A 144,179-nucleotide genomic window follows, 5' to 3' on the forward strand; every position below is an offset into this window, starting at 1 on the left:
CTGCGTTCTTATGTGGGGAGTGGGACCAGAGATCCCGCCTGCGCTACAGAGCCGGTAATGTGTTTTGTTTTGTTTTTCCCCAGAATAGCTAGAGTAACTGGGATTTAAAAAAAAAAATACATTTTTTTAAAAGCAGTTTTAGGTTCACAGCAAAATTAAATGCAAGATATAGATATTTCCCATATACCCGTTGCCCCATGAATGCAGTCTCCCCTACTACCAAAATTCCATACCAGAGTGGTACATTTGTACAATCACTGAACCTCTACTGATACATTATGACCCCTCAAAGTCCCCAGGTAAATGAGATTTTTGATGTGGGTTTGAGAGTTTGCTCTGTGCTGGTAATTGTGATAATGCTTTTCTACAGCTACTAGTCAACTGAGCTAAGACTTGATAACTAGAGCAGAGGGATAAGCATATGAAAAAGAGGTTTGGTCAGGAGTAACTATCTCCAAATAGCTGAAAGACTGTCCTAGGAAGGCCAGACTGTGTAGCTTTTCAGAGAAATTCTTAGACCAATGGGTGAAAAGTAGAGGAGAGAAATTTTGTCAGAATAGAGGAGTTACCCTATAGTGGTGGGGCTGAACTCGAGAGGTAGTGAGCTGTTCACCACCACAGGCAGCTGGGATGCTTGGAGGAAAGCCCTGCCTTGCGGGAGGTTGGCCCACACCTCCTGCAAAGCCTCTTGACTCTCACTTGGATAAGTTTGATTTGGTTCAACCTGTGTTGAGCATGCACTGTGTGCTCACCCTGGGCTAAATGCTGGTGATGAATAAGACACAATCCCAGTCCTCAAGGGGCTTACAGCCTAGTGTGAAAGGCAGCCAGTGTGGTTCTATTACTTGTTGACTTCTTACCCATGGAGGCTCTCTCAGAGCTGAGGCTCCTGGGAGCATTGTAAACTGGAAAGGAGTTGGCCACCAAGGGGAGTGGGTTTGAGGAACGGACCCCAGCCTGCTAGTGTCTGACCCAGTCATCCCCGAAAAGGTCTTTGCTCCCTGTCCTATTCCCTGTGGAATAGGACACTTTTCTCTAGGGGACCTTGGGCCAGTCCTTGGGTAAAGAGTAAAGAGTTTACACCTGCCATCTTTCCCTCTGCCTCTCTGAGGATCCGCCCTCATTTGCCTAACAGGGTTCTAAGGGGATGGTCACTGTCTTTCAGAAAGCACATTCACTTCTTCCAAGGTGCTAACACTGTGAAGCAAGAATCCGCATTTGTGGAGGACCTGCGGGACTGCCTGCCTAGACTTTCAACTCAGAATCCCGCTTTCCCTTCCGGCAGGTGCCAGAGACCAAGCTTCTAGGAATGTTCTAAAATCAGAAGGCCAGCTAGATTAGCATGGAAGTATGACCCCATCCTGGCTCTATACTTGCCTTCAGGTACTAGCCTCTGTTGCAGTCACAATCACCCAGAATCCCAAGTCTCAGAGGAGACCATGATGGTGATGATGAAGATGATTGATGATGACGATAATAAATAGCAGATTTGCCATCCAAGTTCTTATGCACATTACCTCACCAAATCACCCAACAGCCCACCCTTCAATCCCAGTTTCCTATCTCAGTGCCCGCCTTTTTCTCATGATTGACACCTCTGCCTCTACATCAGGGCTCTGAAGCTGGCTGCCCGTTAGAACCTCTTGTTGAAGATAATATCAGTCCGGGGCCCTAACCCCAGAGGCTCTACCCTATTGCCCTGGACATCTGATTTTTTAAATCCCCAGGTAATTCTGGTATTCTGGTATTATGGTTTAGTTCTCTGGTTTAGTGGAGCCTGTACTGTATGTTGACGATGCCCTGGGGCTGGTTCTCAAGCCAAGAAAGACTATTGCTGTGCTCTTCCTAAGGAAGAGCTCAAGAAGATCTTGAATACAATAGGGACAGCGGGACCAGTTTAGATGAGTGTGGGGACAGAGCCAGGAGTGCAGTTTCCAGGCTCTCAGCCTCACGTGGAAAGGTGCTGGCTCAGGTAGTAAATGGCCATCAACTGTGATTGAATGGCCGTCAGCTGTGGCTGGTTGGCCATCAGCTGTAACCAGTGAGCCATCGGCCACTAATATAACTGCCGTGGCTACACTAGCAGCAAATGGGGGCTAGCAAGAAGATGGTGGCTGGCAAGGGCTAAGTGTGCATTGTGGATTACAGAGAGAGAGAGGCAGAGACAAGTGGACGGTGGGTTGCAGATCGTGCGGTTCCTGCTTCCTGTGTCTCCAGCCCAGCCACTAGCGAGAATAGAGTGGTATGACTCCGTGGGTGTTCCTTTTTGGCCTCACCATGTCCTGTGTTCTTATGAGGGGAGCGGGACTAGACAGCCCGCATGACACCCTGCGTGACAAATGGTGCAGTGAGCAGGGTGTGGTGCCGGCCAAAGCTCTCCGAAGGGCGGAGGAGCAGTTTGTGCGTATGAACACTCAGGCTGAGGAAGACCAGGAGGAGCAGCTGCCTGAGAGCTGAATCCTTGGAGGGGTGGAAAGACGTGGACGGTTCCCCAACCAGCAGAGGCCGGAGAAAGCGAAGGTCATTGTGGCCCTGTGGGCTGGGAAGTGCTTGCTGAGGCCCTCACCCCCAGGTTGGGGAGGACTTGGAGCCTTCGCCCTGCCGAGAGGGTGAACGTTGTGGGTCTGTTGCATAGCCCTGGCGAATGACTGTGGACTATAGGGAATTACCTTCCATCCCTAATTTAATGGACTGCTTGACTGTTTGCTTGGGAACATACCACCATGTAGTGGGACTGGTGGATGTTTGCTTTTGTGTCTTGACCAGCCGCCATCGAGATTATGTAAGCACCTTGACTGTGAGCCGCTGTTGTTCCAGCACAGTACCCTGAGAGCCCCAGCTGTGTCCAGGAAGTCTGGCTGTGTCCAGACAGAGTGACAGTGCCCTGAGAGGTCCTGGCTGTGCCCAGGGAGACTGGTGGTAACCTAAGAAGCCCAGGAAGTCTGGCTGTGCTCAGAAGGACTGGTGGTGCCCTGAGAAACCCTGCCTGTGTCCAGAGAGCCTGGCTGTGTCCAGGATATTGCATTCACCTCCAGGATTCTTGCACAGGGCCCCTTGCGGAAGTCGCTTGTCGTGTAGATTGTGAGTCGAGACCCTGTAGGGGTGGAGTGTGGGGACAGAGCCAGGAGTGCAGTTTCCAGGCTCTCGGCCTCACATAGAAAGGTGCTGGCTCAGGTAGTGAATAGCCATCAACTGGGATTGGATGGCTATCAGCTGGGGCTAGTTGGCCATCACCTGTAACCAGTGAACCATTGGCTACTAATATAACTGCTGCGGCTACGCTGGCAGAAAATGGGAGCTAGGCAAGAAGATGGCTGAGCTAGCAAGAGCGGATTGCAGAGAGGCAGATGTCGCCAGTGAGACAATAGTGGAATGACTCCCCAATGTATGGCTCCGTGGTTGTTCCTTTTTGGCCTCAGCATGTCCTGCATTCTTATGTGGGGAGCGGGACCTGAGACCCCGCAGGCCGCCCCGCATGACAATGAGGGTCCAGGCAATGGACTGTGTATGTGTGCTGGAGAAGGAGGGGCTGGGAGAAGGGAGGGAGAGGAGAGGGCAGTACCTGCAGCTTCCCCTCTGGGAGTTCATGATGGGGATGGGGAGTGGAAACTGGCCTGGCTTGGCCATCAAGCCTGTAAACTAGGGGAGAAAATAGAGTTTGGGGACCACAGAGTTTAGTGCCAAGGTAGGTCCCAAGGATAGCTCCCCAGAAGTGTTTAGCTGTGGGGACAACTAACGGTGGTTGCAGGAGCAGGATCTCTCCTGCAGCTTTCAGAGGGCTTTCCTCCTCTTTTCCCCCTACCCACCTGCCTTCCATTCTTCAAAACCATCACAGATACCACAGGTGATATTGTGATTTACAATAGAAAGTATATATTTGGTCTTTGTCCTGGCTCAGAGCTCCTAAAACCCTGGGAATTTCTTAAGCAATATGAGTGATAAAGGTGATAGTCGTAAGAAATCTCTTTTAATCACACCTCAGTTTATGTTAATGAGGTGTGTGAGGACAGAGTCCCAGAGAGCAGTTTCCAGGCTCTCGGCCTCAGCTGTAACCAGTTAGCCATTAGCCACTGATATAAGTGCCATGGCTAAGCTAGCATGGCGGATTGCAGCTAGCAAATGAGATGGCTTGGCAGAGAAGCAGACAGGACGGCAGGTTGCGGATCTTGTGGCTCCTGCTTCCGGTGTCTCCAACCCAGCTGCCAGCCAGAATATAGTGGTATGACTCCCCTATCTATGGCTCCGTGGGTGTTCCTTTTTGGCCTTACCATGTCCTGCATTCTTATGCGGGGAGCGGGACCAGAGACCCTGCATGACAAGGTGACTTTTGAAAAGCATCTAAGGATGGGGACTGGCTGCCAGGGGAGCCAACCATATGATTAGAAGGTTGGAAATTTCAGCCCCACCTTTAACCTCCTGGGATGTGAGAACTAGAGATTGAGTTCAGTTACCAATGGCCAATTATTTACTCCATCATGCCTATGTAATTAAACCTACTACCGTGTTTCCCCGAAAATAAAACCTAGCCGGGCAATCAACTCTAATGCGTCTTTTCGAACAAAAAATAATATAAGACCCAGTCTTATTTTACTATAAAACTGGGTCTTATCTAACATAATATAAGACTGGGTCGTATATTAATTTTTTCTCCAAAAGACGCATTAGAGCTGATTGTCCAGCTAGATCGTATTTTCGGGGAAACACGGTACATAAACACCCAAAGGACGGTGTTCAGAGAACTTCTGGGTTGGGTGAACATGTGGAAGTGCTGTGAGAGTGGCATGCTCATGGAAGCTCCAAGCCCCTTTCCACATATCTTTTTTTTTTTTGCTTTTATTTTTACTTTATTTTATTTTTTTATTAGTTTCAGGTGCACAAGACAAAGTAATACTTAGACGTTTATCATTTATATCCCTCACACTGTATGGACCACCCTCCCCCCATCCACTATCCCTCTGACATCGCACAGAGCCATTACATTTCCACTGTCTCCACTCCCAATGCTGTACTGCGCCTCTTGTAAGTATATACATACATTCACACACACACACACACACACACACACATATAAAATTATAGTTGGCATTCATTAATGTTCAGCTTCAGGTGTACAGTGCAGTGATCAGGCATCTACAGTATCCCTGAGGTGGTCTCCCAAATGGGACAAAATCTTTACAACATTGATTACGTTTCCCAAATTAATTTTCAAAACCCCGTGGCCATCTTGTGGTTACCGACTGTTTTCTAATCCCCTCACCTTCCCCGCCCCTCTAGCAACACTCAGTTTTTCCTCTTTGTCTCCAAAACTGTTTCTGATCAGTTCATTCACTTATTCTCTTCTTTAGATTCCGCATGTAAGTGAGATCATATGGTACTTGTCTTTCTCTTTCTGACTTATTTCACTTAACATAATGTTCTCTAGGTCCATCCATATTGTTGCAAATGGTAAGATTTCTTTCTTCTTTATGGCTGCGTAATACTCTATTGTATAAATGTACCACAGCTTCTTAATCCAGTTATCTACCGAAGGGCATTTCGGTTGTTTCCTTGTCTTGGCTATTGTGTATAGTGCTGGAATAAACACAGGAGTGCGTAAAGATTTTTGAATTGGAGTCTTGGATTTCTCTGGATAGATACCTAGGAGTGGAATTGCTGGATTATAAGATAGTTCCATTTTCAGATTCCTGAGATACCTCCATACTGTTTTCCATAGTGGCTGCACCAATCTGCAATCCCACCAACAGTGCACATCGTTCCCTTTTCTCCACATCCGAGCCAGCACTTGTTGTTTGTTGATTTATTGATGATAGTCATTTTGACTGGAAAGAGGTGGTATCTCATTGTGGTTTTTATTTGCATTTCTCTGATGGTTAGTGAGGTTGAGCATTTCTTCATATGTCTGTTTGCCACCTGTATGTCCTTTTTAGAAAAATGTCTCTTCATGTCCTCTGCCCCTTTTTTTTTTGATCCCCCTTACCCTCATCTACCACCCCCCACCGCGCCTACCATCCGAAAACCACTAAACTATTGTCTGTGTCTATGAGTTGTTGTTTTTTTTATTAGTTTCAGGTGCACAAAACAAAGTAATACTTAGACGTTTATCATAGCCCTCACACTGAGGATCCACCTCCCCCTATCCATTGTCTCTCTGACATCGCACAGAGCCATCACATTTCCACTGTCTCCACTCCCAATGCTGTACTGCGCCTCTTGTAAGTATATACATACATATATATACACATATCTATATATATAAAATTATAGTTGGCATTCATTATTGTTCAGCTTCAGGTGTACATTGCAGTGATCAGGCATCACATCTTCCCTGAGGTGGTCTCCCAAATGGGAGACGTGTCCATCGCATACCCTACAAATCTTTACAACATTATTGATTACGTTTCCCAAATTAATTTTCAAAACCCAGTGACCATCTTGTGGTTACCGACTGTTTTCTAATCCCCTCACCTTCCCCCTTATGCCCACCCCCCTCCCATCTAGCAACCCTCAGTTTTTCCTCTTTGTCTCCAAAACTCTTTCTGATTAGTTCATTCACTTATTCTCTTCTTTAGATTCCGCATATAAGTGAGATCATATGATACTTGTCTTTCTCTGTCTGACTTATTTCACTTAACATAATGTTCTCTAGGTCCATCCATGTTGTTGCAAATGGGAAGATTTCTTTCTTCTTTATGGCTGCGTAATAGTCCATTGTATAAATGTACCACAGTTTCTTAATCCAGTCATCTACCGATGGGCATTTCGGTTGTTTCCATGCCTTGGCTATTGTGTATAGAGCTGCAATAAACATAGGAGTGCATAAAGATTTTTGAATTGGAGTTTTGGGTTTCTCCGGATAGATACCTAGGAGTGGAATTACTGGATCATAGGTAGTTCCATTTTCAGATTTTTGAGATACCTCCATACTGTTTTCCATAGTGGCTGCACCAATCTGCAATCCCACCAACAGTGCACAAGCGTTCCCTTTTCTCCACATCCACGCCAGCACTTGTTGTTTGATGATTTATTGATGATAGTCATTCTGACTGGGGTGAGGTGGTATCTCATTGTGGTTTTTATTTGCATTTCTCTGATGGTTAGTGAGGTTGAGCATTTCTTCATATGTCTTCTTGCCATCTGTATGTCCTGTTTAGAAAAATGTTTCTTCAACTCCTCTGCCCATTTTTTAAATGGGTTGTTTTTTTTTTTGTAATTGAGTTGAGTGAGTTTTTTTTACAGATTTGTGATATTAACCCCTTATCAGATATATCATTGGCAAATATCTTTTCCCATTCAGTACAATCCCTCTTTGTGTTTTATTGATGATTTCCTTTGCTGTGAAAAAACCTTTTAGTTTGATGTAATCCCACATGTTTATTTTTTCTCTTACTTCCCTTGCGTGAAGGGATAGATATATCAGTAAAAATCCTACTCTGGGTAATGTCTGTGAAGTTTCTTCCTATATTTTCTTTTAGGTATTTTACGGTTTCAGATCTTACATTTAAGTCTTTAAGCCATTTTGAATTTATTTTTTTATATGGTGTAAGGAGGTGGTCCAGCTTCATTTTCTTGCATGTGTCTGTCCAGGTTTCCCAGCAGCATTTATTGAATAGACTGTCTTTACCTCATCGTATATTCTTGCTTCCATTGTCATAGATTAAATGGCCATATAGGCATAGATTTGTTTCTGGACTCTCTATTCTGTTCCATTGATCTATGTGTCTGGTTTTATGCCAGTACCATGCTGTTTTAATTACTGTAGCCTTGTAGTATAATTTGAACTCAGGTATTGTTATACCTCCCACTTTGTTTTTATTTCTGAAGATTACTGAGCCTATCCGGGGTCGTTTATGGTCCCATATAAATTTTAGGATTATATGTTCTATTTCTGTGAAAAACGTCGTTGGTACTTTGATAGGAATTGCATTGAATATGTATATTGCCTTTGGCAGTATGGACATTTTAACTATATTAATTCTTCCTATCCATGAACATGATATGTGTTTCCATCTATTTATATCTTCTTTCATTTCTTTCTTCAGTGTCTTATAATTTTCTGAGTACAGGTCTTTTTACTTCTTTGGTTAAATTTATTCCCAGGTATTTTATAGTCTTTGGAGCAATTATAAATGGGATTGTTTTTTAAATTTCTCCTTCTGATGTTTTATCATTGGTATATACAAATGCAACTGATTTCTGAGTATTAATTTTATATCCTGCTACTTTACTAAATTCATCTATCAGCTCTAATAGTTTCTTGATGGAGTCTTTAGGGTTCTCTATATATAGTATCATATCATCTGCATATATTGATAATTTTACTTCCTCCTTACCAATTTGGATGCCTTTTATTTCTTTTTCTTGTCTGATTGCTGTGGCTAGAACTTCCATCACTATGTTGAATAGAAGTGGAGATAGTGGGCAACCTTGTCTTGTTCCTGATCTTAGGGAGAATGGTTTTAGCTTTTCCCCATTGAGCACAACGTTAGCTGTGGGTTTGTCATATATGGTCTTTATTATGTTGAGATATGATCCCTCTATTCCCACTTTCTTAAGGTTTTTTTTTAATCATAAATGGCTGCTGGATTTTGTCAAATGCTTTTTCTGCATCTATTGATATGATCATGTGATTTTTATTTTTCATTTTGTTAATGTGGTGTATCACATTAATTGATTTGCAGATGTTGAACCACCCTTGCATACCAGGGATGAATCCCACTTGATCATGGTGTATGCTCTTTTTAATGTATTGCTGAATTCTGTTCGCTAATATTTTGTTGAGGATTTTTGCATCTATGTTCATTAGAGATATCGACCTGTAGTTTTGTTTTTTTTGTGGTGTCTTTGTCTGATTTTGGGATCAGGGTGATAGTGGCTACGTAAAAAGTGTTTGGGAGTCTTCCTTCCCTCTGGATTTTTTGGAAGAGCTTGAGGAGAATAGGTGATAATTCTTTTTTGAACGTTTTGTAAAATTCACCTGTGAAGCCATCTGGTCCAGGGCTTTTGTTTGTTGGGAGATTGTTGATTACTGATTCAATTTCCCTGGTGGTAATCAGACTGTTCAGGTTTTCTGTTTCTTCTTGAGTTAGCCTTGGAAGGTTGTACTCCTCTAAAAAATTGCCCATTTCTTCCAGATTGTCAAATTTGTTGGTATATAGCTGCTCATGGTAATTTCTTAAATTTTTTTGTATTTCTGCAGTGTCTGTTGTCACTTGTCCTCTTTCATTTCTTTTTTTTTTTTTTTTTTTTCCCTTTTTTATTTTTTTATTTTTTTATTTTTTTATTTTTTTGTGTTTTAATTTTTTTTTTTTATTAATTAATTTATTTATTAGTTTCAGGTGTACAAAACAAGGTAATACTTAGACGTTCATCATTTATATCCCTCATACTGTGAACCCCCCTCCCCCCATCCACTATCCCTCCGACCTCACACTGAACCATCACATTATATATATAAAATTATAGTTGGCATTCATTAATGTTTAGCTTCTGATGTACAATGCCATGATCAGGTATCCACAGTATCCCTGAGGTGGTCTCCCAAATAGGACGCATGTCCATCGGATACCCAACAAAATCTTTACAACATTATAGAATACCTTCCCCAAATTAATTTTCAAAAGAAAAACCCTGAAGCCATCTTGTGGTTACCAGCTGCTTCCAAATCCCTTCACCTTTCCCCTTATCCCCAACCCCCTCCCACACACCCATCTAACCACTCTCGGTTTTTTCTATGCGTCCCCCAAAATTACTCTGATTAGTTCATTCACATAGTCTTTTCTTTAGATTCCATATATAAGTGACATCATATGGTACTTGTCTTTCTCTTTCTGACTTATTTCACTTAACATAATGTTCTCTAGATCCATCCATGTTGCTGCAAATGATAAGATTTCTTTCTTCTTTATGGCTGCGTAATACTCCATTGTATAAATGTACCACAGCTTCTTAATCCAGTCATCTACCGATGGGCATTTTGGTTGTTTCCATATCTTGGCTATTGTGTAAAGTGCTGCAATAAACATAGGAGTGCATACAGATTTTTGAATTGGAGTTTTGGATTTCTCCGGGTAGATGCCTAGGAGTGGAATTACTGGATCATAGGGTAGTTCCATTTTCATTTCTGATTTTATTAATTTGGGTCCTCTCTCTCTTTTTTTTAATGAGTCTGGCTAAAGGTTTGTCAATTTTGTTTATTTTCTCTAAGAACCAACTCTTGGATTCATTGATATTTTGTATTGTTTTTCTGGTTTCTATTTCATTTATTTCTGCTTTGATCTTCATTATCTCCTTCCTTGTGCTCCCTTTGTGCTTATTTTGCTGTTCTTTTTCCAGATTCCTTAAGTGTGAAGATAAACTGTTGATTAGTGATGTTTCTTGTTTCTTTAGGTAGGCCTGCAATGCTATGAATTTCCCTCTTAGGACTGCTTTCACAGCATCCCATAGATTTTGGGTTGTCGTGTTTTCATTTTCGTTTGTCTCGCGATATCTTTTGATTTCTTCCTTGATCTCTTCCTTGATCCATTCATTATTTAGTAATAAGTTATTCAGCCTCCATGAATTGGTGTGTCTTCCAGATTTTTTCCTGAAGTTCATTTGTAATTTCATAGCACTGTGGTCAGAGAAGACAATTATTATGATTTCAATTTTCTTAAATTTATCAAGAGTTGTTTTGTGGCCTAACATATGATCTATCTTGGAAAATGTTCCATGTGCGCTTGAGAAGAATGTGTATTCTGCAGCATTGGGGTGAAATGCTCTGAAAATATTGATTAAATCCAAGTGGTCCAAAGTATCATTTAAGGCTGTTGTTTCCATATTGATTTTCTGTGTGGAGGACCTGTCCTTTGTTGTCAGAGGTGTGTTGAAGTCCTCTACTATGATAGTGTTACTGTTGATCTGTGTCTTTATGTTCGTTAGTACATGTTTTATATATTTAGGCGCTCCTATGTTAGGTGCGTAGATGTTTACTAGGGTTATGTCCTTTTGTCGGATTGATCCCTTTATTATTATATAGTGCCCATCTTTGTCTTTTAATATGTTCTTCATTTTAAAGTCTATTTTGTCAGATATAAGTTTTGCAACTCCAGCTTTTTTCTTGCTTCCATTTGCAAGAAATATCTTACTCCAACCCTTCACTTTCAGCCTGTGTGTGTCTTTTGATCTGAGGTGAGTCTCTTGTATACAGCATATACAAGGGTCTTGCTTCCTTATCCACTCAGCCACCCTATGTCTCTTGATTGGAGCATTTAATCCATTTACATTTAAAGTGATTATTGATAGGTACATAGTTATTGCCATTTTTTAAATTTGTAGTTAGATTGTTTTCATCTTTCTTCTATTTATAGAAGTCCTTTTAGTATTTCTTGCAATGCTGGCTTGGTGATAATAAATTCCTTCAGTTTGTTCTTTTCTGGGAAGCTCTTTATCTCTCCATCAACTTTAAATGATAGCCTTGCTGGATAAAGCAATCTAGGTTGTAGGCCTTTGTGTTCCATCACTTTGAGTATCTCCTGCCACTCCCTCCTGGCCTTCAATGTTTCTGTAGAAAAGTCATTTGATAGTCTTATGGGAGTTCCCTTGTATGTAACCCTCTGTCTTTCTCTTGCTGCTTTTGGGATTCTCTCTTTGTCTTTAACCTTTGCCATTTTAACTATAATGTGTCTTTGTGTGGGCCTGTTTGGGTTTATCCTGGTTGGAACTCTCTGCACTTCCTGGGCTTGTATGTTGGTTTCCTTCATCAGGTTAGGGAACTTTTCGGACGTTATTACCTCAAATATGTTCTCAATCCCTTGCTTCCTCTCTTCGCCTTCTGGTATTCCTATGATGCGCATGTTGTTGCGCTTGATGTTATCCCAGAGGTCTCTTAAACCATCTTCATTGTTTTTTATTCTTTTTTCTTTCTGTTGTTCAGTTTTGGTGATCTCTGCTAACTTGTCTTCTAAGTTGGTGATTCGATCCTCTGCTTCATCTAACCTGCTGGTAATTTCTTCAAGTGAGTTCTTAATTTCGGTAATTGTGTTTTTTAGTTCTAATTGGTTGTTCGTTATGATTTCTCTATCCTTCTTTATGTCTTCTCTAAGCTCCTTAAACATTCTTATCACCAGTGTTCTGAACTCTGTCTCTGATAGATTGGTTACCTTTGTTTCATTTGGTTCCACTTCTGGAGGTTTCTTCTGCTCTTTCATTTGGGACATGTTTCTTTGTCTCCCCATTCTGAGTATCTCTCTGTGTTTGCTTTGATGTATTAGGTAGATCCCCTAGAGTTTTTAGTTCTTGCCGGGTAATCTTATATAGTATGTGTACTTTATATTTGACTTGCACTACTTCGTTCTTCTCCTCTGCGTGTGCTCCAAAGGTGACTCTTGTGTTGTGTATATTGTCCTGTTCAAGAAGAGCTTTACTTGCTTTTTGCTTGTTAGTAGGTGGATTTAACTCCTAGGCTGACTAGTTGTGAGACTTGGCTCTGCCCACTGCAGGGTGTTCTGCTGCGTGAGGATTGACCACTTAAATGTGGTTTGGCCTTTATGGGCTCTTGTGCCTGCAGAGAATTCCCTCTGGGTGTGTGACTTGTGGGTCAAACCCAGTAGTACTCTGGTTTGCTCTGGAGTTGGCCTCTGGATATGTTGAATCTTGTGCCTCTTAAGCTGGGCCCTGGTAGGGCAATTTCAGAACAAAGCAAATCACCAAGCACAACAACAATAACAACAACAACAAAGGAAAAATCAAATACATTCACATGTAAAAACAACTGACAACCCCCACTCAGCACAGGTAAAGATATCAAAGATATAAAGACAAAACAAAACAAAGCAAAACAAAAAGCAGCGCCAGTCTTGGCTTAAGCCCACTAAGTAATCTCCATGTTGTCCTCTGCTGTACCAAAGAGTCCCCTGCGTATTATGCAGGCAGAGCTGGTCACCTGGTGCCCAGAGTGACGTTGGAACTGCAGATTTAGATGCGCCTTTCCACATATCTAGCTTGCGCTATGTATCTCTTCCAATTGTGTGTTCCCGAGTGATGTCCTTTTATAATAAACGGATGATTTAGTGAGTAAACTTGTTTTTCTAAATTCTTGAGGCACTCTACCAATTTAATCAAAGCAAAGGAAGGGATTGTGGGAATTTGTGATTTACAGCCAGTCAGAAGCAAAGGTAACAATCTGGGCTTGTGGCTGGCATATGAAGTGGGTGCAGTCTTGTGGGTTTGAGCCCTTAGCCTGTGGGATTTGATGGTATCTCTAGGTAGATAGTGTCAAAATTGAGCTAAATGCTTGGTTGTGTGTGTGGGGAAAAACACATTGGAATTGGAGTAAGAATCATACCACCTTTCCTAGGAAGTCTTCCCCCACACTTCCAGCCCTGTTTGACTGATAGCTGCATTCAACACCAAATGTGGCTCCCACAAGGTCCGTTTAGCCCACGGGGTTTACACTGCTCTGTGGGTGAAGTGAAACTTGTGTCAAATCTATTATCCCCCAGGAGTTAGGCAGGTGCCACCCCCTTCCTCTGGGTTCCTCCCCCTCCTACTGTTCTTGAGCATGTTTAGAACATGCTTTCCGATGGTCTGGTTGCCAAACCTAAGTTTCTGCTCACCATGTGCTGAATAACCATGATGGACTAGGATGATCTTTTTCAGAACAACTTACATAAGATGCTAAATTCTCAACTGGGCCTGGAATGCTCTTAACACATCTCTGGTCTGGAGAACTCCTATATATCCTTCAAAGCCCAGGGGAAATGTCACCTCATCCATCAAGCCCCTCAGATCTTCCCAAACAAAAATAACCATTCATGTTCTGTGCTACTGGAACTCTTTACACACAGCTCTACTTCAGCCTGTGGCCAGCATGACACTGGATGTTTGGAATTTGAGACTCTTGGGAGGAATTCTTTGAGAGCAGGGACTCTGGGTGGTGTGGGACTAGGGTTTCCAGGCGGAAATTCCTGCCTGTTCCCGGGAATTTCTTTTGCTTTCCTATTCCTGAATCCCGAGAAAAGTTGGTCAGGAAATCGGGAAAATTGGCTCCTTGAACCCAGGTGGTTGATAGTATCGGCCGTCACTTTGTGGAAACAATTTGTTGTGGCGAACAGGAAACAGATTATATTTCGGAATTCGGGAATGGGAAAGCAAAAAAAATTCCTGAGAATGGAAGGGGATTCCTGCCTGGAAACCCTAGGTGAGACTATCTATCACAGTATCACACAATGCCTGGCTCAGGGTGACCAAATGAATGAATGCGTAAGTGAATAAATGAATCCCTCAATTCATCAAATTCCCTTAACCATCTAAAACCACAGGGAGTAAGGTAAAGAGGATGGGAGACGGGTCTTTATGATATCCAGAGAGAGGAGCTCTGGCTGCCCAGCTGTCTTAGTTGTGGGCCCACAGCCAAGATAAGACAATGGTGGGCACACCACAGGGGGACCTTAGCCACTCAGGTGGGTTCTGTCTCCAGGCCATCCAGCATTTGATCCTCTGCTCTGCTGAGGGTTGGATGGGGATCAAGGGTTGAGGTTTCGGTGGAAAGAGCCTAACTAGTTCTTTCCTAAGCCTAGCTCAACCAGAAGCTAGGTGTACCCTGGACTCCTGGTATCCTGGGGAGAGGGGCTGTATCTGGTTTCTCAAGCCCAGAGGCTTGCGTTCCTTCCACTGCTAGAGAAAGTCTTAGCTAATTTGCTGGAATGTTCTAGTTAAATGCCAATTAAGATGTTCTGTCCACTGCTCTCTTCCAATATATTAATAACGTAATTAGTATTTATTGCCTGCGCAAATTAAAAATTAACTTAAATGGACAGCCTGGAAAACTGAGGAAGTAACCGCTTAACCAAAGTGCATCAACATCTAAGCAGTCTAGGGTGCTGGGTTGGCTATCCAGTGAAGGGCCCAGCCAGCTGCCAACAGCTGCTGGCTTCTCCAAGCCTGATTCCACCTGTCCCAGGTTCTCCATTCTGCCCCATTCACAGGTGTAGAGTACATGGCCTTCCCCAGATGTGCAGTGCTTTATGGTAGGCTGCCACCTTGGCTGCCAGCATCTCTATTTCCTTTCTTCAGGGATGTATGGTATGGATTTCAATGAAAGGAGATACTACTGGGGGTGACTGGGAGGGGGCAGTCATTGAAGCCCCTGCCACTCCCACCCCAGAATGGATTTGTCCTGCATTGCAGCCCAGAAGAGAAGCAGATGGTACAGGAGTGAGAAGGAGAGCATTAAATAAGCAACTAGGAGAACTTTCCTCCAACCAGCCCCCTGGAGAGATGGGCTGTGTCTCAGAGAGAGCTTGCAGGGGATGGGGCCTGGCAGTATCCTCAAAATAGAAGATGAAAGGATAAAGCTCCAGGGATCTAACACAACAAGTATGACAGCCCTTGTGTTCTACTCCAAATAGCCACAGGAAGGGATTTGGCAGGAAGAAGGACAGCAGGGAATGGGGGAGTGAAGTAAGAAGGGAAAATTGGAGAGGGCCTGGGTGGGAGCTCTGCATGTCTGGGACAGAAGGGGCCTACACTAAGGAGATCAGAGGACTCCAGCCAGCACAGGGCCCTTCCTCTCCACTGTTAGCCTCCAACCTGAGGACACGCACCCTGAAAGGGCTCCCTGCGTGTGCCTGCGGAGGCCAAGCCCTCCCAAAGCTGCTGTCCACAGTCTTCCTGCTTGTGTGGAAACCGCGAACCGCGGGTGAGAACTCAGGCTGGACCCTCACCTTCCCCCTTGGGACTTTTGCAGGGGTCTGCGTCACTGTTTCAGAACAGTAGAATCTGTGCACAGGGGTGGAGGCTCCCTCCCCTTCACTACCGTGCTGGTCACATCTCCAGCTTTGCCCTGTCCCCAACCCCATGGCTGTGGAGAAGGAAGGGCACAGCCACTCCAGGGAGATGAGAGGAATGACACAAGGGAAGGCAACCAGCATTGTTTTAAACACTTTATTTATAAAAAAGTACATTTTTTTCTTTAGTACATATTTCAACCCATCAGTTTTTTTGTTTGTTTGTTTTTCAACACAGGTAAAAGAGGGTGACGTAAACACCCCCTGGGTCAGAACCAGGAGAATCTGCTAGGCCATCCCTGGGACCAAAGATGAAAACAGTGACAAAGAAACTGAAGCAAAGCTTGCGCATCACTCAGAGGGGAGGGGTGGCAGCTTCTCCTGGATTTTGTTTCCATTTATACAAAAAAAAAAAATCCATTTTTTTCTGGCCAAAAATACCATTTCTCACAGCAGGAGTCAGAAGAGCAGCAGCACCAGTGGGGCAAGGGCTCCTCTGGGTGGTGGCAGCAGCAGCAAGGCCCCAGAAGCCCTCACGGTCTGGGTGCTGACACAGGGTCTGCTTCCTGGGCACCCATGCCCAGAGCACGTTCCCCTGTGGGTGTGTGGAGCCTGGGAGAGACCCACCTGCTGCTCACTAGGAGAGGGTGACTAGTGACAGTCAGACTTCAGAAGACTGTCTGGCCTGGAGGAGGCCTGGGAATACCCCCCTCCTCCCAGATGAGCTGCCCACACCCCCCTAACAATCCCTGGTTCATCTGCTTGGAGAATGGCAGAAAAGTTATTGCACCAGTGACGTGGGCACCTGGGAGGGGGCTGGCGGAAGGGGCACGTGACCTGGGAACAGGACTCCTGAGTCTCCCTTACAGCCTGAGCCCTGGGAAACCGTCCTCACTCAAAGGCTTCAGGAGGGGCAGCCCAGTCCTCTGCTGTGGGCGCGTGTCTGCGAGTGTGTGCCTGTGCTTGGGTGTGTCGGAGCTGTGTGTGGCCCCCGTGTGAGTACTTGTGTGTACTGGGCCTGATGTGGCTACACTTGCATGCTGTGTTCACTGATTCTGTGCTGTTGCTTTTCAGATCTTTCCAATAAAAGGGACTCAGATGGTTGTACATATTAGAACAATATCAAAATCTTAAGGAAACAGGGGTCTAGGTGGAGTAGGGGGTGGGTAATGACAGGAAGGGAAACAAAACGCAGAATGACAATTGGGGAGTCTTGGCACAATTAATACCAAGTTTATTTCATTTCCAGCAAGGGGAGAAGCTTAGCTCAGTCTGGTGTCATGGAGAAGCAAAACATCCTCATCTCTCTGCTAGGCCAAACCTCCCCTTTGCCAGCTGGCTGTGTCTGTGGGCCAAGTACCCACATCTCCACAAACTTGGGGCACAGAAAACCACATCTCCCAGGCCCAAGTACCAATCCCTGACTCATGCCCATGCTCAACCTTGGGTAGCAGCTGACCTGCTGGGCATACTGCTGCTGGGCTCCTGGTAAGGCAGGAGCTCTCACGTGGCTCAGGCACCACAATTTGTGCTTTGCTTGGGGGGAGGGTGGTATGAGGAGGTGTCTTAAGGGGGACTCAGTGCTTTGGTTGGGCCTGGGGGCCTCCTAAGTCCATCATAGAGTGAGAAATAGGGGCTGGCAGCGCAGGGTAAGGGAGACACAGGAGGATCCCTTTCAGTCTTATGGTTTCCGGGGACGGAGAACGGCTCTGTCAGGCAGGCCTCTGGAATTTCCTCCTGCCTGGGGGCAAGAGGACCAGACAGAGGTGTCATAGTGGCATGAGGTGGAATGGGGCAGTGATGTAACATGGAAAAGGTCCTCTGCCCTGGGGGGGGACACTAATACTGCTGGGAGAAGCAGCCCAGCTCCTTCAAACCCCTCTGCCTTGTGGCTACAAAGACTCCAGAATTTTCTCCCCCAACTCCATTCCACCCAGTACCCCCCATGCCGAGCGCGCTGTCCCAGGGCTGGCATGGCTTCAGATTTCTGCTACATGGCTACTGGGTGGCATGGGCTGGGACTAGGGTAGTGTGGGCCAGGTGAGGGTGGCCCAGCTGGAGGGTTCAGGGTGGCCAGGGCAGAGAGCTGGCTGGGGGTCCAATAACAGCACCAGGGAAGGGAGGAATAGGGCAGGGGCCTGAGAGCTCCCCTGGGAAGCCTATGGCAGGGCAGGTTAGTGCCCGTGGGGCACAGAGTGGCCTGCACGACCCCCTTCCCCCTAACACTTGCCATCACATAGAGCCCTTGACACCCTGGGCTGAGTTAACTGGAATCCCAATAGGGAGACATGAACCTGCCTTTCCCATCCCAGGGTCTTTCCCATCTAGAATGCTGGCAGGGGGGTTGGGGGCAGATGGAGGAACTGAGGCACTTTGAGCTGGGGTAACTGAGAGGGCTAGGAGGGGCCTTCCTCCATTGTAGAGATGGGAAGGCCGAGTATTGGGTAACTGACAGGAACCCAGGGCCCATTCAGGGGGCATCTACAACTCAAAGGGAAAGCTTCTCCAAGGCCCCCCTCATCTAGAACAGAGACCAGGGATAGTGAAGAGCAGGAGCTTCTGACTTGGGACCCCTGGATCCCACACACCCCTTGCACTTCTGGCCTTCATGGGCGAGGTGCTGCCTGCACCATTCAGTCTGAGACTGTATTTGCCGAGATTCTACCACACGGCTTCCTTCCTCATGCCCTCCACATTGGTACTTGCTTATCTCTAACTCCTGGAGGCATGTCCCTTCTGGGATCCCAGCCCTGACTCCTGCAAAGAATCAAGAGTTGCTTGCAGTTGACAGATAAGGGAGAAATCTGAGAAACTTCCATGCTGTAAGAAGTAGTTTAAGGCCAGTCTGAGATCCTAGAGTATTGGTATCAGGGGGCCTAGTCTCAGCTGTCCGGGAAGTTTCTGAGGGCTGCCTCATCATCAGCTGGGAAGGGGGACGAAGTAGAACAGAGCGGTGCAGACCTTGGGCAGTGCCCAGCCTGGGTAAGGCCTGTGACCCCAGGGGGTACGCAGGGACAGATGGGGTGGTGTGTGTGTGCATGTCAGTACGTGTATGTGTCAGTAGAGGTATTATGTGGGAAGTGTGGGCCAGAGTCCACCTGGAGTCCCACTTTGTGGGGAGCAGAAGCATACTGGGGTAAAGAAGAGGGTCATGCCAGAGCTGGGCCAACTTTACTCTCTGTAGGCCAATGAGGGGAAAAAAATGTAAAACCAACTCACCAGAAAAACACAGTCCATGGCCCCAGGTGGGACCTCAACTTGATTCACTTAACAAATCCGACAACTCGGGGTGCTTTGGAGAAGACACAACACACCCCCTACCTCTTGGGTGCAGCTGCTATCTAGATCGGGGTCAAAACTCTCGGCTGTGTCAGCCCATGGTGAGTGGTGATGTGTTGGGTTCCCTCTTCCTGGGAAAACAGAAGCAGCATCTGGGGGTGGGGTGGGGCTTTTCCTCTTGGAGGCCCTTCATCCTCTCACCCCCAATGGAGAGAACACAAACAAATTCCAGTGTTGGGGGGGTGGGGGAGGGATGGCTCCCCAAACCCTGGAGGGATGCCCAATAAGACGCAAATAGGGCTCCCTGCAGAGAAGGCAGGAGGCTATGGTCAGGGAGGAGAGGTACAGCAACACCAAAGCCACAGTGAACACAGCACCATGGGGAGGACTAGGGACAGGGAGGGCATCGAAACAAAACTAGGATGTATCCGCCCTGGGCTTCCAGGCTCCCTGGGAGTGTGGGGCTGGCTTTGGGCAGCTGGGTGAGTCTCTGTGAGCTCCTGGAGGACTGGGTGGTAGGGGGAGGGCGGGGGGCGTGCGGGTGGGGTCTGGGGAGAAGGGGAGCAGACAGGCTCTGGAGAGGGGACTACACGTACCACTCCTTCTTGGAAATGAAAGACCCGTCGTTCTGAGAAACCATGTTCTCGGCCAAGTCCAGCTGCTCAGGGTCATACTGGTAGCCCAGAGTCCGGTCCCCATAACTGTCCTGACAGGCTTCTGCCTCATCCACCGTGAAGTAGGGCCTCTTGGTGTCCTCATCGTATTTGGGGTGTGGGCCGCCCACTTTGCGCTCGCCCCCTCCACCGCCCTCCTCCTCCTCCTCTTCCTCATAGCTGCTCCCTCCCAGTGGGCCAGCCTTCTTCTCATCATCTGAGTCATCAGGGTACTGTAGGTTCTGGGCCATGGGCGGGTGGTGCTGGGGAATGCCCGCCTTGCTGTAGCCATTGCCGTACACGTGCTTCTTGGTGCTGTAGTCGCCCTTGAAGGTGTGCCGGCGCCGGCGCAGGGCGACCACGATGCCGCCAACCACCAGCAGCAGCAGCAGGACGCTCCCTGCCGCGCCCCCGACAATGGCCGTGGGCACCGGCCCGGCTCGCCGCCCGTGTTCCGGAGGAGACGGGGTGTAGGGGAATTCTGCGTGAGGAGAGGAGATGGAGGACACAGTGTCAGCGTCCGCTCGGTGGCAGGGCAGGGAAAGCTGCGGTGCCGGGCGTCTTGGCACACCTCTGCAGAAGCCCAGCGTGCAGCAGTGCTGGCAGCCAGCGCGAGAGAAGAGAGGCGGGGGCAGTGGGGTAGCTCAGAGCTTGCACACTGACGCTTTCCTTGGACGTGCCGCCAGCCCAGCTCACCCCTAGTAGAAGGGCAGAGAGGCATGGATGCCAGCCCACCCTTGACCCCATGTCCACTAGATGCTTTCACTGTCACCATATCCTATGAAGTAGGTACACTATTAACTTCCATTTAACACCAAGGAGACTAGTCTTGCAGAGGTTAAATAACTTGCCCAAGGCCATCAGCTAATGATGGAATTTTTGTTCTGTTCCAAGTACAGCCTGCACAAACATCACCACTACCCTCTGCCAGACACCTGCTGGTCACTGGGTGCCTACCTTATTTCATCTGCTCCTAGAGTACAGGGAAGAGGATGGGTTCCCAAGTGCTGGCTCCATAGATGCCCCATGAGTGCCAGAAACCGGGGCTGTGGTTCTTGGTTGCAGTCTGGCCCTGCAGGGCAAGGTGCAGGCCAGGGGTGCTGCCAGGCTGGGCCATGAGTATGATGCTCATGAGCATGGCTGTACAGAAAGGGGCTTGAGAGCACAGGAGTATGTAGTAAAGATGACGATTATACACCGAGGACACATATATGGGCACACACCCCTTGTTGTCATGGTGAGCCCATATGCTTGTGCTGATGTGATGGGTGTGTATACAGATATGTTCACACTGAGGACAAAGTGGAAACAAGAAGGTGGGAAACAAGAGAAAGGAAGCAGGTAGGAAAGAGCGAAGGCTGGGTGAATGCCTTTCTTTGCCACTGGGGCCAGGCCAGACTGGTTCTGCTCTGGGCAATGCTGCCCATCCCCTTTCTTTACAGGGCCCTGCCAGACGCCAAGGCAGGCCAAGGAGAGGCTGAGGGACGCGGTTCCCAGCACCACCACAGGGTGGCACTGAAGACCATAGCTGGCTTTGGTCAGGAGGTGTTGGAGGGCAGGTCCAGGGCAAGCCTGGAGGCTGACCTCTCTTGTTCTCACCTCTCCTCTCTTCAGGTCAAGGTAAAGGGTTGATTTGGGCATATGCCTGGCCTCTGGGAATTGATTTCTGCCAGCTCACTCTCTGATTCAGCTTCACTCATTCCATGGGAATCCTGCTCTTCCTATGAGACATTCCCTTCTCCCAGAGCCTGAACTGCTGGAAGGGCTAATGAAAAACACTGGGGCCAAAGAAGGGGCTGCGATTTGTTCAGTGGGCTGTGCTGGGCCCACCCAGATGTTACTGGCCTCTCCACATCCGGGAGTTGGCAGAGAGAAGCTCAACCACTGAAGACTCAGCTCCTCACTTGTCCCCACTGTGTCCTCAGTGCAGGTCCTTGAGTGGCTTCCCAATAAATACATATTGAATATTTGTTCTCACTGCCTACTTCCAGAATAGTCTGGGAACCTCAAGGTTCAGATGGAACACCAGATCCCATCTGTTTACTGCCTTTAAAAGAGCTGCACACCTGCTCCGCATGAGGTGGGAGCTGCCTCCACAAGGGACCAAAGAGGCAGCTGACCTCTTCTGTACTTTTCACCCGCTTGCTGCCTTCTCAGCTCTCACCCCATACTGGAGTGCTCTCTCCTCTCTTCACCTACTGCATCCATGCATCTATCCATCTACCCACCCACCCACCCAATCAACAAACGTGGATTGAGCTTCTACTTTGCTAGTCACAAGACACAAACTCACAGCCTAGCTGAGGAACCAAATCACACTCTTAGAGACAAAGACAAAGCAGCACGCAGACATCAATGGCATTGGCAGAGAAGCGCCTCAGGAGTGCAGGGGAAAGGGAACACTGTGACCTGGAGTTAGAAAACGCTTCCCTTGCCTTCCATCACATGGGTTCCTTGATCCTTGGCTTTCCTCCCCGAGAGTTCAGTCTCTGGCTGCATTGCTGGGCTTTTTCTCTCTTCCTTGGAACTTCAGCCCTTACTCTCTGCTTTCTTTCCTAGTGACAGACCTGGTCTCAGTGTCATGAATTACCTGTATCCTGCTGGCTCTTCAAACCATGTCGGTTGTCTAGCTCTCACCAACTCTGGGACTTTATCTCCAAAGGCCTGTCAGATAATATTTCCCAAACTGTAGCTCATGGAACCTCAAGCCACTGGCTCAAAGGGTCAGCAAAAACTGGGGTTAAACACTTTGGGAAACGTCAGTTTAGGCAAAGCATCAGAGCCCTTCATCTTTTCATGCACACTGTGAACTTTAAGAGAAATAGGACACAATATTTCCCAACCTCCTGGAGCATGACCCCTACCCTTCTTGACTCAAGGGCCATTTTTAGGACTAGCATTTGGGTACATGCTTTGAAAACTCTTCCTTTAGCACATCTTCATTTGGAATTCTCTCCACCATCTCAAACCCATCTGTCCTAACCTGGTTCACCATCTTCCCTCCAAACCCTCTCCATTCAACACCACAACTCTCATTACCATTTGTCTACTCTTCCAGTTTAGAACCTCATTTATCTTTTTTTTTTTTTTTAAGATTTTTTTTATTGGGGAAGGGGAACAGGACTTTATTGGGGAACAGTGTGTACTTCCAGGACTTTTTTTTCCAAGTCAAGTTGTTGTCCTTTCAATCTTAGTTGTGGAGGGTGCTGTTCAGCTTCAAGTTGTTGTCCTTTCAGTCTTAGTTGTGGAGGGCGCAGCTCAGCTCCAGGTCCAGTTGCCCTTGCTAATTGCAGGGGGCACAGCCCACCATCCCTTGCGGGACTCGAGGAGATGAACCAGCAACCTTGTGGTTGAGAGCCCACTGGCCCATGTGGGAATCGAACCGGCAGCCTTCGGAGTTAGGAGCATGGAGCTCTAACTGCCTGAGCCACCGGGCTGGCCCCCTCATTTATCTTTGACTCTTCCTTCTTCAGCTCTTGGGTCAAAATCTATCATCAAATCTTGTTGACTCTTCCTATTCAATATCTTATCACTTTATGCCAGGTTTTACTGTTGTAGTAGATTCCTGAATCTCTCACCTTCATTTGGTCTCTGCCCTCCTTTAGCTACTCCATCCAGGTTTAATTTTCACTCCCTTTCTCAAGACTAGCTATGACTTCCACACTACCTGTTAGACATGCCAGTCTGGTCTTCAAAGCTTCCATCATGCAACTTGATCTTGGGTTTGGCTAATGCACTGTCCTTGCCGTCCAAGTTGATTCTTTATGCTAACCTTTACTCATACTGTTTGTATGATTGCCCTTCCTCATCCCCATCTGCCTATTTTAGTTCCTTAGTCCCTTCTTTGTGTAGCCTTCTCTTCTCCAGCACACACTTATCTTTCTCTTTAGAATTTTTACATACCAATGGTCTGCACCTCTCATTCTGGAATAAACAGTAGTTAATTCTATTCCATTAATCATATACTGACATATTATAGTAGAGCCTATGATAAAATACCCTGCAATACATGCAAATTAGCCATGATTGGCCCCAGTCTTACTCGCAGTGTTCAAATTGCTAAGGTTCTTCTTTTCTTTTTCTTTCTTTCTTTATTGGGTGACAATTGTTAGTAAAATCACATAGATTTCAGGTGTACAATTCCGTATGTCATCATCCCATTGTGTGTTCACCACCCAGAGTCAGTTCTCCAAGTTCTTTTCTGCAGGAACGATGAGAGGGTTTGAGGGAATAGCAGCTTCACAACAACTGGGATTGGCTCAATTTAGTGTGCTACAATTGCATACAATGTAAGTTCCAGTACATTTACTTTCATGGTTGTGGTGATGGCAGATACCCAATGAAAAATGAAGCTCTTCTACATTTTATTTGACTAGATTGAATTTCTTGGACCCCACTAATCACAGTATGGTAGAGTTTACAGTATTATGTATTTCACGAGAGTGGCTGGTACCCCAAACTAGTCTTTATACTCGAATTCAAAGTAAATCTAGAACCTGACCAGTTATCACCATCTCCATCACCACCACCCTGATCTAAGCCACCAAAATCTCTCACCTGGATTATTGCAATAGCTGCCTAACTGGCTTCCCTGATTCCACTCTTTTCCTCTATAGACTACTTTCAAGACAACAGCCACAAAGAGATCCTGTTAAATCTGGGAAGCTTAAATGCTCCATGTGATCTGTGCCTCTGCCCCCCACCTCTAACTTCATCTCTTGCTCTTCTCCACCCCAGGAATTCTCAGGGCCTTTGCAGTGGCTGCTCTGCAACCCTGGAAGGCTCTGCCCCCAGGTGTCCCATGGTTACTCCTTCACCTCCTTCAGGGCTTTGCACAAATGTCCCCTTCTCACCAAGGTCTTCTCTGATTGTCCTATTTAAAATTGCAGCTCATGAACCCCCATCCACAGAATTTGGGACCCCCTTACCCTCCTCTTCTTCTCTTTCCCATATCACCTTCAAAATGACTACACAATTTTTCAAATGTATTTTATCTACTGTTACTTGTCTGTTCCCCTTGTGCTGAAACGTAAGCTCCACAGGAACAGGGACTTTGGCTCACTGGTGTATCCCCAGGTACCTAGATTGCCTGGCACATGGCCAGAGTTCAAGAATTAGTTAAATGAATTCTATAAGGGCAAGGCTATGCCTTAGAGGTGAGCCTTGCTCTAGGCAGAGCAAATATTCAGGAGACACATAAATAAACGCATGCATTGGGGACCTCATTTCATTGGAGGGACAGGAGGAGTGGAGTGGTGGCTTGGGGACAGATGATACTGGATCTCTTTCCTTTCTAGGCCCTCCTGTTTAACTTACTGTTTTTCCTAGTCCTAGGGAGGTTTGCTCTACCCTGGGGATATTTTGGGACCAAAGGAACCCAGGTTGTTTTGGCTTCTTTAGGGTCAGGCTTGTGTAGAGGCAGAAGAATGACTAAGATGACCTTCCAGCATTGCAGACTTCAGAGTGAAGATGCCAAGTGAGGGTACAAAAGAAAGGAGCAGATACAGGGACCTGATTAATTCATAAGCAGAGGGGGCTGTTTGGGGTGGGACGCAGCACCCGCCCCCTCCACTTCTGTCCTTCCAGCTGTCACATTCAGCCATTAGCTCTTGTCTTTGTGCCCAGGAGCAGAGTCTCAAGAGCAGCAGCTGGGAGGGGAGAGAAGAGCTGAGCAGTGGAATAAGGTAGCTTGTGCTTGCTGGCAGGGGTCCAGACTGCATCCCTCATTTCCTCTGACAATGAGGGCAGCTCAGCCCTGTTCCTGAAGGATTGCAGCCTCCCCTCTGAGACAGTATGGGCTCTGCATTCCGTTGGGGCCCTGCTTTCCTGACTGAAGTAGGTGGGCTGTTGTGGGAGCTTTGGATGGATCTGAAGTAGGGTAAAGAGTTAGGGTTTATAGTCTGGATCTGGGATCTGGAGGTAGCTTGGGATTAAGAAGAATATTTGGGCTTGCTTCTAAAACCAATGGAGGCAGGCAGGAAGTGCTCCCATCAGAAGATTGGGCTAGGAAGTTGTGAGAACTACACCTCCCAGCATGCAGTGCGGTGGGCCACAGGGAGAGCGGGAAGGACTGAGGTCAAACTCTGGGAAGCCCTTCTCCTGCAGTGCATCTGGCAGACCATTGGACGGGGCCTTGTCAAGCTGTAGGAGAACCGCGTCCTCCCACGGTGTGGGTGCACCTGCCTTCTCAGACTCTTCAGGACACTATCATTTGCCGGCCTAGAGAAAGGCACATCTGCCCACAGCACAGCCATGGCCTCCCATTTGCACACTCAGCACGCAGAGACTCACTTGCCTGCCTGCTGGTGCACGTTTACATGTTCAGAGTCACACCCCCAACTCATGCTGCAGCATGCACACTCGCAGGCTCACACCCCTCCTCCCTTCTAGATGTGCCTTGAAGCCCCATCAGCCCTTGGTCTGAAGAACACCAGGCCTAATGGGCAGACCCTGTTACCTTTACCCCCAAATGACGATCCCCAGTGGATGAGCCTGGGACTTCACCAGAAATGGGAATTAGGACAGACACCTACCCCCTAGAGCCTCCCTGCCCTTCTTTGAGGGTGGCCTACACACTCTCCTCCTGACATCCCCAGTCCCAGGGATACTGCTGCCTAATTTGGCCTCTTTAGTCTTGTAAAAGCCATAGCCTGCGCACCCCTCTCACCTTCAGCATGACCCCCACAGGGAAAAGGGAGGGGAGATCACTGAAATTGCTCCTCAGTAGGAGGGCCCCAGACCCTATGAAAATTCTGGTGGATTTGTTTCCTCTACTCTCTCATCCCCATGGCCACAGCCCAGGCCTCTTGTTTCCCATGAGGGAAACCCTTACTGTACAGCCCCTAACTAGCCCCTGATGCCACACTCAAAGCTTCCCAAATGCTCAGTCTAAACCAACTTTCCTTGCTACCATGTTTCCCCGAAAATAAGACCTCTTGGACAATCAGCTCTAATGCATCCTTTGGAGCAAAAATTAATATAAGACCTGGTCTTATTTTATAATATAAGACCGGGTCTCTGATGTGATGTGAGGTGATGTATAATATGATATGATATGATATGATATGATATGATATGATATGATATGATATGATATGATATGATATGATATAATATATAATATAAGACTGAGTCTTATATTAATTTTTGCTCCAAAAGACGCATTAGAGCTGATGGTCCGGCTAGGTCTTATTTTCGGGGAAACACAGTGTCCTGCTTCTCTGCTGAGAGCCCCTCAGGGGCTCCCTGTGGCCAACAGAGAGGTCACACTCCTTCCATTTTCCTCCCACATACTTCCCCTGCCTGGGGACACCCACCCTCCATCACTGCCCACTTACTTATTCTTGTAGAAACAACTCAAATACCACCACCTCCAGGATCCGGGACCTCAAGTGTGCCAAAGTGTGTCTGTATGCACTGTGGCCTGGGACACGCGTGTCTCTGGCACCACCCTTGCTGCACACCTTCTCCTGCCCCCGCCTCAGCTGTTCTTCCTTTCCTTCTCCACATGCACCCTATTACCTGAACGGATGGCCCGAATGAAAAATTAAATTTCCACTTATCTGTCTTACTTATGTATCCCCTCCAGACCAGTGAGGCTTAGAGGTCAGGGCATGGCTGTGCCTCTCAGAGTGGGTCCCTAAAGAATGTGAGAGGCACTAGCCAATATGGGGTGAAGGCTGGTGGGGTTGACTGCTGCTTGGAAACTGCCTGTGAGCACAAGAACAAGCAGCTCTGAAAAAGCTCAGGCCACTTGGCTGAGTCCTCCTAAAGGCGCTAAGAGACCTTCCCTCGGGATGGCCAGCTAAACAGCTCCTGGGCCCGTCAACGATTCAGTGAGTATCACGCTTCCATGCCTGCTGCCTGCCAACAACAGGGCCTTGTGCAAGGCCCATGTCTGTCTTTGGTTACCATCCTTGTCCCACTCTGTACCTCCAGAAAGCATAGGAGGGCATTCTGTGTGCCTTAGGTGGCCCTGGCCTACCTGCCCACAAGGCCGACTTGGCCTGACCACCAACACCATGGAGTGGAGGGCACTACTGCAGCAATCACCCCAAAGGAGATGGCCATCTCCACAGCCAGTCTCTCCTCCTTCCTTTCCTGTCTTCTCTGTAGCCAGGGCCTGGGAAGTTCCCCCTTGCCCTCCTGCTTGCTCCTAGACCTGGCGTGACTTCCCAGTAAGCAGCCTGCACTCACAGTTGTCTCGCATCCTCCTCGGCTTTGGGAGAAGGGAGGCCCAAGCTTCCTGTCCCAGCCCTGCCTCTGAGGTAGCAGTGCTGCTTAGCCCCTTAAGCCTGCAGGGCTTTTGGCCGTTGGGGAGTAGGTCAACTGGAGGATGTTGCTTCAGGGTTTCTTGGCCTCCTCCCCTAACTTCCTAATCACTAGCTTCCCCAGAGAACCTGGGAGGTGGAGGGGGATCCAGTATGCAATGGTGGCATAGGGGGAAGGCGTCCCCATGTAGGGAGTACCCGCTGTGTGCCAGTCTGTGGAACATGGATTTGGTGATTGTAAGAAGTCTGAGATAAGTATGGTCATCTCCATGTTACACACTGGGAAGCAGAGGCTCAGAGACTTGAAGGACTTGCTCATGGCCACATAGCCAGGAAGAGCCAGTATGTGAACACACTCAAGCCAAGTTTGTACTGTCCCTCGTGTGACAGGCCTCTCTTTGGGGTGGTCATGCACTCTTATGACTACTCCTCGAACCCTCATCTGCCCCAGGGCCAGAGCTCAGGGACCTCTGAGGCTCTTACTGAGCTTTGCTCAAACTTTCTCCAGGAAGGGAGAAGCGTATGACTCTGGGGCCCTCTATTGCTTGCTTGCCAACCTTGGGGAACCTTAAACCGTCGCCTGGGGAAGGGGCTGCCTCAACTTTCTCCAGGCTCCACCTCTGACAATCCTTCTCCCTTAAGCAGTCTGAAGGCCAAAGGCAGGGAGTTGAAGAAAAGAGCAAGTAACAAGTGGCTGGACCCCACTCCGGGGGAGAGAGGCTGATAGAAATGCCCTGAAGACAGGTATACGCAGCCCCTGGACAGCTTCTTGCTGCTCTTTCTGCAGTTGTGCCTTGAATGTACCCACAAATGAGGTCTCCCACTCCTGAGACAGGCTTAGAGCCAATGAATCCTCAGTGTTTGCCCAAACCCTGCGTCTGGAGCCCAGTAACCCTTATCCAATTTCCTGTCCCTGAGTGTGGCCCAAATTCCTGAGGTTACTTCCTATGCACGACATGCACCCTCTGATGTTACTTCATGTCCATCTGAGCAGCAGAATGACACCACTTTCTGTTCTGAAAGATTCTTTCTGTCACTATCTCACCCTGAACCTAGCTTAGTACAATTTTAAAGTCACTCCCTTTTCCAGTTGTGAAGTTCTGATGGCAGTTTACTGTCTATTGATTTGTTCTGGTCTTTTCATTAATAATGATAGAGGTCAAGATAATCATAGCGCATAGGCCATTTATTGGCAGATGGGTCCATGCTAAGTACTTGGTCTACATTACGTATAATTCTGACAACAACCCTTCAAGGCATCTTGTATTAGCTCCATTTTATAGATGAGGGCTTGTCCAGAGTCCCACCCACCTGGCATTGGAGCCCATGGTCCTTTCATATACCATGTGGAGTCTCCTCCACAACATCTGAGTCCAGGTCCCCACTTTGCCCTAAAAGGTCAGGTGGCTGAACCTCCTCATCTGCACTGACAGAGAGAAAAATGCAGGGAAAACAGCAATTCAGTAGCAGGGCAGAAAAACTACCATGGTTTGGGCTATATATCCTTGCTTTCCCTCCAGTATCTCTGCTGAGGCAAGCCTTGCCCTCCAGCCCATGAGGGTTTCCTGAACTGCTGGAGCAGAGCTTGGAAGACATGAGCTCCACCTACAAACCCACCCCCACCACCAACAGCATTGTTGTAAACAACACTTACTTCCTCCCCTATTGGGGGTCACTGTGACTGTCTCACACAGAGCCTTAAACAGGAAGGAGAAAGTCAAAGCTAGACCAATGGCCAGAGCTCAAGGGAGAACAATAGAAGCAAGAAGAGGAGACTAAAGCTTCCTGCAATGAAAGAACCAAAAGGTGGGGGACATCGGCAGTGGAGCAAGCAGTGGGTGAGGAGAGGTAGGGAAGAGTGCAGCTTCCTACCTGTGATATTGACCTCCACCTGGCCTGAGCGGGTACCAATGGGGTTGGTGGCTTTGCAGATGTAGGTTCCTGCCAGGCTATAGTTGATAGGCCCCCTGAAGAAGAGGGTTCTGTTCTGGGCCTCCACGCCCTTGGGGAGAGAGCCATTCAGCCTGCAGGGATTGGGAGACATGGCAGAGAGGATTATGATTCTGCAACCCCAAGAGGCTGCCCCTATGTCACCCCTTGGCTCCAAGCCCACCAGCCCTTCTGTTGAGTTCACAGGTAGGGTCTGTCTTGGAAGGAGTGAAAATAGTACAATAATAATCTCTTGCATTTGGCAGTTTTATATTATTCAACATTTCACATTTGATCATCATAGCACCAAAATGTAGACAGGATAGGTAGATACAGGTCCCACTTAACAGATGAGGAACCTGAGGTTCAAGTCCAAGGAAACACAGCTAGTAAACGGCAGAACTGGAGCTCTAGCCAGATCTTTGGACTCCTGGCATAGTGTTCTTTCTATTAGGTTGGTGCAAATTGTGGTTTAAAAGGTTAAAAATAGTTGCAAAAACCGCAATTACTTTTGCACCAACTTAATAATACTCACGGTTCCTGATCGTTGGTCCTTGGTTTCCTGGGTAGCTGGTTAACAATACAGATGTTTGAGTTCAAACCTCAGATCTACTGAAGCTGGACCACTGGGGCCATAGTCTGGGAATCTGTATTTTAACAAGCTGCTCAGGTAATGAGATGTGACCCTATGTTTAGGAATTGTGTTCCATTTCACCATCTTATGTTCTTGTTGGGTATGTTACAGGCCTTTTATATGTTGGGAGTGTCCTGGAAGTTTCTAGACTTCCAGGATGAAGGGGACCTTTATCCTTCCTCCTGATCCCCAATGCCACAAAGCTATTATTCTGTGGGACCTAGTAGGTTCTTGGTTCAGAGCTCCAATTGGCAAGTAGGCCCTACCTAGTCACACTTTCAGAAGCATTTTTGGTTCCAGGAAGTAAAGGGTAATAGCTAGTGTATCCAGTGCTTTCCACTTCCTGGAAAAAGGAGTATAGACCCAATCTGTACAGCTGTTTTCTGGCCACCCATGTCAACCTTCTTCTTGGCTTCCCCTACACCCTTCTGTCTGCATGTTCCATCCAGTTCTTCTCTGGGAAGAACTGTGGCCCAAGCCATCAGGACCCGTCAAGGGCCTGCAGCCAAGAATGGGATGACACATGAGATGAGCATGGGCTGACTGCTGCCTCCTCCTGGGAACCTGGGGTTGCTGGAGAGAAAGAATAGGAACAAAGAAAGATTTGGAATGCTCTAGAAAACCAGCTTCCCTGGGGCCACCTTGATAAAAATAAATACTGGGGGCTAGGGTGGCAGTGACTCAGCCTGAATCACCAAAGGAAAATGACAAAATTATTAGGGAGAAGAAGGGAAGCAGATCACAAGGGAAGACCCCTCTGGCAGAATAGTTTGTCCCACCAACCCTGATGCTGTCAAATATGAGTGTGTGTATGTATGTACGTGTGTGTGTGTGTGTGTGTGTATATGTGTGTGTGGGGGGGATTGTTTTTCGTGGTCCCTCCCCTTTTCACTGAGAAACCTGAGCCTAGACCCTAATTTACTCCCTGCCTAAGCCTCCTGGAGGTAGGGTGAGTGGGCCTCCCTGTGACCAGCAAGGTACCTTGCAAGGCAACCAGTCAGCCCCACGACACTTACGTGGTCCAGTGGTACTCAGTGGCTGGGGGGTTAGCGTCAGCTTTGCATGTGAGCTTTACATCCATCCGCTGCAGGTACCAATTTCCATCAAACCCCTCGATGGTCACCTCGGGCTCGTCTGATGTTTGAAAAGGGTGAGGTCAGGAGAGCAGGACTTGGGGCAAGGGAACCTCAGGCAGTGAAGGGATGGAAAGTAGCAGTGACATGGAAACAACCAGAAGAGGGCGGAGAGAGGGAGGGTGAAGATCATGGACGCTCCATGGACATGCTCCATGGACATGGAGCATAGAAGCAGCAAGGGGAACAAGGAAGGATGAGAGAAAGGATGAGCAATGGGAGGTGAAGAGAAGAGAGGAGGGGAGGACAAAGCAACCCCAGAAAGAGAAAGGGAAAAGGAAGAAAAAGAGGGGAGGAAGAAGGATAGAGGAAAGAAAGGGAGTGGGGAGAATGACAGGAGATGGGAAGAAAAGGAGGAGGAAATACGGGCAAGGCTGGGGGCAGTGGAAAGGGACAGTGGTGCCCATCCCAGGAGGCCCACCGCCTCCCCCACTCACACTGCACACTGACGGTGATACTTTCCCGGAAGCGGTCCATATGGTAGTTGACTATGCAGGCCAGGGACTGCTGGTGGGCTTCCCGGCTGGGCACCAGGCGGTAGCGGCTGATGACAGTCACTGTGCCATTGGGGTTCCGGATCTCCTGGAATTCCGCCTCACCCTTCAGTCGTGTTTCCCAGGACACCACACTGGGTGGCTTCCCATTGGCAGAGGTGCAGGTGGCCACCAGGACCTTATCATCGTGCCCCTTCTTGGCTCGAAGCACTGCCTGGGTGCCCTCTATCCAGTTGGTGGGTTTGGCTGTGGGGAACCAGAGAGAGCCATAGGACCGTCTCTACTACCTGGTCAAAGATGCACAGGCCCAGGTCTGCACCTGCCAGGCCTTGCTTCAGGTCACTCTGCCCATCCTTGCCTCTCAGCCAAAGCGACTCCCAGCATTTCTCCCAGGGATGTCTTCATGTCTAACCTCCGCCCTTCCTGCTCTACTATTTGTCCTCCGCCCTTCCTGCTCTACTATTTGTATCCCCTTTTGTCAAGCACAGGCCTTCTTAGAGTCTTGTCATGATCAAGGCGAACAGCTCAAGCCGCCCTTTTCCTTACCATGGTGTCTGATGCTTCTGCCTGCCTCCTGGCCACCCACAAAGTGCCTCATAGTGGGGTTTCAACCTGAATACTGATCCTCAGCTCTGTCTACAGCTAAGGCCCTTCCCCCAGTCCTTAGTGAACTGTGAGACAGCCTGGCTAGAAGGGATTGGGAGTGCCATGCTTGGGACTTTGGGAGCATGCCAACCCAAGGAGAATGTCTGGGGCGATTGAGGCACCCAGCCCACAAGCCTCTAAGAAGGAAGGGACAGGTTGGGCCAGCTTACCCATCACAGTGAGATTGAGCTGGCTCTCTCGATTGCCAGCAGGGAAGGTGGCAAACTCGCAGATGTAGACACCTTCATCTTCCAGCTCCAGACGGGAGAGGCGGATGGTACCATCAGTGAAAGAGGGCCGAAGGAATTCCACGCGCTCGCGGTAGGGAGCCAGCACAGAGACACCCATGGCTGGGTTGTAGATGGCCACATTCTGCTTGGAGCCATTGGTGGCCTTCTGCCACGTGACCTGGGTGATCTTCACACCAGGCAGTGGATTCGCGAAACTGCAGTGCAGCACCACATCTGTGCCGATGAAACCATACATGGAGTCGTTCACCTGGACCACCTGTGTGTGGATACCTGGTCAAGGGAGACAGCAGGCAGGAGTCAGCGACAGACACAAACCCCCTCCTTGTGAACTGGTCAAACTCCCTGTGAACTGGTCTTGTCTTTCCTAGTAGTCATTCTTTTTATTCTGATTATAAAAAGAATAATTGCTTGTTATAAAGATACTGAGCAATACTGAACAATACTGAGGAAAAAAATGACAATTCACGATCCCACCACTCAGAAATATCACTGATAATTTTCTAGGAAATATCCTTTTACATTTTTCTCTGTGTCTACATAACCATCTATTTAATTAATTAATTTTTCTTTTACAAAATCAGAACCATACTGTACATATTGTTCCAAAAGCTGCCATTCACCTAGTGATATATGGTATTATCAAGATTGTTCCATGGCAGTATATTTACACACCCTCATTCTTTTTTTTTTTATTATTAAATTTATTGGGGTGACAATTGTTAGTAAATTTACATAGATTTCAGGGGTACAATTCTGTATTACATCATCTATAAATCCCATTGTGTGTTCACCACCCAGAGTCAGTTCTCCTTCCATCACTATATATTTGATCCCCCTTACCCTCATCTCCCTCCCCCCACCCCCTTACCCTCTGGTAACCACTAAACTATTGTCTGTGTCTATGAGTTTTTGTTTCTCATTTGTTTGTCTTGTTCTTTTGTTGTTTTTGGTTCATATACCACATAGCAGTGAAATCATAGCACACCCTCATTCTTGATGAGGACAGTTGAATGCACTGCTTTTTGAGTAGAGCCCCAGCCAAGGAGCTACCCAGCTGCTTTACCTTCCTGTGCCTCTGTTCCCTCTTCTGACAAATGGGGCAGATAATCCAGTGGTCTCTACCTAATAGGGTTGCTAGGAGAACCAAATGGTATGATGGATGTGAAAGTGTGTCAGGAGGCAGGAAGTGCTGGGGGAGCACAAGGGCCCATAGTGGCCGTCACTGTGGCCACCCCCGCTGTCTTCTCCCTCATGGCTGAGTCCCGTGCCCTGCGGTGCACTGGCTTGACCCCTCTTAGCCAGCGGGGCAGAAAGAAGTAGGCGCTACACAAAGCTCAGCCTCCTCTAGCTCCCAGTGGCCTTCATCATCAGGTCTAAATGCCTTTACTTGGCATTTGATGTCCTCAGCACGTGGGCCCTGCCTTTTTGTCTCCATCTCTCCATATACCACGCCTTCCAACCAAGTCGACTGGGCACCTCCTCAGAACATGCCATGTTTCTGTATTTCCCTCCTGCCATCCCTCCTCCCATTTATTCAACCACCATTTGCTGAGTCCTTTTATCAGCTCTTGAATTTTGTCAAGGAGTGATTCTGTCCCAGCCCCCAAGGAGCACAGAGCCTATCTATGCAACACTTTCAGACTCTTGCTCTTGCAGTTCCCTAGCAGGCCCTTCTCTTTCCCCACCTGTGGATAATCTCCTCAGGCCACCACCTGGCCTGAAAGCTCCTGGCCTGAAAGCACCACCTCCCGGAAGCTTCCCAGATCGTCCCATCTGTGTTAACCTAGCCACTTAGATTAACTCTCTTTTCTGACTTGGAATGTGGTTGCTCACATCTCTGACCCCTCCACCAGACTGAACTTGTCCAGACCAGGGTCTGGGTCTTTAACATAACTGTATCCCCCGTGCCCAGCCCAGCATCTGGCACACAATAGGTGTTTAGCAAATATTCGTTTTAAAACTATAATATTTACAAATCAAGATGGAAGCAGTGAGAGTGGAGATTTAAAAGAAGGAAGGAGTGATCGGTGAAGTTGAATGAATACATTTCCTCTAGTTTCCCTGTCAGTTGTCTTCTCCCCTCTAGAATGTGTTTTTGTTGTTTGAGATTCCTTAGCCCTGAACTTGGCTCAGCCTCCTGACTTGGGGCAGCCATCTCCTCCAGTGGTGTCTTCAGCTCTCTCTGGCCTGAGCTCGTTCCTGAGCTCGGTCACTGGCCATGCATTTATTTGTACATGTCAAGTCCTTGCCTCCTTACGTCACTCAGTCAGCTTACTGAGCGCCATCAGCAATAGCAATGCCAGGCTCTGTCCTGACCCAGAGGCAAACGGATGGCTCAAGTGGCTTCCCAAGGGAGTCTGAGATTCAAGGGTAGGAGCTGGGGGCTCACACTTGCGTCTGCGTGGTGGAGACATGGGAGCAGGTCACTCCTCTGAGAGCGCCAAAGGCCATGATCAGTGAAGCAGGCTGCCCTCCACTCTTCCCCTCAAGAGGGTGCAGGCTAGGTCTCTCTAGATCACTATGGTATCCCTTGAACTTGACACAGAGTAGGTACTCAAGAAATGCTTGCTCAATAAATATCTCTTTGGTCTCTCCAAAGCAGGCCCTTGCACGCTCTGAAAGCTTCCCTGATGCTCCCTTCTCTACGCCTACTCAGATCTACACAGTCCTTAAGACCCACCTGGGGTATGCACACACCACCCCTCCAGCAGTCCCCTTTGCTGGTCTGTGGGCTTCTGACATGTCCTTGAGTAGATGCACTGTGGGCTGGTGGAGTCTGAGGGAGGGGCACCCATCGGGAAGTGAGGAGGGCTGGGTTCTAGCCACTCTGTTGTGAGCTTGCCTGGGAACCTTAGTGAGGAACTTCCCCTTCTGAGCCCTATTTTCCTCCTCCATGAGGGGACAGGCTGGACTCCCTAATCTCAGTGGCTCTAACTGTCCGATTCTCTGAACTGGAGCCCAGCCCAGCTGTGGCCCCACCCAGGATACAGTCCTATGGTGAGGTCAGTGGGCCAGACAGCCCAGTACTCGAGCTGACTGGACAGATGACAAGCAGTTAAGCCCTAGGCTCGCCCAGCAGAATAAGTGGGTGCTCCCTGCCCTCAACCTCTACTCACCAAGCCTGCACAGCAGCTGACATCCTGTGGGTATACTTGGAGAACTTTCACTACACAAAACCAAGAACAGGAAAAGCCAGTTGGGAAGGCTTGGGGCATGGGCATGTGTTTGGAGGTGGGGGACGGTGTGGGCACTAGAAGCCATCCTGGATTGGGATTGGTGTCAAGGCATGGTGGGGGCCTGCAGTGGGACAAGGCCCTCACATCTCCTCTCATCTCCCCACAGGTACGGGGACAGGCAGGGTTCAGTGCCTGGTGCACAGACTAACATTCATTTGTGGCATCTTCAGCAGTAATCTCACCCTTCAGAGCTGTGAGAACCAGGAGAGGAGATCGCTGATAGCAGGTGTGGGGTGGGGAGGGCACTGGAAGGGGCTCAGGTACCCCAGAGATCGCTTCTTATCCATTAATGTTCACCAGGCACAGGTGGCCCTCCCCACCCCCACATCCATTTTAGGGTGAAGCTGCTCCCTTCTCTCTGCTGTGGCTCTCTCAGAAGCAACACCAAGGCATGGGTCAGTGTGGAAATTGCCTGGTGTGCCTGCTTACCACATACAAAGCGGGTTCTCCTGGCCCTTGCCCCCTTTGCTGCAGTGATGGGTGGGCAAGGTGGGGTGGGAGGACTCAAAGGAGCAGCCAAACTCATTTTGATGTTAGTGTCTGTGCACCGTCCTCTGTAGGCAGGCATGGGGAGGTGGCCCTGGGGGTAGGCATAAGGAAGCTCTTGGAGTATGGGGTTTGGCATTATAGGGCTGGGGATCCAGATTCTGGAACTGAGAGTGGCTGGGAAGATGGGTAAGGTCTGAAGACCCTCCCTTTCTTCCCCTACCCCATTCCAGGCTTAGAAACTCAGAACCCAAGCTTCTGGCTTAAGGCTGCCTGTCTTGGTCTGAGGATGCAGGGTCAGGGAGAACGTCTCAAGTTCTTTATGTTGGGCAGATTGGGAGGCTTTCAGAGAGTGGGAGCAGAACCCTGGTGACTCTGACAAGCAGGGTCAGAATGCTAGTCAATGGGGGAACAGGGCTCGCCACTGAAAAGGAAGAGAAAAGGCTGATGGGGGCAGGAACCCAGGAACAGGGCCCTCATCTGTGCAGAAAAAGGTGGGCCATCAGCCTCATCTGGAAGCCTGAGATTGAGGGAGGCCCCTTAGAGACTATACAGCTTCTCTCCACGGTCATCCAAGCCTCTCCATCAGTCACTCTGGCCCTGACAACCTGAAAACTGATGCTTTTGTCTCCCCTGCCCAAGCACCCCTACCCACTGAAGGGCTGTTCCATCACCATCCCCTTCAGGCAGTATGGTGAAGTTGTGAAGAGCCAAACAGTGTGAGTTTGCATTCTCCCTCTGCCACTTTCGAGCTGTTAAACCTTGGGCAAATGACTTAACCTCTCTGTGCCTCAGTTTGCACTAAGGTTGTCCGTCTGTAAAATGGGAATTACAATAATACATACCCCATAAAATTGTTATAAGGATTAAACGAGTGAGTACATGTGAAACTTAGAGAAGCAGCATTTAGCACAAATTATATGCTCAATAAATGTTAGTGGCTGTCATCATCATCATCATCATCATCATCATCATCATCATCATCATCTCTCATCTATGAAGCAGTGAGCTTCCCTTCCTGAAACTTCAACAAATATTTATTGAGCACCTACCTAGCACTGGGTGCTCCGAGGCTCCCTTTTCTAGGAAGCCCTTCTGACCCTCATCCCTTCCTACTTAGCTGGCATCTGTGTGTATACCCCAACCACATATAACTTGTACCCCATTAGTTTTTGTTTCCTGGCATGTGTATCTAGTGTGCTTCCTGTTATGTGCTCCCCTGTCTCCCAGCAGATCGCCAGCCCCTGTGGGAGAGGGAAGGAGCAGGCTTGGCCTTGGGTTGGGCTGATCATGTCACCCTGCCATGACACTGGCAGGGTCCAGAGATTAGAGACTGCCTCTCTTCAGTTCTTCAGGCAGTCACGGCTGGGCCACACAAGGTACTCTCTCTCCTTGCCTGCAGAAGCAATCCCAGATTTGGGAATGGGACCACGAAAATGGTAGCATGTTGGAGCTCAATGGACCATGTAATCCATCATTTTACAGAGGAGACCAGGGTCTGCATGGGTTGGGGCACTTGTTCAGGGACACAGAACAGCAGCACCCAGCCCAGTGCTCGTCCCACTCTGCCATAAAAATAGACTCCGCTTCTCAATCTAACTCCCCAGGGCCTCATTCTGGGTGGTATCCCTCCTGGAATGTAATCTCAGTGCCTCCAACACTCCTTTTGAGAAATGGCATGAATACCCTGTGGGCCAGGGATGGAACCCCAGCTGGAGCCCAGTAACTGGGTGTCAGATGGTGGGTAAGAAACAGGGACTTTTGAAAGCACATGTAGGGGGTACCCATAAGAGCCTGTTATGTACAGAGCAGGAAGGGGCCAGAGAGGTGGGGAGTGAAGGGTGGAGAGATCCGTGGGAGCCTGTGCCCTTGGCAGAGAGGTTCTTGCATCCTGGAGATATCAAAGAATGAGTCTTTTTGTCAAGCACTACCTTTATTCTCCCTGACCACTCTAGGGACTCCAGGGTCCGGGACCCAGGCCTCTGGGACTGTGTGCAGTGCCTCAGTTTCCCCTCTAGAGCTTGGGTTGGGCAGTTCAGGCTGCCTTCATGCTTTCCCAGAAGTGCTGAGCCAACAAGGCAAGCATTGGGTTGGGCCTCTCCAGACGGCACAGACCTGCAAAAGCCCAAGCTCAGCAACAAAACACAAAGGATCCTCAGTTGTGGCCGACAAACCTGCTCCCCAGGGCCCTGCCTGCCTGCCCTGCCTGCCATGGAGCTAATCTCAGCTGGGGCCACAGGGTTCCCACGCAGCGGGGTGTGGTCCAGAGTATGGAGGAGTGGCGTTCTGCTCCCAATACCCACCTTGAGCAGTTTCTCTTCCTGCCCTTTGAAACCTCAGACCCCTCTCCCTGGTCAAGCAGGCTGGAATTGTGCCTGCATCGGTGGGTGGGTGGAAGGAAGGGCCCAGGGGAGGGGAAACTTGGGGATTTCTGGCATGGACCATCTCTTTTTTTGTCCCCCACTCCTTTCCTGAGACTCTGCCTGGGTGTCCTCAGTTGGGTAGGCAGAAGTGGCAGGCCTGGCCTGGAGAAAAGTGGGATCACATTGGGAGAGGGGCACTGGGCTCCCCAACAAGGGCCTCTCTGAAACCAAAATCCTTTGGGATGCTACACACCCTCCCCCCTGGAAACTGACAGAAAAGAAGAGGACATCCGGTGAGAAACCAGTTGAGTGGCAATGACTCACCCTTTGGTGGGGGGTGGGGGTGGGGCCCTCCAGTTGAAACCCTGCTGAGTCAGCACAGTGATCTAAAGGTAATATATGGGTCCCTTCTCCCAGTGCAGCTTCTTTGAAAATGTCAACTCCCAGGGCTGGCTAGCTCCTCACTTTTGGAGGCCAAGGCTGGTCCACCTGTGGGAGATGCTGGCTAGAGAGGAAAAGGGTGAGATCAGGAGGGACTCCTGGGAAGGTTATGCCAGGCAGTGTCACCTGGACCCAACTGTTCTGCTAGCAAGAACCTACATAAGCCCTTTGACCTTGTCCTGTCTCATCTCTACACCCCAGGCACATCTCTCCATCATCTGGGAGCTCCCACAGTACCTCGGCTGCATCTCGAGCCTCCCTTCTGCACCCAGGACAAGGTCCAAGGTGACCCAGGGCAGAGGGTGCAGTGAGGAAACAGAAAGTCAGCAGCTGACCCAGTTCTTGTCCCGCACCCCCAGCCACCTCTCACTGGGGCTGAAAGGCAAGAGGGCGTGAGGGCTTAGTCTGGGCAGAATGTCCCTGCCCCGTGCCGTTGTTAGCCCAGCAGTATTGCTTCCCCTGCCTCCTAGAGGGGCCTTTGCCTGCTAGTAGTGGGGCCTGGGGAATCCTTTCTGGGCGCAGTGCCTGCTGGATGGCTCCAGGTTTCCTGGGGCCTTGAATCCCTTCCACATCCACCTTGCCAGCAGAGATGATAACATCCCGTAATCCCACAGTCAGGGGCTAATTGCTACTGTCCAAACTCAGGCGCCTCTATCCCTCACTTGGGGTCACAGAAGCTGCCAATGTTTTCCTGTGGCTGATACCCCTCCCACCCCAATCCCTACATGGAGCTAGTTAATGATGGGCTGTGGGACTGGCGCCCAGTGCCTTAGGCGGGTGAGTGCAGTGCGTGGGAGAGGAAGGGGTGCGGCAGGCTGGGAAAAGCCCCAAGAAATAGCCAGAGTGAGAGTCCAGCATCTCCAGACAGTCTGGGTCAGCCCTGCTCCCAGCAGCATGGAAGCCCGAAGGTGGTGGTGGAGGTGGGTCCCGTCTCTCTGTCTGAAACGTGGCAGAACAGGTTGGGGGACAGCGATGGATCAGGGGGCTGCATCTGCGTTCTCACTGAGGAGCAAGAGCTGGGGCACCTGGACTTCTCTCCTACAGGCCTGCTTCCTGCTGGCTACCCCACGTGCAAGGCCCAGGGCAGGGCTGGTCCTGAGCAGCCCAGCTCTAACTTTGCACCTCAGAAGAGGGAGCCTCTTAGCCCTGCCGCTTTCCATCTCTAGACTCAGGCTCTGCCTCTTAGTCCTCTCCGGGCTGCTCATCCTAAATCTGCCATCTTCCCTCTGGCCAAGTAGAGGGGAGGAAGGGTGTCTCCTGGACATTAGGAGAGGTGGGCTCTGGTCTCTGATACTCAGTCACTTTCTTCTGTATGGCCTTAAGTAGGGGAGTTTGTTTCCCCCTCCTCTCTGGCCTCAGTTTCCCTTTCTGTAAAATGAGAGTGCCGGAACCCATGATCCTGGAGGACTATACTTTGGACATCAATTGTCCAGCTCTCTCCCTGTCCCAGCTCTGCAACTTCCCTGGATCAGCCTCTGGACACTTCTCTACCAAGTGGCTGCTCTACCTCCGTACACTGCCCAGGAAGACCCCCCAGATTAAGTGGGGTGCCAAGAGAGACCAGGCCGCACATGGCTGAGCTAGGGCGCACAGGGCTCTTCCAAAGCCCACAATCGTCAAGTGCAGCTGGTGCTCGCTCCTCAATGCTTTTCAATTCCTCTTTGTTGTCCATCTCCACTGGCCCCAATCCTGACTCCTCCTAAGCCCCATCCAGCAGCTCAGCTCCCACCTACCTCCAAGCAGAGTCTTACTTCCTTATTTTCTCAACAATCCTGGGCTGGGACTCTACCCCAGTTAAGTCAATCCCAGCCCCTTTCTTTGAATCTTAGCACCCACCACCTCATCCTTCCCAGCATGTCCCCTCCTTCTCCTCACACCTTGCCTCTGGTGCAGGCCGCAATCATCTCTTACCTAGTCTACTGTAGTATAATGCCGAGTGTACATACCTGCGTCCAGGCCCCCTCCTCTAACCCATTCCCCACTCTCTAAAATAGAAATCATTCTCTATTTAAAATTCTTCCATGGCTTCCTGCAGCCCTCAGGATCAGTCCAAAGTCCTTTTGGGCTCTGGACCTCATCGGGGGTATCCCAGCCTCCAGCCACCTCCTCTCCCTGCTCTCTCTCCTGCCACATGGAATAATGCCATCAATTCCCTGCCATGCTAGTCCCTCCATTAAAAACTCACACCCTCTCCATGCAGTGGTCTCGCTAATGAGACAAGTGTCCATCAGATACCCTACAAAATCTTTACAACATGATTGATTATATTCCCCAAACTGTCTTTCATATCCCAGTGGCAATATTGTGGTTACCAATTTCTGTTTTCTAATCCCTTCACCTTCTCCCTCATCCCCACCCCCTCCCATCTAGCAACCCTCAGTTTTTTCTCTATATTTCTGAGACTGTTTCTGATTAGTTTGCTTATTTATTCTATTCTTTAGATTCCACAGATAAGTGAGATCATATGGTATTCGTCTTTCTCTGTCTGAATTATTTCACTTAGCATAATGTTCTCCAGGATGCCTGACCACTACAGTATACACCTGAAGCCGAAGCTGAATAATACTGAATGTCAACTATAATTTAATATATAGTCATAGGATGTGGAGTACAGCATAAGGAATAGAGTCAATGGTATTGTAACAGCATATACGATGTGAGACAGGTAGTAGATTGGGGGGGGTTATCACTTTGTGAGGGGTGTAAATGTCTAACTATTATTGTTTCGTATGCCTGAAACTAAAAAAAAAAAAAGAGAAAAAAAAAGAGAAAAAAAAAGAAAAGACAGAAAAAGTTCAAAAACCCCAAAGTGCATACCCTGTTACCTGCGGCAGTCCTCTTCATCGGTCTGGGATAACCTTTGCCTCCTTGACTCTTGAGTTTCTTGGAGGTGTCACCCCTTTCTCCCCATGAGTGACACCCTGAGGGTCCATATTTCTGTCACAGCATTTCCCCTACTATATGCCAGGACTGGGCAGAAGTCCTAGCTTTTCCCCTCAGTAGGGGAACAGGGGCGGGAATGTGTGACTTTAGCCTGGCATATAGTAAGCATACGGGGGCCCCCAAGTGGTTGGTGGAGAAGGCTATGAGCCAGTTTGGGGCCAGGGCCAGGGCTCGCTGTTTCTCAGGTCTGACTACAGCTTCCTGGAAATTGCACATTAGCCAAGGAGTGGGCCTATACAGGAGGACACAGCACAGTGTGGGCAGGTAGGGGAGGAGGACAGAGATAGAAGGTAAGGCCTCATCTGCATGGAAGGGAAGCAGGTCAGGGCCTGAATCTTTTCCTTCTTGACTGAAACCAGGAAGCTACACCCCAAAAGGGTTAGGTCTGCCTAACCTCTTGTCTATCCACCCAACACATATCCTTTGCTAGCTTCCCACTTGCCAATTCTTTTTTTTTTTTTAATTAATTTTATTGGGGTGACAATTGTTAGTAAATTTACATAGATTTCAGGTGTACAATTCTGTATTACATCGTCTATAAATCCCATTGTGTGTTCACCACCCAGAGTCAGTTCTCCTTCCATCACCATATATTTGATCCCCTTTACCCTCATCACCCACCCCCCACCCCCTTACCCTCTGGTAACCACTAAATTATTGTCTGTGTCTATGAGTTTTTGTTTCTCATTTGTCTTGTTCTTTTTGGTTTATATACCCACTTGCCAATTCTTGATCACTTTCCTCTCTCCTCTGTCCCAGTTCCTAATACCCACTCCTACTCCCGCCTACTTCCTAACTCCAGACCATAAGGTGAAAAATATTCTCACCCAAGCAAGCTGTAGCCCTGAGGCTCTGCTCCCGAGGTCTTAGCCCTGCAAAGCCTGCATGATCCCGAGCTCCATACCCCTCCCAACACAGCCTGGGTTTCTCCTGGCTACCCTTTTGAGGCCTCGAAGACCTGGAACAGCCTGGCTCTAAGGCCAGGATTTAGATAGGTCCCATCTCTGCAGCCAATGCCAACCTTGTCCACCCCAGTTGCGGCAAACAATTCTCTCTCTCTCTCTCTCTCTCTCTCTCTCTCTCTCTCTCTCTAACACACACACATAAACACACACACACACACAAAAGACTGGATTCCCCTCAGCAAGGGTGCATTTTTAAGGACACATTTTGGGAAGTATAGGCAGCAGCCTCTTCAGAAGGCCTGCGTTGGGGTGGGAAAGGCTGGGGGCTTCGGAGAAAGCAGAGGGAGAATTCCGTCGACCTCCCTAGAAAAACTTTTAAAAGCTAGTATTGACATATGCATTGCCTCAGCCCTGTGGGTTCTGTGCTGATATTCACCTCCTGTTTGGATGCGGAGGTCTTCCAATCTGCTTCTTACCAGGAGGGACCTATTGAACCACCTCAATGTCCAGCTCTGCCAATGCCCCATCTAGCTCCAGGCAACTGCCTGCACAATGGCCGGGGGCTGGGCCTGTGCAAGAGGGGAAGGCAGTCAGGTGGGAACATAGTACCTGCTTCAGGACAGACTCATTCTAAGAGGAAAGGGTGGGGTGGGAAACTGATAGGGAAGGGGATAAGAGGAGTGTGGTTGGGATGAATAAAGTAATTGATCCATGAGCACTGACTTTGATTAAGATGGACCTCGGCTTGTACCTGCTACTTATTCACTGGGGGACTGAGCAAGTTGTATCAACCTCTCTGTGCCTGTTTTCTCATATATAAAACAGGGACAATTGTAGTACTGTATCCTAGTATTGATATGAGGATTAAATGAGATAATTCCTATAAGCTGTTAACACGGTGCTTGGCACAGTTATGCGACACAAGTGGCTGCATTATTGCTATTTTTTATAGTCTTGGGGAAAGATGCTGCCTAGCAATCAGGTAAGCTGGTCTCCATCTCAGCTCTACTAATGATCGTGTGACCTTGAGCAAGTCCCTACTGTGTCTGTCCCAAGGCCACTCTCCCAGAGCAGAGGTCTTCAACCACGGCGCTGTTGACATCTGGGGCTGGATAATTCCTGTGGGGCTACCCTGTGCATTGTGAGATGTGTAGCTGGCTTCTGCCCACTCCCTGCCAATAGCACCCTCTCTCAGTTGTGACAATGGAAGACATCTCTAGACATTGCCAAATGTTCCCTGGGGGGGGCAAAAGTGTCTCCACTTGAGACCCCTGGCCAAAAGTAAGGGATATGAAGCTCAGGCAGGGGTGCTACATTATATGATGGAAATGCAGGGCAGACTCGAGCAAGCTGGGTGTAGGAAGGGAGTGGGGACGATGGTTGGGGGCCACAATGCAAGGGGACAGGGCGAAGAGGTAGATAAGAGCTGGGGTGCAGGCCTTCCTGTCTGGAGCACCTACTCTCGGCTCTGTAGGAGGAGGGGTGGTGAGGTACTTGTTTGGAGAAGATAGGTGGAGAGGACTGAAAACCCTGGCGAGTTTGGACCACCTGCTCTTTGTGAGGATTACACAGTGGCATTCATGTCCTCTGAGGATGAAGAGCATGGGGAAGGGAGTGCTGGGGGGAAAGACACAGATGGAGACACGCAGTAGAAATGTGGCTGGAACTCTTGGACAGGGAGGCAGGAAGCTGCGGAGACGAGGGGCTGTGTTTGTAAGAGCAGAAGGAGGTCAGCAGTGTCTTCCTTTGCCTGGTAAACTGCTATCATTTTGGAAGGATTTTCACCTCATTTGGTTCCTGCTTAAGTGAAATCCACAACATGTGTTCTCTGCATTAGTGGAGTGTTTGTGCTTAATTAGTGGCAAATTCTTTCATATTAAAGTCATTAAGTTTTGCTGTTCGCTCTTCTCACCCCAGGTCTGGCTCTCTTCTGTCTTTCCTTTTAACACAGGCGGCAGACTGCAGGTTCCAGCCACAGACACACACAGACACACACAGACACACACACAGACACACACCCCTCCTTTCCCTGTGGCATTCGAACCCTACAGCACCAGCCCTTGTGCCTGTCCCACCCTGGACTGGCATTTGTTGCTCCTAGCACCTCTGTCCACGCCCCAATCTCCTCCACCTGGGCTGGCAGCTTTGCCTTCTGTCCCAGCACCTTCTGCCTCTGGGGGCCCCTCTGAGGCAGGGCTTGTGGGCAGAATTCTTCCTGCCAGGAGGGACTCTAGGGCTGGAGTGGGAGGGGCCATGTAGGCTTCAGGGTGTGGGCTGGGGCACTGCTGCGGATCGAACCATGAAGAGAAGGAGACTACAGCCCAGGACACCATGTCCGCACCATCCAACAATGCAACAGGACTAAGCGCTCGACTTGCACTCCTAGTGTGGTATTGAGGGTCCCTGGAGGGGTACTGGGATGGGGTGGCAGAGACTGCCTTTTGACCTCATTCTTCAGGAAGGCTTTGGTTTAACCCCTCCCAGTACTGAAATACAGTGACCCCTATGCAGATGCTTTGTGGCCACAGCTCAGTGGTGGCCCTGCACTCTTAGACAAGGAGGTGGGGTCACTGATTAGGGCCAAGGCGATCTCCTCCCCTCTACCTGCTTCCGAGGCAGCTTAAGGAGGAGCAGGTGCCTACTGCAGGCACCAAGCCTACTGTTTCACTCGTGGACAGGATTCCCTGGTTTGGATTCAGTGAGCAATGCTGTACTGAAAGTGCAGCCCAGGTTGGCTTAGACACAGGGCTCCCAGGCAGGGCTGCGCGCCTCACTGCACACGTGACGCGAAAGCTGAAGCAGGCCTTGGGGATTAGCTGCTGGGACTCTTTCTGCAGATTCTGCAGGGGGCAGTGCCATGAGGTGCTCTGGGGCCAGCAGAAGGGGCGTCCTCTGGGCCTCGACTCAGAGGTGCTGGCAAGGGGGCAGTGGTGCACAGCCCCTCCTTGGTGAAGCCCCTCCTGGAATGTCTTACTTGCCACAACCTAGTCCCCGACTCCAGCACTTCCGCTTCCCTTTCCCCACCTCCCGGTCCAGGCCTGTCTCCATCCCCCAAAACCTTTCCTTGCCACCTTCCTATGAGCTCTGCTCCTGGACTTCACGTGGAAGGGTAGCAGTCTTTATGCACTCCAGGCAGCATTCAACCTCTTTAAAAGGCAGGGTCAAATGAGCACACAAGAGTTGGTGGCAGGAAATGGGGAACTGGCCAATCTCTCCAATTGGCCTTCCTCAGCTGGTATTGCCCCAGGAGCCCCCTCCAAAGGGTCTCTCCAGCAGGGGAGCGGGAGGTGGGCCAGGAGGGCAGGTCACCCAGGTTCCCGCAGATCGGGGTCTTAGGCCTGCTGGAGTGGAGGAGAGGGGGCAGACCCTTAGTCCTCATTGTCCCTTGACTGATGAGAGAACCCAAACCCCACATAGGCGTGACCTCCTGAGGCCTCTGAAAGTCAGGCTGATGTCCAGGCAGCATTTGAGTGGAGACTGGAGTAGACTGGACCACAGGACGTGACCGAGGTGAGTGGAACTCAGGGAAGGGAAAGTCCTTTAATGACCGTTCCATTACACTCAGAACCCACCTCTTTTTCATACCCCCATACTCAACCTGCTTAGGCTTGGCTACCACCCCCACCCCCAATTCTCTGTCTAGTCCAAGGCTCAAGTGAAAAATGAACATTTCTCCTCCAAATATAAGCAACAGGCGCTAGATCCCACACACTCCCCAAATTCTCTGATAATATTATACCAGCCTTACTGTGGTCTCCCCAACTCACTGCACATACCCCAGTGTTAACCCTGAACGGCACCCTCCCTAACCAGTGACGTAAACCCCAGTGCTAGCCCCAGCCCAGTCCCAAGGGCAGTGCCAACGTAGCCAACAAGACCTGGGTTAGGATCCTAACCTCTTCTGGGTTTTAACCAACAGGTTAAAGCTCCATGTGTGGCTGTCATTTCAGTCCCAACCTCAATTCACTCCAGGTCTGAACTCAGCCTCAGGTTGGTGGCACCCCAGAAGGAAGGCAGTCATGGCTCACAGTTTTCTTTCTACCTGACAGCCCTCCCCCTTGGGGTGACCAGAGAAGCTGGGGCCATCAAAGGGTCCTGACGTGATGTTGCAGGGAGAGGCTGGCTGAGCTTGAAGGCTGCCCCTGGGTATTGGGGGAGCCTGCCTGACTAGGGACTCTGTGCTTCCCATATTCTCCTGCTCATGGCAGGGCCTGATAGACACATCAATCCCTGGGAAGTCCTCTCTGGGCTGGCTCTTTCCCCAGCACCCAAGAGGCTGAAAGGGGTGGTGGGAGGACACATGTTTTAGTTTGTCCTGCTGCTAATTTCAGCTTCAGCGCTTACTAGTGGTTAAACCCACATACAAGTCCCACAACCTCCTCGAGGCTCAAACAATTCACCTGTAAAATGGGCTGAGATCAGCTACTGTATTTGCTGGGGTGAGGGCAACTGTACACAGTGACCTCCATGGTTCCAGGGGCTCTTGAGACACCTCCTGCCTGGCTTCACTGTGCTCCTAACACCGGATGCCATCTTCCCTTCCTCCACCTCCCTTCTACTCCTCCCTTTCTCAGCAGCACTGAAATCATCACCCTCTACTTGGCAAAATGCTGAGAGGAGCAAGTGCCTGCCATTGTCACAGCCTGTTTTCTTCCCGCCCTGCTGGGCAGGGGCATGTGGGTTGAGGAGACCTAAGAGGCACGAGGTGAAAACCCCAAGTCCCAGTCACTTTCCCAGCCCTACACCCTCTCTCCCAGTTTCCCCTATCACTGGCAGTGTCAGAGTTTCCAGTGTGGGGTCTTTTTCATCCTCCCCACCCGCCCTCCCCACCAACATGAATCTATCGGGAGCCTCACCCAGCCCTGCTTCCAGCTCAGACTTGTTGGGGCTTCAGGAGTCACTGGGTAGGGGCCCAGCATGCCAGGACCTGCTTCTTGTCCTGCCTTGCAGAGACAGCGAGCACGTAGGCAGCAAGGCACAGCGCCCAGCGGCAGGGAGGCAGCCCAGGCTCTGGGGCCACCATCTTCCCTCCCTTCTCTCCCCTCCGCTCCCTTTCCCTTCTCATGCCCTCCCTGCCCTGACCACTACACTGCCCGGAGTGGCCTCTGAAAGCTCAGCTGTGGTAGGTGGCAGCGATATGTGTGTGTGTGTGTGTATGTAACAGCAGACCCCCGAGTTCTGCCAAGTCTGGGAAGGGAGTGGTCTGCCTCCTTCAACCACCCCAGGACTGGGCCCATCCCCTTAGCTATAGAAACTAGGGGTCTCACATGCTCTGCTCCCTTCCTTGGAGAGAAAGTAAGAAATGATGACATTCCCTGCGGGCCCCTTCTAAGGGATGGCAAGAACAGTTAACATATGTGTATCGGTTATCTGTGCTAGGCCCAGGTCTGGATGTTTACATGTATTAATTCAGTTAATCCTCACAACTCTGGGAGCTTCATAATACTATTGTCTCCATCTCGGAGGTAAGGAAATAGATCAAGTAACCTGCCCTAGGTCACAGTCTGTGAAGCTGATTCAACATGGGATAGTCTTGCTCTGGAGGCTTTACTCTTCACTACCACGCTGGCTACCCATGGCCTCCCTTTCTCCTTCATCTGGAGACAAATGGTGGGCACACACCTACCAAGCCCCAGAATTGTGCTGAGGGTACACAGTGTGCACAGACCCTCGCTTATTGGCAACCATGCTGATGGGGCTGGGAAGGGTCCTTCGTGAGGAGGGCAGATGCCATCACCTCTCTGCCTCTCACCCTCGCTCTGGATGAGGCTGAGCCCCACACCCTACTCCTGTCCAGCTAGGCCTAGGGCAGCCCTGGCCAAGGGGATATTACTGGGAACTCCTAACACATAAAACCTTCATTCTTCCCTTGCTTCTTTTCCCTCTGGGTCCAGGAGTTAAGAAACTTGCAGTCCAAACTCTGCCAATCTGGCTGTGGATCTTCCTCTTTCTGTCTGTGGGACTCTCCACCTATGAAATGCTAGTGGTCACACCTTCCCCCATTGCCTCTGGGGCTGTGGGGCTGGAAGGACCAGATATGCCCAAGCACTTCCGGAATCTGCAAAGAGCTAATGAGGGCTACCATTGATGAAGCACCTGTGATGTGTCAGGCATTTACATATATAATCTCACTTAATCTTCACAACCATCCCATGAAGGGAGTCCTCTCAGCCTCAGGCCCAGAGAGAAGAATGACTGCAAACTCTGTCCTTTCCCAAGGCCCCAGAAATGTGAGGTTCTGTTATTATTTTCCTTCTCATTTTCCATCCTGCTCCTCCCACCTGGTATGCACGGCTCCCCTCCCCCAGCCCAGCCCCACCCACACTGGTTTATTAGATGCCCTGAAGCCCAGGAAGTGGGCAGCAGGTGCTAATGAAGAATCTGCAGACTCTTTCCCTGGCTCCCTGAGCAGGAGCTGGAGGCCTTGGGGAGACTCTTTGGGGCTGGCTCAGTCCCCAAGGTGAACAGACAGCTCCAGCAGCAGGCTTTTTGCCAGAGGTTGCTGGGATAGCATTTCAAATTAGCTTAATGAGTGAGGTCCTCGCTTTAATTGGGGCCCTGTGCTTTGCAGCACTGTCTCCTGCTCTCATTTTTAACGCTGGGAAAGGGTGAGTTTTTTTCTCTCTCGCTCCCATGCGTCTTCACCCTGGCTAACAGCTCCTCGTTCAGAAAGGCCCCTAGAACTACTAACTGGGTTTAATTAGTGGAGTAACTAATGATTCTATTGGAAAACTGAAATGTTGTAGGTGAATTCTGTGTATAAATAAATAGGAAAGTCAAAGGGACAGAGAACTCAGAGTGAGACCCAGGGAGTGCCTAGGGTGGGAAGGACAGGCTGAGAATCCCTTAGCTGGCCTAAGCTCCTGTTTACAGATGAGGAAAAGTAAGTGCGGAGAAAAGCAACTCATCCAAGGCTGCCAAGAAGTTGGTGGGAATGGGGAAGAAGGAGGTGCCAGAGCTGGGCCCCAGAAGAACAGGGGCGGGAATGTGTGACTTTAGCCTGTCGATGGCTCAGTAATGTAATAATGGACATGAGAGCATCTGAGGGAGGTTCTCAGTCAGACGACAGCCCACAGAAGCGTAATGTGCTGGTTTCTCTTGTGGGTACAAAGGCCTGGCGTCTGGGTCAGTATATAAGTAAATAGCTAATCAAGCCAGGAGGCAGATAGGTGTAGAAAGAAAGTGCAGTAGGCGGGTAGTGGAAGGCTACCCTGTTTCCCCGAAAATAAGACCTAACCGGAAAATAACTCCTAGCATGATTTCTCAGGATGATGTCCTCCGAACATAAGCCCTAATGCATCTTTTGGAGCAACAATTAATAGAAGACCCGGTGTTATTTTCGGGGAAACACGGTAGTACCTCCACATCCCTTTAACTGCAGATCCTCTCCTCTGGTCCATATGGAAAAGGCATCTCTTAAGGTATGTCCTGTATCTTTCCTCTTGGCTCACATCTACCACCCTCCTCCTGAAGTGTTGGGGAAGAGGGTGAAGGTGGATAAGACATCTACCTCTTGAATTTCCTGGTGACCTATAGGTTTGTACTTTTCTGTTGAGGGAGGAGACTCGGGGAAGAAATCTGAGATGAGAAGGGGTGAGAGAGGACTAGCTGCCTGGGGGTGGATATTTGGTCCACTGTAGGGTAGGCCCAGTGTCCCCATGGCCTCAATATCGCCTCCATGCTCAGGGCCCCAAATCCATATGTCCAGCTGCCAAACAGGCATCTTACACTGCACGTGCCCACACTGAACTCTTCTCTTTCCAGCTGCTCCGTCCCAGGGCCCATTCACATTACGTCCATTTGATTCTCCTTCCTCTGAATTTCTAGACTGCAGATCCCCTGATCTTCGGATCCTCACTGTAGCTCAACGAGGAGTTTAACCCCCCCCCCACTTCTTATGTGGAACCCTGGCACAGATAACAGTAAAAATAGCAAAGTTGTATTGAGTACTCACTATCTAAGAGGTGTTATTAGACTGGATCTCATTTCATTCCCACAAAAATACTCCAAGAGGTCCTGCAGTTAATGCGTAGAAACCGAGGCTCAGATAGGTGAAGTGGTCAGTCTGTTCAAGACACACTGCCGATAAGTGATTAGAACACAAATCAGATGTTGTCACACAAATCCCAGCTCTCCACTGCCTTGGGGTAAATCCAAGCTATTTATCAGCCTTTATAATCGGTCCCTGCCTACATTCTCAGCTTCTTCTATCCCTTCCATGTCCCCACTCTCCATACCAGCCCCTGTGGAAAAACTCCCACCTGCATTTAACATTCAAGTCCCATATTGCCAACATCTCTGTGCTCAAGTTTCCACAGCACCAGCTTTCCCCACGTGCATAGTCGTGGGCTCTGCCAGGAGACACATTGCCTCTGAAGCCCCAGTACCCAGCACATGGTAGGACTTCAATTCATGTTTGCTCAATGGATTGGGAGCCAGGCTAGAGAGTGAATAGACTCAGGGACATGGGAGTCTGTTGACTTCTCCGGGTCACTGAGATCTTTTAGTCAAGACTTCTTAGGAAGTTCACGATCAAAGGAGGATCAGACTCCATGGAGAATGCCATGATTATTTGTAGACGGAGGATTCTCTATAAGAGAAAGCCTGAGGCCCCATAAGCGGGACATGCATCCAATCCTAGCCCCCAAAGGGAGGTGGGAGACCCCCTATCTTTGCTATCCAGTCCAGCCTGCCAGGGCTAATCTCATCACTCTGATCTAGGCCCATTTACTCTGATGATGCTAGCTTCTGGAATGACCTAGAGGAAGGTGCTGCCCATTTTTTACATGTTGAAATTGAGGCATAGAAGGGTGAGGTGACTTTCTTGAGATTATACAACGAGAGACTCCGAGTCTCTTGACCTTTTACTTTCCCGGTCTCCTAAGGATGAGGACGAAGGTGGGACAGAAACAGTCCCTGGCTGAGTGAAGGCTTCCAGGTTAGGAGTCTTTGGAAGGCAGGCTGGCATCCCAGGCCTAGCGCTCAGAGGCCCAGACTAGCCTAGATCAAGGGGAATATGGGCATCTACCCTCTCCCCGCTGTCCCCCACTTGGCCTCAACAGCCAGGCTGGGCCCCTTGTGGGTGCGGCTGGGAGGTGCTCTGGAGTGCAGCCCCCGGCCCCCCCCCCCCCCCCCCCCCCGCCCCGTAGGGTGGAGGAGGGAGGGAGGGGAGCCTGAAGAAGCAGGTCAGAGCAATCCTCCCATGTGCCCCACCCCCACTGGAAGCAGGCAGAGCCAGGGCCTGCAGGACCAGAACCCAGGGACCCTGTCCTGACATGTCCCAGAGAACAGCTTGAGTGTGAAGTGAGGGAGTGAGTCAGGGCTGGGTGGCAGGGCAGCGAGGGGGAGGTCAGAGAGGGGCAGGCAGGGGGCTGGGAGGTCTGTCCCACCTCAGAGAACATAGGGACTGGGACTGGCAGGGACCAGGCTGGGAATGAAGCAATGTTGGCTTAGCAGGTCTTTGGCCCAAAGTCTCTGCCTCCCGGTTACAGGCTCAGACAGGTCCTGGAAGCAGGGCTGCTGGCTTCAGATAGAGGCGAGGCGGGAGGTGGGAAGCAGCCTCTCGCCTGCACTGTCTGTGGCAGAATGGCCTGATAGCAGTGAGACAGCAGCACCTCTTCACCCTGACAATGAGCTACAATCAACAGGAGACCTGGCAGGCCCAGGTGGCGGGGGCCGCCTCTACCTGCCGTTTATATCCCCGGTTCCCATCAGACCTGACAGCTCTGGATGCTGTCCACCACAGTCAGAGGCTGGTCTGGAGAGGCCCATGCTGCTGGGGTGAAGGCCCTTTCTGCCACAGTGGATGTGGGGGCTGGGGCGGTCAGGCTGGGGATTTGGGTGGTGAGTCACTTGGAACCCAAGAAAGACTGGTTCTTGACTCATGGCACAGAAGGCAGGGGGGTGGGATGGGGGTGGTGGCTACAGGTTACGTTTTTTTCTTTTTCTTTTCTGAGATGTGAGCTCAAGCAATTAAAATATGCATTTTATTTTATACAATCTGCCCTGCTGTGTACCTTCATCTTTGCTCCAGCCCTGGTCCCATCAGAATGGTTGGCATTTCATAGCAACTTTTCATCTTCAAAGTGATTAGACAGATGGAGTGAGTCCCTAAATTCTTACACGGCTCAGCTCCCCTTCCTTTTAGGCATCCTCATCCCTAAGAATAAATCCTGTCTAGCATCCATGCTCTTGCCTCCCAGAATTTTAGCAGCGAGTTATTACCGCCAATATTGACTGAACACCTTCTATGTAGCAGGCACTGGCATGTGTCTCCCACTTAGGATGTATATCAATTTCACTTCCATCCTTTGGAGTAAGTATTGATATTCCTATGTTACACAGGAGGGAACGGAGGTCCAGTGGTTGAGAAATTTGCCAAGTTACATAGCTACAAAAAGTGGTGGGTCCAGAATTTGAGCTGCAGTCTTCTGGCTTCTGTGCACTGTACTCACTTTCAGAATGAGACCATCTTCTGTTTCTTGGTCTGCTCAATTAGAACCTCGGGTCCTCCACAGATTTGCTGAAGTACATAGGACTGATCTCCCCAGAGGACAGGGTGTATATTAGAGGCCGAAGTCCTCGGTGACCTGCTCAGTCCAGATCTCCTCTCAGCCCTGTTCTGGGAGCAGAGAAGGGAAAGGGAGCAAAGACTGTGGTTTGGGAGTGGCTGAGCTCTTGCCATGAAGCCAACTGGTGCCCGAACAGGTAGCTGGGGACCACACCTGTCCAGGCCCAGGCCTTGTCTTGCCTGACACGCTGCCCCAGGCACCAGCTGGCAAGGGCTCCCAGGTGGACTTGGGCAAGGAAGTCCTTGGAAGGGTGATATCTGTGCTTGACCCTCTGGGCCAGGCGGCAGCAGCAGAGGGCAGTCATGCCCAGACAGAGGTGGGGTGCCTGAACTTCTGAACTGCCCAACCAGAGGTTAGAGAGCGTGGCTGTCAAATACTGCCTCTACTGTGTTTCCCCAAAAACAAGACCAGGTCTTATATTAATTTTTGCTCTAAAAGACGCATTAAGGCTTATGTTCAGGGGATGTCATGCTGAAAAATCACGCTAGGGCTTATTTTCTGGTTAGGTCTTATTTTCGGGGAAACGGGGTAGCAAGGTTTTTCCCCAAACAACTCCACCCAGATGAGTACATAAATCTCTTCCCTATCTTTTAAGGTCTTTGTATTACGGAATAGTAGGAGATCCTACAATTTTCCCTGGGAAACTGCTAAAATGTTCTATACTCTTCGCTGACAGAGAAGTTCTTAATGATGCCTGTCCTCAATTCCTGTTGCTGCAATGGAAACACTCCATCCTACGGTACGCTTCGGCCTGTTGGATCAGGTACCAGAACGGGAGCTCCGGCAGGCCCTCCTCTTAAGGAGAGAACAGCAGGGCTAGAGAAGGGGCTTGGGTGGCAGTTCCACTCATTGTCAGTAAGCCCCAGTGAGTCTCAGTTTCCTCATCTGTAAAATGGACTTAGTATTTTACCACAAAATGGCTATAAGGATTCAATAAAATAAAGTATGGCTCTGGTTAGTGTGACATAGAGTAATTGCTCAGGAGTTGGCAGCTGTTATATAGGTACTGGGAGGTTGTGGACAAGCTGAGACCACCCCTTAAGGCTGGAGGAGTCCCTTTCCAGTACCCCAAAGAGGGCTCCAGGCCCTCCCCAAAGGCCAAGGCTATTCCTATTTGTCTGGATTCTAGAAGCTGCCCTGTGCCCTCCTGCAAAAACTGGGTAGCCTCAAAGATCTGTAATAGGTCTCAGATAGCTTGATTGTTTTCCCTCCAAAATCAGCACCCTCACTGTCTGCCCTGGTCCTGGAGTCCTATCAGAGGTAGACTGGGAACCCAGCAGAGCTCCACAAAGTGCTGCTTCTTGCAGAGAGTAAGAGGCAGTACCCTGTGTCTCTACCAATCGACCTCCTGGGTGGGTGCCAGCACAGACCTGTATCCCACTGTGGGCCCTGAGGATGCAGAGAAAAGAAGGCTCAGGACTGCCAGATGTCTGATGTGGGCTTAGGGGCTTCCCCCAACCTCCTTCCCCAGTTGTGAGAGTCTAAGAAAGTTCTGAGTGTCCTCACAGGAACTCTGGGACTCTTTTTCTCATGTCCACAGGCAGACACCCACTATGCCAGCTCCTCCCTCTCCCTGCACCCCAGCCTGGCCGCACCCAGCTCTGTCAGTGCCTAGTCCTGAGTCCTGGAGAGCAGAGGTCCCAGTCCCAGCTACCTGCCACACCTCTGCACTCTGGCACTTCAGGCGGGTAGGCTTGGCTTGGCCTAGGGGGCTGGCTGGAGTCAAAGGATGGCTGGGAGGGCCCCATTCCAACATCTCTTCCTTGCTCCCTCATCACCCACAAATGTGCGAGGTAGAGTGGTAGAAGCCAGGGATAGGACCTTTTGAAAGACTCTGGGTGGACTCACTGGGCATTAACTCACCTGGCTTATAAGTCCTCAGCATGACCTTCCAGAGCAGGTGTTAGGAAACAGCTGAGAAAACTGAGGCTCAGCGGCACTAGGGACTGTGCAAGTCAGTCGGTGGTGGAACCGGGATGAAAACCCCGGCCTGTCCATTCACTCAGCCCTCCTCTCCAAGATCTCCAGAATGAGAAGACTGCTTTTAAGGCCCACGAAGGTGAGAAAACCCAGAGCCTGTGTGCGTCTCTATTCCTCACGTGAAGAGTGGGAATTACAATCAGCAGCACTCCTGCACTGGCAGGCTTGTGGAGGCATGAACTGGGACAAGCTCTGAGAAGAGAACTGTGCTGCTGGAAAAGAGGTGCCTAGCTGCTACCGTTCCATAATATGAAGGCATGGAGTAGCACTATATACCCCCGTGGGGCTGAGGTCCTTCCCGAGAGCTTTGCCAGGAAGCCTGCAGGGGTTGGGGGTAGTGATATTGCCCCTGGATTGGGGCCTGTGGTCTGGCCCCACTGGGCATATGTCCTTCTCCTCCCCAGCCCTCACCCAAGGACGTTGTACTTGGGTGCCACCAGCCTCGCAGACTGTTCTTGGCTCTGAGGGTCCATGACTGACAAATTCATTTTGTCGGAATGATGTTATTTACCAAGCACTAACACCTACTTCATGAAAGGGGCCTAAACTGGGAGTCAGGAGACTCAGGCTCTAACCCGTAAACCAGTGGAGCATGTGACTTTCTAGGCCTCAGTTTCCTCATTTAAAACACAGGAGCTGGTCAGTTAATGCCTCCTTCAGGTTCCAGCTTGGCCGGTCTGGGAATCAGTGATCTGTAGCGAGCCCCAATAGGCTCCGGGTGCAGACGGCAACAAGCTCTTGGGCCTCAGTGGGATGCTGCTGGTGTCGGGGGTGTTTGCACCCACATGTCCCCAAGGGTCCAGGAAGCTGCAGGTGGCAGAAATGGACCCTGTGAAATGCTATCACAGCACAGCAGCATAGAGAGCACACTGGATTTTTCAACTCTCCAAGGCTTACAAATAAGGTGTGGCTGATTCTCAAGGGCTTCTTGTGTGCCTGTTGTGGAGAGGCGTTTCTCAGAGCTGGCAATTCTCTGAAATGGCAAGGCTGGGCCCTGTTCTGGAGGGCACGTGTATTAGAGCAGGCATCAACTCTACCACGTGAATCCTGGCTCTTGCCCAAGTCGAGGGGCAACCTGCAGAAGTGCCTGAGCTTTACTAGCTAGGGAAGGCTCCTTGGCTGGAGACCTTGAACTCACACCCAGGAAGTGAGGCATCTGTTAGTAAGTGAGACTCTGGCCGTGGGTCAGGTCTCTGCAGAGCCCAGGGATGGGGGCGAAGGGACAGGCCAAGTCCAGGGAGCAGAGCACTTGCCCAGACTCAGTTTATATTATATTTATTATATTATATTATATATTATTATATATTATTATATTATATTTCTTATGTTAAAATAAAACCAAGTCTTATATTAATTTTGCTCCAAAAGATGCATTAGAGCTGATGGTCCGGCAAGGTCTTATTTTGGGGGAAACACGGTATGATGGGACTTGGCACCCCAGTAAGTGAACAACATGACTCTGTGGGGTCCCTCAGTGTGCAGACCTTAAAACAGGACACCGAAGCTCAAAGTCTGGCTTCCCCCAGACTCCTCTGTTCCTCCTGCTTGTGGGGGGTATCTGGCGAGGACATGAATCTGGGGAGATGTTAATTAGTTCTGACAAATTAATACAGAGAGTCTAATGTATTCTCCAGATCTAATTTCCTTTCCTGTGCTTTATTTTCCTACCCAACAGGCTGCTGTGAGGGAAATGGAGGGGAAAGGTGGTGATGGTAGGTCAATCTGAAGACAGGCGTAGCCCAAATCAATGTGCAATGTGCCTCCTCCTCGCTGGCTATCCCCCCACCCTGTATCCACCCCACTCTGCCACTGCTTCAGGAAGCCAACCCCAGACATTAAGCTGTCAAACAGCTCCCAATTATCTCCCTCTATGCCTGCTGGCTCCAGGGGTGACAGCTGTAGCAAGCTGGTGTTGAGTCATTCTGTCACCAGCCTACCCTGCTCTGGGAAAATGCAATTTAATGAAGTCCGATGGCAGGGCTGGGGCAGACAGGGTCCCAGGAAGAGGGTGGTACCAGCTTGGGAACGGACGTAAGTCTCTTCATTTGCAGGACAGCGTCTTCAATCTATCTGACATTATTTCACCTTCAGCTTCAAGCCAAGGCCCAGCAGAAAGGGCGATCCTACACCTTTGCCTGCCTCCATTTGCCTCTTTAGCCACTCTGAGCAACCAAGGCATTCACCTTCTCCAGGAGGGCCTCCACCTCCATTGGCTGCCTGTTTTAATAGGGTATAGTCATGACAGCTGGAAAATTCTTCCTCCTGCTTAATCTTGATCCTTTTTCCTGAAGAGCAAGTGCATTACCCCATGCCTTTTGATACAGAGCCCAAGAGAGGGTCAGCCACCACCAAATGCCATCTAGGCCAGTCCAGGGCTAGGGAAAGAGGCTGTCTGTGTCCTGCCACGCTAGCTCTGGTGCTAGAAAAAAGCGTCTCTTCCCTTTTGATTTTGGCTGGGCCAGGCATGGGCCGCCTTCCTGGTCCTACCCCATCAGAGGCATTTGCCGGAGACCCACATTCTCTGTAGCTGTATGGCAGAGAGGCTCTGGCTCCGGGCTCTTGGGTTCAAACCCCAGCTCTGTCACTGGTAGCTGTATGACTCTAGACTTTCTGTACCTATAAATATGGAGTAATAGTAGTCACCTCCTTGTAGGTTGTTGGGAAGATTAAATAAATGTCTATAAACAAAGCACTGAGAGCAGGACCGGGAGCAGCAGAATCGCTCAGTAAATGTTAGCTTGTAGTGCTGCTGACCACCAAGCCTTCTCGACCCCTAAAGGTACCTGCCGCCTTTAGTTGATGCAGGGCCTTCCTCCCATTTCTTCCCACTCCCCTCTCCCCAGTGCCCCCCCACCCTTCAGGTCTCCCTGGACTAGGCTAAACCCCCTTGCTGTGTGTTCCCACCAGGCCATCTCCTTTGGCCATTGCCATACCCGTAATGACTTGGTCAATAGACCATAATAAGCTACAGGAGAACATGGATGGCACTTGCCTGCTCAAGCTGGGTCCCAGCGCCCTTGCGGGGCGTGCATACAGGTGACTCGTCACTAAGACTTCATTGATGCTCTGCATGACTGGGCGGCCAAGGTACCTCAAAGCTGCCCCGGCCCCAGTGGGAAGTCTGGGAACCAGGCAGATTTGAGAAATGCTCCAGAGCAGGGATAGGGGGGGCCAGTACCAACCACAAGTTTTCCCCTCCTGATTCCACTCTGTGTCTCTCATGCTGGGTGCCAAAGGGACAAAGAAGACTTATATCAAGGGCACTCAGACATCTTCAGAACTCAGAGACCAGCTGGACCCTGGGAAGTTGCAGCACCCCATTCTCTTGTGCCCATCTTGGTCCCTGAATGCCCTGGACTGACCAAGTGGCGGAGCATAGTCATTAGTCCTGCACACATCCAGTGCACGCCAAGGATGGTCCAGAAGAGACGGCATAAGAACAACTAATCCAACCCTCTTGCTGTACAGATGGGGACAGACAGAGGCCAGCAAATGGCTGAGGCAGGACTCCTCACTCCGAGGCTGATGCTCTTTCCCCAAAGCACACTTAACTCAGGAAGCAGGAAGCAAACCTGCTTCCTGTCTGACTCCCACACTTGATTCCCGTTACCCTGGATTATTTACTATCAAAGTTACTCCCCTCTTGAGTGCTCCAAGTGAGGTCCCAAAAGGATCAATCACGTAAATGCAAGGTAGCTCATTGCCAGGTTAATCAAATGTGTGTTTGGCTCTTCCAGACTGTCCAGTCCACTATACTCATGCCTCTCTCCAACCCAGTCACTGCTCTTGCAGGAAGCATGCTCCAGTGAGCCCCACCAGCTTGCATCTTGGGACCCTGCTTTAGCACCAAGGGACATGGATCTGGGGCAAAAGGAGCACGCTGGTGGCTCAGTCAACGCCACACAGCTGGTATTCCCAGGTAGCCATCACATTCTGGCACGTGTACCTGAGGGCAGGGCTGTCTCCCTCCTCCCTCTGGACCTTTCCTGGAACTACCCCAGTGTTTCTTGAGATGCAGAGAGCCCAGAGCAGGGAGAGAAAGGTTTCTGGGGACAGAGGGCCACCCAGAGCATAGTTAGAGGTTCCCCCGGGGCCCTCTGGCTTCTACCTCCCCATCTATAACTAAGCGTTATGAGGGCTCAAAGCCAGTTTGACTCTCCTCTTTGGAGTAGGGCAGGCCATGCGGGCACTGAGAATGCCTTGGCACTACCAGGAGGTTTGCTCCAGCTAGGTGGACAGATGCAGAAAAAGGCACAGATCAACTGTCCTTGTGCGCATGCCAGGGTGGGAGGGGAGGGGACCCAGATGAGCAGGGACACATGCCTGGTGCCAAAGGGATAAAGACCAAGATGGCCTTTGGCTGTGGGTAGAGAGCTGCTCCCAGGACAGGACAGCATGCACCCTGGGCCAGGGTATCAGACCCAAGGATGGGGCAGGGCTTGGACTTGGAAGTATTCCACTTACAGCCCAGGTGGAGCTTCTGTGGAAAATGTGCATAGCTCTGGCTAAGAGCCTGCTATTCCTATGTGGAATTCTCTAGCAAGTCCTGAGCCTGTGTAAACTTTCCTCAAATGTAAAACAGGGATAACCACCTTGACCTTGGAGGTTGCTAGGAGGACAAGGTGAGAGCATTCTGTAGATGCTGTAACCTCTGCAGGGAGTGGGGCACTGTTAGGGTGTGCCAGTCAGGGACGGAACAGGCTGTGGTGAGCAGGACTAAAGGAGAGAGAGAGAGAGAGTGTGTGTGTGTGTGTGTGTGTGTGTGTGTGTGTGTGTACAGAGGACTATTTAATTTTAGATCAAGGTGGCCAGGAAGGCGTCACTGAGAGAGGGGACATCTGAGCCAAGCACCAAAAGCCAACCATGTGGCTGTCTGGGAGAAGAACATTGCAGGCAGAAGAAGTAGAAGGTCCAAGGCTGTAAGGTGGGGATGGGCCTGGTAAGTGTGGTCAGCGTAGATGGATGGGAGAAGCAGGGGCCAGATGACGGAGGCCCAGACTTCTCTGAGTGAGATGTGAGCCACTGAAGAGAGTGAGCAGGTAAGGGACACATCTGATTGCCGACAACTACTGAGAATACACTGTAGGAGGGGGGCAGGGGACTAGTTAAAAGGGTGTTGCAATCGTCTGGGACATCTTAGCAGCCTCTGAAAGGTTGGGGAGAGAGAGCCAAGACCAGAAACTGGGCGGGCTTGGGTGGTGGTGGTGCCTACCTCTCCACCTCCCCCATCTCTCCATCTCCAGGTGGAACAGCTGGCAGCCCACTCCCTCTCCCTACAGACAAGCTGTCTTCCCCACCCTGGGCTTGAAAGGAGGTGGGAGGGGCAGAGGTGAGGAGGAAGCCCTGCATAAAACAATGGCCTTGAGCCAAGACAAGAGAGATACTTGTTCCCCTTTATTTATGATTGTTTTGGGGGAGAAATAAAGTTCTCCACAGTGCCCCTCCACTAGGCTGGCTGGGAGCCAGGCCCTCGCTCCTCTCTTCTACCTTTCCCTTCTTTGGTCATAAGCTTTCCTTTGACACACAGAGATCAAATAACTACACTCAAAGGGAAAGATATTATCTCCCCATACAATTCAGCACCAACACCAGCAGACCGACATCCACAGATTAAAAGGCAATTAGGTGACTTTGTTTTCGCAGGGGCAGAAGGTCTACTTGGCACCCTCCTTGGGAACTGGATGCCACTGTGGGGAGGGCCAGTGGCTCTGGTGACTCCCTGTGGAGCAGGCTGACTGCCTCACTTGGTCCCACCTCCAGCACCTCACCAACAGCCTAACCCAGGAAGAGGGAGAGATCCCCCAACTGGGCACCATTACATCTTTTCTCTACATACTGTACACTGGGAGTAAGGACGGAGGCTAAATTTGCCCCCCCCCCCCAGGAAGTACAGTACTGACTGCTTTCAAGCACATTTCAAATAAAGAGCATGGAACTGTCCCCGTCAGGTTTCTACTCGCTTGGAAATGACATAACAGACAAGAAACGAGAAGGGACCTTTGCCATTCTTTCAAACCAGAGACCTGGACCTCCAGTTCCTTCACTCAGTCAATTTGTGCTGATAGTACACCTGAGAATAAATGCTCACACAGCCCTTTCATAGCATTCGTATGCTCCATCTCATTTAATCCCCATGAAACCCTCCGAGTAGGTATACCCCCACTTTTATACACAGTTGGTCAATATTTATAGGAGAAGAAACTGAGGTCGGAGGTGGAATAGATCGCCCAAGGCACAAAGCTAGCATGTGGCAGGGGGTCCAGGTCCATCCCTGCCCCTCAGTTCTTCCCCATGCGGCTGGGTGAGGAAGGAGAGGGTTTAAGAATCGATCGTTTGCCTTCTAGTAGTTTCCATCTGGCAAGGACAGTAGGACCACTGACACCCCTGCTGGCTGGGGTGGTCAGGAAAAGTCCATATGTCCTTAAGTGACCCTGGAAGGATGAGGAGGTTTTCATCAGACACAGGTATAAAGGTGTCATAAACCTTATAAACCTTATAAAGCTCCCTGGGCAACGGGGCTCCTGCTCATCCCCCAGCCTAAGGCCTCATACTATCCTCTCTTCCTCCCATGCTGGGCTGTCTCCTTCAGGATATTTTAGGCACTGGCTCTTGCCTGCTTTGGGGAGCACCTTCCTCTCTTGTGCCACCACTCCCCTTTTCTGGCTAGGAGGCACCCCTCACTCTCTCTCTTTGCTGCAGTTCCCCCATTCTGCTCCCACCCCAGCCACTCCCTTTGCCAAATCTTCCACTCCATCTCTCATGCCAGAGACCACCTAGGTGCTCCACAAAGGCTGTCTGAGGGAAAAACCCCTCCCCACCTTTTCTCACCTCTGAGCATCCATTAGGCAGCTCCCAGACCCAGCCATTCCCACCTAATCTCTACGATGTCAGATGGCCCAAGCCTCACCTCCTTTCGGGTCCTTCTTCAGGGTCACGTCTCCCCAATGAAATCCACTGGCTCTGGCTCTCTGTTCCCCTTGTTTGTATGTATAGCACACCTGAGCGCATACTATGTGCCAAGCACTGCTGTTTCATTTGGGGAGAAATGATGGTGGTAGTGGAAAGAGATAGGAAGGTAGAAAAATAAGAAGGAACAAGGCATTTTCTTTTTCTCTAGAAGCTCAGTCTAGCAGGGGACCTAGACATGAAAACAAAGAATTACTGAGTGATAAGTGCTGTGTTTTGTTTGTTTTTTAAAGAATGAACAAAAAGCAGTGGGAGTTTAGAAGGGAGAATGATTCTGAGGGTGATGGAGGGATCACAGAAGAGTGAGATTTTTAAGCTGAGTCCTGCAGAATAAGCAGGAGTCTCTCAGAGGGAGAAGAGGGAACAGAAAGAAGAGAGTGTCTTTGTAAAAGTACGGATGTGGCTAAAGCGTTGGCTATTTGGTACAGAGGTGAATGGCAAGGGAGGCGGGCACCAGCTTAAAAAGGGCCTTGATCAGTGAAGGGTCCGCACTTCACCCTGGAGCTCCTGGCATCACTGACTCTCTTTAAGCAGGGTAATGACATGGAAAGAGGCACGTAGAACGCTCAGCGAAAGACACCAGTCACACACGGTCACAAAGTATATGAGTTCATTTATATGAAATGCCCTACGAGAGGCAAATACATAGACACAGAAGCAGATTAGTGGTTGCCAGGGGTTGGGAGGAGGGAAAAATGGGGAGTGCTTGCGAATGGGTACAGGGTTGCCTTTTGGGGTGATGAAAGTGGTGATGGCTGTATAACTTTGTGAATATACTAAAATCCACAGCATTATACACTGTAAAGGGGTAAATTTTATGATATGTGAATTATATCTCAATGAAAAAAGAAGAGGCACATGAAGTAGGATGGACACCACCCCCGATGGAAGCAAGCAGGTCACCAGGAGACGTCTGCAAGGCTGAAGCACCCCCCCAAATGTGGGGGTTACCTGCTCAGCACAGCTGCTCTGAGCAATGGCCGTCTGAGGCTCAAGACTGCTGTCTTCCTCCCTTCCCTGCCCAGGACTGATTCTGCTGGGGTGGGGGCACGGGAGAGATCCTGGGAACCCCATCTTTGGGCAGGCTCCCCGCTTCCCCCCCCCCCCCCCCCCCCCGTGCAGGACGTGTGGCAACACGTCATGCGTAAGACAAGAGTGACAGACAGGTCACCTGACGAGCCACACCACTTATTTCTGAAGACAGGCGGGTCCCCTGGTAATACAGTCATAGAAGAGGCTTTGCCATAGACAACGAAATTAGGGCAGAAAATAATACCATGAAAATAGAACTATCTGTCTAGAAATAGGAGAGAAAGAGCCTCTCTCACACCTCAGTGTGTCAGGGTGATTCAGAGCTCCTGGGAATCCAGGGACCATCTAGCTTCAGAGCTGCCACATTTTCCCCGCCATGCTCAGAGCTCTTCTCTCTGTCGTGCACTTGCCACTTGCGGGGGCCCACTCTGTTCACTAGGGATGGGAAGGGAGAGTTCTGGGGCCAGGGGCTCTGACAGAGTCCTTTGTGTGGGGTTGTGAGGGAGCATTCATTCCTGGGGGAGAGAAGCAAAGGACCCCACTGTCCAAGCCCTGTCACCTGGAAAGTCTGTGGGGACTGGGATTCTCTGAACACAAGCTGGAGAGGGGGGTAATATATCAGCCATCACAGTGGGTTGAAATTTCTGGTACTTGTAAAGTGGTGTGTGTGTGTGTGTGTGTGAGAGAGAGAGAGAGAGAGAGAGAGAGAGAGAGAGAGAGAGAGAGAGAGAGAGAGAGACAGAGACAGAGAGAGAGACAGAGAGAGAGAGAGAGAGAGAGAGAGAGAGAGAGAGAGAGACATTGATTCCCGGTTCCTCGGTTGAAGGAGATTTTGAGATACCTGGATGGGGTGAGGAAGTCGTTTAGAGATGGGTGGCTGAGGCCCAAAAGTATAGGCACAGATGCAGGCTTTCCTGCCCCCAGGTTCCCCTCCAGTCCCAGGTGCCTGCAGAAGGGCAGAGGTAGCTCCCCAGTCTGGGTGGTGGCAAGAGCTTAGGAATGGAACAGGCGGGAGTAGTGTGTGGGAAGCCCAAAGGAGCCAGAGAGAGAGCAGGGTTGGGGCTGCGATGAGAGAATGATGCTGGGGGACTCCCGACTCCCCGGCAGGCAATAACTTTATTTTTACTCTGGGCTTGGGGAAGGCAGAGAGGCGAAGGTGAGGTGGAGCAGGTTAGAGGGGGAGGACCTTGCTTAGTTTTCCCAGCATCCTCCAGGCCGCTTCTCTCACCACAAACCTCAGTCTCAAGCCACTTGGTTGTCATAGAAACAGGCCGGAATAGAACAGATGGTCTCCACTAGCCAAATTCCAATTAAACAGGGCAGAGATACACAGGAAAGGGGGTGTGACGTGACTAGGCCACACAGGACTCTGGTCCCCAACCAAACTTGCCCACCTGGCCTACCCCGGGGTGGACAGGAAACCTCTGGTTACTTCTAGCAGATCAGGGGCTGGATCAGAAGGAGATTCTGAAAGGGGGAATCTCAGGTGGGAGGAGAAAGATGCCACGGTGGGGATCGTGGGGGGAAGTCCCCACCCAGTCACCCCTACCCTACCTCTTCAATTCTCAAAGGTGGGGGACTGGAGGTTGAGGGAATGCCACCTTGGAGAGGGCCAGCATCGGGGAGGGGGGGGCACATTTAAATCCACAGAAACACTGAAACAGAGACACCTGGATGCATCTGTGTATACCCGAGCATACGTGTGCAAACAGTGCTGTATATGTAGGTATGTGTATGTATGTGCACGTTTACATGCATAGAAACATATGGACCACATGCAGAAAGGTTAAGCAAAATCATTAATCAGAGACACATTCTTAGAACAGTGCAAAGAAAATGCTTTGGAAAACAAAGTAGTTTAATTCAATTTACTTAATAAGCAAGTATTAAGAATCTATTCAGAAATTACAAACACACACACACACACACACACACACATACACACACACGATATGGTCCTGGGCTCAAAGACACAGCATAAATTAACTAATATGGTCATTGTGCTTTGGCAGGAATGTTCACAAGTGCCATGACAATACCAGGAGGAAATGATGAATTTGGGGAGGGGGATTAGAGAAGAAAGGGCTTTGAAGACTGAGTGGGAGTTTGCTATGCAGGGAAGTAGAGGGGAGAGAGAGAGCACAGGCCTGCTAGAATGAAAGGATGAGAGATGGCGTGTGGAGGGGACAAGCCCAGAGTGAGTGGGGTTTGGAGTGCAGAGCAGCTCATGGGAAGGAACACCCCAGAACAAGCTCTGGTGTGGATGGCATAATTTCTGACTCACACAAAAATACCTCCACATAGAAATGTGACGGCACACACCTGCCTGCAAAGCTATACGTCCATGCACAACCTCATATACACAACCACAGAGCCTCTGGTCCCCAGAGCTCAATGCATAGGAGGTATTTAGTAAATACTGACTAAGTGGAAAAAAGGTGCTTTTGTTTGCTGCAAACAACATGAGGTGGGTAAGGGAGGTGTCAGGACAGAGGAAAGCATCAGAAGTTTGCCCATCTTGGCTACGGGGTTAAACAAAGTGCCAAGAAGACAGAGAGAGGTGTACAGAAGAAGGAAACCTCATATCTTACTGGGGTTGAGAAAGAGGGGAAGTTAGCAGACTCCCACGTTTACTGTACATTTATGGAGCACCTACTGTGTACAAGGCACTGAGCTAGAGCCTGCAGAGATTTTGAAGCCGAATCCTCTCCTTCAAAGAGCTCAGGGTCGAGGGTAAAGAGAGGAGAGAAAGAAAGTACCAGACAACACAGTACCAGGAGACAGGGGGAGGCCTCATGGGTGGGGCCATTTGTGAACTAGGTATTTCACAGGTGGATGTGTTGGGGCTCTGCCCTCAGCCAGCGGCAGGAGCCAAGGCTCAGGAGCAAGAGTGAGTGGAGGAGCTGGGAGCAACTAACTTTGGCTGGAACCTAGTATGTGCCCATGGCAAGTAGTGGGAGATATTTTTGGAAAAGTAGGTTCCGGGTACAGCAAGAGCCTAGACCATTGGTTTGTAACTGGGGGTGACCTTGCCCCCCAGGGAATATTCAGTGATGTGTAAAGACATTTTTTATTGTCACATGGTGGGGGGTAGGGCAAAGGCTGCTCTGGCATCCTTTGCGTAGAGGCCAGGATGCCACTAGACATCCTCTAATGCACAGGATGGCCACACAGCAGAGAATTGTCTGGCCCCAATGTCAACAGTGCGGGCTGCAGTTGAGAAATCCTGGCTTCGATCATGGGGTCTGTACTTAAGCCAGCAGCACTGGAGAGCCTATGAGGGCTCAGAACGAGCAGTGGCATGCCGGGCTTCAACTTCTTGTATTGGTGGTGGTATGTAGGCTACACAGGAAGGGGGAGAGGCCTCAGGATGTCCCAGAGGCAGGATGTTGGTGGAACTAGGGACGGGTCCTGCAGAAATGGAACCAATAAGAACTGATAGCAAATCAGATGAGGTGGATGAAGGCGAGGGAACCACAGCTCCAGGGAATGGCAGAATTAGGGTTACGAGCACAGCAATGGGAAGAGCCCATCAAGGGCCATGTCCTGGGAAGAGGATGAGGCGGCTTTGGACTGCACACAGGCATAAAGCGGCAGTGTCAGCTGGTGGTTTGAAAAGCTGGCCTGGGACACAGGTCAGGCTGGAATCACACAGGACAGATTGGGGGATTGTTTTCTTAAATCCCGAATCTTCTTCATGGCCTTCTCAGTCCCTTCTACGGCCACACGCTCCTGTTGCCTCATCCAGAAGACACTCAAGAAGATGCTAGTCTTTCCCACGTGTGCCCACGTCTGGCTTCCCTCAGGCTGCCCTGGTCACTGTCCTCTGCGACGTTCTCCAGCCACTCTTACTCAACGGTCTCAGAATCAAGGTCACTCCCCCAGGGACACCTCGTCCAAGCAAGGGCCTGGGTCTCCTTCACGGCTTTGTGCACACTTTAGTCACTTGGGTGATTCTCTGGATTGCTCTGGTGATTCTCAGGGAACAGGGGTGACGCCTAATTTGATACAGGACATCACTACTCAATTTAGCCACAGCTCATGCAGAGGATTAAAACAGGCAGGAGAGACTTGCTTCCACCCCTTGCTTCCTTCCCCTTTTGCCCTTTCTTTGCCACCTCCCCTCCCCCTGACCACATGGATGATAAAAACAGCTCTAGAAAAAAGCTGTCCTGACAGCCATCGGGATGGGATTGCACCAGGGACTCTGAAAAAGAGGCACAGAAACACAAGCTCCAATGGGAAGTTGTCCAGCAGTTAGAGTTGAAAAATGCCACCAGAAGGCCAAACCTCAAGGATATGTGGCCCCCTTTCCTCATCCTAAATCTCCAATCCTGCCTTAACCTGGGGAGTTACCTGGTCTTTGGGTGCCCCCTGACGCACATCTGCCTTTGAATAAAGCCTTTATACTGTAATTTGTATTGCTTAAAGTACTTTTTCTTTACACACAGGAAGTACTTGGCACATACTAGTAGATGTTCAGAGAACATCTGTTGACTGACTAACCTCATCTAAAGGATTGGGGAAGCTGGCCTGGACCCCAGGACCCTAGGTCACCCCAGGACCTCATGGAGCCAGCAGAAAGGTCCCAGCCAAGAGAGGCAATGGGGCCAGTGTCACTGCCAAGGAAAGCACCTAGAGACACCCTCTGGGGTGGTCACAGGGCCTGCCCTCCCAGCAGGAAATATCTAGGGGCATCCAAAGAGCCTATGAGGGGAGGCCAGTGAAAGCAGGCCACTAATCTCTCTTAAAAATTAAATACCAGGCTGGCTCTGGGGGCCAGAAACCAGATGGGGGACAGGAAAGAAGGAGGGGGCAGCCCAGGGCAGGGGTGGAGATGGGGGTCCTTTTCAGAGGCTTGGGAAGAGCCTAGAAGTTATCCTCAGGGTTGCAAGTGGGGGAGATGAAATTGGGGAGAAAACACCAATGATTTATTAACCAGTTACTAATTATAAACTAGCTACACTCTCGGACTTGAAGGCCCCGTTTCTGGCTTCATCCGTCACCAGTGTTGAATTGAATCCCAAGCACCTCTGCAACTTCTCACCCCACTCTCGCCTTCTGCCCCTCCCCCTCCCCACAGGCTATCTCCAGCCTGGCTTTGCTCATTATCTCCTGCTGCCCTTCCCAGTGGCTGCTGCTGTTGAAGAGCAAACCCTGCTCCCAGCCCTGGGGTGTCAGGAGAGACTGGGATGACTGATTGAAACTATCATTTGGGGCACCTCGCAGCTAGTTCGTCTGAGTCACCCGGAGGCATTCCTAAGGACCACCCCACCCCCACCCCCTCAGGGTAGCTCAACTCCTTATCTTTATCTCTCTCTGCTCAGCCTCAGGGGGGGAAGCTGAAGGTGCCTGGAGGAGGGAAAAGAAGACACTGAAGTATGCCACCCACCCGGGTTCTGAATCCGTGGCTAGGGAGGGTGGCAAGGAGCAGCAAGCCTGAGGCACATGGGTAAAGGGGCTCTAAGCCCGAAAGCCTCCTGGGCTTTGGGGCAGGGGCAGGAGCTGAATAGGGCGGAGGTACTTTTTTGGGGGCGGGGGCAGACCCTGAGTAATCCCCTCTTAGGGTTCAGGAAGGAGGCTTCTGGGTTACTCTTAGGATGAAGGGAAGCTCAGACTCTCCAGGGCTGAAAGACTCATGTGACCACTGGCCACGGGAATCCACGGCTAAGCCAGTCTCACCACAGAAGCGAAGAGGCCACTGGGGTTATTGGTGCCAGGACAGTAATGAACTGCAGGAGGTGGACTTCCAACTACAGAATCTATACCACAGTGTCAGATAGTGGGGTGCCTCATCCTGCTACACACCCTGGCTCTCTTGACCAGTGAAATGACATGCCACAGAACTGCTGCACAATCTCCTGAAGCCCCAATAGGGGACGTGAGAGGACAGGAGATCACCCCACATACGGCCTCCCACTAGGTGACCACATCCACTCCAGTGGGTCTTCAGGTGAAGTGACTGCAGGAGGTCCTGCACCCCCTCAGCCCACTGCCCCCTGCCTTCCCCACTGTCTTCTCTGTGCCCCAAGTCTCTGCAATATGCTCCCTATCTCAGGCCCTTCTCTCCCCATTACCAACTTAATTCCTTAATTCCCACTGGAGTTAAACAGACCTTCCACAGCAATTTATTGTTAAACCAAAGGATAACAGCATTGGGAAGGGGTGAGGTGCAGGTGGGGAAGAGTGAACGCAGCTGATCCATTCTGCTTCCTCCCGAATGCTGGGGCAGCTGTGGGGCTGAGGGAATCCTCGATCAAAATCTCTGGCTCCGTCAGCCCATGTTGGAGCAGCACACTGGGGAAGGATCTAGATACCTCGGTTCTGAGGAGAGCACCTGAGATGGTAACATGTGTCACACTTGGATGAATGAGCTAATGGGAGAGAAGACCCTGGGAGCCTGAAGGACATCATGCAAAATCCGATGTAAGGGCGTAGAAACAGGACTGATGGGTCAGAGCTTCAGGGATACAGATTTCAGCTCAGTGTAAGGAAGAATTTGGGGGCAGTCAGAGCTGTACAGGCTTCCATGTAGGGTGGTGAGTTCTCTCTCTCTGGAGGTATTAATGCTGAAGCTGGATGATGAACCACATGCAATCTGTAGGGATGTGATTGAGGGGTTTTAAGAAGTGAATGGATGATACATTATTTGACTACCCTTCAAATGCTGAGACTCTAGGATTCTCTGACTTATCCTTTCTATCCTGTCCTACTTTCCCCTGCAGGGCATGGAAGTACCCTCAGCTGAGGGCCCAGCTGGGAGAGGAACAAGTGAGCTCAGAAGTTTAAACCATCTTTAAGGATGAAGGACAATGTAGCCCCCTGCCTAGCCACACCTGCCCCTTAGGGTCTAAGCAAGGACGGCTTAGGGAGAGGAACAGGCTAGGGGGTCTTTTCCCCACCAGGACTCAGGTCCTTCTCCATCTTCCAGCCAGGCCACTGCCCTGTGGGCCTTAAGAGATGGCCCCATCAGGTATGTGAGATCAGAGGGCTGATGCCATCCCATGCTGGACTGGAAGCTCCAGGAGGGTAGGGACGTCATGTTTACTGCTCATCCCCTGCTCCCCACTCAGTATTGGGCTCACTAGAGAAACTAGTGTACACATTGTCAAGCAAGTGCAGAAATGAAACTGTCTGCCCCTCTCCCACAATACCACACCAGGGCAGGGGGCTTCCCACAAGTGCTGGCCCCGGGCACTTAGGACAGCCAGAATCCCAAACCTAGGATTCCTTGGTTGAGGGTGTATAACTCTTGCTTCCAACTACCTTTTAAGTAGGGAGCACAGGATGGCTCCAAAGGGCCACCAGGCAGCTTCCCAGGTGACCCTCTGGACATGGGGGTAGTTTTTCAGGAGCTCATGGGCCTAAGGCCCTGACGTACCCTGCTCGAGTTGGTCACCCTGGAGAAGTCAGAAGAGCCCAGCTGAGGGACCTCCCTGCCCCTCCACAGTGTGCCAGGTCATGAACAGCAAGAAGGGCTCTAGGGCCTCGTTTCCTAGCCCCAGGGAACTGACCCTCCTCTAGATGCAGGGTCCCTGGGTGTGCAGTAGCTAATAAGAGCCAAGTGTTGTGAAGACTTGCTCATACCAGATACTGCGCTAATCACACCATTTGCGTTATTTACCTTTGAAACTTCCAATTATCACATCGCCATTTTATAGTGAAGAGAACTCAAGTTTAGAGAAGACAAGACATAAATACACACACCAGCACATGTTAGTAATAAAAGGCAGAGACCACTGGCTCCAAAACAACCAGTGGGTTCAGTCAATTTTCTGGGGGGAAAAAGTCAAACAAGTTGTTTGTGATTTTATAGACAAAACAATTATCTAAGATTGACCTCCAGTCTTTAACTGGCTGCTGGGGGGCAGTGCAAACTCTGCCTCGGACAGTCATCATCTTTGATTGCCTGCCTCTCCCCCACCTCAGGGAGCTGGGTGAGAGCCCCCCCACTGCCGTGGGGGAGGAGATGGTGATCAGAGTCTAATCAGGAGCAGGCACCACTCCCCACATGAGAGCTTGTGCATACATACATAGCACATGACCTCATGTGCACACACATATACATAGAAACCGTAAAACTCTGTCATACACACATGGAGCACATAAAAACAGTTGTAAAGAAACACATAAATGAGCACAAATTATCATTACCTCACCAACTATACACAAGTGCCAAGAGATAGGAGTGATAGGAGATAGGAGAGGAAAATCGGGCCATTGCCAGGGAAAGGTGCTTCCGGGTAGATCTGGGGGGCTTGTCTCCAGAGAAGCTATCTGGTGGCACTGTCGGCCCCCTGCCCCAGCCTCCCTGGAAGGGGGAGCCATAGAGACCTTCCCCAGCTCTCCACACAACAATGCTGAGAAGTGTGTGCCAAGGATTGTCCCTGCCTCCCCTCCTCTAACACTACCCCCTTCAGTACCGACCCTGAAGCCCATTATCGGACTCTTGAGAGGAGAAAAGGGTGGGAAGGCTGCTGGGGCCTGGCAGGGGCAGGCACAGGGGAACAGGGGGCTGATGCCTAAGTTCCCCAAAGGCCCATCCATCAACCGAGTGGGGATAATCAGAGTGCTCAGCCAGCCCAGGACACTGATTACTCTCTGGGTACCATAAAGATAGGGAATAAATCTGGGAAGGGGCTGGGTAGGAGGGTGTCTTGGTAGCACGGCCAGCCACCCTGCCTGGGAAGGGAGAAGAGACCCATCTATCATTCTGAGAGATGCAATCTAGGCCAATGAGATCAGGACAGTTTGGAGGGTGAGGGAGGTGGGCAGTCATAATAAAATAATCCAGTGCAGTGTGGCCGCTTGGCTCTGATTTTATTTACACTTGGGGAAAAGGCTGTCCCTGCTTCCACTCCAGTTTTACCCAGAAGTTGCTGTAGAAGCTTCTGCCATTGACTCAAAACCCTCAAAGGAGGCCAGTCACAGAGGGCAGAGAAGAGGGGCATGAAAGTAACTTAGCTCAAGAGTACAAGAGTCCGCAGGTCCTGGGCCAGGCAGGCTGTGGGCAAAACTGGTCCCTTTGTGCTGACAAGGCAATCCTTGGGTTTGGGTGGAGGTCAGGTGGGTCTTAAGCTTTCCTTCCAAGCAGTTCCTGGGTGCAGAGCACATTCTAGCCCCAGGAACTGACCACATAGCTCTGGCCTGTGTCTGGGCCATAGAGGCTGCACTGTAATTCAAGCTAATGGAGCATGGATAAAATAGAACAGTGGAGGGTCTACGAGGAATTTCTCTTTGGCATTGAAACATGTCAGATGACTATTTTGCAGCTGAGTTACCTTCCTAATTAAGCAAGGGAGTTTGTGAAGCCTGAGCCTGGTGACATCTGGAGTCCATTCTTAGTCTTCAGCCACAACACTGGGAAACAGTTTTGATTTTCTGCACCCATGGTTCTCTCTCCTGTGTGAGTTCTCTACCCCAGCTGCAAGGCTGCGGAAGCCTCTGTCCCAGCTCCCTGTCCTGAACCTACCTGCAGCACGGAAAGCACTAGTCCTTTCATCCCATGAGATGAAAGCAGACAGCACAGGTAAACAGCCTAAATCCTTTTTCTGTCCCCATCCCCAGGTAGGGACCCTCTCCCTTGCCACCTTTTTCTGGGCGAGGGCAAGACAGACCACAACCCTCCAGAAGCTTAGGGCAGGCCCTGGCATAGGATCACCTTGCTAAAGCCAGGGACCCTCCCAGGATCTGGGACCTGCTGGGGGTAGTTCCAGGCAGATTGTCTGGGAGAAGCGTGCCTCTAGTCTCAGAGTGAAACATGATAGGAGGCCCCCAAATGGCATCAGTAATGCCCAAAGGCTCAGGGGATGAAAACGGGATAATATCAAGACATTTTCCTCCAGCATAGCCACATTAATACTCCCAGGATACCACAGTGAAGCTGGCAGGATAGAATATACCAGGAACATAAAGGTGGTACTTGTAGTACTTGTAAATAATCCCTAGGACACAGCAGTAATGACCACTGAGAATCTCTGATGATAAGCACTCATAATTCCCCAGATGCTCTCGGGATGCCCCAGGTTATTTCTGTACCATCAAAGAGAGTAGGAGGGTGAGCAATAAGGTACTAGGCAGGGCTGGTGGGCATTCTGGAGGCAAGGTCTGTGTTGCTCCAGGCTTAGTAAAGCGTCTTCCTCCATCACTCACCCACTCAGAAGAGAGGCAGCTGAGCCAAGTGTATGATCACAGACTCAGTGTGATCTTAGTTCCTAGATCTGAATCCTAGCTCTGCCACTTACTAGCTTTGTGACCCTGGGAAAGTTACTGTATTTTGCCATGTATAATCCATATTTTTGCCCAAATTTGTGAGGGAAAAATAAGGATGCGCATTATACATGGGTTGTACTAATTCTATATCTATATAAATGTTTTTAATTCTGTTTTTTTTTTTAGATTTTATTGGGGAAGGGGAACAGGACTTTATTAGGGAAACAGTGTGTACTTCCAGGACTTTTTTTCCAAGTCAAGTTGTTGTCCTTTTAATCTTTAGTTGTGGAGGGTTAGTTGTAGAAGGCGCAGCCCAGCTCCAGGTTCAGTTGCCGTTGCTAGTTGCAGAGGGCGCAGCCCACCATCCCTTGGTGGGCTCGAGGAATTGAACTGGCAACCTTGTGGTTGCGAGCCCACTGGCCCATGTGGGAATCGAACTGGCAACCTTCAGAGTTAGTAGCATGGAGCTCTAACCGCCTGAGCCACCGGGCTGGCCCCGCCCTTTTTAATTTTATTTATTTATTTATTTATTTTTTATATATTTTTTTATTGGGGTGACAATTGTTAGTGAAATTGTGTATTACATCATCTATAAATCCCATTTGGTGTGTTCACCACCCAGAGTCAGTTCTCCTTCCATCACCATATATTTGATCCCCCTTACCCTCATCTCCCTCCCCCCACCCCCCTGACCCTCTGGTAACCACTAAACTATTGTCTGTCTATTTGTTTTTGTTTCTCATTTGTTTGTCTTGTTCTTTTGCTGTTTTTGGTTTATATACCATATATCAGTGAAATCATATGGTTCTCTGCTTTTTCTGTCTGACTTATTTCACTTAGCATTATACTCTCAAGATCCATCCATGTTGTCACAAATGTTCCTATATCATCTTTTCTTACCGCTGAATAGTATTCCATTGTGTATATATACCACAACTTCTTTATCCATTCATCTATCGAAGGACATTTTGGTTGTTTCCATGTCTTGGCCACCGTAAACAAAGCTGCAAAGAACACTGGAGCACACGTGTCTTTACGGATAAATGTTTTCAGATTTTTTGGGTAGATACCCAGGAGAGGGATTGCTGGGTCATATGGTAATTCTATTCGTAATTTTTTGAGGAACCTCCACACTGCCTTCCATAGCGGCTGCACCAGTCTGCATTCCCACCAACAGTGTATGAGGGTTCCTTTTTCTCCACAGCCTCTCCTTAATTCTTTTATTTATGCTTATGAGTTAAAAGTGTAACTATAGAAATCAATAACGATATCCATATGCAAAATAATAGCCTGGAGTATGATAACCGGTTTTGTTGAACGTACAATGAACTGGCAATGATGAAGAGTTCTTGTTCAATGATGCATAAATATTGTAAACTTGTACATAGATTTGTACATAAAATTTCTTGTACCATAATGTTAAAAAGTAAATGCTAAAATTCCTTTATAATATAAAAACAAGTACCTAAATGTAAACAAATACAAATTTGAATTAAAAAATTAAAGCAAAAGACTTTTACCCTGAAAGTTTGGGCCAAAAATGTGGGTGTGCATTATACATGGGAGCACATTATTATACACAGCAAAATATGGTACCTAACCTCTGCACGGGCCGCATTTTTCCACATGTAAAAATGGGGAGAACGGAAGTAACTTCCATATGAGTTGTTACGAAGATTAAATAAGTTATTGTATGTTATTATACATAAGATTCTTACAAAAGTATCTGAGTGTCCAAGAACTCCTGATAAACATTTGCTATTATTATTATCATTATCAACTGTCCAAATAAGCAAACATGTAGCCACCTAGCATGTACTACCAGCCCACAATGGGCTGACCCCTGTGCTAGTCCCCAAGGATACCAAGCCCTGTCAGCAATGGACCCTGTCCTTTTGGAACTCTGTCGTGTGGAAAAGATAAATCCGAGGCCCAAATAACAATACAGCAAGATGCAGAACTATATCATCACGGGGTAGCATGGATGAGGTGCTGAGGGGGTACTTTGAGATGAGAGGGGTTATCCCCAGCTGGGGGTTCATGAAGGCTCATACCAGAAGTGGATTTTGACTTCAGTCGTTAGATATGGGAAATAAGAGAGAACTTTAAGGGGAATGGCATGTACAAAGGCACTGAGGTAGGAAAGTATGGGACATGACTAGAGGGGTGTGTGGCTGTGTGGGCATGCTGGTGAGGGTGGTGGGAAATGAGTCAGGGAGGGGCAGTCAACAAATACTTCTGGGCCTGTGAGTGTCTTTCTCAGGCGTGCTTTAAGTATATTCATCCAAGAAGCAGTGAAGGCAGATTGGAGCCAGAGAGCCAGGAGTCAGAGAAAGAAGTGAGCCAGCAGCTGCTGCCAACAGTCCCACAAATGAGCATTTGCTACCAGCCCCTCCTTCAGTGGGAACCACATCTAGTGGCAGCAAGGCTGGCTTAGTTCAGAGGAACCTTCTCTATGTCCTTTGTCTAAGTAGCTGGCAGCAGTTGCCCACAAAACACTAGGAGTGAGGGAGGGGGTGTCTTGAGTGCTGCTCAGGGCCTAGAGAATGGAGCCCACAGAGGGCAGCCTCACCAGCCTCACTTGGGGTTTGCACTCCAGACAAGTTGCGGACAAGGGCCTCACAGGTGAGTGCCGGGGGCCAGGACAGGTCTCCCGTCCCCTTTTCTCTAGAGCAGGGTTAGAATCATGTCTTCAGATTGGGGCTTCCATGTCCACTGGCTTATTTGGCTGGAACACCAGCTCATGTGCCAAAGTGTGGGCTGGGCTGTGAGACCTCTCCATGGGTGCACACCAATTCAGTCCATGTGTCCTAAGAACTAGTTATTTGGGCCTGGCACTTACTTTCCTCTGCCATGACTGAGGTGCTGAGAAGGGGCTAGCTTTCCTTTGCTCTTGCCTCGTTTTTTTTCATGGCGACATCTACTGAGTCTGGTGGTATTCTGGTGACCAGCAGGTATGCAGGATTGCAGGGGAAGAAAGAAAAGCAGAGAAGGGAGGATACAGTCAGAGAGCAACCTGGCTGTCAATAGGCACTAGAATCTGCTAAGAAAAAATAATCCTGTCTTCAGTGTGAAGAACCCCAACTTAAGGCTTCATTGTAGTGATCGTGGGAAGTTACTACACCTCAGGGATGGGGGTGGGACCAGGAAGCCCCTGCCAAGGCTGCCAGCTGGTGAAATTGTATCTGTAGGGGAGGGATAATGCTTCTACCATGGGGTTCCCAGGTGTCTACGTACATCTTCTGAACACAAAAATGGGCCGAGATCAAGGCCAAGGGCATAGTGAGGATGCCAGACTCCATCTCTGCTGCTAGGACATGTCTCTAGAGTGTCCCCAGACCTACGGGTGTGGGTGGGCATGCTGTCTCCCATCCCCAAGGCCCTCCACCATAGAAAGGTTATTTGCTGAGCTTCTCAGCCAGCTCCTTCCAGAGAAGGCAGACTCATATTAACAGCCCTGGAGGGAGCTGTGTACTTATGGCCTTCAGACAGGCGGCAGAACTGAGGGTCCCAGTGGACAGTGGGACGCATACTTCCAGTTCTGGAAGCTCGAATTCCAGGACTTTGGGGAGGGAGAGACTTCATTTAAGCCTACAGATCAAACTCAAACTCCCAATGGGACATTCTTGTGCCCATGGCCACTGGCCTGTTTTGCTGCTTGGGCCATGCCTGCAGCTGTGTCTCAACGGAGCCACCAGCCAGCAGAACTAATGTTCTCTAATGAGATCCGGGCCAGAGTGGCCGGGTGGGTTTTATTGTCTGTGGCTTGGTAATGAGACTCCTCATAAACTGGGAATGAAACTGGGGTCTGCATAGAACGGGGGAGGCGGGGGAGGCCCAGGAGTGGGAGTCGACTCTGCTTGCCAAATCTCATCCCCCTTCCCCTCTCCGTGGCTTTGTCTAGTGCTTTCCGAGCACTGCTCTTTGTCCCCGGGGGGCCAGACCCACATCTTGGGGTGCCTGCCTGTGCCCTGGGGCTCTGTGTTCACACCTCAGTGACCCTGCTCTGGTCTCAGGCCAGACTCCAGGGGGTGATGCTCTAGTTTCTGGGACGATACAGCTTCACCGTGGTCCCCCTGCCATTCTGTTGTTGGGCGTTCTATACCTTGCGCAGACCTAGGCTCTGTGGTCAGCTCTGGCTGGGCCACCCTCCAACCTATGTCCTCAACTTACCCCGTACTTCCCCAAGGAGCCCCCATGCTCTGGCTTGTGAGAGGAGCGGAGTCGTGGCTGTTGAAGCGAATGACCACCTCACTGGACAATGTTCTATTGTGACCTGTCTCAACCTCTTCTGTATCTGTCCATCTTAGCCCATTTCATTTCCTCACCTACTGGATTGTGAGTCAGAAGACCTGGCACCTAACTTGGCTACACTGGTATGAGATGGTCAGCAAATTACTAATCTGTCTCACCTTCCTCATCTGTGAAATAGAAGATATATTAATAATACCATTCAACTCGGAGTTACTGAGAGGGTCAGCTGAAACTAGGAGCTGTAAAGAGTACCACAAACATTTTTATTATTACTGGAGAAAAGATTCAATCTACAACAGGAAAACCTGGGAGAAGGACTTTCTGCCGGTGAGCAGAGAGTGACCCTGGGAGGATTCTCTACCTAGCTGGCTGTATCATCTTGCTGAATGAAATGGTACAGTGGCCTGCTGGAGAAGGGTCCTATTGCTCACCTTTCTCCGAAATGTGGGAGTTTGAGGGAAGGCAGGGGTTGGTCACAGGCACTTCCTAGCAACCCCAGGCTGCTGCCACAGTGAATGCTCCAGATGGGCAATGGCACCCAGGTGGGCCACAGCCTGGGAGTGAGGTTCCTGCTGGGGAGAGCCCTTGGCAACAAGCTGCAGAACAAAGGCCGCACAGCACCTGCTGCTCGTGCTGTACCCAACCACCAGGATAGGTGCTTGCAACCAGCCAAGCCACCCAAGCTCCCCAAGGCTGCTGCAGCCTCTGCCATCATTTCCAGGTGGGGGCAGAGGCTAATTGTCCAATGAAGCTCCTGGTTGGAGACAAGGGAAGTGAGGTCAGCAGTGGGCAGGCAGCTGAGTAACTCTTTCTCAAGGGAGTGCAAAGTTGGCACTGCGCAGCTGGCAGACACAGAGGGGGCCAGGACAACTCAGAAGAAAGGCATAGGGAATAGGAGTAGTTACCATTCTACTGTACATTTATTTATCACATGCCTGGTGACATGCTAAGCGCTTTTCATACATTATTGTCGATCTAGCCTGGTAGAGCTGGGATTCAAACCCAGTACACCTGGCCCCACTTTGCTGTCTCGCTATGTCGGGCAGCCCGGATGGGGAAATACCCAGGCTGTAGGGAGAGGAACTGAGCTATCTGCTGCTCCCTTTTGACTATGGCCTGGTGCCACTGCTACTCAGCGTGGAAGACTGAAAGGCACAGAAGCCGTGAGCCTCTGAGAATACATACCTATTGCCCCCCCCCCCCCCAGGATAACCTTTGGAATTATCCATTGCCCTGAAGTATGCTGTCAGGAAGTCTTTCTTTGTGTCCTTCTTGGGTCTCTCCTGTTGTACTGAGTTCATCTTTCATTGTGGAATGGGTCAGGGTTCAGACATTATGTTTGATGAGGTTTTTTTTTCCTAGCTCTTCCCTTTCCCTATCTCTCAGCGCCAAACAGCACAACAGAATCCAGGGCCTAAAGGGTTAACTGGACTAAGAGGTGTTATCTACAGCTCAGGGCATTCCCTTTGCAAGGTGATCCCCACTTAGATATTAAGTTACCTCCTGCCCCAGCAAGCACATCTGCTGCTGGCTCTGCAGACCAGGTCTCTGTGGAGAGGGGTGGGTATCATAGGGGAGAAACACTTGCCAGCTGCACTTGGGTTCAGGGCGCTGGGCTCCAGGATGGCTGTCTTCCCCATTTCTTGCCCATCATTTCCACTTCCCTTTCCAACAAAGGGCTCCCACTTTCTGCTACATAGACCAGGGATGCTTCCAGGCACATGTATGTTGCCTACCTGGACACATATATGGTTTTGCAGGGCTGTCCATGGAGGACCAAAGCCCACACTCACACCCCTTTTGAAATGCCCAGAGTATGCCACCTTTCCCCTGAGATGATGCTTTTCACCAAGTATTCATGCAGGAAGCAAAGATGCCAAATTAGTAGCTGAACACCTATCTCCTGAGGCCCCTCCCTGCCATTCAGAGATCCCCAAAAGGCTCAGGGCAAGCCAGGCCCCAGTTAACACTAAATTCCAGCAGAGCTCTGTTTGCCAGGGAGGCTGACAAGAGGGGAAAGTCTCTCTAGGTGAGCATCTCCCTGAAAGGACACGAGACCCAGTCTAAAGCCAAGGGCAGAGCACAAAAAGAAAGCAGTGTCCAGGTTTCCCACCCACTAATGACTTGGCAGCTGTATTGGAAGGAACTGGCTAAGGGCACATCCTAGGTCTCCTCCCAAACTCATCCTCACTGACATGGACATAAACACAGGCATTACTAAGGCTCAGAGCCACTCACAAAATCCTAGTTGCAAAGACACAGGAAATCAGTTATATAAAAGTATATACATTTGATACTATACACTACCCCGTTTCCCGGAAAAGACGACCTCGATGGACCATCAGCTCTAAGGTGTCTTTGGGAGCAAAAATTAATATAAGACCCGGTCTTATTTTACTATAAGACCGGGTTTTATAATATAATACGCGGTCTCTTATTAATTTCTGCTCCCAAAGCCGCATTAGAGCTGATGGTCCGGTGGGGTCGTGCTTTCGGGGAAGTGGTATTTATGGCCCCAGCCCCACGGTGACCCACAGACACCAGTGCACTCACCTCCTTGTCCTAGCCCCCATGGGCTTGCACGCGCACAGTAAACGGTACATAACCAACATAAGCCTTGCACATGTGAGTGCATGCGCCCACTTAATACCGACGGTGAGACTACACACACTGTCAGAAATGTTACAGTCTAAGCCCCACAGCTGGCTGATATCCATTCTAGGCTTGTACACTGGCTAACATTCAAAGTTAAAAAAAAAAGTCAGCAAAACAGGTGAACATACAGATACCCTCTCTGTCCCTCCCCCAGGTAGGAGCCATTCAATTTATCAGGTTAACCAGTAAAGAAACAATCAGGAAATATCAAAGGTACATTCACACCTCCCTTGGGTGTTTTCTGTTTGTGAATGAAAAATGAATAGTTAGCTGCTAAACAATGGCAGAATCATAAACATAGCAACTGGGGCCCCATCCTCTGTCCCCCACCCCCCAGCCTTGCCCATTTGCTCAGCCATCAGCACAAGGGTTCTGTCCTGTGTGACCATCCTGGCAGCATACAACTGGGTCCTGGGGTCAGACAGTAGCCAAAAAGGAGGATTCACTGTGCAAAGCTGAGTGGCCAAGAAGGGGACCAATATCACAGTCTTAGCCAGCCTCAGACAAAGGGTCACCTGTCCCATAAGCCCAGAAGTTGAGACTCAGAGACATCTTCTAGGCCACTTAGCTGGGAGTGTTGGTTCCAAGCTCTGCAGTATCTCCTCCTCCATTGCAGCCTAAATCATTAGGCCTTGAATCTGATTCTGAGACACTCTCCACACTGCCTCTGAAACAGGAACTGAGATTCCCGTTTACACATGCTGCAAACTTCAGGCCAGCAGATTGGTTTTGCCATGACATCCTGCCCAGCAATCAGACCTCTCTGTGAGAAGTGGGGAGAAGAAAATAAGCCAACATCCCTGACACTGAGTTTCGTAGGAAACCACCATAGGCTGCAGAAAAGGGGTATGCTGCGGCCAGACTGCTCTTCTGAGGGTCTGCATGACACCTGAGGTGTGTGTTCTCTTTCCAGACAAAAGGTTTGGGGAAGCCAATTAGGGAGGGTGTGGTGTAGGTGGGACACCACCTCAGAGTACCTGCTTCTAAGGCAGGTTCTCTGTCTCCTCCCTGGGCTCCTCCCGTCCCTCTTTGGGATGTAGCCCCTATGTCTCACTGAATCTCTCCTCTGAGCTAACAGGAGGGAGATGTCACTCAGAGGCCTATGAGGTTTTAACACCCTGCCTGGTAAAGCTTGAGATGTTGAAAACATACTTCTGTGTTTACACTTCAATAGCCAGATTGGGAGTGTTTTGGAATCAGGTGGCCATTACACACTCCAGGGGTACCTGACCCCACTTCCCCCCTGCAGGCTCCTCTCTGCACCCCTCCATACTCCCTGCCACAGCCCCGGAGAACCCAGAAAAGAGCATCAGCCTGGCAAGTCCCCTGAGAGAAGCAGCAGCAGGCAATCAGGAGGCAGCCTGATGATGGGGGAAAGGGGGGTGTGGGAAGGGCAACTTCTCCACCCACCAGCCTTCGTTCAAGTGTCAGATGGGCACCACCATATGAGGCACCAGGGGCACAGGCACTGGGTGCAGGAGCTTGGTGAGTCTGAGTCCGGGGACTGTGGCAGCTACTGACGCTACCCAGGGGTAGCAATTACAATCAGTCAAGAGGCGGCCTGGTGCGTGTTACCAGCCTTTCTGAGCTGTGGTTCCTTCTCTGCATCCCACCCCCTTCATCTGGATTTTTGGTGGGGGGAGTGACCACACTTGAGCCAGATGAGACTGTCATGTCCCTACTTCTACTTCCTGAGTGGGGTGGAATAGGGTAGGCCTCCATGCCCCCCAGAGCAGGAATGAACCACTAAGCACCCCAAATCTGGGGGAAGGGAATAACCAAAAGAGGGGAGAATGGGGATGAGTTGTCCCCCGTCCCTGGAACCTTCCCCAACTTTGACCCAGGCTTAGGTTAACCACTAGTGTGCCGGCTGGACCAACTAGAGCTCCAGGAAAGCTCTCCTTTAGCTGGGTTCAGGGTGTGGGCAATATGGAATTGAAGGGTTCCCGGAAATCCAAACACCGGTGGTCAGAAGTATTTCCTGCCGGCTTTCCAGGAGAGCCAGTGTGACATAAAGACCTGTCATCCTCACGGTGATTACCTGCCAGGGCAGGGGAGGGGCTCAGTCAAGCTCCTTTGAAATGGGCAGTGATACCTGTATGCCCCGGAATTACCCCTCCCCCTCAGGTCAGCACCCACAGGCGGCAGGGGTAGGGGCATTAGGGAGCCGGCTTCCACAAAGTGCTTTTGATACCTTTCGCCACTCCCCAAGATTTGCGGGGCTGGCAGCGAGCTGACCGCAGACCGCGTACACACGTGAAGGAGGCCAGGTTCCTGTCTTCCAGGAGTGCACCCCAGCAGCCAGGCTAGCCGCTTGAATCAAACCGCCGGCGAGTCTGCGGCATCGCAAGCGTGTCCTCCGGGTAGCTGCCCCGCGCGCCCGCGATCGAATATTCTTGCCCCACGCGAAGCTGGTCTCTTTGTACTCCGTCCCCTTATTCTGCCACCCTAAGGCCACGACCACGTGCTCCAGCCAAGTTCCCATCCTGCCCTTATCTATCTAAAAAGGGAGGTGGTCTCAGGTTTCTTCCCGGAGGGCTGGAGGGACCCCCCACCTCCACCCTGACCCCAGGGTCGCCAGCCACCCTGAAACCAGCCACTGTGGGCGCCGGGCAGCTTCCCATGGACACAAAGGGTTAAATCCAGGCAAGGGAGTCGGTCGGATTTGCCTCCTAAACGCATTTTCCAGTTAATTCCCCAGCACAACACTCCTGGGCCAGTCCCGGCCTCCGCCCCCACCCCGACGGTCAGAAGGGCCACCGCGGGCCACCCTCGAGGTCGGGCGTCGGGTTAACCCCTTGGCCGCTGGTACTTCGAGGAACGGTACCCTCGGGAAAGTGGGTCATGCAGCCACCTTGCTGGCACGAAACCCGAGCGCCTCCTCGGAAGAGAGCCCCCCGACCTAGGAGCGGAGTTCCGAGGAGAAGCTCAGCCCTGCCGAGGCCCGGAGGTCGCGCTCGCGCGCGGGCCGGCCCGGCCGGGCCTCACCGTGCGGGAAGGGAACCGCAGGTGAGCGACGAGCTGCCTCTGCCGCAGGAGCGGGCTCCGCGCGCCCACTGGGGTGCGACGTGGTGTAGGCGGGGCCCGAGCGCCCGACAGTGTCTGGCGAAGGGGCCTGAGAAAGAAGCGAAGCCCCCCTGCCGGCCTGCAAACCCGCTGCCGACCAGCTCCGAGACCGACGCCCTCTCCCTGGGGCTGTGGTCTCGTTCCCCGAGACGGTTATGACGGTGATTAGCTTGCATTTATGTAACTTGCCGTGTTTCCAAACTGCTTCCCGAGCTGAGAACTGGTTATTAAACAAATAGAACGCTATTACATATTATTTCTGTGAAAACCGGAGCGGAGAAAGTGCTCTCTTGCTACACAGTAGAGACGTGCAGCAGACAAGCTGCTTCCCTGCAGGGCAGGCTGTTCGGCTTCTCAGTCTCTTTCCCGGCCGTGGCCCAACTTTTCTGGCTCCTTTCACTCCCTGCAACCCAGACGTGCCCTCCATCCAGCTCCCAGCCCCAGGGAGGCACTGGATGGTAAAAGCATACCGATAACGATAATAAAAAGGCAGAGGCCGAACGATTTACCTGGGAGGAAGAACGCGGTCAAGCCGAGAGCGAGTCCCCACCAGCGTCCAGCCGCACCCGCAAGCCCCATCCGAGCCATCGGGGTCCTGGGTCCGGCGAGAGCGGCCGCGAGGACAGCGCTCCTCGCGCTCCAAAACCCAGCCGCAAGACGAAGCGAGATCCCCGGCGGCTGGCGCGCTCGGAGGCTCCAGGTCCCCGCGGCCGTCGGCCGGGGCGGGGTGGACGGGTGGGCTCCGCGCCGCCGGCGGCTTAGAGGCGAGGCAGACGCCCGCCGCAAGCTGCGCGAGGCATGCCCCCTTCTCCTGCGCTCTCCTCCTCGGGCCGGGCCCCGCCCTCTTCTTCCACGCGAAGCTGGGCTGGAGAGACGGACCCACCCCCGGCGCGCCCGGCTGCCGTAGTCGGCGGGCTCCGGCCCCGGCGCGCTCACAGCCTCCCGCTGGGCTCCAGCTCGCAGGCAGCCATGGCCGGCGGTCCTCCGAGGGGGGCGGGAGGCTCCCGAGCAGCGGGCGGGCGGCGCGGGGGGCTCGGGCAGGGATGCCCGGCGGGAGGGGGGCCGGTCGGCTGCGCAGCGCCCCCGCCGCCGCCGCTCCGCGGGATCCCGGCGAGCCGCAACGATGTCGAGCTGCCCGGGCCCCGAGTGGAGCCGCGCTCGCTCCTCTCGCTCGCTTGCTCTCCCTCGCCCGGCGCCAGCCTCTCCCCCCCCGCCCGGTGATGTCAGGCTGAGGGGAGGGGTTAGCCTTAACCCCCGCCTGGCTCCGCCGCGCGGCGGGCTCGCGGCCGGCCCGGGGGACCGAGCACACCTTACATCCGGCCCCAGGCAGGGGCGGGTCCCCAGCCAGGGTCGGGGGGTCCCTCTCAGGCCCACTGGCTCAGGAGATGCCCCTCCCGTCGCCTCGCAGCCGGGGAGAGGGCCGGAAGGCCAGCCACCTCCTCCGTCGCGGACAAAGGGAGGCAGTGACCCCTAGTGGCCGGCGTGGGGGACGAAGCTGCTCGTGGGGGTGGAGTTAAGGCGGCGTGCGGGGTGGGGGTTGGGGGCCGTGGAAGAAAGCGTGCGCTCTGCAGAACACCGGATCTAGCAATGTCTGAACCGAAAGGGCGTCCACAGACTATGTACTCCAACCCTGACCCCATTTTACAGATGAGGAAAGAAAGTCCCAAAGAAGGGTAAGGCGATTCGCCCAGGGGTACAAAGGCGGAGAGGCGGAGCTCGGATTAGAACCCAGTAGCCAGAGCTCCCTCTGCCCTGGATCATCCGGACGCTGGATGGAGAGGCAGCTAGGCGGGGACCAACTGGAAGCTGCTAGAGAAGTGGGTGGTGGGCTTTAGTGGGTGAGATGGGGCCACTGAGGTTTCTGGTGTTTTCTAATCTCTGCTACCTCCAGTGGTTCTTTTCACAAAAATCGAAGCCCCTTCCCCTCCCCCAAATAGAGTGTGAATGGAGCTCTGTTCCCTTTGCCAGCACCTTTGTTTGGAGTGATTTTCAGGATTCCCTCAGTCAGTGTCCATGACAGGGCAGGCACGCTCTGCCCCATCCCGTTTACCACCCACCATATCCGGGTGTGTGCAGCTTCCTGCCAAGGTGACTGGGCCCTCTGAGCTCCTTGCAGCCCTAAGCCTACCCTCTCCTCCTTCCCTCTGAAACTCCTACCTCCACCCTTCCCCACCAGGAGGAAGTGGACAGATAGGATTTCCCACTAAGGAGAACCCAGTTCTCCCCAGATGCCTGGCAAGAGATGCTCCCTTTGCCCATTGCTGCCCTTTGCCCAGGGAGCAGGAGCAGAGAGGAAATGCCCTTCCTAATCAATTGTAAATTCTAGTTCCTCGGAGTAGGAGGAGCAGGAGGCTGGGCAAGCTGTGCACTGGCTTTCCCACTATTTGGGATATGGCCCTGGAGCATCTCTTGGTTTCTGGCTGCAGCAGTCTAATGTGGCACTCATAGGAACACTACCACACTCATGAATTTACATTTAAAAAATCATAGCTGGGCATTCTTGGTAGCAAACACTGTGCCAGGCTTGGGGATACAGAGACATCATCATTGCCCTAAAGGTGCTCAGTCTAGTTGGGGAGCAGGAGGGGAAGACAAACATAAACAGATGTTATAAACAAGCATTTAATATGTGCTGTGTCCCAGAGATGTACGCACAGGATTTGGTGGGTCTTGAGAGAGTGCCCAGTTCAGTGGAGAGGTAGTGGGGTGAGGGGTGGCGGTACTCCACAGGGGCTGAGTGAGTCATCTATGGGACAATCTGACAAAGGCATGTACTGGAGAAAGGAGGCATTAAGGAGACTGGATTTAAGCTGGCTCGGTCAGCATGAAGAAAGGCACAAAGGCCAGGAACAGCTGGGTCAGGGACCAAAAATGGTTGGTTGCAGCCTGAGCCTCAGACTTGGGGAAGGGAGAGCTCTGCAGATCCACGAATGCCGGGCGGCCACCAGGAAATTTTTACACTGGGCAATGCCTTATCATGATTTGTGGTAGCCCAGTCTGGCAGCCAGACACCTCGCCGCTGGCCTCTGAGTGCTTTAAGGGCCAATGCTTAATTGGGTTCATTACTGTGATCTCAGACTCTGCCTGGCATGTTGCAGAAGCTGAATGGATGTATGTGAGGGGTAGTTCCAGATGTACTGCTGCCTGTCCATTTCCTATTCATGTTCTCCCACCTCTTCATCTTTGGGTAAGGCTTCTTTGATCTTCTGCTCTTAAATGGGCTTCCAGAGAGGGTGTGTCTGGCGGTTGGGATGGCTGCCTGGGGATGGGTTGGGTGGAGAAGATGGAGGCAAGTAAATAAGATAGCGTAGCCACCCATTCATCATCTTTAAACAAGCCCCTAAAACATGCAAACCACCAACATGGGTGCCAGGGTGTGTGTGTGTGTGTGTGTGTGTGTGTGTGTGTGTGTGTGTAATGGGTTGCAGGGGACAGAAAAGGGAGCCAGAAGGGGACAAAGGAAAATAAGGTAGAGCTTGTTTACTCACAGAGTAAATCGATGCCTTTTTGAGTACTTACTATGCTTGGGGCTGAGGTTACAAAAGTGAGCAACCATCAAGACCCTACCCAAATAACTCTGTTATAGGATGGAAGGACACTGCCAAAGAGAGCCAAAACATGTTGGCATCTAGAGGTGAGAGTTAGTGCTTCTCATTGTGGCGAGTAGGGAAGGCTTTCTGGAAGAGGTGACATTTGACTGAGCCCTGAAGGGTACATCAGATTTGGACCACGGGAGATCGAGGAGAAAATTTCGGTAGAGGGAACAGCTTGTACAAGGACATGGAGGTGGGACAGGCCAGGGCCTGTGTGGGAATATCAAGTGGTCCAGTTTGTTTTGCGTTCTGGAGATATGTAAGAGAAAGGGACAGCCAGATTGTGAACTGTCTAGAAGGTTTCCTTCAGTTGTGGGAGGAAGAAGCGCAGAACCAAGCATCAGGAGACTAGGTTCTGGTCCCTACTCTTAAGCTGGAAGTCCAGGAGTTATTTCTTGTTTCTTCCCTCTTCTTCAACTACCATATTCCAATTCAAAAGCAAATGTTGATTCTGCTTCCAATATATATCTTAAGTTTAGTGATATTGCTCCATTTCTACTGTTATCACCCTAGTCCACGCGCTCATGATTTCTGCCTGACCCTTGCAATATCCTCTGTCAGTATATAGTCTGTGCACACCTAGGGGAGGGAGTAAAATGTAATGGTCAAGTACTCAGGATCTGCCTGAATTCAGATCCTTAAAACCCGGCTCTGCCACTCAGTAGCTGTGTTATCTTAGGCAAGTGACTTAACCTCTCTGTGCTTAGGTTCCTCATCTGTATAATGATGGGAAATAATAGCACCTACCCCATGGAGTTGTGAGGATTAAATGAGTCATATACATTAAGCGCTTGGAATAATGCCTGTTGTAGAGGAAGAACTGTTCAAGCGTTAGTCGTTATTACTGTAATCTCTCCACATCCCAATTTTGCTTCTCTCTGCCACAGTGCCAGAGGGATATATGTATTTTTAAAACTCTTTATTTTGAAATAGTTTTGGATTTGCAGAAGAGTTGCAAAGATGGTATAGAGTTTCCATATGTCCTTCATCTAGTTTCCCCTAATGTTAACGTCTTACATAACCATGGTACAATGGTCAAAACTAAGAACTTAGCATGGTATATAACACTAGTAACTGAACTACAGAACTAAGTCAGATGTCTCATTTTCCCACTAAGTGTCTATTTTATGTTTCAGGATCCAATCCATAACTCCACATTGCATTTAGCAGTGGATTGTCTTCTGTTTCAATGATCAGGATCCAACATTTGAGAACCTTTCCTTCGCCCACCAGCCTCTGAACTCCGCATCAAGTCCTCATAAAGGCTGATGGGGCTGTCTGCTTCTGCAGCCTGTCTCACCCAGCTCCAGGGCTTTGAGTAGGAGCTGCTGGGCTTTCCCGAGGTTCTAGCTGTCAAACACACCTCCTTGACCTTCACCCAAGCTGCTGCATCTGCATCAATGCTCTTCCCCTTCTTTTTGGCCAGTTACTTACCTTTAGGTCTCAGTTTACATGTGTCATTTCCCCAGGGTGGCCCACTCTGCCCTTCAAACCAAGTGAGTCTCCTCCTACATGCTCTCACAGCTCCCTTTGCAAACTTGTAGCCACTTCAGTAGTTGTCTATAGTACTTGATTCATTCCTCATTAGGTTGTTAGCCCCTCCTGGGCAGGACCATGTCCGTCTTGTTCTCTGCTTTATGTTTAGCACCTAGGACATGGCTGGCACTTGGTAGGCACTTAATGAAAATGTGTTGATTGACTACTTCACATCCTGTACCACTTTCTACTAATCACTTTTCCTTGTTGGGCCTCTTTCTCATCTGCAGATTGAGAAAATTAATTTGTTCAGTGGTTTCCCAATAGTGTTGTGAAAAGTCCTTGGAATTTCCTGGGTTCCCCACTCCCCACTTCCACAGGAGCCATGTTTAAAGAGCACATTGTTTTCATGTGCTTTCTGAGAAAGATTCTTCTTAATGAATTCTGTTGCTTGAAAACATTTGAACCCCCCTGACATATTATTGCATTATATATTATGCAATATAGTTATAATTATTGCATATAGTTGCATTATTTTATAACTCCATGATTTTTTTTTTCTGTAGGCAGTGGTGAGCCATTGAAGGTTTCTGAACAGAGAAACGCTTATTGGGAACTGTCGGAGCTGTGCTTTCAGAAGATGAATCTGTCAATAAGGTAGGTAGGATGGATAGAGGATTGGTCAATGAAGATGGAGAGGATTGAGGAGAGAGGGTTGTCATTGAAGCCAAGTGAAGAGAGAATTTAACAGAGGAAGAAGTTGCCAACAGTGTCTGATACTGCAGAAAGCAGGTGGGGACCAGAAGGGGTCTTAGGAAACAGTGGCAAAAACACTAGTGACCTTTGAGAGAGTAGTGTTGGTGGCCAAACAGGAACAGAATCCAGATCAAAGTGGTAGAAGGAGAAATGGGAGGTAAAAAAGCAGAGACAGCAGGTGTCCACCTGCTTTTGAGAAGTTTGCTTTTTGAGAAGTTTGGATGGAATGAGCAAAAGGGATCAGAAGGTTGGAGAGGGTTAGCATGACATAGACCAAGGGGTTATTTTCTCCTTTTTCATGGGAAATCAAAAGCTACTGAGCATCTCAAGCAGAGGGAAAGGGGGCAGTGGACAGTGAAGATTGGAGAAACTGTAGGAAGTGAGAGTGTACTTCATGGAGCAGGCGCTGGAGGAGGCGTAGATGGTGAAACTAAGGTGAAGGAGGGGTCAGCGTTGGAAAGGAGAGGACTCATCCTTCTTTGAGCCTGGAGGGAAGACGAAGAGAGCAGTGAAGCTGGACGTTTTAGGGTGGAAAGCAGGGGAGTTATTAATAAGGTCATTGCACTGAAGTAGGAGTTGAAGTTACCTGTAGAGAGAGGATAAAGGTGGTTTCAGATCTCATAAAGGGGAAAGCCAACAGAGGTGGAAGGGAGGTGTGTTTAGCAATCTTCTAAAACCTGAAGAGACAAGGAATGATTGTAGTCTGTGTGCCTTCATAGGGAAGAATCAGGACCGATGAGCATGTGTGTTGGGGAAATAGATTTTAATTTAGTCTAGGGAATTGAGAATGGAATGAATTCTCTGTCCCCTTTCAGATTAAGTCCCCAGGTCCATTTATTGGGGATGCCATAGATGGGATTTTTGCCCTCGCATTGAGAATATACCAGATGAATTCCATGTTCCCTCCTGGCTGAGACTAGATGACTGGGGAAATGACAGCCTGCTCAAAGGACAGGCGCTTGGACTCAGCTTTCTCTCATATTCTGTGGTTAGGGTCAGTGACCAGACAGAGATCAGTCCTGTGTAAGATGCCATGCTCAGGAAACTGTCTTCAAAGCCCTCTCTCAGCTTCCACAGGCTCTTTTAGAGAGGCAGCTATTGGGTTTGGAAAAGTCCCAAAGTCAATACAATAATGACTTCCTCTCCAGGCCGCATCCCAGGCACCTCTGTGTCATTCAGTAATTGGCTAATAAAGCTCACTTTGATGTGAGAGGAAACCTATTAAGAAGTCCCCAAGATTCCACAGCCCCCTAAAATCTGTTGATAAGAGAAGATAAACTTGTACATATATTAGAGTGGTATGCTGAATGGGGTTACCTACTCCTGTGTCCCCAGTCCTCAATCCTGAGTCAGTTGAGGCTGAGGGCAAGGAAAGAGGAGAAGAGGAGGAGGAATCTCATGGAGGAAGTATAGCTGAAGCCCTAGCCAGCCCCAGAGAGAATCCACTGACATGGAGGCCCCCTTCTATAACTTGACAGGCCAGCTTCACCCCGCAGCGCTCCTGGGGGTCGCTGGGAAACCATAGCACCTAACTACTATCATCATCCAGGCGCTGTGGTGATTATGATGGTGCCTCTGTAGCCCACAGTGCATAGCAATATTTAGTTATTGTTATTCTTACAGAGATCACTGCAGAGCCTCCCTATTGCCATGGCTGCCATTGCTCTTGGGGACAATGGTGCAACTGAACACAGCTGTCACCCACCCTCCCCAGGTCCAATGATCAAAGTGGTAACACTGGCTCACAGGCAGTTAGCCTCTTGCTTATAGGCCATGGTGTTCCAGGGGTCTCTTTGGCTTTGGGAGCTAGAGCTCTGAGCAATGATACAAAGCCCCCAGTTCCATCTTGAACCACCCAATTCTCCAGAAAGAAAGGATTCTGGAAGGTAGATTCATCTACGTTCTGCCTCTGGTCAGAAGGCCCTCAAAATGTTCCTGTGAATCACCACACCCCAAATCCTAAGGAATTCTAGGTGTGACTAGAGGCAGCATTCTTCTTCTTCTTCTTCTTCTTTTTTTTTTTTTAAGATTTTATTGGGGATGGGGAACAGGACTTTATTGGGGAACAGTGTGTATTTCCAGGAGTTTTTTCCAAGTCAAGTTGTTGTCCTTTCAATCTTAGAGTTGTGGAGTGTGCCATTCAGCTTCAAGTTGTTGTCCTTCAGTCTTAGTTGTGGAGGGCGCAGCTCAGCTCCAGGTCCAGTTACCACTGCTAGTTGTAGGGGGCACAGCCCACCATCCCTTGTGGGAGTCGAGGAGTTCAACCAGCATCCTTGTGGTTGAGAGGACACGCTCCAACCAACTGAGCCATCTGGGAGCTCAGCAGCAGCTCAGCTCAAGGTGCCCTGTTCAATCTTAGTTGCAGGGGGCGCTGCCCACCATCCTTTGCGGGACTCGGAGGAGTTGAACTGCGCGGCAGCCTTGTGGTTGAGAGCCCACTGGCCCATGTGGGAATCGAACCGGCCCCCTTTGGAGTTAGGAGCATGGAGCTCCAACCGCCTGAGCCACTGGGCCGGCCCTAGAGGCAGCATTCTTGATTTGGGATGGGAATACTTAAAACTCAGCAGTCACCATATATTTGATCCCCCTTACCCTCATCTCCCGCCCCCCACTCCCCTAACCCTCTGGTAACCACTAAACTATTGTCTGTGTCTATGAGTTTTTGTTTCTCACCTGAAATTTATGTAATTTTACTAACAATCGTCACCCCAATAAATTAAAAACAAAACAAATCAAAACACACACACACACACACACACACACACACACACACAAACTCAGCAGTCGTACTGAAAAAACGGTTTCAATCAGAAGTTGCATGGATCAGGGAGCTTAGACCAGGAAATGGGAAAGGCTGGTAAGGGCTTCAGCCTGAACTATGCACGATGTAGAAAGAGGCAAAAGGGAAAAGAACTTAGAGGAAGAAGACACTCAACCTCCCAGCCATGCTCTCTTTCAATGGTGCCTTTAGATCCAGGACAAGGGGGTATTGTGGTCAGAATAGTTATCAGGATGGACGACTCATCTAGAGGAACCTGATTTTTTTTTGAGAGCCATATTGAAGCCAAGAAATGGAATTTATTGTAAGGGAGGAATAGAATTCCTGGGTCAGCCCAAGCGCAGTAGAGAATGCAGCCCTGGGAGCATGGAGATGAGGCTATACCTTCTTCTTTAGGGGGCTGTAGAGCTGTGGGTCTTAACCTCTTTGGGCCTCAGACCTTTTCAGGATCCGATGAAAGCTATGTCCCTCTGCCCTGCAAACAGCACCTGTGCACAAGGACAGTGTTTATATGGCAACCCGCAGAAGTCCAGCTGGGGCCCTGAGTTAGCAATCCCTGCCGAGGAGGGAGTCCTTCAGGAAGCGGGCAGCCCTGAGCTCAGACCCGGGCTAATGAGCGGTGTTACTGATGTGGAGGATCCAGAAGGAGGAAAATCTAAACCAGATTTCTATAATGAAATGAAAAGAAGAATAAGCATGATATATAACACTGCATTACAATTCTGTTAAAAAAATATGCACCTATAAAGAGAAAAATGCAAGGCAACATAGAGAAGTGAAAACAATTTGTGGGCGAACTTTTTTACTTAAAAATTTACTTTAATATCATTATAAACTTACTTTAATAATAGATTTAATTTTTTTCTATATTACATAAAGTGCTTTTCCTCCAGAAATGAACTTCTGGATTGTATTTGACTTAGGTTAATATGAATGCCCTGTGCTCCTTGAGTACATGCTTATGGGAAATGGTGCTCCAGGAGGGTGCGAAGTGGCCTGGAGGTGACATCCAAAGGGTAGACAATGCCCAGGCAAGTCACTGAATTTTTAGGAACCTCAGGAGGCAGTTGAGCAGGGAGAAGGCATGTGATTTAAAGTTGAGGAGTCTGAGGTCTGAGTCCTGGATCTGCCATGACTAACTGGACAAGAATGTCACCAACTGTCCCAGTTTGCCTGGGATTGAGGGGTCTCCCAGTACATGGGACTTTCAGTGCTGAAAGTGGGAAAGTTCTTCCAAACCAGAATGAGTTGGTCATCCTATTAATGAGCCACTTTAACCTCTCTGTACCTCAGTTTCTTCATTTGTAAAATGGTGTTGATGACCTTTATAAACTCTACCATCTTCACACCTTTTGGGGATGATGATTACTGTTGGTGGGGGGGGGGAATGGAGGAGAGGGGGCAGGGGAAGGGGTGGTTCTCCCCAGCCTTGAGATCTGAGAGACCAAGAGCCTGTTCAGACACACACCATGATTTAGATATGGAGACCTTAACCACTCTCTCACAACAGGCTTTTAACAATAATTTATTCAATAAATATTTATGGAAATACCTTTGAACAGATACCATTCCAGGAATTGGAATAAAGCCATGAACTAACTACTGAGCCATGCTCCCTTCCTTCCTGGGGCCGAAGTGTAATAGGGAAGAAAGGATCTATCAGGAAGTGGGATGATAGGGGTATTCAGGGGCCTGTAGGAACTTCAGCTCTGTAGGGATCCTTCCTTGACCTAGGAAGCCAGGAAGGGTCGGAGAAGCATTCCTGTATAGGGAGCTGAACCCCAGGCGATGTCATTTGGAGAAATCAGGCAGAGGGAAAAGCCTCAAGGAGGCCCAGGGAGTGGGGTGTATTGAAAACTAAGAGTAGTTCAGTCTGGCTCGTGCAGTACAAGAGGAGAGGGAGAGAAGGGGCTGGGGAGGTGTGTGCCCAGGTAGTGTGGGACTGGGGACTTAATCCTGAGGGCAGCGAGGAGGCAAGGAAGATACACGCCTGGCCCCTCAGCAGCCCCAACCCCTACTGTGCTAAGATGGTGTTCCTGGGCCGGGCACCAACCCTGGGCCAGGATTTAGCCTGTTAAGGCCAGGTCCTCTGGACGTAAAGTTGCCAGCTCTGTCTCTCCTGCTCCCAGAGTTCCTGAGCCTGGCCCATCTGTTGAGTGTACCTGTGGCTGTAAGCCTGGTGTGGTCAATCTGTATCTCCCCATTAGGGGCCCTGCTGCCTGGCACAGACTGTGGCTGAAGAGAGCAGAGTGCCCCCCGCCCCAGCATGCTGCTGTCACCACAATGTGTGTGGGCTTGGTGGCTGCAAGGAAATGAGCTTAGGGCATGCCAGGGATTCCCGAGGCCCAGGCAGCTGATAAAAGAATGAACAATTATACGAGTTGGCCCAGGTATAAGGAGGTGGGTGTACATCCATACGCATATATGTACACACACGTGCGTACGTGCACACACTCAGATTCACTGATATTTATGACCATGCTTCCATTGACACTTAGGCAAGCACATGGAGAGATTCCCTGCCATCTGTATGAGATGAATGGGCACACCTTTCATTATATTCATCCAACACTGACATGCGTATGTTACAAATGCTCTATATACGGCCTCACATAATGCCCGTCCACCCAAGCTGTCCCACACCCCTATGTTAAGTATTTAGCAAAATGCCTGGCACATAGGACTATTATATTTTAATATTATGTTAAGACACTCAAATGTGTGCACATGTACCGATATACTCATAGACGCACGTACGTTGCCCCATACTGTCCTTTAAAGGCAGGTGCAAATACAAAAACTCCATCCTTCCATGAAACTGGTACATATACTCCCATGTACACCAATCATCCCACTCTTACACAGATTGCCATTATTTGCTCTCCCAGTTTTACCTACACACAATCACAACAGTGATAATAATAATAATAATAATAATAATAATAATAATAATGGCAAAACCAGGTTGGGTGATTGCTTGTTTTTCAAATGGCTGTCAGGCCTGTAATCCCATTTGGTCCTCACAGCAGCCTGGTGAGGTAGGTGGGTGCAGCAGGCATTGTTACCCCAGGTTTATGGCTGAAGCAGCAGACACCAGAGAGGTTAAACACACCATCTGGGCGGTGGCCTGAAACCTAGGTCTGACTTGTCCCTGTGAGTGTCCCATGGCCCTCATCTCTGTGTGACAACTTCCAGCTCTTACTATGGAAAGCAGGAACGAGGACTGGGCCTGCTACTAGACTCTGGGTTCCTTGTCAAATCATGCCCTAGAGTCACCCCCAGCTGGAGGCCAATAAAGGGAAACCGCCATCATTAGAAGTCCCATAAAGTCTCATTTACAACTCCCATCAGATGAAAGGAAAGGAGCAATTGACTGTGTTGGAGGGGGAAAAAATTCTGATTTCCTTTAGGATGGTCCAGCCTCAGGAGCTGACCCTGGGAGGACCTTAGGGTCCTGGGGTGGGGGTGGTGGTGGAGTGGGAAGCTCTTGTTCCATCTGGACTCTCCCCAGCTCCATGCACTTCTTCTCCCCTCTGTCTGGGCTGTTCTTAAGCTCTGATTCTAGGAGAAGGGGAGAGAAAAGGACAAGAAAGATGCCCCCTCCCTCAGAGCCCCTCTCTCCTCTCCACCACAGTGAAGCTCCCCTCAGCAAAACCTCAGTGCTGAGCCTTAAGGACCGTTCAGCACCCTGTCCCCTACCTGGCTAGGGCAGAAATGGGGAACAGGCTGCTGGCCCCCTTATACCTGGCCTGCCAAGTCCATGGAGGCCAGACCCTTAGGCCTCAGATCCAACAACTTTGAAAAGGTGATGAGACAGCTTTCTTCAAAGTTCCATTCTTTGTAAGGGAGGTGGCCTGATGGTGACAGAACAGGCAGAGAGATCGTCTCTTCTTTTATTTCTGATGCTGCTGCTGCTTCACTCTGTGTACTTTAGTTTCTTACAGCTGCAAAATGGGGATAGTAAGACCAGTCTTATAGTGGTGCTATGAGGATCAGATGAGATGAGGTATGGAAAGCCCGCCAGCACCATGCCTAGCACACTGCTGGGCTGCACTGTTTCAGCTGCCTGATGAGGGCCTCTACTACCAGTGCTGGAGGGGTGACATGGCAAGAGGCACTTCCCCAGCCTCCTGGGTGTGCTGCACTGGCTGGGAGGGTGGCAGGGAGGGGACATCTGTTTGACACTTCTGTCAGCATCCGTTACCTGGTGTGTATTTTCCCAGTAGCTGATTACATTACAGCATGTGTTGATAAACATTTGGAGTTGGAGCAAAGTAGTAACTGAGCAGAATGTTAAGCATGTGGTGGTTTGGTGAAGAGATGCTGGGAAAGGGCTGGCTGTGATGAACGGGAGGTGGTGATGAGGGCCCCCATCTGGTAGCTTCTTTGCTGCCTGCCCCTTTCTCTTTCTATCTCTCTAATTCCCTATATTCCCTGCTTTGGCCCCCAAGCAGGAAATCCAGGCGTGGCCCCAGAAGCAGTGTATTACAGCAGAAGAGGTGTAGGGTTTGGACTCAGGCAGTAATGGGTTCCTATCCTAGCTCTGTCTGAAGGCTCTTAACACCTTGGGCCTGTCCCTTCACCTCTCTGAGCCTCAGTCTCCTCTTCTGTGAACTGGGCTTAACATCTACTCTACAAAATGAAGATTGAGAAGACATCAACCATGCCTGGCACATAGAACTCAGTGCTCGGTAAGTGTTGGTTCTTTTCCCAGTTTACCTGGAGGAAAAAAGTCACCCTAGCCTGATTGTGCTTTGGATGTTAGCAAGAGTTTCTTAGGTCTACTTTGGACCAAGAGGAAGTGGGCTCATGTTCTTCATAATGCAAACTTCCCCACTTCTGACCTTGGTGAGGACTGGAGCAGGTGACCCAGGGTGCATGTGGAAACTTCCTCGCTAAGTCTTTATATACCTGTGCACTTATGACAGCTGTAGTTAATTCTTTGTGTAGTTATCTGTCCGATGTCTTTCTTCCTCACTAGTCCACACACATTCCGAGGACAGGGACTGTTACCTGGTCGCAGTTAAATGCTCAGTGCCTAGCCCAGTGCCTGGTTCCTGAAGGAATGGAGCCCTCTCACCTGTGATTGGTCCAAAGTAGAATGGTGAAGATAACCCTGCTCAGAGTTCTGTGGTGTCTTACCCATTTGTTCGTGAGCTTAGCGCACCTGCTGTACTTCTCACCTGGCCTTTGCATAGGTCGCCTTGGATCGGCTCCCTGCGAGGATCTCTTATCTCTGAGTGTGGGCTTTCCAGGACTGGGGGGGCATTTACAGCTTCACGAGAAGCACGTGAGACTGAGGGCTGAGGCGTTGGAAGTTCCACGGGAGTGAGGAAATGAAGGCGGGAGTGCTGCTCCTGTCTGCCCGTCCGCCCGGTGGGCCTGACTAGCCCTGCGGGCCGCGTGTCCTAGGCTCCCCGGGGACGCTGGGCTGCGGCGCGGGGGGGTGGGGGGGGGCCGGGCTGCGCAGCGCCGCCTAGCGGGCGTGCGCGGAAGAGCGCGTCCTGCTCCTGGCGCGGTGGGACGGCCGCTGCCCGCGGGACCCGGGAGGCTCCGCGCGCTGCCCGCGGGCCTTGTCCTCTACTCCCCGAGAGTGTGCAGCCTCTCGGGGCGGGGGGTGTACTGCTCCCAGGTTCCGGGGAGCCCTGGGCCCTACGGTGGCCTCCCACCCCTCCCCCTGCACGTGGGGTCCTTTCTGCCCCCCTCAGTCACAAAGAGGCCACTGATTTGGAAGAATAGCCAGGTTGCGGTAGGAAAGCTGGAGGGGACACAGACATGTCCCCCCCAACCACACACAGCCACGCACACCCTCCCTGGGTCTCGCAGCGCCTAGCACTCTGAGGGGGCTGGCGGCACGGGGCTGGGTATGGGGTCTTGAGGAAAGCCCTGATTCTGCAATTCCAGCTCCTGGCCCCACCGCCCCTGCCGAAGTTTTATATCCACCTTTGGGTGACTGTGCAGCAAATGGTTCATCCCAGGTTAGCCTACCTACCCGCCCTGTCCCACCCCATCCGATCCCCACCCCTGTGTGTGGTCTCCTTTCCCTGCAAAGATGTTTCACGGCACTTAGGGGCTCTTTTAAATACCGGTGATGCTACTGTTAGGAAGGAAAAACTGCTGTCACAGCTGCTGCAAAGACAGATACATGTAGTACTGCATCCTGGGCTGATGGGAAAGTTTGCATAGGCTGCCTTTTTGGTTAACAGCGCCTGGTCCTCTCCACAGAAGGGCTAGTACCTGGCACACAGCTCCCAGAGGAAGAACTGTGGGGGGCTGTGTGAGGTGGGCTGGGAGGTAGGAGAAGGCAGGGGCAGGGATAGTTTTGACAGCAAAGATTCCCTGAATCTCTCTTCTTATCCTACCCCTAAAGCTGGAGCTGGATTTGACCCGTGGCTAGAGGCGATACTCCTGAGCCTTCTGCGAATTCTTGCTTTATCACTTCTGTGATAGGGAAGTCCTTACCTCTCACAGCATCAGAATTCTGGGCACCCTGGCCCTTTAGAGGCCAGTGCTGCCAGGACTGCCCCAGGATTCCTATCATCCACCTTCATCTAAGTAGAACCCACACCCTAATACCTTTCCCCAGTCCTGGTCCCTGCCTGGACCCTGTCTTAGAGTTAGGCTGTCGTAAGGGCGTTGGCGGTGGGGGTGGGGTTGTGGAGGCTGGCAGTTGGTGCCCGTGAAAAGACAACTGGGTGTGGTAGGAAACAGGCTCCTTGAAATCCTGCTTGGTGCCTGCCTCAAAGCTCCTGCTTGCCACCTGGATGCCTATCTGTACATAGGAATTGGCTGGGTGGGGCTCCTGGCTTGCCTGGTTCAAAGCCAGTGTGGAGAGTGTGCCCCCACTTGTGTCCCCATTTGTGGTCAAGGTTGTGCCCACGTAGGTGCCGGGAGATGTGGGTTTATTCACATATTCACAGTCTTGGGGTTGGAAGGGACTTTGGAAGCGAGTCCCCACTTCCACTCCACTTTTGCCACATCCATTCCAAATTCTCCTCTGGATTCTGCTTGCTTGCTCCCAGTGACAGGGAACTCACTATTTCTCAAGGTGGTTCATCTCTGCACTATTGAAATACTGAATTGGAAACCGCTGGGCAGCCTGGACAGTGCCCTTCTACTCCCTCCACCCCACTGCAGGAAGACAGGGTCAGGACAGGTGTGAAGAAACAGCTCCCCAGTACAGTTACAGCCAATGTTTACTGAGTACCTGAGTACCTGCTATCAGCCAGGCACTGTGCTAAGTGTTGCCCCTATATTCACTCTCATAGTCTTCATAAAACTCTATGAAGTCATGTTTGTTGTTCTTCCGTTGTATTCAGGAGGAAACTGAAGCACAAAGAAGTTAAGGTACTTGCCTGCAATTTCACAGCCCAAAGTGGCTCTGCCGGAGCTTAGTCACCACATTATATTAAAAGGACCACCCAGAGAGGGAGAGAGTCGGTGAGCCTGTGCGTGCGTGCGCGCGCGCGTGTGTGTGTGTGTGTGTGTGTGTGTGTGTGTGTGTACACACATATCTTCACCACCTTTTCTGGAAAGCAATGCTCAGTGATGTTATAGGTACTCGGGAACCCTGGACAAGAAATTAAGACACCAGGACTCGTCTTCTTCTTCCTTCTTTTTCTTCCCTTTTCTTTCCCCTTCTCCTCCATCATGGTTGTCTCACCTTCATCTGAATTAAAAATCACCTTCTGAGTACTTTTGTGTTCAGGGGTTCTGAAGCAAGAAACTCTGGGAGTTTCTAGGCCAAGACAGATGTTCTGGCCTACATAGACTAAGGGACATACTCACAGTGACATAGCATAGGATAAATGTCGTTGGTAGGTAGGAAATAAATGGGGAAGATCTGTATTTCTGTTGCACACCAGCCAAGGGTTAGGTGGTACACACTTCAGAGAGTTTTATGTTCAGTTTTATGTCTAGACAGATTTTGGGGATGAGGTTATCACTTCTAATCAGTGTAAGAAGGCTCCCCCAAGCAGTGCTTTCAGGAGCTCTCCTGCTGTCCTGGCTTTGTCATCTATCCTCAAGAGTGAGGCTTGGGTAGAATAGGGCAAGGGAACAAGCACTAGATTGGGAGCTAGGACACTGGGATCTTTGGCCTTGGATCTGCCACCAGCTTGGTGTGTGACCTTGATAAATTACCCTGCCCTTTCGGGTCTCTACTTCCTCACTTGTAAAATGAGAGTTTAAGACTTATTGGTCTATCAGGCCCTTTCAATGGGTGTACTCCCTGAAATCTGTCAAATAGGGCTGTTGTGTACAGGTGGGCAGGTTGTATACTGTGCAAGGACACTTGTCTAAGAGGTGGATGGGGGCTGAAATACAGCCTATGCTTTTCTCACCAGGCATGCACCCTGGTGGGACCTGTATCCACCTGGAGAAAGAGGCACTTTTTTTCTTATTTGTGCAGAGGCACCACATGGACCAGCAGTGGACCTACAAGGTCCTCATGTAAACTGGCTCCTTGTGGTTGGAATCAGAGTTGGAGGGGAGGTGGCAAAGGGAGTTTCTTTATCAGAAAGTGAGATGGTGGGTTGGGGGAATGGAGCATAATGACTATGGAGGGAGGAACAAGAGAAGGTTCCACTGTCCATGAACTGCCCAAGAATGCTGATTGAGCAGGGAATAGTGGGAAAACATCAGATCAGAGCTCAACTTCGGATAGAAAGGGAGGTTGGAAGTGAGGGAGAGAGATATGAAGGTTGGCAGGTCTGAGCTGACAGCCGGTGACCCACTTGGGCTGTGGTCAGGGTATCCCTGGGAGCCATGGTTCTCCCTGTCCCCTCAGCCTAGCTCACTTCTGTCTCCAGTAACCCTAAAGCAGCTGGTTTCCTTAGAGTGGCTCTTTCTGCTGAGCTCTCCTTTAGAGGAGATGCGAAGGGCTTGGGTTTTTTCCTGGGCCCTCTGAGAAAGCTGTAGACTCTTTTAGAGGGTGTTTCCTTATTCAACAGGTGGTTTCTGGAGGCCTGCTCTTTGCCCTGTCCTATGCTGAATAGATAGAATTGAACCCTCCCCTCAGGGAAGTTACAGTATAATAGTGCTTTTGTCATGGGTCTAAAGGGAAATGGCCCTTGTTCCCTGAGGGAAGGTCTGAGGACATTGTTAGACAGTCTGGTGTCTCCATTGGGGTCAATCTGAAGTGAAGGGTCTTATCTTAGAACTGAGGCTATGGGAAGCTACCAATTTAGGCTTCATTGGCTCTTGAGAAGTAGAAAATCTAGTAGGGACAGATTTCAGAGGCCCCATCAGTATCCAGGGAGGATGTGGAACCACTGAGGAGGAAAACTGGGACAAAGGGCTTCTGGAATGGAGAAAGGAGAGGTAGGCAGGCTGGGGGGTTTCTGTGGGGGCAAAGCCTCACTTTCATTTGGTCAGGGGAGGGACTGAGAATGAAGGGAATGTGGCTGTGCTAAGTGACATTTTGTTTTGAGGATATTCTCTAGCCCCTGGCTGCCTTGCACTCAGACTCCAATACCCAGTGAGGGAGATACAGGCTGTGAGCAGCTCACGCTGGAGAGGCAGCAACTCACAGCAATGTAGCATAGGGTACGTGTGGTTGGTAGGCCTGGGGTGGGAGCAGTGGTGTGTCTCTGTCCTTTACTTTGTGTTATAGCAACAGTGACGGTAATGATAATAATGATGTTAATATTAAAGAGCTAATAGTTATTGAACTCTTACTGTGTGCCAGATACTGTTCTAAGTGTTTACACATATGTATTAATTTCCTATTTCTGCTGTAACAAACGACCACACCCGTGGTAGTTTAAAGCAACACAAATTTATTATCTTACAGTCCGTAGGTTAGAAGTCTGACACAGGTCTCACTGAGCTAAAAATCAAGGTGTAGGAGGGGCTGCATTCCTTTCTGATGATTATTGGGGTGATTCCATTTCCTCACCTGTTACAGATTCCTGAGGCCTGCATTCCATGGTTGTGGCTTCTTCCTCAATCTTCAAAGCCCACAACATTGTACCTCTGTTTCTTCTTCTGTCATCACATCTCCCTCCAACTCAGTAGGAAAGGTTCTCTGCTTCTAACGAGTCATGTAATTAGGTTGGGCCCTCCTAGGCAATCCAGGAAAATCTCTCCATCTCAAAGGCCATACTGTAAACACATCTATAAAGTCCCTTTGCCATGTATGGTAATATAGTCCCAGGTCCCAGGGATTAGGGCATGGACATATTTAGGGTCCATTATTCTGCTACCACTACATACTTGAACTTTGTTTAACTTGGTGATATTTAATGCAAGCAATAAATTTCCATTTTTGAACATATAAAATTAGATATACATATATATTTTTCCAAGATTTTTATTTGTTGTTTTTCTTAACATTTAAAAAAATTTTTTAAAATTACAGTTGATATTCAATATTATATTAGTTTTAGGTGTACAGTATAATGGTTACACATTTATATAACTTATGAAGTGATCCTTCTGATAAGTCTAGTACCCTCCAGACACCACACATAGTTATTACAATATTATTAACTATATTCCCTATGCTGTACTTTACATCCCTTTGGCTATTTTGTAATTGCCAATTTGTACTTCTTAATCCCTTCTGCTTTTTTACCCATCCCCCAACACTTTTCCCATCTGGAGACCATCAATTTGTTCTCTGTATCTATGAGTTTATTTCTGTTTTGTTTGTTCATTTGTTTTGTTAAATTGCACATGTAAGTGAAATCATATAGTATTTGTCTTTCTCTATCTGACTTATTTCTCTTAGCATAATGCTCTCTAGATCCATCCATGTTGCTCTAAATGGCAGTATTTTTTATTGTTGAATAATATTCCATTGTATACATGTACCACATCTTTTCTATCCGTTTGTCTATTGATGGACACTTAGGTTGTTTTCATATCTTGGTTATTTTACATAATGCTGCAATGAACAAAGGGGTGCATATATCTTTTTGAATTAGTATTTTGGATTTCTTCAGATACTCAGATTTGGAATTGCTGGGTCATATGGTAGTATTATTTTTAATTTTTTGAGGAATCTCCATACTGTTTTTCATAGAGGCTGCACCAATTTATAATCCCACCAACAGTGCACGAGGGTTCCCTTTTCTCCACATCCTTGCCAACATTTGTTTATTGATTTATTGAGCATAGCCATTCTGACATGTGTGAGGTGATATCTCATTGTGGTTTTGATTTGAGTTTCCCTGATGATTAGTGATGTTGAACATATTTTAATGTGTCTATGGCCGTCTGTATGTCCTCTATGGAGAAATGTCTATTCATGTTTTCTGTCCATTTTAAATTGGATTGTTTGTTATTTTGATGTTGAGCTGTATGAGTTCTTTATATATTTTGGATATTAACTTCTTATCAGATACAAGTAGTCTCACATTCAGTAGGTTGTCTTTTTGTTTTGTTGATAGTTCCCTTTGATGTGCAAAAGCTTTTTAGTTTGACATAGTCCCATTTGTTTATTTTTGCTTTTGTTGTCTTTGAGGAGACATATCAAAAAAATATTACTAAGAGCGATGTCAGAGAGTTTACTCCCTATGTTTTCTTCTAGGAGTTTTATGGTTTCAGGTCTTACATTTAAGTCTTTAATCTATTTTGAGTTTATTTTTATATATGATCTAAAAAAGTCATCTAAAATTCATTTTTTTTTGCATGTATCTGTCCAGTTTTACCGACTCCATTCATACTTGAACTTTTTCATTTAACAGACCAGTGAGGTATGTAGTGTTATTACCTGCATTTATTTTATTTTATTTTATTTTATTTTAAACTTTTATTTATTTAAGTGTGTCCTTCCAGGACCCATCAGCTCCAAGTCAAGCAGTTGCCCCAATCTAGTTGTGGAGGGTGCAGCTCACAGTGGCCCATACGGGGATCAAACTGGCCACCTTGTTTTTTTTTTTTTTTTTTTAATTTATTTATTGGGGTGACAATTGTTAATGAAATTACATAATTTCAGGTGTACAATTCTGTATTACATCATCTATAAATCTCACTGTGTGTTCACCACCCAGAGTCAGTTCTCCTTCCATCACCATATATTTGATCCCCCTTACCCTCATCTCCCTCCCCCCACCCCCTTACCCTCTGGTAACCACTAAACTGTTGTCTGTGTCTATGAGTTTTTGTTTCTCATTTGTTTGTCTTGTTCTTTTGTTGTTTTGGGTTTATATACCACATATCAGTGAAATCATAGGGTTCTCTGCTTTTTCTGTCTGACTTATTTCGCTTAGCATTATACTCTCAAGATCCATCCATGTTGTCACAAATGTTCCTATATCATCTTTTCTTACCGCCGAATAGTATTCCATTGTGTATATGTACCACAACTTCTTTATCCATTCATCTATCGAAGGACATTTTGGTTGTTTCCATGTCTTGGCCACCGTAAACAAAGCTGCAGTGAACATTGGAGCACACGTGTCTTTATGTATAAATGATTTCAAATTCTTTGGGTAGATACCCAGGAAAGGGATTGCTGGGTCATACAGTAATTCTATTCGTAATTTTTTGAGGACCCTCCACACTGCCTTCCATAGCGGCTGCACCAGTCTGCATTCCCACCAACAGTGTATGAGGGTTCCTTTTTCTCCACAGCCTGTCCAACACTTGTTGCTATTTGTCTTGTTAATGACAGCCATTCTGACTGGGGTGAGGTTGTTAAGAGCACTGCGCTCTCGCCAACTGAGCTAACCAGCTGCCGATTATTACCCCCATTTTAAAGATAAGGAAACAGAGCCACAGAGAAGCTAAATGTCCAAGATTACCTTGTCAGTAGTAAGGACTATGAGAAGCTACCCATTTTGGGCCTCTTGGGTCTTGAAAAGTAGAAGATCCAGTGGGGACAGATTTCTGAGGCCCCTCGATATACAGGGAAGATAGAGGGGTCACTGAGGAGGAAAACTCGAGACAAAGGTCTTCTGGAAGGGAGGAAGAAGAGGTGGGCAGGTTGGATTCGGGATTCAAATTCAGGCAGCCTGAATCTATAGAGTTGTATCTTAGTCAATGTGACAGCAGCAGAATCGGAGAGCAGCAGGCAGACGATGTCCAAGTTTCATGTGATAAAGGCTAAGTCCTCCTAGATCAGCCAAGCAGTGAGCAACATGTATTTACTGAGTATCTACTATGTGCTAGGCCCTGGAAGGGGCTCTCAGGAGGATGTGACAGAGCTCCTCCACCCTGAGCTCTGGTATTAAGTTCATTCTTTATTCACATCCTGTTGCTGTGTGAAGGCATGGGAAGATTAACTGCAGAGGTTAACTGGGAGAAAGGACTGTGCTCCTGTGAGCTTGGGGCTGGGGCTCTGGGTGGGCCCCGGTGAAAGACTGGGTTGCCCTGCACCCTGCAGGCCCGCCTGGATCAGCCCGGAGTCCAGGGAGACTGGCTCACCAGCCTGACTCTTCTGGCCCATCCATCACGATGTGTAATGGCCCTCAGTGAGCCTGGGACCTGCAGATCATGGAAATTAAGACCAATTGGAGAGGGAACCAGCAGCTCCTTGGTAGGGCTTCTGGCCACAGAGGTGGCTCGGGAACTTTATGGATGTTTCCTCCCATTTTGTGGTCTAGCTGGGAGGCAGAAACATGCGAGCTCAGCACAAGGCCTCATTTAGATGCTTCTGAGCAACTAGGAGGGAAGGCGCCACCTCAACAGGATCCTCAACCTACCCCCCAGCCCTCAGCTGGCCCTGCTTTCCTGTCCACAGGGACCACTAAGATCAGCATGTAGTCCGCCTGTGGCGCCTACTCAGCCTCACACTTTGGGCTCCTTTCTCTTTATGATTTGCTTTGTCCTCCACACAAACCTCTGAAGAATGGAGCCCAGGGAGCTAGAAGAGGGAGAAAAGCAATGATAAGTCATCTTGCTGGGATGTGGGCTGCTCGCCTACCCCTGCTCCTGCCTCTTCTCCCTCTGTGCTCCCACATCACCCAGCCACTGGAAGGACTGTCCACTTCCCTGCCAGGGCCAACTCCTGAACAAACCCTTCCCCTTATTTTTTTCCTAGGGAAAAGGGGGCTAAGCTCTCAGAAGGTGTGTAAACCATAGTGTGCTGGAGATGGTGGCAGGTGATGATGGTGCAAGGACAAAAGCAAAAATAATCATCCAGTTTCTCAGATCCTTCACCTTTTGTAATCCTAAGGGCATGCCCAGGTCCACCATTTCTATGGTGCTCATCATGGCAACTCCACCGTGTGACTCATCTAACTGGCCTTGGGTGCGTGGCTTAACCTCTCTGTGCCTCAGTTTCCTCATCTATAAACAGAATAACAATAACATCTACCTCATAGGGTTATCATGGGGAGTAAATGACTTAAATATGTAAAGTGTATAAAATTGCACCTGCCACATAGAAAATGTTATATAAGTATAGCTACTATTATAATTATTTATTACTATTCATATTATTAAAAATACTATATTATGTTGTTTTAAGACTGCTGGGTCTAGTGTTAGGTAAACTTAAGTTGGTTTGAGTCTTAGCTGTTCCACTAATAAGCTAAGTGACCTTTAGGCAGCTGAGGATCCGGGAAAGTGGCTTTACCTTTTGGAGCCTCAGGTTTTTTTTTAATCTGTAAAATAGGTATAATAATAATAATAATGATAATACCAACTTCATAGAGCTGTTGTGATGATTAAATGAGACAACTGAATAAATTTGCTAAATTAACTGTAAAGTACCAGGAAAAATCAGGGAGTGTGATACCTCCAGTATTGTTCTTTTTTTTTAATATTGCTTTGGCTATTCGGGGTCTTTTGTGGTTCCAAACAAATCTGATGATTTTTTGTTCTATTTCTTTAAAAAATGCCATTGGAATTTTAATGGGGATTGCATTAAATCTGTATATGGCTTTGGGTAATATGGCCATTTTAACTATGTTGATTCTTCCAATCCATGAGCACGGAATGTCTTTCCATTTCTTTGTGTCTTCTTCAATTTCTTTCAAAAATGTCTTATAGTTTTCAGCATATAAATCCTTCACATCCTTGGTTAAGTTTATTCCGAGGTATTTTATTCTTTTTGCTGCGATTGCAAAAGGAATTGTTTTTTCTATCTCTTTTTCTGAGATTTCATTGTTGGTATATAGGAAAGCAATGGACTTTTGTACGTTGATTTTGTAGCCAGCAACTTTACTGTATTCATTGATTGTTTCTAATAGCTTTTTGGTGGAGTCTTTAGGGTTTTCTATATATAGCATCATGTCATCTGCAAAGAGTGACAATTTAACTTCTTCATTCCCAATTTGGATGCCTTTTATTTCTTTCTCTTGCCTGATAGCTCTGGCGAGGACTTCCAACACTATGTTGAAAAGCAGAGGTGATAGGGGACAACCTTGTCGTGTTCCTGAACGTAGAGCAAAGGGCTTCAGCTTTTCACCATTAATTATGAGATTAGCTGAGGGCTTGTCGTATATGGCCTTTATTATGTTGAGGTATTTTCCTTCTATACCAATTTTAGTAAGTGTTTTAATCATAAATGGATGTTGTATCTTATCAAATGCTTTTTCTGCATCAATTGATAGAATCATATGATTTTTGTCCTTTATTTTGTTTATGTGATGTATCACATTGATGGATTTGCGAATGTTGAACCATCCTTGTGCCCCGGGGATGAACCCCACTTGGTCGTGATGAATAATCTTTTTAATGCATTGTTGTATTCGATTTGCTAGAATTTTGTTTAGGATTTTAGCATCTATATTCATCAGAGATATAGGTCTGTAGTTTTCTTTTTTTGTGTTGTCCTTACCAGGTTTTGGTATCAGGGTAATGTTGGCCTCATAAAATGAGTTAGGGAGTACTGACTGTTCTTCAATTTTTTGGAAGAGTTTGAGCAGGATTGGTATTAGATCCTCTTTGAAGGTTTGGTAGAATTCACTGGTGAAGCCATCTGGTCCAGGACTTTTGATTTTGGGAAGGTTTTTGATGACTGATTCAATTTCGTTACTGGTGATCGGCCTGTTAAGATTTTCCAGTTCTTCATGATTCAGCCTTGGAAGGCTATATGTTTCTAAGAACTTGTCCATTTCTTCTAAGTTATTAAATTTGGTGGCATATAGTCCTTCATAGTATTCTTGGATAATCCTTTGTATTTCTGTGGTGTCCATGATAACTTCCCCTTTTTCATTTCTGATTTTGTTAATTAGTGTCTTCTCTCTTTTTATCTTAGTGAGTCTAGCCAAGGGTTTGTCGATTTTGTTAATCTTTTCAAAGAACCAGCTTTTTGTCACATTAATTTTTTCTATTGTCTTTTTGTTCTCTAGTTCATTTAGTTCTGCTCTGATTTTTGTTATTTCCTTTCTTCTGCTGACCTTGGGTTTCGCTTGTTCTTCTTTTTCTAGTTTTTTAAGGTGTAACATGAGATTATTTATTTGGGATTTTTCTTGTTTCTTGAGATAGGCCTGTAATGATATAAATTTCCCTCTTAAAACTGCTTTCGCGGCATCCCAAAAATTTTGGTAGGATGTATTTTCATTGTCATTTGTTTCTATGTATCTTTTGAGCTCTCCTCTAATTTCTTCTTTGACCCAGTTGTTCTTTAAAAGTATGTTGTTTAATCTCCATGTATTTGTGTTTTTTCCTGCTTTCTTTTTGCAGTTGATATCCAATTTCAAAGCTTTGTGATCAGAGAATATGCTTGGTATGATTTCAATCTTCTTAAATTTGCTGAGGCTGATTTTGTGTCCCAATATATGGTCTATCCTTGAGAATGTTCCATGTACACTAGAAAAGAATGTATAGTCTGATGTTTTAGGATGAAGTGCTCTATATATGTCAATTATGTCCAATTCATCTAATGTGTCATTTAGGGCTGCGATTTCGTTATTTATCTTCTGTTTGGATGATCTATCCATAGCTGTCAATGATGTATTTAAGTCCCCTAGTATAATTGTGTTTTGGTCAATTTCTCCCTTTAGTTCTGTTAGTAGTTGCTTGGTATATTTCGGTGCTCCCTGATTGGGGGCATAAATATTGATGACTGTTATGTCTTCTTGTTGTATAGTCCCCTTTACCATTATGAAATGTCCATCTTTGTCTCTTGTTATCTTTTTCACCCTGAAGTCTGTTTCATCGGAAATCATTATGGCAACACCTGATTTTCTCTGGGTACCATTTGCTTGGAGTGTCAATTTCCACCCTTTCACTTTGAGTCTATGCTTGTCCTTGTAGCTGAGATGTGTCTCTTGTAGGCAGCATATGGTTGGGTTTAGTTTTTTGATCCAATCTGCTACTCTGTGTCTCTTTATTGGTGAGTTCAGTCCATTTACATTTAGGGTGATTATTGATATGTGAGGATTTCCTGTCATTCTGTCTTTAGTTTTCTGGTAAGGCTGTATCTCCATTGTTTCTTTGCCTTTTTGTTTTTGTCTGTTATTTCTGTGTGGTGGTATTCTATGATGTTTCCCTCTGTTTCTTCTTTTATTACAGTATATATTTCAGATTTGGATGTTTTTTGAGTGGTTACCCTTGAGTTTATGTAAAAGAAAGTTTGATATTTAGAGTATTCCAGTTTCTATTCTGGTTCAGGCCTTTACGCTCCCCCTTTTTATGTTTCGGTTGCCACAAGTTGTCCCTGTTGATGGTGGTCTAATAGCCTCCTTTAGTATTTCTTGTAGTGCAGGTCGTGTATTAGAAAATTCCCTCAGCTTCTGGATGTCTGGAAAGGTCTTTATTCCTCCTTCATATCTAAAGGAGATCTTTGCTGGATATATTATTCTTGGCTCATGATTTCTCTCTTTCAGTAGTTTAAATATTTGGTTCCATTCCCTCCTAGCTTGTAGAGTTTCTGCTGAAAAATCTGATGATAATCTAATGGGCTTTCCTTTGTAAGTTACCGTCTTCTTTTCCCTGGCTGCCTTGAGGATTCTTTCTTTGTCATTGATTTTAGACAGCTTCAATACAATGTGCCTTGGTGAAGGCCTGTTGGGATTGAGGTAATTAGGTGTTCTATTTGCTTCTTGGATTCGAGGATCCAGTTCTGTCCACAAGTTTGGGAAGTTCTCATCGACGATTTGTTTGAATATATTCTCTGTTCCCTTCCCTCTTTCTTCTCCTTCTGGTATGCCCATTATTCTTATATTGCTCTTTCTGATGGAGTCAGAAAGTTCTTGTAGAGTTCTTTCATTTCTTTTAAGTCTCAAGTCTCTTTCTTCTTCCCTCTGTGTAAATTCCAGGTTCCTATCTTCGATGTCACTGATTCTTTCCTCCATCTGGTCAACTCTACTACCTAAGCTGGATATTTTATTGTTAATTTCTTCTATTGAGTTCTTAATCTCCAGAAATTCCATTTGGTTCTTTTTCAAGATTTCAATCTCTTTTGTAAAATGCTCATGGTGTTCTTTGATTGTGTTTCTGAGTTCATTAAACTGCCTTTCTGTGTTTTCTTGCATCTCGTTCAGTTTTTTCAGAATTGCGATCTTGAATTCTCTGTCATTTAAATCACAAAGGTCCATATCTCTAAGTTCCTTTTCTGGAGACTTTTCACTTTCTTTCTGAGCTATCTTGTTGCCTTGGTTATTCATGGCAATCACTGATTTACTATTTCTCTTCCTAGACATCTACAGGAGTGTCTTCTGCAACAGGTTGATAGGTATGCGAAGAGCTTTTGGAGTTCCAAAGCTCTTTCTGCAGCAGATTCAGAGCCCGTTTGTTTCAGCAGTTCTGTTTACTCCTGCAGGGATCTGCCCAGATAGGTGGGGCTAGGGGTGGTGTGAGTTGTGAGAGGTGGCCCAGAGCAATGGCGGCGACCACCACCACAGCCAGTCCTGCTTCCACAGCTCCCTCCCCTTTGCCGGAACTAGTTGAGCTGCGAATCTGTGTCTGCGGTCCACAGTTCTCAGAGCAGCAAATATTCTGTCCTTTGATCCGACACTGCTACTTTATCGCTTCTAGCACCGGGCAGGTGGGGGCGGGGCGAGCTCTGGGAGGGTAGGGAGGGGGCGGCTAGTCTCTGTGCTTAGGGCTTCCGTTCTCCGCTCGGCAGTGAGGGCTTAAACCACCGATTTCAGCCCTCTTCCCTCAGTCTTTGCTCCAAGGTCTGCCGTGAGCGAGCGTTGGGTTCAGCCGTGCTATATGCTGCCCCCTCAGCCCTGTGGGCCGTGAGCGGAGCCCTAGCAGTCCGAGTCCTTCCCTCTCCCACAGCAGCGGTAGTTCCGGGCGCAGCGGGCTCCGAGCACTGAGCTAGGTCTGTGGCCTGCGCCCGCGCGGCTCCGTCTCCGCACTTCTCCTCTCCCTCCTCCCCCGCTCGCGCGATTCACCCACCTGGAGGTGAATTCAGTAGTCGGCCTCTTCGTCTTCCCTGTCTGCTGTGCAAGGAGTCCTTTGTGGAGTTATTGTTGTCCGATTCGTTGTAAATTCCAGGGGAGCGTTACAGAGGCTCACCTCACGCCGCCATTTTTCTCCTTCTCCTTTTTTAATCAACTGTAAAGTACCTAGCACAATAATTGCTTCATCTTCCTGGCTGGCGATCAGATTTAGGACAGTCTCTAAGGGATCAGGTGGGACTCCGATGAATAGTTATGACCTTCAGAGTGACCAAATTATGCCAGAAAATTCCATAGGAAGAGTGTCTGCTCTTGATTGGACAATGGGAAGACTCAGAGCGGGACTCCTGGTTCTGTTCCCAAGCCACCTCAGGACCAGAAGTGGGGTGGTGATAGTGGGGACTGGGCCCTGCCTGGACTTCTCATGCCGAGAGTGAACAGACACACTAGCAGACTGTGAAGGGCACAGATGGGCTTTGTCACTGGTGGTCACCTGCTTCCTGTGATGGCACAGCCAGGGTGGTTGGACACAGTGAGGGGTGGTGGAGAGATAGAGTCAACATCACACCCACTAGAGCCTCCCCTGACCTGCTAATCTGTTAGTTCCCTGGTGATACACTCTCATTGCTCTTCTCTTTGTCTTTATAGCTCTTATCACAATTTGTAAAGATGTAATTTTTGAAGTGATTATTGAATATTTGTCTTCCCCACTAAAATGGAAGCACCCTGAGAGTACAGGCCATGTCTGGGGGATCCTGGGGCTTGGAACAGCACCCAGCACATAGTCGGTGCTCAATGACTTCTTGATGATGGAATAATAGTAATAGTACCTAGAGCTTACTTAGCTTCTGTTACGTACCAGCCATTATACTAGGCTCTTGACATATGTTAACCCGTTTTAAACTCACAGTACTCCTGTGAGGCAGTTACTAATATTATCCCTGTTCTACTGATGAGGAAACTGAGGTACAGAGAGGTCAAGTAGCTTTCCCAAGGTCACATAACCATCGGGCAGTTGAGCTCCAGAGTCCAGGCTTTTAGCTGCAATGCCATACTGGCTCTCTAAAGGAATGAATGAATGAACCACAGTATATATTTGTAATGTACACTGCTTTTGGACAAACGAGTTTTGGGGGAGGGAATGAATGGCATGACTCCTGCAAATTGGGCTGCATGATACTAATGAGCAGGACACAACTGGCCTCTGCTTATCTGGAGAGAGACAGGGAACCCAGAATGGGCTTTTTGGAGGAAGTCTCCTTCCCGTTGTCTGTCCCCTCCCCATTCAGGTGTTGAAGTACATGGGGTGACTGCACACTCAGGGTGTCTAACTTGCTGTGCTTCCTGGCTCTTTCTAAGACTAAGGGAAGTGCATGGGTGTTTGAACCTCTGAATTCCCTGTCCTGATCTTTGCCTCTTCCCAGGCCTCCTATGTCCCTAGAAGCACCTGCAGATGGGTGGGGTGGGGGGATTACTTTGTTATTGAAGGAGAGGTAAGGAAGGGATGTCTGGAAATGCTTCTACTCATCTAGTCCCTGGTTCCTGCCACATTGGTCCCCCATCTATGCCCCCTTCCTGTCTGATATCCCTGAACCCCTTCAGCATTTCTCTTCCCAACTGTTTGGTTCCTGGCATGTCCTGCTTTCTCTTCTGGCCAGACCTCCCCCTGCAGTTACCTCCTCCCCATACACTAGCCTCCTTAACGAGCAGTCTTACTATTGTGTGTGATGAGCAAACACTGGAAACATGACCTCTGCTGTCCTCTTGGCAACCAGTTTTAGCTCTTTCTCTGGGATTCCTGTCCTCCAGGGAAGGGCATATTTCAGTACAGTTCTGTAGTCCTTAGCACTGTTGATTCTGTTGAGCATGATTGGAGTATTCTAAGGACACAGAGTCAGGATAAAGAGCCAGACTTATAGGTTACCTGGCACTGGTCTGTGCTACAGAAGTATGCAGCGGAGAAGCCTGCAATGACTTGAGATCTTTCTTTCAGGGAGAGTACAGCATGTGGTTGGGAGAAATCCTTTGTTCACTTCCTACGAGTGGGGACTAACCTCTGGTGGGACACAGTAGGGCACTAAATTGACTACTTAGTGACAGTGAGGGTGTGGGGATAGGATTGGTTTCCCCAAGGATTGTCCTTCTTAAGTAGGAAGACAAGTTTGGGGCCAGAGCTGAATTGCTCAGGACTCTGGAGGGGGGCATGACTCTGTTCTGTGGAGTCCTTCTCTGACCTCTGCCCCAGCCCACACCTCAGGGCTCAGTTTCAGCTCCAAACCAATGGGGAACAAACCTTCCAAGAATACTTCTGTGAATATCCTCTGGCTCTGGCTGAAGGCAGAAAGCTGAAGGATGATGGTAATGAAGTGGGATATCTGTATTCTGGTTTTGGATCCATTATTAAAACAAGTTAGTGTGTACAAACCTCATGTCTTTTCTTAAAACATGGTGATGAGGTGGGACTTGGTCTAGGTGACTACTAAAGGCACTTCCAACATTAGGATTTCAAGAAGTTGGAGCTATTTGGGAAGCTCTTAGGGCTTTAAAACAAAAACTTAGCCGTGGGAGAATAAATTAAAAAGACTAGAAAAGAAAGTAGTTGGCACAATGCCAGGAGCTTCAGATATCATCTCATTTAATCCCCACAAGAACTCCATTTTTTTTTTTTCACAGAAGAAACTCGGGCTTTGAAAGGCCTAAGTATTGCTCAAGGTCACACAGTATAAGAGGTAGAGACAAAATCTGAAGTTGGAGTGTGTAACTCCAGATCTGTGCTTAGTGTACTGTTTAGAGACAGAAATGGGTGCAGGGTTGGGGGTGAGCTGGGGGCGGGCAGGTATTTGGGAGTTGCTACGCCCAAAGCAGAGAGACTTATCCATGGATGGAGATTGTCATATTCCAGGGACATTAACTCCTAGGGAGGAAGGAGGGAACTCCAACAGACGGGTGGAGTGGTGAATAAGGGCGGTAAAGGCAGGAGAGGGCTGTGCAGCAGCTGAGGGAGGCTATCAGCAGGGGGCCCGGGGAAGGCGACAAGGGGAGGGGGCTGCCTCCTACCCACAAGTGTGAGAGCATGTCTGGGAGGCGCGTCCAGTCCTTTGGGCTGCTGACTGCGGGAATGCCCACGGCCTGCCTGGCTTCACTTTCTCTCCAAGTCCCTGGGGCACGCCCCATACTACACATATGCACATCGTGCTCAGTCATCCACCGTCACACACCTCATCACAGACACAAGCATGCTTGCACCCTGGCTCGCTTCACTTCCAGTGCCCTCCTGTTTCCAGCCCCATCCAAATCTGATGTGTGTGTGTGTGTGTGTGTGTGTGTGTGTGTGTGTCTTTCTTCTTCGCCTGCATAATGCCCTGCTGTCCATTGGCCTCTCTCAGGTTTGCACAAACACACCCCCACAGTCTGATAATCTCCCTGTTGTGTGCCTCCATCACACACACACACACACACACACACACACACACACACACACACACACGCATGCGCACATCATATCCCCCTGCTCAGCTGCTTATCTGCTGGTCTTTCTTCAACCCATGCACAACTCTGGGTCCCAGAGAACCCATTAATCTTTAAAGGGTCTGGGCTATTTCTCCTCTTATTTTTCTCCTCACTGCTTTTTTACAGGTTCTCACAGTCTGGAGCAGCCTGGCAGGCCCCTCCTGAAAGTGGCACTTAGGAGCAGCTGGCTGGGTAATGACTGTGTGTGTAGGGGACACGCAGAACTGGGAGGGGATCTGTTTGCTTTGGATGCTTTTTTGTGATCATTTTTGTTTATCTGCCATGATGTTTCATTGATTTCGGCTGATGTCATTCTGGTATGTGGCAGGGGCTTTGACATAATGTAGAGTGGGAGCAGATCACAGACCCAGGAGTAAGGAAACTCTGGTGCAAGCTCCAGAGAAAGCACGGTTTTCCTCATCAGATATCTGAGGGATTTGGGATTGATGATCTTTAGAAGACTTCTACTTTATTTAGAATATGTCTGCACCCTGATCATTCCAATTAAAATCTCTCTCTCTGCTACCTATTTGTATGCAGAGTCGTCATACATGCAAATGTGCAGATACACACACATGCCCCACCTCTTAACCCGTCTAAGTGCTGCTCAGCTAATCTATGTTTTCCAGGAAATTTTCGACTCATTCTCAGGGTGGGGGCTGCAAGTAGAAGGGTGTGTGTGTGTGTGTGTGTGTGTGTGTGTGTGTGTGTGTGTGTGTGTACATGGGCACACACACATATTCCATACCATTGTGAAGTACATCTCTGGGTTAATACGTGCCTCCAGATGACAATGATTACCCAGGAACTCACCAGCCTCTGCACCCATCCCCTCTGAGAAAAGACCTGAATCCTCAGACTTGTTCTTGCTGCTCCCACCCCCCTTCTTGACTCTAAAGAACAAAAGGGAGGTAGGAGAAGCCCAGGAAGAGGTGTGGAATGAGCACAGGACCATGGAATGTCATAGCTGGCAGGGACCACCCTGACTGCTAGTCTAGTTGACAGGTTTCCAAACATTTCACTTAAAGCATGGGACCTTGGTTCTGACCAGCTCTTCCCTGGACATGCAAACAAATAAAAACAATTAAAGCCAAACTGCTGCAAGTAAAATAGGTGAGGGCTGGCAGCCACCTACTCGGCGTTGCCCTGTCCTCCATCACCACTCCTACTTGCCCCTTGAGTAAGTGAGCTCCCTGCAGCCCATTGGAGCTTTGACAAATACAACTTTAAATCCATTCCATCTAGCCCATTGCTTCTCCAGTGTGGTGCCTGGACCAGAAGCTGCAGGTCACTTGCAGACTTATTAGAAATGCAAATTCTCAGGCCCCACTCCAGACAGCTGAATCAGAACTCTGGGGGTGTGCCCAGCAATGTATGCTTAGGTCCTCCAGGTGTCTCTGATGCAAGCTGCAGTTTGAGAAGCATTGGGCTAGTACAACCGCTTTGTTTTACAGATGAGTACTTAGGCCCAGAAGGGGGTGTGTCTTACTTATCCAAAGTCTCAGAAAATGGTATTGTTGTCAGGCCATGACTCTAGGCTAAATTGTCTGTAAGAGTCTATGTGTGAAGTGTGGAGTATTCCTGCCTTGGTGCCCCTCCTTCCCCTGGGCTGGCATGAACACTCCACAGGCTATGTTGGAGCCTTTTTCCTGCAGGGAGGCTGCACTGAGTGATGGCCACTGAGGGCACCCCTCAGCCTGCACATGAGGTGGGTTATGTATCAGGGCTCCATGGAGGGCAGACTTGAGGTGTGGCTGGTGCATCTAAAGTTTTCTTGGAAGAGGCAGATTCCAGAAGACAGGACTTCAGGAAACAGAGCAGTCTTTGAGCATAGGCCGGTGCCAGGAAGTCAGGAGGGCAAGCTGAGCATGGAGGAGTAGATCTCAGAGGGCCCAGGCCAGCAGGAGAGGGGTGGTGTGGTCTGGGAAGGGGGATGTAAAAGGAGTGCAAGTACTGAGCGTGGCACTCCTGCTACCAGATCCCCAGGAGCCTGGGACTTCTCTGATGAATTAGGGAGTGGTTATCATCTTCAGCTAATTAACCACTGCCTGCTACCTATGAAGGAGGAGAGAGAGACTGGAGCCAGGTGGTTTTGAAGGCCAATGCTGCTCCTTGACAAAACCGGTCTGGGGAGGTTTCAAAGACAACTTCTGAGCAGCCCTCGCGTTTCATGTTCATTACATCCTGGCTTCCCAGGCTCCAAAGACAAACAGAAGGATTTAAGGGTTTTCTTCCCTTTTTGGAGACATTTCATTCTGAGCTGTGAGCTTTCAGCTGGGGAGGAGGTGGAGCTGGCTGAGCTCCTTGCTCCTTCAAATCCACAGCCTAAGCAGAACTTGGTTCTGTTTCTCTCTTTGGAAGCTTTCCAGGGCCCCCCAGAAGCTCGGCACTACCTTTCTTCCCCCGTTGAGTAGGTGCCCATGGCTGGCTGGGGATGGGCAATGGGAGTTATAATCCAGGTACTGTTGGACTTTAAGCTTAGTGAGGACAGAACCCAGAATTGTTGTTTGTCGTTACCTCCCCAGCATCTAGGTGCTCAATAAATATTTACTGAATGAGTGAGTGAAAGACTGAGTGAATGTACTGGTATTTGCCTGTTGTTCCCAGATGCATTTCTTGCCTTTCTCTGCCCTGTTTTGTGGCATAGGGAACTACATTTCCCAGGCTCCCTTACTATAGGCTTCTGGGTAGGTTCAACCAATCAGAGCTATTGGAAGAAGGTGGAGTGTGGGAGGAGGGAGAAAGCCAGGATTTTTGTTCTTTTCTCAGTTTCCAGCCAGGTCTCTGGAGCATCTATGTCTCCGCTTTGGGTCCTGCTGAGCAGCCCCTTCCCGCATGGCCCAGCTCCCTCTGGCAGGTCTACAGTGGTTCCAGCTTCAGTCTGGTGGCCTCAGCTTCTGGGCTCATGGAATACTACCTCCTCCTCCAGCCCCAGGAAGGTGGCAACTTCCTGCCATTGCTAATCTCTAGGTTGTCCTATCTCTTCTGTCACCTGTACAACCAAATCTCTGACTTAAATCCCTCTTCTCAAAGGGCCTAAAGTGGTTTTTGTTTCCTCAGTGGACTCAGTGGGATGAATGAGTGAATGTGCTGCTCATCCCCTTCAGAAAGAAGACTGTGTCTGAGCAGCAAATCTGCGCAGGTTTGATGTGCCGGGGGCTGGCGGCCCCCACACATGGCAGCCTTGCTCTGGGCAGGACACCCTCTTCTGCCCCCCGAGGTCCGTGCCTCCGGCATGGAGGTGCTGCTGTAGCCCAAGGAATAGCTCCCTACTAGCCCAGATTGTTCATTTCCTCTGAGCTAGAGTCTGCTGTATGAGCAAGAGTATGAGATGGGCACAAAGGAGGAGCAAGGTGCAGAGAGAGAACCATCTGCTGCCTGCCAGACCCTGTGCGGCCTTTCTAGTCCTGGCCTCTGTGAAGGCTCACGATGATCCTGTTGGTGGGTCATCTCATCTCATATTAAGGACGAGGAGGCTGAGACTCTAAGAGCTTAAATGACCTCTTTGCTCTCTCACAGCCAAAGGATTACTCAGTTCTGTCCATTGGGTCTCACTTTTACGCCTCTTTTTGCCAAACTGCCCAGCCTCACTGTTCCTGCTCACTTTAAACACTCACAGTCCTTCACCAGTCTCCGAACTGGTCTGCCTGCCCCCAACTTCACCTTCTTCCAACGCATACTCCACACCCTGCCGGGGCCATTTTCTGAAACATAAATTGAACCACATACCGCACTGCTTAAAACCCTGCCAGAACTCCTTATTGCTTCAAGAATGAAGTCCAGTCTCCTTGGTATGGCCCTCAAGGCCCTCTGAGAGCTGGACTAGTACCCCTTCCAGCTGTGTTTCTTGTCTCCCTCCACACTCACACCCCACCAATAATTTAGCCTTGCGAAGCCACTTAGAGTTTCTCCAACACAGCTGGTGGGTCATACTTATGTGCCTTTTCCAGGGCTATGCTGTCAGCTCTGAGCACCCCCCCCCGCCCCCCAGCTCCCTGGGAAGTTTCTGCTCTTTCTTCAAGACATGGTTTCAGCACCTCGTTCTCTGGAACACTTTTCCCAGCTCCCCACTCCAGGTGGGTCCCTTCTTCCTGCTCCCATGCACCCTTTGTCTTCTTGTTCCTGTTGCACTTATCACACTGTATTGCAACCACCTGTTCATATCTCTATTTCCCCTCCTAAACTGCCAGTTCCTTGAGGACAGGAACTATGTTTCATTCATACATCTATTTACAAATACTTACAGAGCACGAAGCTTTTGCCAAGCACTATGCCAGATGCTGGGATACTTGGTCCATGTCACGGAGGATGTGATCTAGTGTGAAAGAATCAATCACACCAGTAACCATAACAAAGGAACACACCAATAAATGTTTAATTATAGATTATGAAGGAAAAGTAAAGGGGTAATACCCTTGGTGTCTGGTACTAGCAGGTATTCAATAAATACTGCTTTTCCACCCCTGGCCCGGCCTGGCACCAGGATGTGCATTTATTGCTGTATTTATAGGCTGTTCCCACAGTAGGCGTGCTGGCTCACGCTGGTCTGTGAGCCCCTGTGGGAGGGGCTCTGACTCTTCAGTTTGTGTCTCCAGGGCCTGGCACACAGCAGGTGTGTGATAAATATGGGGGTTGAGTTAAAACTGGAATTGCATCCCTGTTTGTGAGATGGGATGGCCTTACTGTCAGAGGGGCCTGGGCTACTGGGAAGTGGGGCCAGAGCTCTGAACATGGCTGCCCTTTCTCATCCTAAACACTCCCTCCCCCGTGGCCATGGAAAACAGGAAAAGGGGAGTCCTTCCTAGCTGTGTGACCTTGGGCAATTCATGTAGCCTCTCTGAGTCTCAATTTCCTCACCTGGAAAATGAAAGTAATTGAAGTGTCTATGTCATCATTTTGCTATGAGGAAGCTGAATACACAGAAAATGTTAGAGCCATGCCTGGCATAGAGCAGGTGCTCTGTAAATCTGCACCATCATCATCATCATCATCATCATCATCATCATCATCATGTCTACTGAAGGTTCTCACTGAGTACCTTACTGTCTGTCATCTGTGTGTCTCCCCACCAGATCCCATACCCGGCCCATCCCCCTCTGGTCTGGCATGTGACTTTTGTCCTGTCCTCTACTCTTGCTAGGGAGCTGTGGGTAACTGGGGCTTAATTAAGCATGTTTGACTAGGGTGTGATTAGCAGCTGCTGTGAGTTTGCTGAGGGCCAGGCTGGGGAGAGGACTGGCGGGAATGGAGAGAGAATGGAGCAGAAGGCTTCTGGTGCTTGGGGCTGTATTTCTAGGCCCAATCAACCCATTTTGTTCAACCACTGAGGGGGACAGTGTGAAAAATCCTTCGGTTCCTCCAGCCACTCTACCCTGGCACTTAGAGCTGTAGTTCTGTAGTTATTATCATTCATTCATTCATTCATTCAGCAAATATTGCTTGCTCAGTATTGCCAATCCTTGTCCTCGGTGCTGGGATGGTGTAGTGAACAACGTGGACATAGGTCATTGCCCACATGTAATATACAGACTGCGGGGCGGGCACCGGGCATGGAGAAGTAAATAGAGATTGCAATATGCTGTGATGTCTGCCACCATGTGGGGCAGCACATAGGAGACCCCAGGGAGAGCTGGCTTTTCTTTGTTCTGGGTGTCCTGTCCTGCATAGCCTCTCATCATGTGTTGAGGTGACATTATTTCCTTATCTGTCTATCTTGCCCACCAACTGTAGGCAACCCAAGGGCATGTGACATCATTCTCTGAACTTCCACCCCTTGACACAGTGCTTGGAACATAGCTGGTGCTCAGACAGTTGGTAACTTGGTTGAATGAACCCCAGCTCAGGAAGCAGCTGCCTGCATGGTACCCTAGAATGGGGGATGGCAAACGATAGCTTGTGGCCCAACCCCACCTGCAGCCAGCCTGCTCTGTTCAGTCCTGAAGCTAAGAATGGTTTCTACATTTTTAAAGGGGTGGATTGTGTAAAAAAAAAAAAAAAAAAGTCCAAGAATAATATGCTGTAGAGGCATATGTGGCTGCAAAGCCTAAACTACTTACTCTCTGGTGTTTTACAGAAAACGTTTGCTGACTCCTGGTCTAGAAGCCACTGTCTGTACCTTGCTCTCCTCATCCGTGAAAAGCAGAGCCTGAGTTACATATCACAAACGTTCCTTCCTAGTGTGGACATGCCAGGAACCAAACAGTTGGGAAGAGAAATGCTGAAGGGGTTCAGGGATATCAGGCAGGAAGGGGGCATAGATGGGGGACCAATGTGGCAGGAACCAGGGACTAGATGAGTAGAAGCATTTCCAGACATCCCTTCCTTACCTCTCCTTCAATAACAAAGTAATCCCCCCACCCCACCCCATCTGCAGGTGCTTCTAGGGACATAGGAGGCCTGGGAAGAGGCAAAGATCAGGACAGGGAATTCAGAGGTTCAAACACCCATGCACTTCCCTTAGTCTTAGAAAGAGAGAGCCAGGAACCACCCTTAAATCCTTTTTAAAGAGGTGGATTGTGTAAAAAAAAAAAAAAGTCCAAGAATAATATGCTGTAGAGGTATATGTGGCTGCAAAGCCTAAACTACTTACTCTCTGGTGTTTTACAGAAAACGTTTGCTGACTCCTGGTCTAGAAGCCACTGTCTGTACCTTGCTCTCCTCATCCGTGAAAAGCAGAGCCTGAGTTACATACCACAAACGTTCCTTCCTAGTGTGAAATGATGTGATTCTGCATTCCACAGTTCTTGTCTCTGTCCTTGATGGTCCGTGTTACGCTCGTGCTTATGACATCCGCAGCCCCACAACGCCTGCACGTAGCAGGCGCTCAGGCAATATTGGCTGTTTGGTACTTTGCTTGGACAAGAGGGAGCTGAGAGCTTGGCTCTGTCACTGCCCAGCTGTGTGAGCTCATGCAAGGAGTTTAACTCTCTGAGCCTCAGTTTCTTCACCTAAAAAATGCAGATAATAATTTAGCCCCTATTTCCTGGGGTTGTGATAGGAATAAAGGAGATAATTAAACATGGAGATGCTTTGTCGATTCTACAGTGCTGTGCAAATGCTAGTAACTGTTGTTACTATTATTACTGAACATATGGGTGCTCAGCTTTGTTACTTAGTTCTACTTACTACCATTTAACTCATAGGGTGATTTTTTAAAGAAGAATTGTTTTGTTCTGGAAGATCAAGGCAGATTCTAGTGATGGGGGTATTTGTGGCCTTGGGGTACCCCCTGCCTAATCTACGCTTACTCCTTCAGTTGTGAAGGCTAATAAAAACTATGGGGAGGGACAATTTTTTAAGGCTTATGGAGGGTGGACCCCCAAAGTCTTGATCCCCCACCATTCCCAGGTCTGGGGTTGGAGCCAGACCCACACAACAGTCTTAGCACTGGCCCCACCATCACCTCTGTTCACTCGGAGGGAGAATTTGGCTTTCCTGCCTAGCCCAACCATCCCCCATTCATACTGCCATGGGCTCTAACCTCATCTCTCCATACCCTTGACTGATCCTTGTTTAGCATTTGCTATGAATTCTCTCTTCTTTTTTTTAAAAAAATTTTTTTAAATTTATTAGTTTCAGGTGTACAAGACAAGGTAATACTTAGACGTTCATCATTTATATCCCTCACACTGTGAACCCCCTCCCCCCATCCACTATCCCTCCGACCTCACACCGAGCCATCACATTATATATATAAAATTATAGTTGGCATTCATTAATGTTTAGCTTCTGGTGTACAATGCCATGATCAGGTGTCCACAGTATCCCTGAGGTGGTCTCCCAAATAGGACGCATGTCCATCGGATACCCAACAAAATCTTTACAACATTATTGAATATGTTTCCCAAATTAATTTTCAAAAAACTCTGAGGCCATCTTGTGGTTACCAGCTGCTTCCTAATCCCTTCACCTTGCCCCTTATCCCCACCCCCCCATCCCCCGCCCATCTAACAACTCTCGGTTTTTCCTTTGTGTCCCCAAAACTGTTTCTGATTAGTTCATTCACATATTCTTTTCTTTAGATTCCGCATATAAGTGAGATCATATGATACTTGTCTTTCTCTTTCTGACTTATTTCACTTAACATAATGTTCTCTAGATCCATCCATGTTGTTGCAAATAATTCTCTCTTCTATACTCACTTTGTTTTCCACAAGAACCCTATGTGGTAGGGATGATTTCCCCCCTTTTATAGATGAAGATACTGAGGTTCAGAAAGTTTAAATCACTTGCCCAAAGAGAGTGTCCCAGTTAGAATGAGGTCTGGGTTCTTTACGTCCAAGGCTCTTTCTATCATATCAGACTATCTTTCTTCACCTGCCTGAGTTGTACCAACCGATCTGTCTTCTTCCTTCCCTTTGCCCCAACTGACTCACATCCCGTGTTTCCCCGAAAATAAGACCTGGACAATCAGCTCTACTGTGTCTTTTGGAACAAAAATTAATATAAGACCTGGTCTTATTTTGCTATAACACCAGGTCTTACATTATAATATAATATAATATAATATAATATAATATAATATAATATAATATAATATAATATAATGTAATATAACATAACACCAGATCTTATATTAATTTTTGCTCCAAAAGATGCATTAGAGCTGATTGTCCGGCTAGGTCTTATTTTTGGGGAAACATGGTACCTGGGAGAATCCCCTCATCCTACCTCCTTGTGCTGGTATAGGGACAGGCTTGCTCCTTCAATATAAACCTGGTATGACAATAGTAGGGCTTGGGTCCTCCTTTGCCTGACCCTGAACCCCTGGGTCCAGGGGTATAGATAGCTGGGGAAAGTGCATGTCAGGGGTGCCAGGGAAGAAATGTCAAATTCAGTTATCATGGTGTAGAATATTTATGCTGCCACAGGGGCCTGGGTGTCATGTTACATTAAGAGAGCACTTAGTGCCTACTCCTTCTAGCCAAGAGATCAGCTGCCTGCCCCTCTCTCCCTTTTCTCCTGCTGGATGCCATGCTCAGTGGCATTCCTGACCCCTGGGGATACAGCTGGGTCTCCTGGGTGCCTGATGTTTGGCAGGTGACACTTTCTAGGAATTCGGTTTTCAACTGGGGGCAGGAAGCCCTGACCCCTTAGCAGTTCCATCTGGCCTCCTTAGAGGCCAGGCTCCTGTTTCCTAGTTTGGTGGGGAAAGTCCAGGCTGCAATGACTCATCAATCCCTCTCAGTTCAGAAGGGGTATCCAGCAGAGCCCTGGACACGGGTAGACAGCAATGGGGAAGAATCTCAGGGCTTGCCTCCCAAAAAGAGAAGGCCCTATTAGGCTGACAAGAGACCTAGCAGCACTTGGCCCATCAGCATGGTATCTATCCTGCCTTGCTTATCTTCAGCTTTATCTTTGCAGCTCTCCCCCATTCCCTTTGGCCACAGTATTTGGTTGAGGATGGCAGGGTGGGTGGATAGCAAGGGATAGCAAGGGATAGCAGAAAGGGCATGTGTCTACATTCCAGAGGAAGAAAGTAGGTTTTTTTTTGATGGGGGCACATGGCTCTGTGGTGTCGCAACATGAGGAGTCGGGGTGGGGGAGCAGATAGAGAGCATAAGCTGAGCACAAGCTGAGCTCCAGAGTACAGCTGCTGGCTGTGTCCCTTTCTCTCCTCTCCCAGGGTCTTCCTAATTATTCACTCAGGGTCTGGCCTGAGCCTTTCCAGCCCCATTGCCCTACACGTCCTCCTTGCTCATCCAGACTCTAGTCTTCCACTTCCCTGACTGCCTGCAGCCGTACCCCCGCCATGCCCCCACTGCACCCACTAGGCTGCTGACATCCTAAATGCTGGCCATGTCTTCTCCCGGCTTCACATCCTTCAATAGCTCCTCATTGCTAACAAGACCACATATACCTTCTGGGCACTGCACCACGGCTGTGATGGTTCGGCCCTGCTGCCCTCTGTGCCCTGCTTCTCCCTAGTCACTATGCTCAGGCTGTACCCCAGCCGCATGAACCAGTGCAGCCCTAGACACCCCATGCTTGCTCTCATCTTGGACCTTAGCATCTACTGACTCCTGGTAGGACTGACTGTTACACCTTCACCTCCTAGAAAGGTTCGACTCATCCTTTGTGTCTTCTCTTAAGATCCACCTCACTGTGAGGCTACCCCTGGCCTCAGCTACCATGAAATGTCATCCAGCAGGGCACCCATCTCTATTGTAACTACTATCTGCTTGTTTGTTTGGTATTTCTCCCTGACTCTTGGTAGTGAGTGACCGAGTGTGGAGACATTCACCTTGGCAGGCTCAATAACAGCCCTGTGCTGGCCCACATTGGTGACATTTAAAAATGTTTGTAAAATGCTTGAATTAATAAGCAAATCAATGATTCAGGCCATGGGAAAGGTGCTCATGGGGACACTGGGAAGGAAAAGAGGGTGGGGCAGTCTCCATGGGGCAGAGGGAGACAGGGCTCAGTGCCAACAGTCCATGATGCCCATAAAGAGAAACTAGATTCTGGGCTCCCAGGAAAAGAGTAGACTCTCCAAAAAGCTCCCCCCGTCTGTCCTCCATCATTCTCAGATATCACTTTGGATAGCCCATCAAATTCCTGGTATTCAGCGCTGAAATCCAGCCTCAGAGCCCAGCACACTAAGCCTGTCTCAGGAGCTGCATTTGCTCCAGCATCATCAACCTTGGCCAGCTCCAAACTAGGTCAGACTCTGCTGCTGGCTGGAGTAGGCCAGCAGTGATTGCCAGCAGCCTGGCCACATGTTTGTCGCTTCTGTGTAGTGAGAGCAGGAAGGCTGCTGAAGTCAGGGGATAGTATCTGGGGATGCGGTGGGACAGAGGGTGGAGAAGGTCTGACACTGAGGCCAAGGCAGCTTGACATGTTTCTCTTGCTCTGCTCTCATGAATTAATTAGTGAATTCACCATTCATTCTTTCACTTATTTATTCAACAAATATTTATCATATGCTTGCCTTATGCCAGGCACTATACTAGGTGCTGGGGTAGGAAGAAGAGACCTTTGTCCAGAGAGAGAAGCAGACACATAACCAATCACAGTAACATGAGCTTCAGTGATGCCAAGGCTTTTACTGGATGCCCTGGGCTGCCCAGGGAAGAGGACAGTTGAGAGGTGGAGATCAGAGAGCCACCATGTCCTGAGGGCCAGCTGCTTGCACTTATGCAGGAGCCAGAACACCCCACACCCACCATATGTTCTGTGGACCCTGTCCCACAAGCATCCCGAAGACAGCCTCCTCCGTGGCATGGCTACCACCCTGGTCTGAATATTCTCTCAAACTGGTGGCTGCAGTTGTATTTGAATGGGCCTCCCTTTGCAAGCTGTTCTCAATATCAAAAATGATCTTGCTCTAAATATATATTTTATTTTTAATAGATAATACATGCCCTTGGTAAAAAATAGGATGATTTAAAAATGCAAGGGTCAGATCATGTCACTTCTTTGTTTAGGATCCATCCAATGACTTCTCATTTACTTAGAGTAAAACCCAATTCCCTGCCTGGCTTACAAATCTCTCCCTCATCTGGGGTCTGCCTGCCTCTCAGATCTCACTTTGCACTGCTCCCCTCCCCCCACAACAATGAAGCAGTCCTCAAACATGACAATCTCCTTCTTGCCTTCTAAGGCCTCTGCACATGCTGTTTCCTCTGCCTACAATGCTCTTCCCCAGACCTCTACTTCGCTGCTTCTCGTCAATTGGATCTCAGCTTAATGTCACCTCCTCAGGGAGAGCTTCCCTGATTACTAAGCTAAAGTAATCATGAGACACTTTATTCTACCTCTGTATTTTTAAAAATAGCTTTATGGAGATATAATGGACATACAATAAACTGCACTTATTTAAAATGCTCCGTTGGATAAATTTTGACATATGTATACACCTGTGAAATCATCAAGGTAGTAAATGTATTCATCACCCCCAAAAGTTTCTTCATATACCTTCATAATCCATGCCTCCTGCCCTTCCTGCCCTTTCTTTTTCCATTCCCTGGCATCCACTGATCTTCTTTCTGTCATTATAGATTTTTTTGAATTTTCTAGAATTTCATTCAAATGGAAGCGCCTTTATTTTAGTCTGGCTTGTTTTCCACGGAGCATAATTATTTGGAGACTTATCCGTGTTGAATATATCAATAGTTTACTGCTTTTTATTACTGAATAGTATTCCATTGTATGGGTACACCACCATTTGTTTATCTAGTCACCTGTTCATGGATATTTGGGCTGTTTCCAGGGTCTGGTTATAAATAAAGCTATATAAACATTTATATAAAAATCATTTCTCTTTGGTAAATACCTAGTAGTGGAAAGGCTGGGTCATATTAAACTTTTAAAGAAACTGTCCAAAATGTTTTCCAGCGTGGTCGTATAATTTTACCCTCCCACCAGCAATGTACGAGAATTCTAGTTCTTCCACATACTCAACAAAAATTGGTGTGGTCAGTCTCTTTATTTTCAGCTACTCTAATAGCTATGTAGTACTTCCTCATTGTGGTTTTAATTCACATTTTCCTAATGATTAATAGTGTTAAGCATCTTTTCTTTGACATTTGTAGATCTTCTTTGGTGAACTGTCTGTTCAAATATTTTACACTCTGCTTTTAAACTTGGGTTGTTTGTATTCTTGTTATTGAGTTGTGGGATATGTACTTTTTTTCTGGATACAAGTCCTGTATCAGATACGTGATTTGCAAATATTTTATCCCAGTCTTTGGTTGGTCTTTTCATTCTCTTAGTGTCTTCAAAAAACAGAAGTCATTAATTTTTATGAAGTCAAATTTATCAATTTCTTTTTTTATGGATCATGCTTTTGGTATTATATTGAAAACACCTTTGCCTAACCCATGGTCAGGAAGGTTTTCCCCTAAATGTTGTATAGATAGTCTTAGGTTTTACACCTTTATGATCCATTTTGAGTTAACTTTTGTAGTTTGCATTATTTTATAGAATAATTTTGCATTTTGAGTATTTGGTATGAAGTATGAATAGAAGTTTGTCCTGTCTGTCTGTCTGTCTGTCTGTCTCTCTCTCTCTCATATCCAGTTGTTCCAGAACCATTCGTTTGTTGAAAGACTCCCCTTTCTCCACTGAATTCCTTTGCACTTTTGTAAAATATCAGTTGACCAGACATGGGTGGGTCTCTTTCTAGTCTTTCTATTCTGTTTCATGGATCTGTTTGCCTGTCTGGATGCCAATACCACAGTATCTTAGATACTGTAGCTTTATAAGACTTGAAGTCAGGTATTCCAATTTTGTTCTTCTTTTTAAAGTTATTTTGGCTCTTCTAGGTCTTTTGCATTTCCACATAAATTTTAGAACCAGCATGCCATTTTCTATATATCTCTATATAGCTATATATCTATGTCTATGTCTATATCTATGTCTACATAGAGATATAGATATAAACCTGCTGTGATTTTTGATTGGGATTGCATTGAATTTAGTTAAATTGAGACCTTAACAATATTAAATCTTTTAATCCATGTATAGCTCTCCATTTATTTAGGTTTTCTTTACTTTCTCAGCAATATTTTGTAATTTTCAGTGTACCAGTCTTGCACATTTTGGGTTAGATTCATCTCTATTTCATATTGTAGAATGCTATTGTAAAAGGCATTCTAAAGTTAATTTCCAATTGATTGATGATGTTGTATAGAAGCACAACTGATTTTTGTGTGTTGACCTTGTATCCTGCAACCTCCTGAACTTATTTGTTAGCTCTAACAGCTTTTCATGTAGATTCTATTGGATATTCTGCATAGATGACTATACCATCTGTGAATAAAGATTGAGTATGAGTTCAGTTAATAATTGTGGAATGAATAGATGTTATTTTGATCTTTATAAAACACTGCAACATGAATATTCCCACTTTATACCTGCGAAAACTGAGGTTTAGAGAAGTTAAGTCAATTGTCCAGTCAGTCACATAACCTAATAGGTGGATCATACGTATGAGCCTGCTCTTACATGGTTTTTCTCGATAAGTATTTACTTGGTAGCAAAGTATCAGAGTAATGCCTGTAGAGAAGGTAGACAATGGGTCTCAAACTTCAGTGTGCGGAGCCTCACTTGGAGAACTTATCAAACGGGTCAGGAATCTGCACCTTTAACAAGCCTCCTGGGACATTCTGGTGTGCATCATCAAGAGATTGCACTGTGAGAGGCTCTGAGCCAGCCTGTGCAAATGCAAGGGAAGTAAAAGATTTGCTCTGTTCAGAGAAGGAGGAGACACTGGGTGTGGATGGACTTAGAAGCACTGGAGGGGATGGTTGTAAATCCTGAATGTTCAGGACTCCAGCCTCTGAGACATTTGTAAATATGTACAAACAAGGTCCAAAGGCTCTAAATCAATCCCAGTAGGGTTTTATCAGAGTCAGTGGCTTACTTATGAGCCAATTCCTTTCCCCTCCACTCCTGTGTTTTTCAAGTGCCCAGAAATAGGGCCAGTGCTATTTCCTGCTTTTACTAAAAGGATAAACCACAGAGGTCTTTCAAACTCTCTTTGCATAAGGTCCTAGAAACCTCACTGCCCCATCTAGCCCCATTCCTCACTTCCTGCCTGGTTCATGGGGATGTGAGGACCAGGATGTGTGGGAAGGAAGACAGGGAAACAGAAGTCCTGGGCTGCTTACTAGGGAAAGCTTAATTGGCATATACCTCTGCTCAGAAGCTTGGGGATAGCTGCCTTCTTGGCATATTCATTTGAGGGTGTGAGGCCCTGGGACTGGCCATAGGGTTTACTCATCCCTGGAAGTTCTGGCTCACTCAACCTGTGAGGATCAAGGAAGGAGTGGGGTACATGTAGTGGGGGTGAGAGGAGGTTGGGAGGGGTACTTGGATCAGGGGATAAGGGTCTGTGCTCCACCGTCATCCCCTGGGCCTCAGTATGGCACATTCCAAAGCCTCAGCTGGGTTACCTGTCCCCCATCCTCTGGTGTCACATTGGATGAAGCTTCTGTTGCAGAACGGCAGAAGTGGCAGGCAGAGGCAGTGAGGGCTGGTGTCCCATGGGGAAGGCAAAGGGAAGGGCAGGAGGGAGAACACAGAAGGAGGAAGGGCAGAGGGCAGGCATCTGTACTAGGTGCCAACATGCTCTGTTATGGAGGTAGGAGTGGATACCCTCCTGGAGGCAATTTACATAATGCATGGTTTGGCTGTCAATTGGCCTGGAAGCTAATAGAGTTATTTGCATGCTTATTACCAGATTGGCTGAGAGAAATAGAAGGGCATTTGTGCCCTGGGGTGGTCTCTGCCATCCTGTGTTGGCATAGGGCTGGACAGATGTCATTGCCTTCATGTGGGAGAAGGTAGAGGAGCTGTTCATCTTTATGGCCTAGTCTCAGCGATTGGGGTCCAGGGGAGGGGTCTTGGTCAATTCTCAAAGAATGAAGAAGGCAGGCTACTTGTGCTTAGCATTAGAGTGCGATACAGGCAAAATCCTATTAGGAGGTGCTATTATATAATACTTTATCTAGTTAGATATTCACATTCCTTTTCTATTGCTGGGTAACAAATCACCACAAATTTACCAGCTTAAAACAACATACATTTTTACCATCTGTGGGTCAGGAGTCCAAGCACAGCCTCGCTGGGTCCTTTGCTCAGGGTCTCACAAACCTGAAATCTAGGTGTCAGCTGGTCTGCGTTCCTCTTCCAAGCTCACATGATTGTTAGCAGATTTCAGTTCTTTGCAATTGTAGGACTAAAGTCCCATTCTCTTGCTAGTTGTCATTCAAGGGCCCCTTTTGGCTTCAAGATGCTGCTCGTTTTCTTGCCTTATAGTGCTCTCATAGCTCACTCACATTATGACAGCTTACGTCTTTAAGGTCACCAGGAGAGTCTCTCTCTCCCGGGAAGGGCCAGTTCCTCTTTTATGGGATTTAACCTGATTAAGTCAGGCCCACCAGGATAATCTTCCTTTTAATTAACTCAAAATCAACTGATTAGAGACCTTAATTACTTCATCTCATCATATTGATGAGCCTGCCCACACTATTGGGAGGAGAATTGTACAGGTAATATAGACAAGGACTCAAGAATCTTGGGACTGCCTTAGAATTCTGCCCATCATAACATTTAACAGAGAGGAGAGAGAGAGAGAGAGAGAGAGAGAGAGAGAGAGAGAGAGAGAGAGAGAGAGAGAGAGAGAGAGAGAGAGAGAGATTGATTTGGATGTTTAAAGATAAGAGGGAGAGGTGGGTATAGAATAAAAAAGTTATAAAGAGCCCACTTGTAATTCTGTTCTGCTCTGCTCTACTCTACCCTTTCTTGCTTATAATAAAACAGTTGATAATTCAGAATTTTAATTATAAACAGTGACTGTTGCATGGATAGCAACCAAAAAGAGCATTTGCTGTATATGCTCATTTCTTACAGGAAATTGGTGGGAACCAGCTCAACCAATGACTATCGCTGTTGACCATCTGCTGGGATGTGCAAAAAGCTTATAGAATTAGAGAATCACAGACTGTTGGCTCCAGCTGGGGCTTTGGGGGTCTTGTAATTCAATGCAGTCATTGCACAGATGATGGAACTGAGGCCTAGAGAGGAGATAAGAGGAGATGGGAGTCACACAGCTAGTTGGTAGTAAGGTTTACTGGGAACCAACCAATTACAACTCATTCAGCAAACAGGTCCTATGTGAGGACCGGAAAAGGGCAGATGTGCCCTAGGCCATCTCATACACTACCCATACATTTCCCACTACTTCCCATTATATCACTTTGTCTCATTACACAGTCCCTGCCCCTCTAATGGGACTGGCTTTATAGAATTCTTTTTTTAAAAATTTTATTGGGGAATATTGGGGAACAGTGTGTTTCTCCAGGGCCCATCAGCCCCAAGTCGTTCTCCTTCAATCTAGTTGTGAAGGGCGCAGCTCGGTAACAAGTCCAGTCGCCGTTTCCTTCCTTCCTTCCTTTTTTCCTTCCTTCTTTCCTTCCTTCCTTCCTTCCTTCCTTCCTTCCTTCCTTCCTTCCTTCCTTCCTTCCTTCCTTCCTTCCTTCCTTTCTTCCTTCTTTCTTCCTTTCTTTTTCAATTTATTGGGGTGACAATTGTTAGTAAAATTACATAGATTTCAGGTGTACAATTCTGTATTACGCCATCTATAAATCCCGTTGTGTGTTCACCGCCCAGAATCAGTTCTCCTTCCATCATCATATATTTGATCCCCCTTACCCTCATCTTCCACTCCCCACCCCCTCCATTTTCAATCTTTAGTTGCAGGGGGCGCAGCCCACCATCCCATGTGGGAATTGAACCGGCAACCTTGTTGTTGAGAGCTCGTGCTCTGACCAACTGTGCCATCTGGCCGCCCCTAGAATTCTTAATGTGTAAAATACTAAGTAGCACTTGCATTCTTTGTCCTGGCCGTGGGGAGTAGACAGAGGGGTTGTAGCCTGAGCACAGATGGGGTGGCAGCAGGAAGAGGTGGATCTGCAGCCTGCAGAATGGCAATGTTCGTGTGTGTGTGTGTGTGTGTGTGTGTGTGTGCATCCAAATGAAATTAAACCCTGAAGCAGGATTCAGCCTTGCCTCCTCCTTCCCCATGCACTCAGATCCTGCCTATGACTGTGTCACCTCCATCCTTTCAGCAACTGTTATCGGTATCACAGATGCTGAGTCATAAAATGCAGGTTGCCAAGGAAGGTGATTAATGATGACAGCTGTGGTCCTCTTAGTTTCCCAGTCTCCCTTACCTTGTTCTTCCCTCTCCTCTTCCCAGTTCTCCCTGTCTCCACCATCCTTTAAGAAAAAAGATAAACATTCAAGGCATGAGAGGGGAAGAGAAGAGTATTGGGCCCTTCTGGAATGGCTTCTACGGGTCAGGCACTGTGCCAGGCTCTGTTATTTGTTCTCATTAACAGTGTACGTACAAAGATGCTTCAGGGTATCCTGGGACGCAGAGGGAAGGATGTGTTCTTACAGTGTCCCCATAGAGGGCAGTGCCGGGCGGATTTCCTGCAGAAACATTTGCCATCCTTTGGCATACGTTCCTCACGTTGGCTCTGATGTGCCTGTTGCCATCATTCCAGGCTCCAGAGGAAGAACCCATGTAACCCTGAAGCCTTCAGTGTCAAGGCTATCAATGGCCTTAGCAATCCCTCACTTCTCTAGAAGGCTGAGACGGAGGCCCAGAGGAAAATGACTTGCTCAAGGTCACGCAAATCTTGCCTCTCCTGATTCCCATTCTAGAGTTTGTTTTCATATCCAGCTTCCATTACTCCTACTACACTTTAATTCTCCTCTGGAAACAGGGACATGGTCATTGAGAGGTTCAGAGCTGCAGGGTAAAGGGTAAAGAAGGGTAAAGGTCTTTAGTGAAGGAGATTTAAGGCACGAGAATGGCTTCTCTCAACACCCACCTCTGAGCAGCTTCATCCAGTTCCTTCCTTGAGTGATGGGCCTTGTTTTCATAGTGACTAGAATGGGCTGCCAGCCTCCTGACAGGACCTAGGATGTGACAGAGCCTTTTATACAAAGGACCTCCATACAATGGGCCATCTCCTTAGTCTTTTTCATTTTTCCCATGTGTGTGAATGGTGGGGTGGGATGGAGTAGATCTGTAGACTGTATAAAGCTCTAGTACTAATATGCATACAGGACTGAAAGCCCAATTCCTTTTTTTCTTTTTAAATGAAGTTTTATTTGTTTGTTTGTTTATTTATTTATTTATTTATTTATTTATTTTTAAGGAGGGAGCAGCTCACAGTGGCCCATGCAGGGATCAAACTGGCAACCTTGGTGTTATCAGCACCACGCTCTAACCAACTGAGCTAACCGGCCACACCCAAGCTTAATTGCTTTTTTTTAAAAAATTATTGGGGTGACATTTGTTAGTAAAATTACATAGATTTCAGGTGTACAATTCTGTATTACATCATCTATAAATCCCATTGTGTGTTCACCACCCAGAGTCAGTTCTCCTTCCATCACCATATATTTGATCCCCCTTACCCTCATCTCCCTCCTCCCACCCCCTTTACCCTCTGGTAACCACAAAGCTATTGTCTGTGTCTATGAGTTCTTGATTCTCATTTGTTTGTCTTGTTCTTTTGTTGTTTTTGGTTCATATACCACATATCAGTGAAATCATAGGGTTCTCTGCTTTTTCTGTCAGACTTATTTCGCTTAGCATTATAGTCTCAAGATCCATCCATGTTGTCACAAATGGTACTATTTCATCTTTTCTTACCACCAAATAGTATTCCATTGTGTATATATACCACAACTTCTTTATCCATTCATCTATCAAAGGACATTTTGGTTGTTTCCATGTCTTGGCCACTGTAAACAAAGCTGCAATGAACATTGGAGCACACGTGTCTTTATGGATAAATATTTTCAGTTTTTTTGGGTAGATACCTAGGAGTGGGATTGCTGGGTCCAAGCTTAATTTCTGATTTGTGGAATGTGACAGTGGGTCTTCACCTCACCTTGTTTTTGGGAAACCCAAGGAGTCATACAAATGGGTGACAAAATCCAACTCATGAGGGCCCAGAGCACTTTTCCTGCCTCTGTTGGCTTCTTTTGGGTCAGGCTCGGATGTTCTGGGAAAGAGCTGGGCCTAGTGCCCATCATTCTGCTCTCTGCAACTTGGTCCTCCAGTGAACTAGGCTGAGGGAGAAATTAGTTCAGAGGAGATAGGACTGAGAACGCAAGTCTGACAGGTCGGAGGACATGAGCTAAAATCCGTGGGTGCCGTTGTTTTGAGGAGAGTTTGGTTGGGCAGTAGTGAAATAGTATTTCCCCACTTTGGAGAAGCGAGTCCTCTCCATGTATTCAGCACCACGGACAGGGCTCGTGACAGGGCCTATGATGCCTTTTGGTGCCTCCACTAGGCCTGTGTGCCATGCAGTCATGGGTGCCAACACTCAGAGTTTCCAGTACATCCATATCTGGGTCTCCAGACTAATGGGTGGACTGGGCTTTCATGACTGGATTCTCAGAAGACTGCCTAGGACTGGTCAGCAAACACGAGGGAGTCATGAGGTTGACCTGTTCCTTTGGGGAGGATTCATGGACATGCTGCCAGAACTGCAGTTCCTGGAACTTGGTTTGAGGAAGTCAGTGAACAAGCATTGTCATATTCTGCCTGTTTGGCTACCCTACTGTAAGTTCCTGAAGATCAGGAACCAGGTACATCTTGTTCACTGCTATGCCCTTGCCACCTAACAGTGTGACTGGCACACAGTAGGTGTTCTTTGATGATTAATTATTGATGGAATTTTTAGGAAAGAGTACACAGAGAGTTAAGTGTGTATTGGGAGCTTGATGGGAACAGAGACAAGACCTTGGGTAGGCCTCTGTGGGGATATATCTTCCCTGCCCTGGATTCACTTTCTACTGACATCACCAGGAGGCTTCTTCCCAAACACACCAGTCTCCCCAGTGTACCTCACTTCTCCACACCAAGTATATCCTTTTCTCTTGACATTTGCCTACCTCTAACTTATCATTCCAGGCTTTTTCTAAGGCCACCACCTCGCCCCTCCCTTACCGTGCACTCACACTGCACTGAATTTTCTTTTTCCTAAACTCCTAGGGCTCTGACCCCCTGGACTCCTTAACACTTACAAGGATTTTGTATTTTATGTATGTGTGTCTTAGGTCCATGTTGGAATGCCATTGTTTAAACAGTTTTTAAAACTTTAATAGTATATTTTATGTAACACAATAGCATTATTTTAACATGTGTTCAATATTAAAAAATATTAATGAGATATTTTACATTCTTCTTTTCAAAAATCCATGGTGTGTTTTATACTTGAGCACATCTAATTCCTCACTAGTCGCAATTCCAGTGCTCGGTAGCCCCAGGCAGGGTGGATAGCTTTTGGTGTTGAGAACAGGTCACCTTAGTGCATGCAGCACAAAGCACCACCCTAGGCTTTTTCTCTGGGTGTCAACAGGTTAGATCACCCCTAAGAGCCAGAATCTTGGGTTCCTGCTCCATCTCTCCTGCTCTTCACTCTGTAACTATCACCTGGAACTGGTCCTCTGTGCTTCTGTTACCTGCTCCTGTAAAAGGTGAGGATCATCTTGGCTTTCTTTCTATAGCAACAGATGGCTCTAACCTGCTATCTCAGGTTCCCTACAAATAAAAGCTGCTGTATTTCCTTTTGCATAAAGATTTTAGCTTGTATGGCTATACATTCTACCTTGTGTCACCTTCCCCTCCTCTTATCCCTCCCCCAAACAATTTGTCCAGAATATTGAAAAGCTCTCATTCCAATGGAATTATCCACCCACTGCTGGAATAGGTACCTTAAATTGTACTGAGTTCATTACTGGAGGTGACCAATGTATTCTTGTAGTTGGGATGATGCAAAGGGGATTTATGCATGAGTTAGAAGTTGAGCAGGAGAACCTCGGGAGTCATTTCCCCCTTTGGGATTCCATGATTCCATCAAGTACCTAGAGTGGAAGTAGACAATGGGAAGATCTGAAGAGACATAAAATACTGTCTCTGGCCTCAAAAGAGTATATAGAGTTCAGTTGGAAAAATGCAACAGATACACAGGAACTCTCTAGAAAAACTAGGAGCTGACACAAGTGCCCTAGATGACTTGAACAGTGGGAGAGCATGGGAGCCTTGGAAGCAGCAGAATGGAAGCAAGAGTGAAGAGGACCCATCCTTCCTCGTACAGAGCTGGATTCTGCCCCCTTCCACATTACCTGATGCCCCAGACAGCTGTCTTGAGTCACCCAGCACAGATCCTGTGTGCTGCCTGTGTGACAAGCAATACTGTTGCCTACTTGCTGCTCTTGAGTCTCCTTTGTAGGCTAGAGACGCCCTGTTCGTTCACAGCATTTCACATGAGGGAGGCAGCAGAGCATAGGGGTGAGGAGCATGAATGCTGGAGCTGAAACTCTTAGGTGTGAGTCCTTACTACACAACTTACCTGGGGGATGAACTTGAGCAAGTTCATTAAGCTCTCTGTGCTTTAGTTTTCTCCCTGCAAGTGGGCTGATAACAGTGCCTGCCTCACAGGGTCATCATTAGGATGTAAGGAGTTAATGGTTGTGCTGGGGACTTGAAAGAGTGCTGGGGATACAGAATTATGTAAGCATTGGTAAAATTAAAACAGGACATGGCTTCACTCCCCTCTCCCCCACTCTGATTGTCCTTTGGAGGTGCCTTGGTTGTCAGTGTCCTTTCCATGATGGAGACCCAGGACTAAGCACTTCAGGAGCGCTGGACCCTCACCTCCCTCCTTCTGGCTACTGTTCTATTAATGCAGCCCAGCCCAAGATACAAGGTGTGATAAAAAAAATAATGGTGAATGTTTACATTTAAAAAATTTATTATGGTAATATACCCATTGCCATTAATTCCCCTCAAAACACTCCCCCTCTCTTTGAACACACTTATCCCATCGTTCTTGCCACTTTCTGAAGCAGTTCTAGAAGTCCTCTTTCATGTCTTTAGTTATGCTGTTGTAGCTCCCTCTATGCCCTGAATTGATTCAAAACGTTTACCTTTCATGGTTATTTTGACTTTGGGGAAGAGCCAGAAGTTGCATAGTGCCAGATCCAGTGAATAAGGTGGATGAGGACACACTGTAATGTTTTTATTTGACAGAAATTTCCGTATCAGAAGTGATGTGTGACACAAAGCCTTTCGTGTTGTGGTAAAAAAAAAAAACAACAACCCACAGTGAGTGCTGCTGCCAAGTGTCATCCAATGGAAAGGCAGGGATCTTCAATATGGGAAGCCTTGCATTGAACCTTAGTAACAGTGTGTGACAAGTTTCATCCTGTTCAATGCAGTTTGTTGGTTGTGAGCTACAGTTGAGAGAAGATGTGTTTTAAAGTGTGCGGTAAATCATCCTCCATCATGACAATGCTCTGTGTCACACATCGCTTCTGGTACATGGCAATTTCTGTCAAATAAAAACATTACGGCGTGTCCTCTTCCACCTTATTCACCGGACCTGGCACCGTGCGACTTCTGGCTCTTCCCCAAAGTCAAAATGATTCAGGACATCAAGGCAGCCATGACAGTGCAACTAAAGACATTCGCGAAAGAGGACTTCCAGAACTGCTTCAGAAAGTGGCAAGAATGATGGGATGGGATAAGTGTGTTTGAAGTGAAGGAGAGTATTTTGAGGGGGATTAATGGCAATGTGTCTTTTACTGTTATAATATTTTAAAATTTAAACGTTCACTGTTTTGTTTGATCACACCTCATATATACGTTTAGACATTCCAGTGGCCTCCTCATCTTCTTATCTCATTTCAAGCTAGTTTTCAGCTAAACTCTGAGTCTGTTTTCCACATACTTCTGAGAAATGGTTTCTACCCCATCCTGTACTTGTGCAGCCAATCTCTGAGAACAGAACTGTCCCTTTCCCCTCTATCTGCTACCATGGGAGACGCAGCCTACTACTCCAGCCTGTTCAGATCTTTTCAGGATCTGGGTCCTCATATTGGCCATATGGATGGTGTCTTTCTGTTTAGGACCATCTGATCTAACTGTGCTCACTGTACTTTCTGATAGCGAGAGGCACTGGGGATGGCGTGATGCTAGAAAACAGACCTGGCTCTAACACTGCCCTTTGGCCTTGGTGGTCTGAATCTTTCCTTGGGCTTTGCCAGAAACCTTTGCTGAAAGGCTGTACATCACTCACGGATCTTGTCTCAGGGACAGGTGGCTATCAGGTGAGCTTGTGAGCATGCCTGATCTTCTGCAGGTCTTTACAGCAGGTGCCCTTGACCCATCTGCTTATCTGCCCTTCCTCTTCCCAGTGGCTGGGCCTTGTCCCTGGGTCTGACACCAGTCTGAGCTCCCTCTTCACTTTCTGGATGGACTTTGTTTTTGCCATTAAAAAGGGAACTTCCTGAGGGCAGCAGGAAGGTCCCCTTTTCTCTTCTCTCTACCACTGTTAGTGCACAGCTCCAGTAACTAGTTTTATCCTCTCTTCTGAGGTGGTTATTAGTTATATTAGCCAGTGTGGCAGGACTGTGGATGCTCCCTTCCTCAACTCTAGGAAGGGTTTTCCTACACAGGACCCTTAGCTGAAGTGACACTACCAAAGAGAGGCAGACACAAGCAGGGAAACAGAGAGAGACTTTGAGAAATTTACAGAGAGGAATGCAGGTCTCATAGGCAGACACTGAGAGTTGTTAAAATGGACAGATGGAGCAAGAGACAGAGGATGGAGGGAGAGGTCAGGGATGGAGTCACTGACTCATGTTTCTTTCTAGAATCATAGATTCAGACCTGGGTCCTTAGGGATCTCCTAGTCCAGTTCCCTCACTCTGTAGGTGAAGAAACTGAGCTTGGGGGCAGAGGGCAGGTGAATTCAGGCAAAGAAGCTGGGTCTTACCACTGGTATTGTCCCAAACAAGATAGTATGAGGAAGTTTGTTTTGGAGGGCCCCTTCAAAATTATTTTGGAGGGCCACTCCAAGAAGTGGCCCAGGATTCCCTTCTGCTGTCTTAGACCTACTGACTTCCCAAGAATTTCACTTCTCCAGCGCATTTCACTGCAGAGAAAAAGCCCAAGAGAAGGGACAGTCCTTAACCCACAGAAACACATGAGACTGCCTACCCTTCTGTCTGTGAGCCTGAGCTATGAGTGGTCGTTGTTCAGGGCTCTTGGGGAATACATAGTGCAAACTCAGTGACTATGGGAGATTGATGGTTTTACGTCTGAACTGGGAATGGTTCCTTCTGGGTCTGAGTGGTAGCTGTGTGATGGTGCCCTCGTTACTTAACTTCTCTGAGCCTCAGTTTTCCCATCTATCAAGGAGAGATACTTTCCTCTTAGCAATGGGGGCAATAATGAGACAAAGTGAGAGTACATACAGTTAATACATTGCTGTAAAAAAGAGGGTCTGGCATTACCATCCCTGATCTCTCACTCTCTCATTCACTCCTTTTTATTGTTCTGGCCCTTCCAGAACCTCATTCCTTTTCAGCTGTGAATGCTTCCTTGGCTTGGAATATGGACACTCCTCCTACCTTCTGGGATAAGTCACTGTTCACCTGGCTGTTTTGGTGAGATGCCCATCTTCTTGCTCCTCTTCATGCAGTGTGCTTTCCACGCCCTGTTGAATTCCCAACCAGCTCCTCTCTGGGTTCCCCACAGCCAGAAGCTTTTAGGGGACTTTGAACCTTCAGCAGAGAGCCTCCCTGTATGTTGGCTGAGTCACTGGTGTCCATTGCCTCTTGCTCACTTTATCTCCAGTGTTTGTGAAAAGGGGATGTGGGACAGCACAGCTTTTAGAGTCCCTTCTACTTCGATAACTCGGGTGTCTTGCGTTCCCTACTCATTTCCTTATCCACTTCCCATCTCCCACAGAGGCTTCTCAGCTCTCAGCTGGGAAGGACAATGATGCCAAAATCATCCCAGATCAGTTCATCTTCTGGAGAGTGTCCAGGGATTCTGCACTGGAATGAGCATCGAGCAGTTTCTCTTTTTGTTCTCTATTTCATTTCGTTATTTCCTTTCTTCTGCTGACCTTGGATTTCGCTTGTTCTTCTTTTTCTAGTTCTTTAAGGTGTAACATGAGGTTATTTATTTGGGATTTTTCTTGTTTCTTGAGATAGGCCTGTAATGATATAAATTTCCCTCTTAAAACTGCTTTCGCTGCATCCCAAATATTTTGGTAGGATGTATTTTCATTGTCATTTGTTTCTATGTATCCTTTTTTTTTTTTTTTAAATTATAGTTGGCATTCATTAATGTTTAGCTTCTGGTGTACAATGCCATGATCAGGTATCCACAGTATCCCTGAGGTGGTCTCCCAAATAGGACGCATGTCCATCGGATTCCCAACAAAATCTTTACAACATTATTGAATACCTTCCCCAAATTAATTTTCAAAAAAACCCTGAGGCCATCTTGTGGTTACCAGCTGCTTCCAAATCCCTTCACCTTTCCCCTTATCCCCAACCCCCCCCCACACCCATCTAACAACTCTCGGTTTTTTCTTTGTGTCCCCAAAACTGTTTCTGATTAGTTCATTCACATAGTCTTTTCTTTAGATTCCATATATAAGTGAGATCATATGGTACTTGTCTTTCTCTTTCTGACTTATTTCACTTAACATAATGTTCTCTAGATCCATCCATGTTGCTGCAAATGATAAGATTTCTTTCTTCTTTATGGCTGCGTAATACTCCATTGTATAAATGTACCACAGCTTCTAATCCAGTCATCTACCGATGGGCATTTCAGTTGTTTCCATATCTTGGCTATTGTGTAAAGTGCTGCAATAAACATAGGAGTGCATACAGATTTTTGAATTGGAGTTTTGGATTTCTCCGGGTAGATGCCTAGGAGTGGAATTTGTTTCTATGTATCTTTTGATGTCTCCTCTAATTTCTTCTTTGACCCAGTCGTTCTTTAAAAGTATGTGGTCTAATCTCCATGTATTTGTGTTTTTTCCTGCTTTATTATCGCAGTTGATATCCAATTTCAAAGCCTTGTGATCAGAGAACATGCTTGGTATGATTTCAATCTTCTTAAATTTGCTGAGGCTGATTTTATGTCCCAATATATGGTCTATCCTTGAGAATGTTCCATGTACACTCGAAAAGAATGTATAGTCTGATGTTTTAGGATGAAGTGTTCTATATATGTCAATTATGTCCATTTCATCTAATGTGTCATTTAGGGCTGCTATTTCATTATTTGTTTTCTGTTTGGATGATCTATCCATAGCTGTCAATGATGTATTTAAGTCCCCTAGTATAATTGTGTTTCGATTAATTTCTCCCTTTAGTTCTGTTAGTAGTTGCTTGGTATATTTTGTTGCTCCCTGATTGGGGGCATAAATATTGATGACTGTTATGTCTTCTTGTTGTATAGTCCCCTTTGCCATTATGAAATGTCCATCTTTGTCTCTTGTTACCTTTTTCACCCTGAAGTCTCTTTCATCTGATATCATTATGGCTACACCTTATTTTCTCTGGGTACCATTTGCTTGGAGTGTCAATTTCCACCCTTTCACTTTGAGGCTATGCTTGTCCTCTTAGCTGAGACTTGTCTCTTGGAGACAGCATATGGTTGGGTTTAGTTTTTTGATCCAATCAGCTACTCTGTGTCTTTTTATTGATGAGTTCAGTCCATTTACATTTAGGAGGATTATTGATATGTGAGGATTTCCTATCATTCTATCTTTAGTTTTCTGGTAAGGCTGTGTCTCCATTGTTTCTTTGCCTTTTTGTTGTTGTCTATTATTTCTGCATGGTGGCATTCTATGATGTTTTCTTTGTTTGTTCTTTTATTAGAGTATATATTTCAGTTCTGGATTTTTTTTTTGAGTGTTTACTCTTAAGTTTATGTAAAAGAAAGTTTGATATTTAGAGTATTCCATTTTCTTCAGAACGCTTACTTTTTCCATTCCCATATTCCGGTTCAGGCCTTTACTCTCCCCCTTTTTATGTTTTGGTTGCCACAAATTGTCCCTGTTGATGGTGGTCGAATAGCCTCCTTCAGTATTTCTTGTAGTGCAGGTCGTGTATTAGAAAATTCCGTCAGCTTCTGGATGTCTGGAAAGGTCTTTATTACTCCTTCATATCTAAAGGATATCTTTGCTGGATATATTATTCTTGGCTCATAATTTCTCTCTTTCAATAGTTTGAATATTTGGTTCCACTCCCTCCTGGCTTGTAGAGTTTCTGCGGAAAAATCTGATGATAATCTAATTGGCTTTCCTTTGTAGATTACCGTCTTCTTTTCCCTGGCTGCCTTGAGGATTCTTTCTTTGTTGTTGAGTTTGACAGCTTCAATACAATGTGCCTTGAAGAAGGCCTTTTGGGTTTGAGGTAATTAGTTGTTCTATTTGCTTCTTGGATTCAAGGATCCAGTTCTTTCCACAAGTTTGGGAAGTTCTCATCGACTATTTGTTTGAATATACTCTCCGTTTCCTTCTCTCGCTCTTCTCCTTCTGATATGCCCATTATTCTTATATTGCTCTTTCTGATGGAGTCAGAAAGTTCTTGTAGAGTTCTTTCATTTCTTTTAAATCTCAAGTCTCTTTGTTCTTCCATCTATGTCATTTCCAAGTTTCTATCTTCAATGTCACTGATTCTTTCCTCCATCTGGTCAACACTACTACTTAAGCTGGCTGTTTCATTCTTCATTTCTTCTATTGAGTTCTTAATCTCCAGAAATTCTATTTGGTTCTTTTTAAAATTTCACTCTCTTTGGTAAAACATTCATGTTGTTCTTTGATTGTGTCTCTGAGTTCTTTAAACTGCCTTTCTGTGTTTTCTTGCATCTCGTTGAGTTTTTTTCAGAACTGCAATTTTGAATTCTCTGTCATTTAAGTCACATATTTCCATATCTTTAAGTTCCTTTTCTGGAGACTTTTTACTTTCTTTCTGAGCTGTCTTGTTGCCTTGGTTATTCATGGCAATTAATGATTTATTATTTCTCTTCCTAGACATCTACAGGAGTGGCTTCTGCAACAGGTTGATAGGAAGAGGTCTTTCTTTTGTTTTCCAGTACGTGTTTGTATAATGTTTTATTTTCTCTCCGACTGCTGTCTTTTTCTCTCTCACACACCATAGTGTTATGTTTGATCTGACACTGCTACTGTTCTAGCACCAGGAAAGTGGGGGAGGGGCGAGCTCTGGGAGGGTAGGGAGGGGGTGGCTAGTCTCAGTGCCTACAACTTCCATTCTATGCTCAGCATGAGGGCTTAAACCACCATTTTCAGCCTT

At 48.4% G+C, this 144,179-nt stretch overlaps 1 protein-coding gene across 1 annotated transcript; it reads right to left on the bottom strand.

The window, feature by feature from the left end:
- Positions 1–15,913: 15,913 nt before the first annotated feature.
- On the bottom strand, positions 15,914–86,203 carry NECTIN1 (nectin cell adhesion molecule 1; the record flags this gene model as incomplete). The annotated part of the gene is made up of 7 exons (XM_081062753.1): positions 15,914–20,177; positions 29,839–29,990; positions 31,546–31,663; positions 32,100–32,402; positions 32,972–33,322; positions 84,672–85,632; positions 86,192–86,203. The coding sequence occupies 7 exons, from the start codon at positions 86,201–86,203 to the stop codon at positions 19,630–19,632; spliced, it is 2,445 nt and encodes an 814-aa protein (XP_080918879.1). The 3' UTR covers positions 15,914–19,629.
- Between the last annotated feature and the right edge of the window lie 57,976 nt (positions 86,204–144,179).

This window comes from Rhinolophus hipposideros, assembly GCF_964194185.1.
Source record: "Rhinolophus hipposideros genome assembly, chromosome: 10".
NCBI classification, from domain to species: Eukaryota; Metazoa; Chordata; class Mammalia; order Chiroptera; family Rhinolophidae; genus Rhinolophus; species Rhinolophus hipposideros.